General features: G+C 42.0%; 4 protein-coding genes across 8 annotated transcripts; 2 read left to right on the top strand and 2 right to left on the bottom strand.

Moving 5' to 3' along the window:
- Positions 1 to 36,051: 36,051 nt before the first annotated feature.
- Positions 36,052 to 70,391, top strand: GNE (glucosamine (UDP-N-acetyl)-2-epimerase/N-acetylmannosamine kinase). Of its 2 annotated transcripts, none has more exons than XM_014887113.2 (12): positions 36,052 to 36,139; positions 49,027 to 49,235; positions 51,504 to 51,955; positions 52,909 to 53,061; positions 53,511 to 53,723; positions 53,963 to 54,050; positions 60,839 to 61,049; positions 63,422 to 63,551; positions 65,309 to 65,530; positions 66,458 to 66,640; positions 67,237 to 67,353; positions 68,057 to 70,391. In XM_014887113.2, the coding sequence occupies exons 1-12, from the start codon at positions 36,089 to 36,091 to the stop codon at positions 68,290 to 68,292; spliced, it is 2,265 nt and encodes a 754-aa protein (XP_014742599.2). In that variant the 5' UTR covers positions 36,052 to 36,088; the 3' UTR covers positions 68,293 to 70,391. The 2 variants fall into 2 exon arrangements, with proteins under 2 accessions (XP_014742599.2, XP_088012470.1); XM_088156344.1 differs by lacking the exon at positions 36,052 to 36,139 and adding an exon at positions 44,925 to 44,997.
- A 4,275-nt stretch (positions 70,392 to 74,666) lies between these two features.
- Positions 74,667 to 89,144, bottom strand: CLTA (clathrin light chain A). Of its 3 annotated transcripts, XM_088156345.1 has the most exons (7): positions 88,789 to 89,143; positions 82,222 to 82,259; positions 80,252 to 80,369; positions 78,791 to 78,902; positions 77,347 to 77,400; positions 76,147 to 76,182; positions 74,667 to 75,100 (listed from the first exon to the last, which is right to left on the bottom strand). In XM_088156345.1, the coding sequence occupies exons 1-7, from the start codon at positions 88,997 to 88,999 to the stop codon at positions 74,929 to 74,931; spliced, it is 741 nt and encodes a 246-aa protein (XP_088012471.1). In that variant the 5' UTR covers positions 89,000 to 89,143; the 3' UTR covers positions 74,667 to 74,928. The 3 variants fall into 3 exon arrangements, with proteins under 3 accessions (XP_088012471.1, XP_088012472.1, XP_014742600.1); XM_088156346.1 differs by lacking the exon at positions 76,147 to 76,182 and having other exon boundaries at positions 88,789 to 89,144; XM_014887114.2 differs by lacking the exons at positions 76,147 to 76,182; positions 77,347 to 77,400.
- A 13,512-nt stretch (positions 89,145 to 102,656) lies between these two features.
- NANS (N-acetylneuraminate synthase) lies at positions 102,657 to 111,184 on the top strand. The gene is made up of 6 exons (XM_014887132.2): positions 102,657 to 102,840; positions 104,138 to 104,353; positions 106,542 to 106,641; positions 106,903 to 107,057; positions 108,075 to 108,341; positions 109,416 to 111,184. Exons 1-6 carry the CDS (start codon positions 102,709 to 102,711, stop codon positions 109,623 to 109,625), a joined length of 1,080 nt encoding a protein of 359 aa, XP_014742618.1. The 5' UTR covers positions 102,657 to 102,708; the 3' UTR covers positions 109,626 to 111,184.
- A 528-nt stretch (positions 111,185 to 111,712) lies between these two features.
- Positions 111,713 to 121,646, bottom strand: TRIM14 (tripartite motif containing 14). 2 transcript variants are annotated; one of them, XM_014887129.2, is made up of 6 exons: positions 121,425 to 121,646; positions 117,423 to 117,518; positions 116,310 to 116,543; positions 115,083 to 115,245; positions 113,962 to 114,054; positions 111,713 to 112,875 (listed from the first exon to the last, which is right to left on the bottom strand). In XM_014887129.2, the coding sequence occupies exons 1-6, from the start codon at positions 121,590 to 121,592 to the stop codon at positions 112,340 to 112,342; spliced, it is 1,290 nt and encodes a 429-aa protein (XP_014742615.2). In that variant the 5' UTR covers positions 121,593 to 121,646; the 3' UTR covers positions 111,713 to 112,339. The 2 variants fall into 2 exon arrangements, with proteins under 2 accessions (XP_014742615.2, XP_088013289.1); XM_088157163.1 differs by lacking the exon at positions 117,423 to 117,518 and having other exon boundaries at positions 121,425 to 121,634.
- Between the last annotated feature and the right edge of the window lie 16,948 nt (positions 121,647 to 138,594).

The raw sequence follows: 138,594 nt of genomic DNA, 5'->3' as shown, positions 1-138,594 counted from the left end.
AGGATCTATTCCATGATCTTCTCAGGTACAGAGGGAAGGTTGACCTGGCAGTAGTTCTCTGGGTCCTCCTTGCTACCCTTTTCAAAGATGAGTACAGTATTCCCCTTTTTCCAGCCACCTGGGAATTTACCTGACTAGTACTGAGCTCTGGTCTGGCTCCCTAGATCATCATTCTTACCTCACTTGTCAATAGACTCTAGCTCTACAAACTTATAGCCTAATATGAGGCCAGATATCTGCAGGTGTTCCTTTCAAGGCTACAGAAACATGACACATAAAGGCATTTCACAGATCATCAAAATCAATCCAGCTATCATGGGAAAACACACTACTGAATCCTTTTCTAATTCTATGGAAGGGAAATGAGCCTTATGTCATCTTTCACCATGTGCTTAGCCCTCATCACAGTATCTAAGACGTGACAAACTAAGTGTCACAAGACATTGCAGAGAGAAGAGAGTAGCCTGATTCAAGGCCCACATCACAGTCAAAATTATCGGAGTTTGGAATTAAATCTGATTATGAGGTCATGTGTCAAAATTTGGGCTTAAAAGAAACTGCTCATTTACTTCTTACTTTCCGCTACCATCATAAAAACTGTCTCCTTTGTTGTGTCAGCAAAAAGCATGCTTTCAAACACATGGAGAATTAGAATCAGGAGGGTGGTCTGGATTAGTGTCTTAGACAACCACTTCAGCTTTGAGTCCCAATCCCTACCAGCTTAATGTGTTTGTGGGAAATTGCAGCCAACATCTCAATGGTTTATCTAATACAGGAAAAGTCTGTACGAGAAAGACAGGGGAAAAAGACAGAATTAGAATGTCTACAACAGGTAGATTTCAGAACATAATTCACTTCCACAAACTCAGGTTCCAATTTCAGTTGTCCGGGCTCAAAGCTGTGTGAGGAAGCACAAACCTGAACAAGGCTATCACAAAGGCAGTGAATTGTCCTCTAAACAACAACTTAGATCAGTACTAAGATTCCCAATCTGCTGTGTTTAGCTTATTCCAACTCTACCTTCACATGGAAAGTGAGAGCAAGGGATCATACAACAAAGGTTTTGATAAACTCTTTCTTGGACTTCATAAATTTTTATAACTCTTCGTGCAGCAGTTCTAACCATGCATCCTTAGCCTCTACAGATAAGTTTACCCTAGTTCATAAGTGAGTTATGAAATTGCTTTTCTACACACTGCTTTTTAGCTTTATGAGATGATCTATACTAAAGAAAGAGATCTTTTTCTTCTCAAAGTCCATTTTGTCATGGTAGTTCTCATGAAGCAATTTAATTCAGCTGTAGTATTGTGCTCCTGAGTATCCCTTGTTTGCTGGGAATTTCCTCTTTAATGCAGGTTATTTTGTTTCTGACTTTCCTGTAGGTTTAAAATATCTGTGATTTGTGATTTCATTACACTGTACTTAGGCAGGCAGAATACATGAGGAGAAAAAAAATATCTTTAATTAGACCGCAATACTGCAGGAAAGAGAAGGTTTTGGGACAAGTCCTTCACCTTACAACAGTTGTTTCAAGAGACAGAACACAACAGAGACAAGAAAGGGAGAGACAGAGAGGGGCAAAGGGTGTCGGTAAGAGGAGGAAGAGAATGGAAACCTGAGGGGCCAAAGAGTCTGTGATGGCCTGACAGAAAAAGATATACACACAGGTTAGAAAGAGTGAAAAAGAGAGAAATGGCAGGCTGTGAAGGAAGAGAAAGGCAGACGGCAGACAGAGAGATACAGGCTGGGAGAGAGGGTGAGACAGAAAATTAATACATCACAGCAAATGCTTTGGTGTTCACTTCTTATCAAGTAATATCATCTCTATAATTTGCCCACATTCCTTCACAAATGCCTGAGAGTTTATTTGTTATTCTAATTATTTCTCTATATTTTAGCAATTGTCCACAACATATTTTGTCTAAACCTATTAATGTTCAACCTATTTTTCCATAAATGCACCTGAATCAGGCTTTAAACTCCATTTATGGCGATTAATTTTCTCTCCTATATGTAATGATCTATTTTTAGATCTCTTTCTTTTCAGAGATTAAGTATGCCTATCATCTGAAATTCTCATAAACTCTATTCACTATTTCAGTCACCCAAGAAAAACTCATATATTCCTATTGGGCCTTCAGGACTGATCGAAGAGGGCTGTGAATATCTACAGTGAATCAAGATTAGGTACAGAAAACTCAGAAACACGTGCCAAAATAATGAGGTTTTCATTATCACTTCACAGACAATTAATAAACTAGAGTGGGGGAAAATGAGTTTACTTTATTATAGAGATTTTACACTATAAATAGTTAGTTACTCATGTCTAGAAAATACAGTTCTGGCAGGGAGAAATGTGAGGCGGATATTAAAGAGCACTAGAAGGAATATCAGCTCCCTCTATAGAGCATAGCCAATAATTCAGAGTAAATATTATAGAGGATGAAATATATTTTCTTTTTCTGTTTACAAATTGCTTTGAACAGCTTATAGATAGTTACAGTTAAAGTCATGTTCTGCCCATCTAGCCTAGTAATAGTGATGGCTTTTTGGGCCTGAGATTTTTCTTCTTTTTGAGCAAACAGAGATACTAAAGAATTTGGTTGTGATCTGGGGTTTTTTTCAAAATATAATCTTACAATATTTTTTTAACTATTTTAGGCTGCAAAACCATATGTTCAAGAAATATTTTAATCTGCCTGGGTAACTAACCCGAAGCATGTCAGGAGTGACTACAGACCTTTGAGGCAAGGGTCAAGAACTGTCTTTGTAAGCAGACTTGCAACATAGTGAGGGGTGTTTTAAACCAGTTGGGCCTAGGAGGGTTAACCTGAAGGGAAGAGAGGGTACAAGGAGCTGAAAAATGGGGAGACAGCATGACAGAGGGGGATCTCTGGCATTTCCACTCTAAAAGCAGTATGAGTTGCAGCCTATCATAAATGCTTGTACACAAAAGCATGTAGCATGAAGCAAGGGGAATTAGAAGTCTGTGAGCATAGCATAGCTCTAATAATTCCAAGGTTGTGGTTTGATCCCTATATGGGCCTTTCACTGAAGAGTTGGACTTGATGATTCTTGTGGGTTCCTTCCAGCTGAGAATATTCTATGACTCTGTGAAATCAGCAAGTGTGATACTGTAGTAGGTGTCTGCTATCACTTGATCAGGAAAAGGAGACAGATGAAACCTTATTTAGGCAGCTCAAGAAAGCTTCACTATCAAAGATTATTGATACCAAACGATGACTTTAATCTTCTTGATGTGTGCTTAAACAGCAACACAGCTGGTGGTAAGAAACCACAATATATACAAAATGTGCTGAAGGCAACTTCTGATGCATGAGGCCAATCACCTGATGTGAAAAATGCCCTCTTCAACATGCAACTTCCAAACAAGGTTAAACAAGTTACAGGTAAGTTTGAGGGGATTCTTAGGCTGCAGCATACAAGGTCCTAAGAGGAATGAACAAGACAAAGAGCAGAATCACAATTCTGGACATCAGAAAAAGAGAATTTGAACTGTTCAGGGATCTGCTTGGAAGAACTCCAAAGCAAGTTGCCCTGGACGTTAAAGGAGCCTGGGAGAACAGGTTGAGAATTGTTCCCAGGAAGGCCTTTGACCAAAAGCACACTCCAGCATCTCAGCCCTTTATCTTCCTCCTCCTGGTATTCACACAGAAAGGGTAAGGATGGAAGGGATCACAGTGGGTTATCTGCTCCAACCTCCCTGCTCAAGGTTCAAGCAGGGACATCCCAGAGGACATTGCACAGGATTTCATCCAGGCAGTTCTTAAATATCTCCTGGTGAGGGAGGCTCCACAACCCCTCTGGGAAGCCTAGACCAGTGCACAGTCACCTGCAAAATTAGGAACTTCTTCTTCATGTTCAAGTGGAACTTCCTGTGCATCAGTTTCTGCCTGTTACATCTTGGCACCTCTCAGAACAGCCTGGCTCCATCCTCATGGCACCCTCCCTTCAGATACTGATAGACATTGATGAGAAACTCTCTCAGTCATCTTTTCATGAGGCTGAACAGGCCCAGCTCCTTCAGCCTTTCCTGGTTTGAGAGATGCTCCAGTCCCTTAATCATCTTTGCTGCCCTCCACTAGACCCGCTCCAGGAGCTCCCTCTCTCTCTCGTACTGAGGAGCCCAAAACTGGACACGGACTGAAGATGGACATTCATTGTGCTTAAGATGTGCCTGATGACTCTACATCTCTGTTTAGAAACACAGATGAACAAATACCATTTTCCTTATGATTCAGGTGAAAACAAGAACAAAGAAACAAGTTTGCCTGTTGCTTCACTTCAGCAATAAGTGAGAAACTATTTATTGTTCCTTATAAAATAAAACCAGAAGAAAATGTCATCTTGGTCCTGAAGACCGTTTAAGCCTGAGGCACGAAACAGCCTGGGGGTCATCAACAAAATACTTTTAGACATACTTTCAACACTGGGGTCTCAGTATACCACCAGCTTCATCAGTGTTAAAAGTATTCATTTCAGCTTCCTCTCAAGCAGTGAGAAACTTCTTTCTGAGGAAGGCTAGGAACCAGTGGAACTGTGACCAAAGAAGAAGATACATATGCCACATGATCATGCAGGGGTGGGAATAGAAAACCAAAGGCTATCTGGACTTGAATTTGATCAAGGATGTGAGGGGAAACAAGTATATAAATGTAAGAAAGCGCAAGTTTATAAATGAAAGACTAAGAAAATGTGGGCTTGCCACTAGACAGAGCAGAGATCATGGTACAAAAGGAAAAGGCCAAAGTACACAAAGCTTTTTTTGCCTCAGCCATTAATGGTAAAATCAGCATTCAAGAATCCTAGATTTCTGAGACCAGGTAGAAAGTTTGATCAGGGAAGGCTCCAGGAAACAGACAAATTGGACATGCAGCAGTCTGTGAGACCTGACAGTTTGCACTCACAAGTGTTGAGGAAACCTGGAGATCTTGAAAGACCACTCTTGGTTGTCTTTGGAGGGCAGATGGGACAGTTTCTGAGGACTGGAAGAGAAAAAATATCAATCCTACCTTCAAGAAGGAAGAGAAGAATGAGTCAGAGAAGCCCAGGCCAGACCAGTCCTCCTCAGTTCCTGAAAGGTGATAGAAACCCTCTCTAGACACATGAAGGATGAACAGGTGATCAGGAGTAGTCAGATCTGATTTATAAAGTGGAAGTCATTTGATTTAAGTAATTTGATAGGCTTCTCCAATAAGTTGAATAGCTTGGTGGACAAGGGGAGCACAGTAAACATTGTTTATCTTGTCTTAGGCTGGCTTTTGACCCATCCTCCCACAACATTCTAAAAGAGAAACTAGGAAAAAAAAAACAACCAGGTTAAATAAGTGGGTACTGAAGAATATTAAAATCTGATCAAAGAGTTGTCCCATAGGATTGTGGACAAAGTCTATCTGGATGCTGATCACCAGTCATATATCCCCTAGTGGGGTAAAATTGCTGGGCAAATACTGTTTAATATCTTCATTAATGCTCTAGACAATTAGATAGACTGGACCTGCATGAAGTTTGCAGAACAGACAAAAGTGTAAGAAGTAGCTAATACATCAGATGGTTCTGCTGCCATACAGAAGGACATAGACAGACTGGAGAAACAGGACATCAAAAACCATATTAAGCTCAACAGAGGGAAATGAGATTCTGCATCTGACATAGAACAATCCTGAGAATGTGGAAGGAGGTGATTCTTCCACCCCTACTTATCACTTGTGATGCCACACAGGACTACTATATCCTCCTCTGGGCTACACAGTATAAGGCAGACATGGACATACTGGAAAGAGTCCAAAAAGGTCCACTAAGGTAATTCAGGAATTGTGTCATGTGTCATGTGAGGGAAGTCTGAACAAGCTGGAACTGTTCAGCCTGGAGAAGAGAAGGTTTGGGGAATTTACCAATCCTCATCAGGGGACTAGACATGACAGAGAAAAGCTCTGTTCAGTGATGCCAATGGGAAAAAGGACAATGAACACAATTTAAAACACATTATATTCTACTGCACACAAGAGCAAAATTTTTAGCTGTGAGGTCGCTGAACCACTGAGACAGGTTGAGAAGTTTGGAATCTCAGGCCCTGAAGCTCTTCAAACTCTCACTGGATAGTCCTGGAAAAACCTGCTTCAACTGACACTGCTTAGGCAGAGATGTTTGAGTGGAAGTGATGTGAGCTTCAACAGTTCCTTGAACACGTGTAGACTATGGAAACTGCACAGAATCTGCCAGCTTAGACTATAATTTTGTATAAAGGTGTTCTCTTGCTTGGTAATAACAATTTTCTCAGAGGGAAAAGGAAAAGGGATAAAATCTACTGATGATCAGACAATTTATGGTTAAATACTTGCCTGCTAATGCAAGATAGGTTGGTTTGTATAAAGCACAGTGTAACCCCTGTCTTCCTCAAGGTTTGCCAAAATGTTCTGGGCAGCTCTTTGGTACATTACTACAAATTGCCACCATTTCAATCTTTTGCTTCTTGCTGGGGATTATAAACTGTGTGCAGTTAGTTTAGGGGAGTCACTTCCTTTGCATAAACCCTGTTGCTCAGATCTGACCTTTCATCTTCCAGAAATGTTTAATTCTCATATAGCCTACAGCAGGCATTTGATTCCACAGTTCCCATGTGACCAAAGAAATTTGTTGCTCATAGTTTGTCTTCAATAGCTGAGAGAGGTGACAAGGAGCCGAAGGAGTTTGTCTGCGGAGCTTGCAAGTGCCATGTTACCGCACCCTGTATTTAGTGTACCTGCAAATGCACCAAGTGTGAGAAGGCAGGCAGATGAAGCTGGGAAGTATTTTCCGAATTTATTTAGTGGCCACCGGGTGTCACTGCTACACCGCCAGAGATGATCGCCTGCGTAGTAACCAGGATTGGTGATTGAGCTGCGCTCATGTCACCGTCAAAGAGAACAATAAACAGGCAGATCAGGAACTTGTGAACCTGCTGAAAGCAGATACTGCGGCATATTGGCAGGCAAAGCACAGTCCCTAGACATTCATAAGGCCAGAAATATTAACTAGAAAAGCATACAGATTTTATAATACTTTTACCATCAGATTAAAACAACATGCCTTTGGACAGCCTATAGAATAAATTACTTTAGCATAGGTCCATTTTATTCAAAGTAAGCATTTTGTTACAGCTTATTGCAAACTACTGTGGAACTATCTATTATATTTTTGAAACTTTGTTACATCTTTTCCCTAGCTCAATGGAATAAGCTTCTTTTATTTAACCAAGCAGTCTTTATTCTTTGTTTACTAAGCCTCCTTTGTCTTCTCGTCCGAAGTATCCCTCTTCGTTATTTATTGACCGTTGTAAAGCCATTACAGTATGTGTATGCATTAGCATTCCTTGCTTTACATTTTGATTGATAAGCCATTGAATATAAGACAAACACAGCATGATCATCAAAAGCACTATAAGTCCCATTACTGCTATGACAATTACATGTTTAACCTAAAGTCCAAACTTGAAACTTCCCAGGTAAGAAAACAAGACAAAAGTATCCAATTCCTGGCTTTGCTGCAGTTCTCCAGGAAGCTCCTTCAGTTCCTGGATGCTTTTGTGAATGGATTTGGAGTGGTCACTCAGGTTCATACAGCACATTCCATTGAAGTCTTCACATCCATGTCCCCGGCCTAACAGTAAAAAGTCTATTGCTGCTGTGTTCTGCAGTGTTGCGTGACGTACTGAGCCAACATCTGTTAACAATCCTGTTACAGCATTACTAGTAGCATTGCTCTCCTTTGCAAGCCAACAACCCAGTTTATTAATTGCGTTCAAGGCATACCACAAGTACCAACAAAGGCCACTAAAGAACTAAAAAATCATTTTGTAGGATTCCAGAATTTGGCCTCGGAGTCACAGTCAGGGCTAAATGCTTAGCATTACGTTTGTTTCACTTATGTCGTAGTGCCCTGCAAGTTAGAGTTTCGAGGCGGGTGAAACGTGGTTAAATGACTGAAAGTCCATGGACCTTCCACTGCTTTTCCTGGAATGACTTTCCATGCTCTGTCACCACATATTAAAAATATGTTTTCAGGCAGACTTATTGCATTGATTATGGGGGTGACCTGTGAGGGAGCAGTGAGACTACACCTGGCAGAGGCATTATGGTAAATGCCAGTGCCACTTATATTGACTCCTGAGTTGTCCGTGTTTCAACAGTTAGAGTAATTGAGATAAAACACACAGGAGCTTTTATAGAGCCAGATACGTCCAGCTCTTGAGGCTTCAGAGAGACAGCAGGGAAGAAGTTACCTGGTTTTACCATGCCTCCATCAGTATTGCCCATGTACCATTTCACAGACTGGACAGTGTTAGGCTGCTGTGATCCCAAACACCATGACCATCTATGCTTACCTGGAGTTGTACAATCACACGTAACTGTTTGATGTATAATTTGTTCCATTCATCCTTTGTCAAAAGAATGCAGAGGAGGAGAGGAGAGGAGAGGAGAGGAGAGGAGAGGAGAGGAGAGGAGAGGAGAGGAGAGGAGAGGAGAGGAGAGGAGAGGAGAGGAGAGGAGAGGAGAGGAGAGGAGAGGAGAGGAGAGGAGAGGAGAGGAGAGGAGAGGAGAGGAGAGGAGAGGAGAGGAGAGGAGAGGAGAGGAGAGGAGAGGAGAGGAGAGGAGAGGAGAGGAGAGGAGAGGAGAGGAGAGGAGAGGAGAGGAGAGGAGAGGAGAGGAGAGGAGAGGAGAGGAGAGGAGAGGAGAGGAGAGGAGAGGAGAGGAGATATTAAATGTATGTCTCCCTTAAGTAAATTAAACAAGGGTTACAATTCCTCAGTGGGGATACCAAGGGTAGGTCAGAGCTAATTAATAGTTCCTAATATTTTTTGCAAATCATTTATTGTTTTAATAGAGGTCCACAGCACAATGGGCTGAAGAGCAATTTTCTGTTCAAATAATAGAAACCTTAGGTATTTCAATGGTGGGACAGTCTGAACCTTGTCTGCTGCAATACAAAGACCAAATTTGTCAAGAGAAAAACACAAAAGGGCAAAACAATTTTGCAATACTACAGGGTCATCTGCTGCTAGCAGTATATCATCCACATAATGATACAACAAAACCTTTGAAAACTGAGGTCGCACCAGTTGTAAAGCACTTGCTGCCATAAGCTGATACATTGTAGGCCTGTTTTCATTCCTTATGGTAACACAATCCAGTGATGCTTTTGCATAGGTTCACTGTTGTTCAAGGATGGTAGTGAAAAAGCAAAATGAGGTGCAGCATTGGGGTGTAATGCAATTGTGAAACAGCAATCCTTTAAGTCAATAATTAACATTCCCAATTTTCAAGTATCATTGCTGAATTAGGAATTCTGGGTTGCTGAGTTCCCATCAGGACTATTAGTGCACTGATAGTTCTCAGATCTTGTAAGAGTCTCCATTTGCCTGTCTTTTTGAAATCACAAAGATTAGGATGTTCCATGGGCTTGTAGAAGGAACTTTATTTCCCAGATCCAGTTGTTCTTTGACCAGTTTTTGTGCTTGTTGCAGCCATTCCCCTCTGAGGGGCTACTGAGGGCTGTACCACAGAGGGGTATTGGTGTTCCATGTGAGTTTAAGTCTCGGCTGCACATCAGTGGCCCATTTTAAAATCTGTTGTCAGTGTCAGTCCCACTGTGATAACAGATCTCTTCCCCACAGTGTGCATGTGAATAGAAAGTACACACAGTTTGAGCCTGTTTCCCTTCTGGCCCATGAGTTCCTTAGCTGAATGCTGTAGCACCTGCTGACCTCTGATGTCTGTGACGATCACTGATGGCATGACAAGGGCCGGGTAGGTTCACTGATGATGGCTTCATCAGCTCTGGTATCTGTTAATCCTGTTAAAGACTTGCCATCTACAACACAAGTTAGAAAAGGTTTCTATACGGAAATAAATTTAGACCAGTAAAGTTGAGGAGTACCTGTGCTCACAAAACCTCCAGTGCCCCTGTTAGCATAGACAGATGGGATAGATTCTGTATCTGGCAGTATAGGAAGTGGGATAGGAATTGAGCAATACATGATCCTGCTGTAATAGTACAAGGTAGATTAGGAGTCCAATGATTTTTATTTCACCCCGAGCATCAGAGTCGATGATTCCTGGTAAAACAAAAAGTCTACTTTTAGATGATGTTGATCTCTTGAGAAACAATGCATGACATTTAAAAGGAAGGGATCCATTCAGGTATAAGGTGAACCGATGTGTCATTTATTGTGGTTGTGGTGAAAACTGCGAAGTCCCAACCGGCAACTGCCTAGGGTTCCCCTGATACAGCTCGAGCTGTGGGGATTAATTGTGGCTGGATCTTGTTTTGCTGAGGGGAACAGGTTCCTGAGACCCTCTTTGAGTTTCCCTGCTTTGACAGGGGTCTTCCATCTTGGTCGAATTTAGAACTGCTTTGGCTACACCACGGATTGCCTTTATTGCATCTGGGGCACAGCCTGCTAAGTTTTTTATTCCTGTGCTCATTCTTTGGGCACTGCTTTCTCACATGACCTTCCTCTCCACAGTCAAAGCATTTACCCAAGCAACTTGTAGCTGCTGAGCCAAAGCATTTACCAACAAATCTATTCTGTGCACAGGTTTTGATAAAGTCAGTTACAGTAATATCAAGTTTGTTTCTGATTGGATTAATTGCCTTTTGACAGTCAGTATGAGCATTTTAATAGGCTAAGGATTTCAATAAAGCTTCTGCTGCAGCTGGTAACTCAACTTGCCTATTCACAGCTGCTTGCAAATGGTCAATAAAGGTGATGTAAGGCTCTTGGGATCCTTGACTTATGGTGAAACAGCCAGGCTCAGTCTTATTAACATCTGCTACTCTTCTCAGAGCTTTCAGCCCCTTCACTTGGTTAAAGTTTCTGGGAGCATTCTTAATTGATCTTTTATAGGTGCCTGAGCTCCCATCCCTGACAGATGATCTCTTGTTATTTCAGCACTATGAGTGTTCATATTTGCCATTGCCTATTCTTTACATATATCTTGGTATTCAGACCACCAAATTGAATACTGTCCTGGTGTCATAATCAATTTAAATAAAGCTTTCCAATCAGTAGGTAACATCATATACATTTCTGCAATAGTCTCTGTAATTCCCATCATACAGGAAGATTGCAGACCTTTCTCACTTACAGATTTTTTTAACTCTTTAGCCATATCAGAAGAAATTTGTTCATGACGAGGATGCTTGTTGTGATAAATTACAGGCATACCAGTGAGCAGTGCAACACCTCCTTGATCAATCGCTTGCTTTCGGCAAGTATCTAAAAAGTATTTGGCACAAAGGAAAGGAAGTTTCATTATCAGTCACATAGGGTGGAGGATTTAATTGCTGTTTTAGCAGCTTTGTGTCACTAGATGGTAGTGCACCCATAGCTGTCATTGGCTGTGGTTTTACAGTAGGATGTAAATTACAGTCTTTTAAATTTATGGGATCACCCTCCAGTTCCTCCCCATTAATTCCCTCCTTCATTTGCAAAAACTACCAGATCATGATGCAAAAGTGGTGGACTTGATTCGGAAGAAATATCTGCCAACAGATCTACTACAGTCTGATCAATTTCATCCAAATCATTAAAAGATTGTAGTGCAGAATAAAAAATTAGCCATGTAATAAATTCATCAGGATTAACCTCATGGCTCTCTGATTGATGAGTCTTTAAAGACTCACCCACTCACTTCCAGTTTTCAAGGTTAGACATTTACTTTATACCACAGACAGTTAGCCTTCACCCATATAAGGAGTTGCATAAGCTTTCTTTCTTGAATTCTTTAACTTTGCTCCCTTGTGATACGTAATAAACAGTTTTTATGAAGGGTTTCTAATTTACTTATATTATCCCCCATCATATATATATATATGGTTTGGAGTTTTGGGGGTTTGTTTGTTTGTTTTATGTTTATCTATAAAATTTATTTTTTTCCCCAACTGCTTGCAAGGCTGACCTGTAATCCTTCCTTAGCTCACGACAAGGACATCCTCAACAATTCTTGAAATCCACCCTTCAGTTCGTCTGGGAATGCACCACAGTTCCAGAATCATCTGAGAGATTTCAGGTCCCTGTTAAGCAGATGCCATTTTGCTGTGTATCAGCATGCAAAGCACCGTCCCCAGACACTGATAAGGCCAGAAACATTAATTGGAAAAGCATACACTTTCTGTAATATTTTTACCATCATATTAAAATAACATGCCTCTAGACGGCCAGTTGAAAAAATCATTTGACAATTTCTTTCAGAACAAATGTTTAGTTATAGCTTATTGCAAATTACTGCAGTCCTATCTGTTACGTTTTAGAAACTTTGCTACATCTTCTCCCCACTTCTTTCATTTAACCAAGCAGTCTTTGTTCTCCTTTTACTAAGCCTCCTTTGTTTTCTCGCCCTACAAGATATCTTTTTTTAAAGGACTGTGACAGCTTGATGAGAAGTGAAGGTGAATTGGAAAAGAATAATGCTTTCCCAAGCAAAGAAGTAGGAACAGGCTAGATGGATGCTCACAGAACAGTGGATTTCAAGGTGAGGAATTACTTTAGAGAATGGGGGTTTTCAAGCAGGGCATGCAGGTAAGCTGAAAGACGGACAGTTTAGGAGACTGTAGCCTTGCTATCAGCATTGTGCAGTGTCATGTGTGTGCTTGCACCTCCCGTCACAGCACAGACTGTGCTGTCTCCCACCCAGACAGGCTGCAGCCATGCTATTGCTCAGGCTGGCCCCTTCCTCACAGGGACACAGGCTGTGTGTCCTCAAGCCCAGATCTAGCCACTGTTCCAGTCTGTCTGGGTCACGGAGACAAAGGCCCAACTTGCTCCCCAGAGTCCTGCCATTTCAGGTGGCTCTTGCTGAAGGCCTCACAAGACGCATCTGACATGGTCAATTCACCATTCCTTGCCCGTAACCTACCATTTTCTTTCAATATATCTTTCTTTAACTGTAAAACATCCCCTCCTTATGTCAAGTATGATAACAAGGGTTCCCAGAACCCTTCCATATTCTTGGGAATTAATGGGTTGCAACAGTCTAGAGATGCCCATCACTCAGGTGAGAGCTACACTCTGACAAATTAAGTATAATAGTATGCAGGACATACTATTCTGCAGATGTAGAATTTGCCTCTGTGGTGAATGAACACAAGCCTGAGTGCTATTTCTGTATTCTTTTATGTGAGAAGCTAAAGGTGGCTGACAGCAGCATGTAGTGTAGATTCTCTTTTCCAGACAACAGTTTAGTTCCACGGCTGTAAACCTCATTTTGGAGGCCAAAGGCCATGGGGGATCACAGATTACTACCGTACTAAATAACAAAGCATAAGGAGGCAGAAAACCCCAAGTATGACTGAAATTCTTGATGAACACATAGATTGAAACTGCCACCTGATAGGAGCCAGCCTAGCATCAGTTTCATGAATTTGGATCAGCTCAGCCTTTTACTACAGTGTCTCCCGAGTTTTATTTACCTACAGCCTCTGTCAATATACGTTTTTCTTGTGTAGCTGAAGTACCCTGCTAAAACCTAGAGCTATGGCAAGTACTTCCATTAGAAATAGAAGGGACGTGGAAGGGAAGGCAACTCAATTTCCAGAGGAGACACAAAGAATACCTATCCACAAAGAATACCTAGACCACAACATGAAATAAGAAATAGTAGTGTTAACCAAAATCACTCACATCAGCCACGTCTTAAACCAGGTCTCTGCTGCTTCTTGCTTCACCTCCCCCACCCCTACACACCTCCCAGGCCAGGACTCTGTGCACAGTTCTGCCTTTCCCAGAAACTGCCTGGACTGTGGGTCAGAATGCGTCCCTGTCTAGGGCGGATGATGCTTTTGTTCCAGTTTTCTGACTCCATCAGGGAGTGTGGCTGCCAGAAGAGGGTGGTGACCAGAACTGCCTCGAAGCCCAGTCTAGCCATTACGTGGTTTGTTAAAGGCCATGGTCCAAGTAATGTTCAGGGCAGATCTTCAGGATGATGGATGGATGAAGGTCTGCCGTCCAGACTCTCTCTTTCCTCCCCCTCTTCTACAGCAGGGAACCCAAGGAAGGGGAGGGTTCTGCACTGGCCTGAGCTGTCTGGTTTCTGTACCCACTTTGTCTTGGCACGCTGTTTTGTTGCACTTCCGCAGAGTTGGTGAAAGCTGAACCTGCCTGTTTCTCTTGGCTGCAGAAATGAGGATTACTTGCTCGTTCCTTCTGGCCACAAGCCAAATGAGACATCCCCAGACTTGGTGTGTCAAGGGAGGATTCTAACTTACAGGAACTGAGTGAGTCTTACTTCACTTCTTCACTGTCTGAAGTGCCTTACACCTCTCCCAGTGTCCCATAAGATGCTCTATCACACCCAGGAGTCTCTTCTCTACAATTTAAAAGTTCATCTACAGACATTTCCTGTGGCTCCCCACCCCTGCTCCCTAATCCTGGTGTTGTTTAATGTTCTCAAAGAATAGTTAACACTCGAAGGGAATAGTACCACCTTTCCCAAGCAGAGAACTAAGACACACACACACAGAGCCCCCCAAAACAACAACATTCAGCTGTCTGCAATTGGTTTCACAAATAATGTAAATTTTTAAGAAAATCTCAAGTCCAGTTTGGAGAACAACTCTGCTTTCTCAAAAACAAACAACAACAAAAAAAGAAACAAAAATAAAACAGACAAGATTTGTCACAGCTCTCAGTGGAGAGTAAGTTTCTGAGATATCAGAACTAAGTGGGCTGAACACCTTTTTTGAGCACTCCTTAAGATTCTTTGACAGGCTGAGGTGGGAAGAACAAGTTACCAGCTGGGCAGCCAGCTTTCCCAGAACAAATAAAAAGTTTCAACTTCATCAAAACCAAAAAATATCTTGACTCACAGAACTGAAACTGAAAAGGACAAAAGCAAATTTGCAATAAAACTGTCCAATTTTGCTAGAATCACCCCTTAAATTCAGTTTATACACATTTAAACAACCTTTTTAAACAAGGAGCCAAGAAATCTCCAAAAATCCTCCCTCTTCCTCTCATTTACAATACAGAGGTTTGCTGACAGCAACTCCCCGGAAGTCTAGCATTTCTCATATCAAAACCACAGTGAACTGATGAATCCCCTCAACTTTTGAGGTCTTTTGCACAGAAAAATCTCTTTCTAATCCCCACCTGTCCCCATGGCATGGGTTTGTTTATGTGTCCATGTGGCCCAAATGAGCACCTCTCCCTCTAAACCACACCCCAACATCAGAAAACCAGAGCAGCATTCAGGCACTTACACAATTTCTCCAAGCTTGCTAAACTGAAGTCGGCTTAGATCCCCTCTGACCACCACATCCCCAGTACCTTTCACTCGTAGAGAAGCATTTGTAGGGCCATGTGAGCAGTAACCACCACCCCTGGTGGCACCAGCAGCGTTAAAAAAGACTGACACTGGATTCAGAGAGTGGCACAGTAAAAAATTCTCTTGTTGGAAGCATCACTGTTTTTTTTCTTCCTCCTTCTGTTGGAACATTGAGATAGCATGCAGGCTTCCATAGGTCTGCTTTCCTATGGTCACTCTCTTACTTTCATTAGATTAGGATTTCATTAGATTAGGATACCATCATATTGATAGCATCAACAATGCCTAATAATTACACTAGGCTATCGTAGACCAGTTGAGCCAGTTTAATTACAATGACAGCTCAGTGTATGTGATACTGCCATACTCTCTGTACACACCTCAGGCTTTTATCTTTGTTAGGGCATGCACAAATTACTTGAGGCATTTTCTGCAATATTGAGCACAATTGCATGCCATCTCTGGCCTAAAAAAAAAAATCCCCAAAGTTCAGTCACATTTCTCAAGCAAATCTATAATAGCAAACAGAGTTTTCTGCTGACTGAGTAGGAGAAATAAACTGCAGGAAGCAAAGAAGGAATAAGGTATCACTGAAAATAAGACAAAGAAAAATAAAATCGTTACCTAATTTTGAACATATTTTCTTTTTTAAATATCAGTATTTTATGGCAGAAACCAGCTTACAAAAATGTTTAGGTGACAAAGGAGAACAGATGTGTTGAATGAATCCCACTGCTCTGCACAAAAAGAGGAATAAGACAAAATCCAATGAAAATTTACAGGTTTCACTCTCTCAGAACCCCTCAAAAGACTTCAGATGGTACACACTGAGTAGGTTGAGATTGTCATGGGACAAGATAGCTGTCCATCAAAAAGTGAAATGAGCCTTTTGAGTTTGGATATCTGGATAAAAGCTGATGTCCTGCCTAGAAAGGTTAGCTTTCTTCTGGGCCTGTTCCACATAACCAAATATTTTCCCTTCAACTTCTGCCTTGATTAGATATATGAGAAATATGGTGCTTTTCTTGGAAAAAAAAGAGGAAATAAATACTTTTTGGCCCATACACAACCTGCTCAGTTTGTGTATCTGAAAATTATTTATGCATAAGAAGGTATGGGCTATCAGCCACCAGTCTCTGCAATTCACCAAACACCAACAGCAGGTTCCCAGCCAATCCCCTTGCACAGCCTGAAGTCTGCTCCCATCTGTGATGTTATCTCTACTTTGATTTGATCTTACACCTTTGGACTTCTGTAATCACTTGAAGAATCCTGCAAGCTCTAGCTCCAACATACAGGTGTCAAACATCAGAAAAAGCTCTGCCTTGGCAAAGTGTGACCATCCAGGACTCCTGGTTGTCAGGATCACCCTAAAAAGATGATCCCAGTGTCACTTGAGAAGTATTACCCAGGTTCTATCAGCATGACAGACTCATTATGTTTGCATCATTGCCATCACTGTCTCGCCTGCCTGCTTTCAGCTGAAGAACCAATGACAACCTCATTTTCTACATGAGTAGTTAGTTGGAAATATCATGCTGTGTGCTACTACACAATATTGTGAATGTATTTTGTCAAAAAAAGGAAATATTCGATGCTGTGGACACAGCATAGAAAGCAGGGAAGAAAGAAAAATCAAGCCTTGCTTGAGTGCTTCTTTCCCTACTCAAAGGGCTTAGCCTTTCAGGGCTTAAAAATTAATTGTGTTAAGTGTACCTTACAACATGGGACAGTTGTTGCAACCTCGCTTATTCGAAGTGCTGTATGATTAAGTGTTCCACTGGACCTTGGTTTCTAGGAAAGCAGATGGATTTTCAGAGTACACTGCTCTACAGACTCAGAGCTACAACAGTAAGGAAACTTCGGGAAATGCTTGGCATTTCGTATTTCATATTCATTTACTCATCTCAAATTGAGATAAAAGACATCTTTTAGGAACACAATTTATGCTTTTAGTTTCTATGGATTCTAAGCACTTTCCTACAACATTTATCTATTTACTCTTATTTTTTCAACTGCATTTGGCTAAATAAAACTGAGTCACATTTAAAAACACAGCTTTTAGGATCAATCTTTATTTATATTTTGGTTTTTTAACTGTTATTGAAACTATTGCAATTTTGTGAATCATATTACCTCCCTTAAAATTTTATTTCCTAGAGGGTATTACTCCAATGGAAATGTGCTACAAAGTTCTGCTCTGTGGTCTATCAGTAGAAAAAAAGACTACAAACAAAGGTAGCTGATTTCCTACCTAGTCAACACAGCGGCATTTTGCTGGAAACCTAGGCCACCAAAATACCAGTTTGATTTAGGAACATAACTGATTTCTTAAGGCACATATGTCTATAGTGGCTTCAGACTCAATCTCAGTTATTCGATGTTATAGCATCCAGTAGAACAATGATGGACTTCTGTGACAAGCTTTCAAAAAAATATACTGCAGCAGTGGAGACATTAAAAATTCTCATTTATGTTTCACTGGACTTGTCTGCAAATTTCTCACACACAGACTGCAGAACATTTTGGAGGGAACCCCACTTGTCTTCCTGGGAACAGCTCATTCCCACTCCTTCTAAACTGAGTTTGGAATGAATGACGTTGTCAGAGAAGAATGTAGTAGGAATGGGAGACTGAAGTAAATACCAAAGAGCCTAATCCTTCTACTATAATACCACAAGTCTCTGCCTACCATCCCTACTATCTCTACAACAACATAGTAGAGGGGGATGATAACAGAGGAATTATAGGAATGAGACTCAAATTAGAGGAACGGATTCCTCTCTCAGCTATGGTGAAAATGAATGAGAGAAAGTTGACGCTGTTCTCCAATTCCCCTACAGACTAATAACAAGGTCAGTTCAGTTTTCTCTTTGATGCTGGGAATGTGTCAGGGTTTGGTTGGCTTTTACCACAGTCAAACAGGAACGTCTGCCTCATATATAAAAAGGAGTGCTCGTGCAGAGGTGCTTGATTTGTGATTTATGCAACCAACCTCTGAGGTACATTGCCTTCTGAGCAAATAACTCAGGCCGTTCCAGAAGACTGGTGTGGAGCCTCAAATACACAGTTGTTACAGTTTGAAGACAGAGGATTCAACTAACTATACTGGCAAGTACTCTGTTTTTGCCACACGTCTCAGCTAGGGCAGTCACATTATCTGACTTCCTCCTTATATTAACAAAAAAATAAGGATTCTGGTCTTCAGAGTGGCAGAGAAAATCTTGAAAAATAGGGACACACAAAAGACTCAAACACAAAAACAGACAGTAAGAAGGCATTGATTTATGATTTTAAGTAAATGTCATTAGCTTTTCAATGTAAAAAACTGGAAAAAAACTTCTCAAAGCAAAGATTTTAACATTCTTTCACAAAATAACTGATGTTTTCTGAACTCTTGGAGATTAGAGATACACAGTTTTGTCCAATTTCTTTAGTTGGAACTGAAAGTTAACTTCCACCAGGAAACTCTGTAAGCTGACTGTCAGTTTATACTTAAAGGCTTCTAGGCCAAACTTTGTGATACCCTTGGAGCAGAACATGAGAATAAAGTAGAGTTTAAATGCCTTTTTCAGTGTGTTTGAAAAGTTTTCTCTCATCTGAAAGACAGATTGCAACAGACCCATTCACAAACTTTGAGCAATACACCATTTTGTGGCACATGCTCTCTGGGTTAGTACTGGTAGTGAATGTTCTTGGAGCATCTTACACACAAACCAGTCTTAACACTAAAGGATCATAAAGTACACTGAAATTCCTATGTTAAAATACACCAGGCCTGTCAGAAGGTAAAAAAACTCTTAAGATAAGCTTCCAATTAGACTTGAAGAAATGAGAATTTGGGAGAATGCTGCTACTAACATAGTGCTTCAGGTTACAAAGGTGTGCTGTTCAGACAGCACTTTCAGGACTGACGCCTGAGACTGTCTCAAGACCGTGCATCTCCTGCAGAATTTCCACTGCAGGAGCAAGGAGCACTTCTTGGAGGAATACCGAGGTGCTTGCTGCACTTTTTCCCAGATCTGGTAATAACTGTAGAGTTTCTTTGTGTCCTTTGGCACTGCCTCCTTCACACTACTCATTCCTTCAATCCTCCAGACCATTCCCCCTCTGGAGCAATCACAATGAGCCAAGCCAACCTGGTCCAGCAGTAAAACAAACAAAAATAAAAAGTCCAGTGTTGCATACATCTGTTTCCCCTCAACAATTCCGGGTTGCTAGATGAGAACTTTTAACAGTGTTTAGCCAGGATTTGACTACACCATGAGGAAAAAAAGTCCCTGGGGGTATCCTTGCCCTGTAATAATGTATAATTTTTCCAAGAAGTCTCAACCACTGGCATTTTCTCTGACCTCCCACTGTCTCACTTGGTGGCTTAGTCTCCTGAACAGCAAATCTGATGAAATAACTGCATATGTTTGGTTTGGTTAATTACACATTATTCTTTACATTGTTGAAAGACAGCTTTTTATATCGCATCACCATCCCTGAATTTACAGACACTAGAATACAGTTCAACAAGGCATGTCAGGCAGGATTTTAGAAGCTCTTCCCAGAAGGACCTTGTGAATGTTTTCCTTAAGCTCCAACTGAAAAGTGGAATGAAACAAAAATATACGAGTGGGTTTTTTTTCTTCCTGAGAAAGGAAAAAAAAAATAGTTGGTTCAAATGCAAATCTATATGGTCTGCAAGAAAGAAGTTTTTGTTTTTCTCCAAGATGTTAAAAAAAAGAAAATCTGTTTTCAGAAGTCATTGCTTTAGTTCAGCTGAATCGTTAATTAACAAAAAAGGAGAGACATGCTGTGCTTTTGACTGTGCTTTGCCCCTGAAGAAAACTCTTAATAGGCATCAGCTGGTCAGCAAGACAGAATTTTTTATTTGGTCCATGAGGTGTCAGTCAACATAAAATGGAAACATTTTTCAGCTTGGCTGTTATATAAAAATAAAAATCTCTGTTGCGTTTTAAGGATAACTAGTAATTTCGCTATGAAATACTCCATTTCTAGTAAAGTTCACCAATCCCAGGTCAACTGTAGTATGTTGTATACAAGTCTGCAAGCTGAAAATAAATTTCTTGCTCTGGAATCGGGACTCCAACCTGCTAATTCCCAGAAATATTATGGGGACCTCAAAGGACCTGGAGTGACTACAGTGAGAATACAAGTTTGAAAAGACAATCTGAATAAAATAATCTAGTGAAATAGCAAACAGGATAACCACACAGGAATAGAAGAAATAGATGAAAAGAGAAAATACATGTCCTGGAGCTTTAATGATATAGCCTCAGCCAGCTCTGAATACCTTACCAAGATGTGATCCAGCCAACACGGCCAACAGGAAACATTCAGCATTTCTGACTTTAGACAGGACATGCCAACCTGAATGTTCCCCAGGCACAGCCAGTCAGCTGATGCATATGACCCTTATCTCTGCCCGGCTTGGCATGAGAGAGGATTCCTGCCCTCCTAACCCCAGCACAGGTACAGGATGTGGGAGGGAACTGCTTCCTGCAGGCTGGCACAGGTGCAGCTCTGCTCCCTGCGTAACATATACCTGGCACTGCCTCATCTCCCTGTACAGCCAGGAAGGAGATGACTAAGAGCCAGATTCAGACGCAGAAATTACAATCAAACTTTTACTCAAACATTTGCACAGAAATAATGACCTCTAAAGATTAGATAAGGCTGTCTTGCATAGAAAATTTTCATGCATGACTGCCATCAACTTGAAAAATACCTTTTAGTCACCTTGTTTGAAAAAGATGGTGTTCTCAGAACCACTGTAACACGTTTATTTTTAACTCAAGGAGTTCAATAATTGACTGCTCTAAGATGGTGGATAACAGAGTAGAAAGTTTCCTGCAGACATAGTAGCCTCAGTAGCTGAACACTGCTCAGAGGCAGGAACAAATGTGAAAAACTCATCATTTTGGATCCCTTTTATGCTCTTTCTAAACAACTGATCATTTTCTGCATGGCCTCCTGCCAACATCCATATGTTATTTCATTCTCTTCTCTTCACCTCACATCTGACCTATCCTCATGACAGTAGCACTAATACTGAGTATGACTGCTGTCTGAGGTAGGAGCTGAGCCCTGAATTTCCTGTCAGTACCCTGCACCACAGGACACCATCATCATCACCTGAGACTAGTAAAACCCAGATTTAGAAAACAAATAAAGCTCTATAATTACAAGTGTGATCGACTAATCAATACAAAATATGTAGGGATAAAGAAACATCTGAAAATATCAAGAAAAATAAATTTTTTTGAGGAGGAAACCATTTATTGCCCTGATGTATTACAGTTTTTAGCATGTGCTAAGATTGCATATATCTCCACAGGCTTAGATGCAGATTTTTGTATGAAGCACTCTGCTTTGTTAGAATGTAGAGTGGCAGTTCCTGTTTGCAAATGAATCTAAGTTACTTATGAGTACTGAATTTATCATCTACATATACAGTTCCATCACTGCTTTGCTCATTAACTGTCCTGGAAACAGAAGAAAGGTGCTGAAGAAAGAATGCCTAGCCCATAAGATCCAAGCACACACCGTTTCACACTGAATTGCCCTCCAAGCCTTGAACTAGTGTCACTGAAGTTTTCCTGGTACACAGTGCTCGCAGCTGGAGTTGGAACAAAATCTTAGACTGGCAGATGAAAGGAGCAGTGGTAGAGTGTTAGTCCTCTCAGTATGCAAGCCCCTTAACAAGCTGTTCCTCTCAGCATACTAGGCTCTGAGTCTCACCATTCTATCAGAGAACAGAGCCATTATACACCTGGAGTACAGGAGGTGTCTTCTATATCAAAGGGATATACACCAGAGATCCAAAGGTCCAGCACATGGATTACGATTTTATCTTGAAGGTTAGCATTTGATCCAGTCAGGACTGCAACATATGGGCAGGAAATGAGGATTAGTCATCCAGGGATGCAAAGAGAATAGGATCATAGAAATGCCAATCCCTGTGAGATTGACTTTTGGCTTTTTAAATGATTTTGAGTCTTTTTAGGCCTTACCTTTCCCCTTACTTTCAGAGAAGATTTCTCAAATGCCAGGCCCAAGAGCTACAAATTCATTTTTATACTTTCTTAAAGTGTAAAATTTAGATATCAAGTACCATGGGACTCACATTTAGACCTCTAGAACTGACAGTACCATTGCTGCTTCTTGGCAATTGTCCTTAGAAGACAACTCCCCTAACCCAAATTCCTCAAATGTCAAGACTCAGCTTGATTCAGGTGAAGCTGCCTACAGCTTCCCTTGATACCTGGTTTTCTGTCCATAACCAGTCCTGATCTTTTGAGCATGCCATGCTTACCTTGATGTGTCATGCTACCCATATAGACCAAATAGACCCAATAGAGACCCATATAGACCCAACACAGACAATTTAGACCCAATAGCTGTGGCAAACTCTTCCATCAGGATCAGGAAGATCGCATTGGCCTGCACTGATCTGTGTTCAGCCAGAAAGAGGTACTCAATTTAAAGGGGTCTTGGCTTTCTCTGCTTCATATCATTTCTTTTCGGTCCCTTCATTACCACTACTGGACACTTGTCTACAGCTCTCCTCGGTCCTTGCACACTCAGTTTTGCATTGACTTCTTACATCCTAGTGCAGCTTACTTGGCAAGACCTGAATAAAACACACCATGAAGCTTCAGAGAGACACCCCAAATAACCCACACAAGTATCTCTCCTGCTGATTTGCACCAGTTGTAGTCCATGAAATCAGTTGTTTTGGCTAGTTCAGAATACTTCGTTCTGACAGAGAAGTCCCCACCTTAAGTTATCACACAGCATTTCTCAGAGCAATCTTTTCAGCAAAAGGGCACAGTAAAGTGCCCATGGCCTTCCTCACTGTCCATGAGCTTAGCTGATTAAGAAGTCACTGAAGGACTCCCTTGCTCTTGCAACTGAAGGAATGCAGACTCCCAAGACACAGCACAGGTTTTGATAGTCTGCTTAGGTCATAGTGTCCTCAAAAAAAGTTTCCAAAAAAGAACAAAGCACAAACAAACTGAAGGAGGGCAGTGGAAAGTGAAGAGAGAGGAGAAAGTCCCAGATACTTTATTTTTATTGTCTTATTTACTAAAAAGACGATGAAAGATTTTGATGTCATGTATTTTAGATTTTCTTATTTTGATCTGCTCCATCCTGAATGTTTGAGGCATGCTATTTTTGACTCGTTCTTATCTGTATTTTTAAGAAGGAAAAGACTGGTCTGTGCCAGGTATTAGAGACCACAGATTTTAGCTAACTACTAGTGATCTTGAGTTGTTTGTTCTAGGTATGACATCCTCACGTATGTATTACAGCTTTCCTTCCCTAACAGCAGACTTTTACCATACAGCTTATTCTTTGCTGTTCCTTCCCTGAGAGAACTGTGTGCTCTTGAGTTCTGTGGCTTAAACAGAGACCTAGGAAAAGCCAGTCACACACCAGAAGCAAAAGCACAAATATACATTTTTATTCCAAGCCATTATACTGGCTGCAGAACACACTGCAACAGTTTGCTAAGCAGAGTACTCCTGCGGGACTACATGATCCAGAGGGTGGAGTTGTGGCTTGGAGTGTGAACTGTACCTCTTTGTTAAAACAACTATGTGACCTAAAGGGAACTAGGAATCAGGAAACATGCTGTTCAGTACTCTCTGCCTCCTGCTGTGCCATGATGTGGCACCCTTGAAAGTCCTCTGACACAAAAGAAGAGCCAAGAGCCCACACAGGCGGGTGCCAAGTCCCAGAGTGTGGCCAGGCATTCAGCAGGTTTGCTAATACTTTCCCTACCTTCAGCCAGGGATGAAGTCGAGGATGATTGCACTCTTAGTTTCTTAAAGACTCAGAACTCTGTTCCAGGAAAAAAAACTGGACATCACATTGTTAACTTCTCAAACACACTGTGGTTCCTACGAGTGGAGAAAAGTCTTGGTTGAGTTAGATTCCAGCTGGGCAGATATGGAAGGAATGTTATCTGAATCCTATCCCCTTCCAATGCATATTCTAAATTCCCAGTGGTGTCTTCATACATTTTAAGTGCCCAAGTACCTTTAAAAAGTTGGCCTTCCTCAGTTAAAATCCAGCAAGCCCTGCCTGTCAAAAGTGGCTTTCAAACTAGGCTGAGAAGAATCCAGCTAGGCTTTTTACAATCTTAGGCACCTCTGACATTCTTTATTGTACATCATTTCCTCAAACAAAATGTCATTTGGTCTGTAATATTGCAGTCTACTCTCTCAGAGGCAATTTTTTTCCTGATTTATGAAGCATTTCATAAATGCTTTTGGGGGCTAATTGATGTAGAACATTTAGAACTGAACATTTTCAAAAACCTTTCAGACACCAGCAAGCCAATATATGGATAATTGCAACACATATGAAGCACTAAAACTATTCAACAGGTTTAATGCTAGGAATTTTCTGAACTTGTGCACTCTACACATGCTTTCTTGTGCTTTCTAGAAGCATGTATGACATTTATGAAGATGGACAACCTGAAGCACTGAGAAAAGATTCTGCTTTGAAGGCTTAGATGGGAATTTGCCATAAGATTCTCTGTGCAGAGGGTCTGTACAGCAGTGAATGTCACTGCAGAATTTGCAAAAGAGACACCACTTGTACACTACATCTTTGTTTCCTAAACACTCACTCTCTCTCTATAGTAGGTTGCTGGCCTCACCCAAACAAAGGAATCCTCTAGGGTCCTCACTTGGAGTAAAAACCCAATAAAAACAGAATATAAGCCAGAATGTCCTCCAGACCCTTCTGTCTCTCTTTTGCTCTTGGAGTGAAATGATAAAAGTGTATGGCACATTGACTCACAGAACTGCAATGATGCCAAAGCACTTTGCTGGTAGAGCATCTCATAATTTGGATGAGCAAAGTGCTGAAGTAAGTAGGGATCTCACTTATTCATCAGGTAAACTAAAAAAGACTGGCCTCAGTACGTAAGCTTGGTTTGTATTTTCTTTGCAGAAGACTGCCAGCTACACAGCTCATTACAAATACATTTGCCAAGAACAAAAAGTCCTGCCCTGTCCTCTGTACATCTGAAAGTATGAACTCACCTTCAGGGCTGCTCTCCCACAGTACAATCTGTGTTGCACCCCCTGCATTTAGCAAGAACAGTGACTTGCAAGAAAATGGCTCTCTCTTTTTGCCTTCCAAGGAAAACTTTCTTAATAAATACTCCTTTAAGTTTGGCTTCATATATTCCCTTCTGTGTGATGCCCACAAATATTTCTACTTTATCCTTTTTATATAGGAAATCTGTATAATGTAATTCTTGTTTTTCTGCCCCTGGATTTTCAAAGATCTGTTTCAGCTGTGAATCCAGCACATTTCAGACCCAACGTATTTCAGATCCTCACTTAAACTCTTATGTCAGAATTCAGCCTTTTGGTTTCAGGACAGTAAAAAATGGTCATCCAAGCAAGGATGTCCTGTCAATCAGCACCAGGAAAAAAAGGCAAAACTCTCATCAGTAAAGGGGCTTTTTCTTGCTACCCCAAATCCCAACTGGACTCTAAGCCTAGATTCCCAGCTGAAAGACAGCAGTGACCAACCCTGATTTCAATTCTTTTGTCAAAGTCTCTCTCAGACCTCTCTAAAAACATGAAGTCTGAAGCACTTGGCTCAGGACCACCCAGACTGTAATCTCTACTTCTGAAGTATCACACAGCAAGGTTCAGATCTGTAAGAATACTCAGGCTCTCAGACCCTTCCTACCTTGACACTTGAGGTCACATATTTGAAAGTATCCATTGCCACCACAAATCTAAACACATATCTGGTCTGACGAGGATATAAACTGCAAAACAATAGAATCAAAACCTGACCAAAAAAATCCACTGTAAAAGTCCATTCCTGAGAGAAAAAAAATACAGGAATTTCTGTAATGCATCATTTCACACACCAAATAAGCCAACACCTTTAAGACAAATATTCTCTACCTCTTCAGCAGGATCCACATCCTGCTCCTGCCCATCTACAGATACAACATTGAATGGAACGTTTGCTTTGTGTGGAAGTTACTGCCAAGACACAAAAGAGTAACACAAGCATTTAAAAACAGGCATCTGATATCGTTTTACAGACCTTTAAGACACCCTCCTGGCCTTCAACTGTCAACACATGACCTGTAGGAACTTTTACATCTTCAATGCTTTATGACATTTATCATAGAATAGCTGAGGTTGTAAGCAATCTGGAGATTATCTGGTCCAACCACACTACTGAAACAAGGCCACTTCATGATGGTTACCGGGACTATGCCCGGATGACCTCTGAGATCCCCAATGCAGGAGAATCCATCACCTTGATCAATCTCACAGTAAAAAAGTGTTACTTGATACTCAGAGGAAAATTCAAGCATTTCAAGTTTGTGCCCTTGTCTGTCACTGGGTATCACCAAAAAGAGTCTAGCTCCTTCTTTTTGCTCTCCTTTCAGATTTTGGTACAAATTGATGATATTTCCCCCAGCTGTCTTGGACTTTCTTCTTGGGAAAAATGCTTCAGGCTCTTAATCATCTTTAGAACCCTTCTGGACTCTCCCAGCAGCTCCATGTCTGCTGTACTGGGAAGCCCAGAGGTCGCCATAGCACTCGAGGTGTGATCTTACCAGTACTGAATAGGAGAGAAATAACACTCTCTCAACTTGCTGGTAACACTCCTCATAATGTAGCTCAGGATACTGTTTGACTCATTGACACAAGGGGACGTTGATGACTCTTGTTCAACTTGCTGCCCACCAGGACTTTAGGTCCTTTCCCACAAAGCTGTTTTAGCCAATTGCCCTCCAACAAGTACCAGTGCATCTGGGTGCTCCTCCCCAGATGCAGAACTTTGCACTCCCCTTGGCTGAAATGTACTATGGCAAAGTCACACTAAAAAGCAGAAAGACTTTCTGGAGTATCAGCCACTCCTCCCAGTTTGGTGTCTTCAGTGAACTTACTGTGGGTGCACTCTGTTTAATCACCCAGATAATTAATAGAAGGTATTTAAAGAGTGTTGGGCTCAGTATCAACCCCTGGAGTGCACTACTAGTTACTGGCCTCAAACTTCATGCCATTGGACACTACCCTCTGGGCCCAGCCATTCAGCCAGTTTTCAGTCCATTACACTGTCTTCTCATCAAGGCCATATGACAGCAGTTTATCCATGAATTTTATGGGAGTATCCAAAGTCTTACTGAAGTCAAGGTAGGCAATATCTACCACTATCCCCTCATATACCAAATAAGTAGTTTAACCACTGAAGGTTATTGACTTCATTAAGCAGTCCTTTTTTTATATCCATGCTAAGCAATTCAAATCACTTTCTTTCCAGGAATAAATATTTTCCAGAAAGTTGTTTCACCATCACGTCAGGAAACAGAGAACCATAGAAAGGGTTGAAAGGAGCACTACGTATTAGCTATTTCCAACCTCCTTGCCATGGGCAGAGATGCTTTCCACTAGACCAGGTTGCTCAGAGCCCCATCCAGCCTGGCCTGGAACATGCCCAGGGAATGGGCATCAAGGGCTTCTTTGAGCAACCTGCTCCAGTGCCTCACCACTCTCACAGTAAAACATTCGTTCCTAACATGTAATCTAAACCTACTCTCTTAAAATTTGAAGACATTCCTTGTTGTCCTGTTACTACATGCCCTTGTAAAAAGTCCCTTTCTGTCTTTCTTGTAGGATCCCTTCAGGTACTGTGAGGTCACAATTAGGTCATCCCAAAGCCTTCTCTTTTCCAGGATGAACAATCTGAGTTCTGTCAGCCTTTCCTTATAGGAGAGGTTTTCCCTCGCCCTATTCATCTTGGTCTCCCTCCTCTGGACTCACTCCAGCAGTTCCATGTCCTTCCTGTGCTGGGACCCCAGAGCTGGATGCAGGGTTCCAGCTGGGGTCTCACCAGAGCAGAGCAGAGGGGCAGAATCCCCTCCCTCCCCTGCTGCCCACGCTGCTTTGGATGCAGCCCGGGACACGTTTGGCTTTCTGGACAGGGAGTACCCATGGCTGGGTCATGTCTGGCCTCTCACCCACCAGCACCCCTAAGTCTTCTCACAGGGCTGGTCTCCATCTGTTCATCCTCAGCCTGTGCCAATACTGGGGCTTGGCCTCACCCAGGTGAAGCAGCACCTTGCACTTGGCCTTGATAAACCTCATGAGATTCCTATAGGCCCCTTCTTGAGCTTGTCCAGATCCCTATAGATGACATCCCATCCTTTTAGGAGTGTCAATAGCACCACTCAGTGCTCCAAGCACTCACTTGGTGTCATCAATAGATTTGCTGAGGGTGCACTCCATCCCTCCTACTAATGAGTTAGGATGGGGGTGACTGACCTATAGCTGCCTGGGTATTCTTTCTTGTCCTCCTTGAAGACAAGAAAGACCGGAGTGACAGTCTTCTTCCTTCAGGTCTCAGGAACCTCTCCCAGTCACTAACATCAGTCTAAGATAATTGAGAATGGCCTCACAATTACATCTGCCAGCTCCCTCAGCACTCATGAGTACACACCATCAGGGCCCAGGGCCTCAGGTATTAATTTATATTAGTATTCCCTAATCTGAATCTCTTCCAACAAGAAGAACACTAAATCCTCCTCCCTTCAGACTTTTCCTCAGTCTCATCAACATTTAAACAAATTAATTCCTATGGTGCTTTACAAGCAAGCAGTCATATTATGGCCAAACCACTCCTTGTAAACCATGAGGAAGCCACTGTTTACTGATACAGACCCAGACAGACAAGGTACAGAGGTGTTTTCTAAGAACTGGCAGTGCATGAAGGGCATCTTCAGCCTCCTGTTCAAATTCAGACCTCCTTGGTTTGTTATTTGGCACCCAAGTGAGATAGTTTCAACTATTCTCAGGTGCTGGGAATTGAACAAATCCACCAGCATCAATAACTCAATTAAACAGCAAGAATAGGAGAATAGAAAGGGTTTTTTCTTGTGTATGCCTGTGTTTACTCAGTATGACACTTTCCAGACAGGGCTGGGACAGGACTTTTTGTTAACTGTGATGACAACTGTGATGACTTCTTTAGAGAAGAGATCCATGTCCATACACAGACACTCGTTTTCTGATGGGAGTGTGTTTTTTCTCTTGTCTATCTGCTATTAATCAGAAACCTCTATATTTTGATCCTTAGCTGTCCTCTTCTGCTCAGATAATTTAAGCTGTGGAAGAAAATCTCATCTTTTCCCCTGCTCTGACCAAAGACAGAGAGTGAGCAGTTGTTAGGGTTATACCAGAACAGCTGGCTAAATCTTCCCAGGGCAATTTTCACACCTAGACATATCATGACACATCTCATCTCAGAGTGGGAGTCAAAGCACTCAGTGCCTCCCACTGCTCTGTCAGGGAAGACATGACAGGCAGCTCTAAAAACACCAGCCAGAGCTCTCCTATGCTCCAACACCTGGCAATGATGCATCCTTCATAAACAGCCAGTTCTGTGAAGAACCAAGGTTTATTGGAAAGTGGTGAATCTTGACTGGTCCCCCTGGTACACCTCATCACAGCATTGAGGTAGAAGGCCGGTAAAAGTATTTTCCCAAGATTTGCTTAAGGGCAGAGGCTGTCTAAGGACCATCCTCTAACACGGATGTTCTGTCCAAAATAACCAAGTGCTCTTTTCTGTTAAAAGTCATATCTGAGCTGGCCTAACAGTCACATGGATCTGTTTGCTTAATTAGATCTCATGACTCCTGCATAATGGTCACAGGCCTCCTTAGAAAATTCTAAGATCTAAATGGTTTCCCTGGAGCTAATCACTCACCTTCTTCAAAATATTTGTTGCTCTCATTTCCCTTCTGGAGCACCAAAACAAGCATCAACCGAAGTCACCAAGGGATCTGAAATCTTTACAGGTAAAAACCTGTAAGTAAAATGTTACCTTCTTTAAATACAGGACACCAGTAGGCCTTTCTTGTTTTCTAGGTAAACATTCCATACCATCTCAAATTAATCCTACCTTCAGCCTGCTTCCATACATACTTAGCTATATAAGCCTAGTGCTTCCAGACTCCTGCTTCAATTAAATGTAGGAGGGATTGCAGTTTATTTCTGCCAGAACAGTCAGAAGATGAACACCATACAAATACTCCACTGTACTCCATCTGTGCAGGATCCTTCAGAGCTTGAAGCTTTTGAAATTAGAAGAGCAGGGGTAAATGTTTTCTTCTAACACCACATAGCTTGTGTACTAAACATTTACTCTAAGAACTTTGTTACATACAGCAACATTATTGGGATACAGCAGAAGACTTAGCCAAAAACTAGCTAAGGAGTAAGATCTGAATTTACTGAGTGTTGTAGTAGGCTGTGAACATGTAAAGAATGTGATGTTGCTTCTGCTAGCAGAAAGATGCTATTATACTACAGAGGCTACAGGTCTTCTTTTTAATGAGTTGTGTTGACCTAAATATATTAACCATTTACCATACTGTATGCTACTAGCTATAGAAACCCTAGGCCTTTTACTACATTAACACACTTGGACTTTTAGATGAAGTACTGGTCTTTTTCTAAATATCAGTAAGGTGTTTTAATCATCACCTGTTTGAATCAATGTAAAATACTGGGTCTTAGTAAGTCTGCAAACCTGGGGATTTTCTACGCAGAGCTTTCCCATTCACCTCTCTCTCGACCAAGAGTATCTGCTCTTGTGGATCCAGGATCCACATTCCACTTGTTTCCGTCAGTCTGGTCAGGCACTCCTGTAGAGGATGAAAAGGGCAGGGAAGGCCCCAGCTCGTCTGCCTCATCCACAGTCCCTTGTAGCAGTGGCTGGTAGAAATAATCTTTATTTCTGTCATTCTGGAAGTTCAGACCTTCCTTTCTCCTTCAGCAACTTTACTGTGCTAATTGCTGTACTGAATTCCTACAGTGTTTGTGGTGACATTTTTAGCTGAGCCTGAAGGAACTACATAACAGCAGTTTGCTCTTTTCTTAGTGGATGTTCTTCACATGGTTTTTGACAGGAACAGCCTGGAGGCAAATAAAGGAGGGTAGAGCAAGAAAATCTAGTTAAGCAAGGTTAATTGTTTAATCTAAGATTACTTGAAAAGTTCCTTCTCTCCCTCCTTGCCCTAAAGCAGAGAGAAGTAAGTATATCCTAGAAGGGGTTAGAGGACTTAATATTTATTCTCAGCTTCCTGCAATACCAGCTCAGCACTATGAATGCCCACAAAGGAGCACAAAAAGCTTCTGTAAATCATCCATGTCCACACTTTGGCTTCCTCCACACTTAATACCTCATCACTTGGACAGGGCATAAGTCTCCGGACTACATAAACTGCCAAGGGAGATCAAGTGAACCTGTAAGATACTGTTGAAAGCCCAGGCAACATTAGCAGGAAAAGGGTGATGTTACCTCCCTTTCAATAGGAAAGGTCAGTGAAGATGTGTGGAAAACAGACATATCTGCGTGAAGTCGTCAGTGTACATCTTACTGATCACTATACTCATTTTAATATCACATACAACTTTACAAAGGCAAAGACTTTTTTATTCCCCTTTCCTTATCAAGCAGCCAGGCTTCTGTCAGCAATGTGTCAGCTGCCTCAGCTGGCCAGCAGCAGGCAATGCAAGCAGCTCAATTTGAGTTCCCTGTGCAGATCCCTCTCTCAGAACACCCTGTTCAATGGGGTTATTGCTATTTGCAAGTCAGTGGTCTCACCAAAGCAGGAGAAGAGGGGGAGAAATAGAAACTTCTGCCAAACTGATAAAAATTGACCAACATGTTATTTAAAATGCAATAATTTTTTAGACTGTAGACTGAGTTGACATGGGGCAACAGCATTTTATGAAGACTTGTTCCTTAAAGGAGAGGCCAGAAGACAAGAAAAGACACTTGAAGGTCTGGTTTTGTGTGAGAAGGCAGGCACTCAGTTAAGCTACTCAAGTAGCTTATACAACCTTAGGTGGTTCACAAGCCTACTGACGATTAAGGAGAACACAACCCTCTCCATTTGTCTTGTGTGCAGAGAAGGAGTGATGGACTGTCATGGTTCTAACCCCAGCTGGCAATGAAACACCACACAGTGAATTGTTAAAAACCAGCATAATCACGGACAAAGAACTTCTAACTACTTAAAGTTAGAAAGTGGTATGTTTATTCACTGGCAGGCAGCAAGGGAGTCACCTCTGAAAGGCGTGACTGCCCCGAACAAGGTTCTTTGCCATCTGTTTATTCCCCAAGATCTTACATACAATACATATGCATAACCCCAGCACCTCTCATCCCCACCCCATATTAAAATGAGTCCATTAGTCCTTCACACATGCGCAGTTCTTCTCTTGAATTGGGTCGGTGATCTCGAAATGGGTCAGTGGTCTCAAAGGATGAAGTCAGGAGAGTCTTCATCAGGTCTCTGTGACCCTCTGGCATGATCCAAGGCCTCGTGCTTTGCAATTAACGGTTTGCTTATTTTACATTCTTCTATTCATAAATTCATAATAGTAGATAATTATATCAATTAGCTCTAGCCTAAGCATCTAGTAATTATTAACCTACCATTTACCTACCTAGCTTACATCTTGGTTACGGAAACTAATTCTACCTTTAGCAAAAATCTTAACTCTTTAAAACCATGATTCACAGCTGCTCATTCAGTCCACCCTCTCATCAGGAAGGGGCAGAGAATCAGCAGACTCAGACTTCTGGCTTTACATAAGGACAGTTTAACAGGGACAGAGAGAACATATTAATAATGATGGTGGTGATGATTAATAATAATAATAATAACAACAACAACAACAATAATAGTTAGAATATATTAAAAAGTGATGCACAAAGCAATTGCTCACTGCCTGCTCACCAATTCTGCCACTTCCCAAGCAGCAGGCCCCAGACAGTTTTCCTCCTCAGTTCATATACTAAGCATGATATGGTATGGAATATCCCTTTGGCCAGTTGGGGTCAGCTGTCCTGGCTGTGTCCTCTCCCAGCTTCTTGTATCCTGCCAGCCTTCTTGCTGGCAGGGAATAAGAAGCTGAAAATTCTCCGACTTAGTACAAACACTACTATAAACTTAGTAACAACTGAAAATGTAAGTCTGCTATCAACATTATTCTTATACTAAATCCAGAACACAACACTATACCACGTACTAGGACAAAAATTAACTTATCCTTCCTAAATCCAGGACATGGACGTATCACAGAAATTACCTGTTGCTGTTCCAAATCAAGAGATAGCGAGGGGAAACCTTGTTAAAGGGTCACTTTATGCACCTGCCATCCCTCCTTCATAAAGTCTTACACTTCTGAATTACCACATCTCCACAGTCTGTAGAAGCTGCCTGAGAATAACAATCGTCTTTCAGCTAGGGAGGCCAGGACAAAGACACATAATACTGAAAGCCTCAAACACCTTAGGGATACTTTACTGCACTGCTGAAGCCATGATTTCCTGCAGGCTGGGTAAAACACCAGAACAACTCACATGGCACAAAGGACCAGGACAGGAACACCTGACTGTCCCTACAAGAACTCAGGTGTGCTCATTTGTCTGAAGGAGTTGGTGAGTTTTCAGAGCAGACTCACTAAGGTCTCAGGCTGACATGCCAGAATCCCGGGCTCCTGCTTTTGCTAAGTTTCAGGAAAAGTAAAAGACAGTCCTGTAGCACACCAGACACGGTTCCTGGAAGATGTGAATTTTCCACAGTACTACAGAATACAGTACTAAAGGAAACAAAAAAGAGTTAAATAAAGGAACTAGGATTTGTATCAATTCAAAACTAAGGCCCATCTGTAAGGGTACTAATCATTAGTAGAATAGGAAGTAAAGGTCCCATGCCAAACAAATGATTAGTGACATTTGGAGAGGCAGGATGACAAATGTTTGCAAAAGTGGAAAGGTACAGTCAGAAAGGAATGCTGTTCAGAGAAGCCCAAGTGAATTTGGGCTTTTCTTTTTAGTACTGTGTTGTCCCAGAGGAAAAAAATAGAGCCTCAAGTTCTAAATCTAAGGTCCTCTTTTGTCAACAACAGAAAAAATATAGAAACCAAGTATCTCACACAGGGAACTTTCAATACAGCTTGCTTTCTCCCACAACTGGCAAATATGTTTAAAATCTACATACCTACATATATATTTATGAGCATGCCTACATATATACACCTGTGTAATGCAGTCCTGGCAGAAGAAAATCTGTTAATTGGATGTTTCAATGCTGAGAAGAAATAAGAGCTGAAAATACATACGTGCAGGATGAGATTTCAGTAAACAGAGTGTAACACTTGGGTTTCAGATTGGACTAGAGACAGAAAAAATTATGTATGTTTCTGAGACAAAGAAAGAAGAGAACAGCAAAGAACTCACAGCAAAAATATATGGTAAAGAGAATCACACAGATCTGCAAGCTGTGTAAAATGGGGGGGAAATCCAATACGCAGTTCACAGCAAACTAAGAAAACGCCTCCTTCTTTTCCAATTCTACAAATGCCCACCTTTTTAGTCTTTCGTGCTGCTTTATTGTCCTTCCTTTTGTTCTGATGTTTTATTTAGTAATTTATCTTGTAGATATTTAACAGGATAAAATGAGCAGCAAGGAAAACACTGTGGTAACAGAATGCAAAAACTTATAAACTGCCAATTATAAACCGCCATGGCTATAAGGGAGGAATCAAAACAGATGCCAGTATAGCACACTGATGCAAATTAAAAGAATATCACAGCAATAGTCATGGCCACTACTGTTGAATTGTTTGTGTACAGGTGTAAATCTGGTCGCAGAGAAAAAGCCAGTCAGTAAAACTTAGAGGTGCTGCGTGCTGACCTGCTTACTGGAGTAAAGTGCTATAAATTTATCTGTTACTTTGAACATCTGTGTTCCAGGAAAAACAAACAGGAAAGGCAAGAAAGGCTGGAGACAAGTAATTTATCTGCAAACACTAAGGCACACATCTAAAAAATCAAAAGACATTCATGAAAGAACTGCAAGTACCCCAAGATGACCAAGAAATTTGTGGTCACACAGGCGTCTAGAGCAGCCTGGGGCTCTGCATGAGAAGGGTTAACTTCAGGGCTCCCTTGGGACAGGGCGCACACATGTAGGCCCAGGACTTTGGAGAGGCCAGAGGTACAGATACAAGACACAGCATACACAGCCTTAAAACTTGAGACAAGTCTTGTCTTGAAACAAGAAGAAACTGGAATCAGACTTGTGAAGCTCTGGCTGCTGCTGTCTTCTAGACCTGTGTTTGGAACACTCACTTGACAGGCTCCTTGCCTCGAGACAGCTGCAGATTCCTCCGGATCTGGGTAGTCTTGGTGATGTTAAATGCACTAGGTGTCACGGATATTAGCGGGTAATATCCACAGAGACGCTTGGCAGCAGTAAGGCTGCCTGCATTTCCTCACCGCTGTGAGTGCTCTGAGGGTACCGAGCCGGGGAATGGCTCCCCGAGGCACGGGAGAGCACTAGGAGGCGACATCGGGGGATACCCGGAGTAGGACCCCGCTTCCCACGCTGCCCTGCAGGGGTACAGGACGGCCTTAGCTCACGCAGTGAGTCCCAAAGCCCTTGGTCCCAGCACGCCTCCATCACCCCGGAATACCGAGAAGCACAGCCCCTCATCCCTCCGCACCTCCACAGACGCGCGCGGACCCCTCCCGGCGGCGGGCGGAGGGCGGCGCTTGCGGGGCGGTCCCGGTGTGGCCCCGGCCCTGGGCGCCTCTCCCGCGGCGTGGCAGCGGCTGCGGGTCCCTCTCGGCTAGGCAGCGGCGGAGCCGGCTCGGGAAAGCGGCGGGGAGCGGCGGCCGCCATGGGGACGAACGCGCCGCCGCGCCGGGAGCCGCTGGCCCGCGGCCCGCACGTAAGTCGGGGCTGGGCCGGGGGCCGCGAGCGGGCCGGGGCGCTGCGGGGCCGTGCCGCGGCTGAGGGAGGGAGGCAACGCTGCACCGAGCCCTCGCCGAGCCGGCACCCGGCACCGGGGGATGCGCCCGGGAGGGAGCTGCCCTGCCCGCTCGGCGAGCATGTCACGGCAGGCGCCGTCTCCAGGGCCATCGCGGGACCCGCCTCTGTATCTCCGTGTCTCCACCGGGCACACGAGATCTGGGGCCGTGCCGGCCGATGTTCTGGGCGCTTAGAAGTTCTCGTGAGACCTGTGCTGAATGGTTGCCTGTTTGTGCCCTTTCTCTCTAGATTCTCTTTTCATTCCCCCGTCCATAGCAAGCTGTGGGGAGCCGGTGACCTTCCCAAAGCTAGCACAGTGTTCCTTGTGACTGTGACTACCATTCTGTAATTTGGGAGATGAGAAATTAGATTCACCCACATTAGGTTCACCCACCCTGGAGGGTGGTCTCGGCAAGGGTCTAGAATAATTTATAGTTTTATTCTGTTGATGTACCCGTGGTATGACGAATGGCCCCAACATGCCAGTTGCTATACAAGCACTTTAGGAAGAAAGGCATACAAGCTCAAAGAATTCACTTTCAAGCAGGATGTGGACAGGGTTTGGGAGAAGAGGCATGAATACAGGTGGGATAACAAGGGGACTTGAGCTCTGTCGGGTAATTTTTCAGGTAGCTTTTCTCAGAAGGCGTTCAGCTAACAGGTGAAGTCAACACAACATTGAGGGGAAGGCAGAGGAGAGACGTACGGCAGGGAGGATAGCAGGTGCAGAAAGGCTGGGAAGATGGGACTGGAGAAGTGGCCAAGACCCATGGGAGAGGTCCAGATTTCTTGCTCTTGACCAGCAATGCCACTGCAGGAAGTAGTCCTGCTGATGTTGTTGCCCCAAGTCATTCACTTTGCCACCTGTAGAGTAGGTTTTGTGGCTGACTACCAGCTGGTTTTAACTACCAGGAGCTATAGCTCTCTGCATGCTTGAAGGGTGAGGAGCAGCTATCGGAGGTGATGTCTGCCAAAATACAAAACAAAAGGTGCCTATCATGCAAAGAAGGCTGTTCCATTTCAGTCTGAATGTCCTACCATGTCAGTTCTTTCTCTGAAGCTCTTCTTTACATACCCTCCCTTTCCTCTTGTGTCCCAGCCAGCTTTGATTTTAGATTTGGCACCAGGTCTCCCTGAGATCTGGAGGTGTTGAGAAATATCAACTTGGATATTCACCAGTGACGGCATCCATCTAGGACTCAGATTTAGGCTTTTAAGAAACAGATTTCCAAAAAGCACTGAAAATATATCTGTTGTATTTATTTTTACGTAAGAAATTAATTGACTTTTTTGACCTCTTGTAGCAGTGTTTTCCTATGGTGCCCTGATTCCAAATCTGAAACCACCATGTCAGCATATCAGATCCTGAAGAATAAACCAACTCAGGGACAAAAGTGAGAATTAACAAAGCTCCCCATTCATATAAGGAAATCAAAGGTGCTGATGGAAATTGTAGAATGTTTGCATATCCCCCAAGGTTTTAATTGAGAATGTCAGTACACAGGAACTATGTAGACCGTCTGACTTGGGAGCACTCTTCTACCAGAGGATTTCTCACCTCTGCTGCATTGCTCCTTAAGCATATCACACTTTACAAGTCTACCTGCAGCCTGGAGAATTTTAACTATTAAGATGTTTGGTGGCCCATACTCAGGGACATGATTCCCATCAACACTGTGCTGCCTCGGGAAGGCAGATTTTTATGGGCTATGTAAAACTGACACTAGGGCAGAGTCAAGGACACCCATAATATCTTCTGTAAATATGCCTGATTTCATGTGGTAGGAGCCAATCACAGCGATTTTTCCACTAAGTATTTTCCTGAAAATACAGGAATGTCCTTTTCAAAATCATGTTCAAACTGTATGCTTTTTCTTGCAATTGTAATCAAATTTTAATTCTAATCAAAAGATTGAGCTGGATCATTGAATCTTTGTATGAGAAAACAGAGGCATGAGAGCATTCCACACAATGCCAATATTTCATAACTGCCTTTCAGAGACACACAAGAGGGTTTCAAAAAGCAGAGGAAAAGTAAGAGGGAGAGCCTGTCACAACCTGGAGTCTCCTTGTCAGGGGCATTCAGGCTGAATTTTTTATAAATAGTGCCTAAGCAGCCAGGTCAGTCAGAGAGTGGTCTGTGTCCACATGATTCTGAGTAACTTCCTACACCGTGGCACACAGAAGGCCTTGGGAAAATAGGCTGCTGTTCTCTTAACAGTGTATGGTCCTTCCTGAAGGGACTCAACACAGCCTAAGGACATGGGTGTTTGTTAGAACATCTGTCGAAGAGTTGCTCTTCCTGGAAAAATCAGAGAATGTTTCAGCAGTTACTTTTATGTCTCTGTAATTCTGGACAATTTTTCATTAAAACATCTGCTACTAAATCAAAGTTTTAATATCTGAGTTCTTTAATAAAAGAACATGGATAGCAAATCCAGCTGAGAAAATTAGACTATTCTAGAATAACATCTGACTCAGATGCTCTTCATGTGACTTTTTTTCCAGATGAATATCAAAAAGCCGGAAGGAAAGAAGTAAATGGCAATTTAGCATGTGGGGTTTTTTGGGATTTTTTCCTAATTGTCATCCTGAATTCCAAAGATTTGCTCATCATCATCAAGATCTTGATTTACTGTCCAATCAAAGCACATTTACAGAAGGTTTACTGGTTGGAGGCTTTAGACTCAGAACCTTTTTTTTTAAGTGTGTGCTTCTTTTTACTTTTCCTTGACTTTTATTTATTGTTCCAACTTTTGTTGTTCCAACCAAACTTTTTCTGGACATTTCTGGTAATGAAAATAAGAGCTACAGACACTTCCAAAAAACAAGAAGATTTTATTCTTGACCCAGAATTAGAAGCGTAGATGTACTTTTGTGGAATACCGCTGTGCTTTTGACTGGCAGTTAAGCCTTCTCTTGCATCTCTACAAGCTTCTTCAAATGGAAAATCTGAATTTGTTTCAGGGAATTATAGTAGCCATGTAATAAGTTAGGATTTAAGGTTCCTCCGAGAGTCACATGATTACTGGAGACATTTGAATAACTCACCTAATAATACCTAGTGCATTAAAAGACAGGAGAATCTAGATTTAGTGAAGGGTAGATACTGCTATATTTCTTTGTCCATTTTATATTCTCTGTCTCACAAAATTTCCTCATCTGTATTGGTAAGTGTAAACTGACTATCTGCTTTGTACTGCAACTTTACAATCTCATTTTCTTCTTTTGTCACTTTTTTTGTCTTAGTGCAGTTAATAGCCAAAATCCACAAACTACACGTGAAAGAAATTATTTTAATATGGCGTAAAGGGTAGAAATACATGTTTACTATTATACTTCTTTAGTCCTTATATTGGATCAATTCTTAACGATTTTTTTTGTAATTATGTGTAATATTAGTACTCCTTAAAATTAGAAATTAGCAATTACCAGAGAAGACACAATTTTTCAAATATTTGTCATCTGAGGGTCACATTGAAAAACACAGTTGCATTTAAGTAGGATGCCAAACAGCCTCAAAAGGATTAGGAGAGATTAAAAAAAAATAAAATACAAACCAGTTGGACAAGAAAAGCAAAGAGGAATCTCTAGACGTGTATGCAACACGGGAGGTATTTATTAATAGTGAGAAGTGGCTAGAGTTTGATTCCTCCTTCCTGCCAGATTTTTAACTTTCTTTTCAGCACTTCATGTCAATTTGAAATGAAAAAAAAAGCTTAGCAGAATTTTCTTTCCAAGCATTCGCAAATGAGAGACATTTGCATCTTTGGCTGTTGCAAACTTGGCTGTTTCTTCCGCAGGGTATCCTCAATCAGGTATTCATACATACAGATATCAATATTATATAGACATAATATACATATTCATATATAACAAATAATTCTCAAATAATATAACCAATAAATATAACAAATAAATATAACAAACAATACCTGAGGCAAAAATTGGGATCTTGTATTTGGCAAAGTTACCCACTGACTTACCAAGTGATGACAGCTTCCAGTCAAGATGATTCTGTGCTGGCTCATGTCCAAATACTCTGAGTATGTACAGTAACTCTACTCACTCCATTTTGAACATACCCCAAGTTGTTTTAAGTGAACTGCATTGTCTACTGATGAAGGGGTGTAGATGCACAGCACAGTAAGAGGAAGAATTACACCACAAGAATCACCCCAGCCAAGGCTGCCATCATTGCTCAAGACCAACTGGTTTGAATCCAGCTTGGGTATGTGGAACTGTGTCAGATTTCCCAGTGGATGTCCAATGTGTGTCAAAAAATCAGCAACAGCAATCATTCCAGCAGGACTGAACAAGGAGTGGAGCTTCAGAAGAAACAGACAAGCCATAACCTTAACAGTATTGATAACAAGTGAAGAAAACAGACCCTTTTGAAGAATTAAACTGATCACACGCAGAGTTAGTCACATGATGACAGCAAAAAGTGGGTCAGTTCCACTATTTTTAGATAGAGGGAGTAGGAAGGAAAGGTTTTGTGGCCTGGTGTTCTTTTTAGCTGAAATTAAGATAAAGGCTCAAGACATTGAATGAACTGGGAAAAAAAAAAACCAAAAAACTACTGAGGTTTCCAGTACTCTTTTCACTTCTTTGCATGGGCTTTAGACGGATATTATCTTAGCTCACACACATACTCCTGATCAAGGAATTCTCTAGAGCAGAGGTTGCTTTTTATGCCATGCATCTATCACATTCTACAACTCCAGCTAGTTACAATAAACTTTTCTCACATTTTATAGGATACGTGCAAATGCCATTATTTTGTAAGACACCTGACACCAGAATATGCCACGTTTCCAATAAGGAAGAAAAGGACTGTAATGTATTATAGAACATTGGAAACTCTGATATGGGATATTTTTTCCTAATTCCTAATTATGTCAATTGAGATTCACAACTCTGCTTGTTACCTGAGTTTTTGAAGCCCCTGATTTTAACACCGACTCATGGAATATTTAGATTGGAAAAGAACCTTAAGGTCATCAAGTCCAACCATTAATACAGCACTGCCGAGTCCAACATTAAATCATAAGTGCCACATCTATGTGCCTTTTAAATAATTCTAGGGATGGTGACTCCAGTATTTCTTTAGGCGGCTGCTTATAATGTTTGATAACCCTTTCAGTGAATAAATATTTCTGAATATCCAAGAATAAACCTCCACAAGTACACCTTGAGCCATTTCCTCTTGTCTATCACTTGTTACTTGGGAGAAGAAACTGATCCTCACCTTGCTACAATCTCCCTTCACTTAGATGTAGAGAGTGATAAGGTAGCTCCCTGGACCAGCTTCACTGATTTCTTTGGACAGTATCTTTCCAGAGACAAAGAACAAATTTTCATATAGTTATTGATTTCCTCTCCCTTAGCTGGGAATTCTGTGTCTTACAATCTTACCTACATGTAGATGCCCTTTTTGTGTTAGCGTAAGACTCCGAGCAGAGATGTAAGAGATCTGTGTTGTGATGAGAAGAGAATAAATCCTGAAATTTCTCTCTTCATAGCATTTATGGCATTGTCTTATCCCTGATCTCTTCCCCTCTTCTGGAACATCAGTGGTTGCCCACAATTGCTATTAACTGTACAGCTCACCTGGTAGTTTATCTGGGAAGAACAAACAGGAAAATGCAGAAAGGTAAAACTTGTTAGGCTTTCCCTACTGTGTGTAACTGCTTATATTCTCCTTGTATCATGTAGTACTTGGTATTTGGTCTCTTCCTACAAGGGATATTTGTAATGGAGTGCATTCACAGTAGCTGAACACTACTGTGCCAGAATCTTCAGTTTATCAGTTTGGCTGTGTCAGAAGAACCTGCTTTTCTGAAAGCCCTGATCTTTAAAATTTCAGTTGCTTTCAGGTGTTTCAGACTGGACAGTACAGAATTGGTATGGACAGCTGCTTTGAAAATCTTAGTGGAAATGTGTTTGACATAAATAAAATGGACGTAAATGAAAAATTAAGGAGAAGTAATAAAAGATTCGCTTCATGTAGATGTTGAAAAGTAATAACGCTCTGCTTTCAGAAGGGAATAAGAAACACAGTGCTTTATCACCAGGGCAGAAGATCAGACCTCTACTGATTCTGTCTGTCCACATTATCCATCTCCTGGGCCCTGTTATGCACAGACTATCCCAGTTCAGCACCTTTCACCTCTTGCACGATGGGTTTCCAACAAATCCAAACCAGCTACAAACCAAACCAACTTATCTTGATTCTTCTGTTCAGATCTCCCAAAATTAGTAAGCTCCTCACCTCCAACATTTCCCAGCACTTTGACACTAATGTCCATATAGTCTCTGCAGAGCCTTTACTACTCCTGCAAAGCTGTCTGAAAAGGGAAGTGCCAATAAATTATCTAGATACTGAGACCCTACTCCTCTAATGAACCTCTTCACAGCCACAGGCCTTGTCAAGGACGGGAGGTCCTCTTCACAGTGTCATTGGAGATTTTGAGAAACAAAGCATAAAACTGACTGGAGCATGGGATGAGACGACTCCTCCCATCTCATCTCTCTGCATAGCATTTGTCTCTTTGCTGGAAGGCTTAGAGGCCTGGCTCACTAACAAGAAAAAATTAATCTGTTTATGTAGTATGGGAGGTCTGTGAGAGAGAAATAACCAAAAGGAGCATAAACTTTCTTGTTTCTTCTGCACTTTTTACTGCAACATGCTGAAGCACCATTAGAACATTTACAGAAAAATCACATGAAGTGATGCACTGACGCTGTTCTAAGAGTAATTAACTCTCAATGTAGTTGCTTCTAGCTGTGTTAGTACCAGTATAAAGCAGAGTCTGTCCATATATTCACACTTCCATACACTCATGCTCAAATAATATTCAGGCTGTTCTTCAGCATTTTGTTTAAGTGAAACCAACCATAGTTGTGCTGTTAAGCATAACCTGAAAGCATTTACAGGAGACAATTCAAATTTATTTAATTTGACATTTCCAAAATGTACATGGGTTTTTAAGCAATGTGCATAAAGGAAATCTAGTGATGGAGAGAACAATGAAAATTATTTTAATTGGATGTGAATTGAACCTAAGGTGCACTCCAGTTGCTATTACTACATGTGGTCAGTATTGCAAACTAAGATGCCTGGTAATTTCAGAAGTTGGTGTGCTGCAATAATCTCAAAACACTGAGTTTTTGAGGAGCTATGACTCATTGAAGCACATCTGTGTGAGGACTTTCTGAACGTCAGCATAGGATAAGATCTTTTCTAGGTCTCTTGGGAAACAGTCAGATCATCACTTCAAATTCCCAAGGGTAAGTCTTAAAGGGTTTTTACTTTAATAATTGCTATTGAAGATATTTTTTTCTTTTAGCTGAAGACTCCAGTAATTGTTTCTCAAAGTCTTTTTAAACAAGTATTTGTAACTGCTAGGAAAGTCAACCTTTTTCTCCCTGGTAAAGGCCAGAAATGCAACTATCTCATCCCTTGCACCTACCTTCTTCTAGGTATGTCAAACACAGGAGTCACTCTTATGGCTAATTTTTCTAAGAATTAAAGGGCAAAACTAGAAGGGATTTGAGACCCCCTAAGGTATTATATGGATGAGCAAAGACACAATCAGGACTGAAAAACTATGGCAAAGTACAGATACCAAATAGCTGAATGTTGTACAGGCTTTTTCAGATACATGGCCCTACCACACTAGATTCAGGTTTCAGCTACACAAATGTGAGATCAGAGAGATAAAAATGGGTGGAGAATTTTCCTTTTACTAGCACTGTGTGACACCACTACTGAAATATTTTAGGTAGCTGTTTTCATAGCAGAATATAGTGGGAACAGGTTGTTGTTGTTACACATGGTGCCTCAGGTACTGAAACAGGATCCAAGTCACAGTCACTTCACTAATGTGAGACGACCTCAAAATACCTCCAGCTTGAGAAAACAAACCACATCTCTTTCACAGTCCACTGGAACACAGACGACAGCAACACATGGTAATTGGTTTAAGAGCTTTTTTGATTGTGCTGCACATCAATGAAGTTGTCATTTGGCGGCACCCAGGGCTGAATTAATGCCAAAATTATAAAATTCTGCATCACACCTAGGCACTCTTCATGAGCTAGTGGTAGGTGCCTTGACTGGAGGGCTGCAGTTCCTCACAGCCTGCACGATCAGGCACCTGTCTTATTCTTACTACACCCCTGTAAGCTGTGTTTGTCCTAACTCTGCATCTCCTACAGCAACCCCACAGCCCGAAGTTCCCTGACAGCCCTCACTCTAAAAGCTCGTAACACCATGGCAGTCGCCACTGAGTCTGTGAGATCATCCAGCAGTTTTAACTAGATTGCTCAGGTGTGTGTATATATGGAGTATTCCATATATAAACTGACAAGAAGAGATTATCCCACCTCCACGATGTGGTTCCTCTTTAGGAAGAATTTCTTCATAGAAAGAAGTGATTAGACATTGGAATGGGCTGCGGTTGCAAAGGAGTCACCATCCCTGGAGGTGTTTCAGGAAAGACTGGATGTGGCACTCAGTGCCGTGGTCTGGTTGACAAGGTGGTGTTGTATGCTAAGGTGGACTTGATGACCTCAAAGGTCCTTTCCAACCTAATTGGTTCTGTGATTCCGTGTGCGCAAACCTGCGGTCTGCCCGGGGCCGAAGCCGCTGTGTCCGGCGGGGCGCGGCCAGGGCAGCGCCCTGCTCCGCGCTCACTTCCTGCGGGGGCGGGGCTTGCTGCCGGCGGATGCGAGCGGGCCGGCGCCGCCGCCGCGGTCCTGGCGCAGCGCAAGGTGACTGCGAGGCGGCCGCGCAGAGCCCGGGCCCGGGCCGGCCGGGCCGCCGCAGATGTGCGGGGAGGCGGCGGGGCGGCGGAGGCGGGGGCGGGGGCGGGAGCGCGGCGGGGGTGCGACTGTGCCCGGGGGCGGGGTGGCGAGCGGACTGGGGCGCGTCGCCGCGGAATGTTCCTCCAGAGCCCTGGAGATATGGGCGCCAGCTTTTTCCCGGCATAAACGGGGATCCAGAGCCCCCCAGGGGAAAGGTGCACCGGGCACTGTCCAGAAGAGCATAGAGAGCGGCCGGCCGCAGGCGTGGCTTTTCCCGGGCTGGGGGGGGTACGGAAGGGGAGTACCAGGGCGGACCCTCCACGTGTGTAACAAGTGCATGGCCTGAAGTGTCAGGGCGGATTTAGGCTGGATATTGGAAAAAGGCACTTCGCCCAGAGGGTGGCTGGAACGGGCTCCCCAGGGAAATGGTCACAGCGCCAGCGTGACGGGGTTCAGGAAGCGTTTGGACAATATTATCAGGCACATGCATGCTTGGGGCTTGGGGTGTCCTGTGCAGGAATAAGAGTTGGACGCGATCCATGTGGGTCCCTTCCAATTCAGCACTGGTATCATCATATTCTGTGATTCTTGGTGTATCAGTATGCTGGAGAAGCACAGTGGGTAATTCCTCGCATCAGGAAGGGGTTTGGAGAAGTCATCAGCCGCATTCTTGGGGGGGAATGGTGGGGAGCAATTTTTGCCGTAACACTTGCAAGGCAATGGATGTTTTTCCAGCTTCACAGAGGTGTTTGGGCTGTCTGAAGGACTTGGTCATCTGCTCTAGGAAGAGGCCCGGGTGTGTGCGCACAGGCGATGTAGAGCTGATGTCTCAGCCGATGGGTGGAGAAGGGTGGTGCGAGTGCATATACTGGTGCACGTGTGGGAAGAGTTCAGGGCAGAATATCCTGTATACCACACAGCAAAGTAAGGGGGAAGGTGAAATTGCCCTCAACACGTGGGCATACATGTATGTAGTGTAGAGACTGGGAATATTCCAGAGCCTTTCATTTTATAGCCCAGTGTTTCAGAGGTGTGAAAGTAGAATATAGAATATGCAGGTGTGTCATTTGTTTGTGAAACAGTGATTGAGGGGTGTCTCATGCTCTGGGGACTGCTAACAGAAATAGTAGCTGCTTGGCTGCTGTAAAGTCTGGCCCAGAATTTCCCAGTCCTAAAAAGTCCTTCAATCTGTAATAATCTAAAAGCTTTAGGATGGTATATAGAAGAGCAGTAGACCAGAGCACATGGAGATTAATTATTTCAAGTAGTCCTTCATGGAAGACTGTTTTATTTCTTCTCCTTTCTGATAAAGATTGCTTGTCCCTGCAGGGTGGAAGAGGTAGACCTTGGAACAGCTAGAGAACTCCCAGCTAGAGAGTTCTATGTAGATCAAACTCAGTGTATCATCAAACATATAGAAACTAAGAGGCAAATATTAGTGATTAGTTATTTCAAATAATTTTGGTGAACAGTTTTGGAAAGAGATGACTTGCCTGCAAAAGCTGTTAATAAGTTCTAAAACCACAGTGGTAATAGAATTTTGTAGCTAGAGCATCACAGCTCTGCTTGAAGGAATTTACTGTTCATGGCTGAAGGGACTTGACCATTACTTGTTGACAGTGAATACTGTCCAAAAAGACAGAATTATTTTTGCATTTAGGCTCAAAAAGGGTCTGAGTCAAGATAGAATAATGTCTGTTATTAAACTGTGATGTAGCAATACATCACATGTTTCTTCAGGAAACATCCACGTTATCCTAGAAAACAATATACCACTTTAATTAATGGCAAATTTCCACATGCAGTTGATACTTACATTGCATTGTTATCTGCCTTATGTTAGGGTAAATATTTTGGTTCTTCAGATAAGCAGGTGTTTAAAATTGACAGCAATAGAAGACCTGTCTGCACCAAGGCCTATGCGTGGCTCATTTGGCAGCTTTTTGAAACTACTGTGTTACAGAGTTTTAAGGCAGTACTGGAAATAATTCTGCATTGAAATACAGTGTTAACAGAAGTTGGAATGGACAAATACCAGGAATTCCTTTTGATTCTAGTCAATTCAGACTGATTTGGAGTGTCTCCACTTCTACCTCTAAAATTATTTCAAGAGATCATTATTACAGTCAAATACCAACTGTAATCAAATGTGATCTTCATGGCTGGAAAGATGTGTGGGCTAGTGATTCAGTTCTGTTGGATCTGTAGTTATGATGAAAAATGAGATTTTGCTTTTTCTCGACTTACAGACCTACTGTTTTAGGGGATTGTATGTTCTGTGTCTGGATGGAAGGTTTTTAGAATTTAGTTTAGAATTCAAGCAATGACAATGCTTGAAGAAAAAAGGAGGACAGGAAACTGTTCTGCTTCTTAAAAGCCTGCTTTGCATAATCTAAAAGAAACTGCTTTGTCAGAGGTGTTGTGGTGGTCCTAGCTCAGACAGGTAACTTGGAGTTAATAGGCTTCGGATAACTTTGCTTTGTCATCTCCTTATTTTGCAGCTTATTACTTTGGCTTCTTGTTTTATATAATACAGACTATGTATGCAGCAGTGGCCAACTTGAAGGGTTATTTGAGAGGTTTGCCTCTAGTTATATTAATACTGTTCATGCAGTTTCAAAGACAAGCTTATAAGTGTGTCAGGAGTGGCATTCATATCTTGATCACCATTTTATTTTAATTAGTGGGTGGTTTAACTAAATAATAATAATTATTATTGTCATAAATAATGGCAATAATAAATAATATAAATAATAACATAAATAATGACAATGGCCTGCTCAGAACCAGCTCCAAAGAGCAGTTGTTTTAGAAATGAGGAAAAGCGGTGGGTCTGTTCGATCTAAGTCTGGCTAACGTCTGTGCTAGTCGTAGTTTTGCAGACCCATAATGGACTAGAGATAGCACTTTACCTTTGATGACTCGGCATAGATTACTGATCGCCCTAATATTGCTATTACACCAAAGCATTGTTTTGTCGTGTATGATGAAACCTAAACTAATGTCTTAAAAATAGAGAAGTCTTGGAAAGTTGCTGAATTTTATAAGTTTCATCGGAGTGTGAAGTCACAGTAGCCTTTCTTCTAGAATTTTACTGAAAAAATCTGAATGCAATCTAAAAGGACCATGGAATTCCTTCTGTTAATATTATCATGCACTGTCATGCTTTTCTAGCTGGCAAAATCAGTAGAGTGTTTGATACTGCTTTGAGTCAAGGAGAAGCAAACCTTGTGCATTAACCCAGAAAAAGTCTGCACATTGGACCAAAATTCTGACAGAACATTAGATTTATACCAAAAGGATGGTACTTACTTAAACTCTTGCTAACACGTTAGTAATTTCTGTTTGGGAGGAGGGGAAATTTGGGTTATTTTGGGATTATTATTGCTGTATCCTTTTTTAATTGGTTTATTTGAACCTAATACTGTACTATTGATTTTCTTAATGTACTTTGGCCTACAATAGGATGTGTAAGGCTTTAGAAGTAAATGTTTAACTTGCTTTACCTTGCCAAAATGTGTTTAATGGAGATACATGAACTGTTTTAGTCAAAAACTTCCTCTTTTTTACAGTCTGTCAGTGGATATTTCCATTCTGTAATTTGGAATATGAGATTTTCTTTCTTTCATTTACTAAGGCAGAATAATTGTTATACAGAGGTTTCCATCAGAACAGGGAGAAGTCATTTTACTGTTAAATTGCAGCTGAAGTTCATAATGCTTAAATGTTGTTTATACAGAATTTTTGTATACTGTTTGTAGAAATAGAAGTATTAAAGTCGAGTTTTAACTAGAAAAAATACATTTCTAATCTCAATTTTGGAAACAGAACTTGTTTCATTCTGTTAGATACTAAGTGTCCATTATCAGTGGAGTAGTTACTGTCTACCCATAGTTTGGGCTGCACCTATGTATACTGTTCATGAAGTGTATACCATTTGCTGTAAGTAAATTACTATTATTAATGACACACCAATTTTTTTCTCTGTTATGTCAGGAGGTGTACTTCAAGAATCTTTCAAAGCAGAAACAGAAGGAAGTCATGGAGAAGAATGGAAACAACCACAAACTTCGTGTTTGTGTTGCTACTTGCAACCGTGCTGATTATTCAAAATTAGCTCCCATTATGTTTGGTATTAAGGCAGAACCACAGTTTTTTGAGCTGGATGTTGTAGTGCTTGGTTCCCACCTGATTGATGATTATGGGTAAGGTGAATTTTTATCTACCAGTAAGTTTCCTAGGTGTTTACAATAATAATATGATTAGGTAAAAAGAAGTCTTGGCATCAAGAGTGTATACAACAAAGTTTTACTTTTTTTCCCCAGAATTTTATTTTGCCTCTCCTTATGAGATTGCATATTTCTGGGATTTTTTCACCCAATCTTGGAATTCTATAATGTTGCACAAATGCTGTAACTGAGATCCTAAACAGGATCACAGACTGTATGAAGTGAGAAACTCGTGTCCTGCATTTTTCCTTGAAACTTGGTGATTGTCAAATGGAAACGTGCTGCAGTTTTTTAATTTTCATGGAGAAAAGAGTCTCCTTAGTCATTTCAAATTGCAGCTCTTCTGCTTTGCAGTTACTGGAGAAAGTGCTTATATATTGCATATCCCAAGAGAACACTCTTAGTTCTTACTTCCAGTATTGCGGAGGCAGGAAAGTGTGGTTGTATGTTTCTGATAAAATGAATAACAAAATAATAGATATATGTTATACTTACTCTATGGTATATGAGTAGGTGGGAGAGGATAGAGTCCTTGTCCATAACTCCCCATAAGCAGTCAAATAGCTTGCCCAGAGGATGAGATGTCTTGGTCAAAATCCCTTCCCTTGGAAGGACTTCCCACATGATATTCTTCTGGTTGCTGGGGAGAAGGTAGAAGGAGCAGCATGTATAGCCTTTCTGGGTTGTAGTTGATTTTCCTCAGGCTGCATTTACCAGATTGGACCCAGTCAGTGAAATAGATGGGAAAACGCATATTCTGGAAAACAAAATCAGACTTCAGTGTAGGTCTGCAGTATGTCAGCATTGTTGAACTTTTAGAAATGTAAAAGTGTTTCCTCAAGTAGAGATACGTTTTGTACTTTCCAATGAGAAATACTGGCATTTTATAAGCTAGGGCAGAAGGAAGTTATATTATCTCAAACTAATAAGACAGGATGTTCCACTAGTGACTGTTCTCTTTCTGCACATTCTAGTGCTCTGTTCCTTGCTTTGTACTAGACATTGTTTCCATCCAGTGGCATGGCAAGGTGAATTCAACATCACAAAACTAACCTAATGCAAAACAAAACCAGACAAAAAACCAAAACAAAACAGTTGAATTTCAGTCAACAGGTTAGTAGGATGAATTGCACCGTGTCTGATTGGAGAAATAAAGCAATCCATAAAATAAAGCATTTGATTTGCTAAAAAGGACAACCTGGTCCTGATTTCTCTATATCACATAACCCTTTGATGTCTGCAAGACTTGTGCAAGGTAATAGAAAATACTGCTTTTCCAGTTCCAAGGTATTTAATACTTGTCTCTGTATTGTGAATGATTTGTAATGCACAAAGCAAACAGTAGAGATTTTGATCTGGCAAATGTTTTTGCTGTTAATTACTTTGTGGTAAGTATTCTAAACCCCAGGTAATCCTTGGGGTTTTTTCAGGGCCTAGCACTACACTACTTAATCTGGCTGGTCCTAGAAAATGAGTGGGTCCTTGGAACATACATGTTCTAATGATGTGAATGGGGTAATTAACAGTAGCAGAAGTCAGATGACAGTGATCCTGTGAAGTGTCTGTTGCTGAAATGCACAGTCTTGTGCAATTTTCACCTTTCAAAAGGCAAAGAATACAGAAACAAAAAGAAAAGCGTTTTCTGAGATAAATGTACATAATCAGGAAAATTATAAATCTGTGAAGGATATTTGTAAATGGAGCCGGAAACATAATGAAGTTTATGCTATATAAACACAAGCCCCTTTACTCAGTAAAATAAAAAGGATTTGCCTTAAAAAAAACAGAATCTGAAGTAATATATGCCACCTGTGGGATGTTTTCTTTAAACATACAGGCCTCAGCTTTGCATCACGTTTGTTGGTTTATACAGTTGTCCACAGAAAAGTCAATAAACTTACCCTTTCTGACAGGAAGTCATGCAATGTCTATTCTCTGAAAGGCTCTGCAGACACATGAACAAAGAGTTTGATTTCTGAGGATTTACAGAATATGTTCAGCACAGTTCTTCCTTGAAGGTGTCTAGAGAAACTGAATGTTTGGAATACTAGGGAAGATCTTCACATGGATGAGAATATTCTGTTAAAATCGGAAAAGCTACTTTCCTCAGTGAAGAAGATGTGAAAAGGAGGTCTTTTTTCAAACCTTAGCACAGCTATTGCAATTCATGTTTATTTTGTGAAGCAATATTGCTGTAAAATCAAGTTGTGTTTATTCTAATAACCCTTTTTCTCTTGCCTTCAGTAATACCTATCGTATGATTGAGCAAGATGACTTTGATATTCATACAAGATTACACACCATCGTGAGAGGGGAGGATGAGGCAGCGATGGTGGAGTCGGTGGGCCTTGCATTAGTCAAGTTACCTGATGTCCTCAACCGCCTGAAGCCTGACATAATGATAGTTCACGGGGACAGATTCGACGCTTTGGCCCTGGCCACGTCTGCAGCCCTGATGAACATTCGCATTCTTCACATCGAAGGTGGGGAAGTCAGTGGGACCATCGATGACTCCATCAGACATGCCATAACCAAACTGGCCCATTACCACGTGTGCTGCACAAGGAGTGCAGAGCAGCACTTGATAGCCATGTGTGAAGACCACGACCGCATCCTTTTAGCAGGCTGTCCCTCATACGACAAGCTTCTCTCTGCCAAAAACAAGGACTACATGAGTATTATTAGCATGTGGCTAGGTAAGCAGGCCATTTTTTATATTTTTCTCACATGCTTTTACAAACTCAGTAAGTAGGTTATCAGTCAAAAAGTAATATATTTTTAAATAGTAGCTGGTATTTCTTTCTACATTGGCTTGCATTGTGTATTCTGCCACGTACAGCTGAAAAGCTACAAAACTAATTTGCTGAACACTTCTGGACCTTCTGTCAAGTCAAAAAATAACTCTTTAAATGGGTAATTTCTCTAAGCTGAACAATTTAAAAGCAGAACAGTCTTACATGGGCAGTTACTTTGGTATAATAGAGTTTTGGTTAAATAGAATCAAAGCTGTTCAGGCCCTAATATAAAAAAATCAAACAAAATTTATATTATGAACGTTTTTTGGGGGAACACACTGCAGCAGGACAAAATGCTGCAAAGGCTTTTAGTGTTTCACACTCATTGCCCTAAAAATAATAACTGTAAACAGTGGGGTTTTATGTTTGCTTTTTATCTTTGACAAAGCAGTCTCCTGTACGACTACCATGTGTAGTTGGAAGCTGGAATCTTTTTCCATCAGTATGTTTTGCAGATAAATGGTTATCAAATATACTAAGACGAGTATGACTTGTTATTCCAAGTCATAGCATTCTAAGGAGTTATTCCAGATTTATAGTGGTGTGAGAACAGTCTTTTGATCCTGGTGTAGTCTTGGAAAGCTTCAGAAGTAGACTTGCAAGTTACCAGTTTGTTGACATTTAGGTAATGGTCTCAAAAGTTATGAGATGTGCTTGGAGAGGCAAATAGCAAGTTAGGTTACCCTGTAACTCCCTTGATTTTTATTCCAGCATAGATCCCTATATGTTAGATATATCCCATTCACTGCCTTGACTTTTCAAGCCTTCACATGTGTAGTTACCAAAGTATGTCCTTCCTTCCTCTTGCTATTCTATGCCAATAAAAAAACTTTTCTTGCCCTCCATTTGGACAGGTGAAGATGTCAAAACCAGAGATTATATAGTTGCTCTGCAACATCCTGTAACCACAGATATTAAACATTCCATAAAGATGTTTGAGCTGACACTAGATGCACTCATCTCCTTCAACAAGAGAACTCTTGTCCTGTTCCCTAATGTGGATGCAGGTGAGTAGAATACTTTCATGACAGAGTGACACATAACAGATTATCTTTAAAAGAGTGCTTTTGTCCCAGGTGCTCCAGCCAGATGGAAATAGCTGGATGGTGGCAGCCTCATGGGTGCATCTGCTGCAGCTCCATGTTCACATTGCTGGAGGACATTTCAGCTTTTCAGTGTGAGAAAGGAAAACGAGGAGAGACCATGTGACATGTAGGAGCAATATTAGTGCCTCTTAAATTAACTTAAAACTACAAAGATAAGTTTGCGGTGAATTCTTGTATTAAACTTTGGCATATGTGCTGAGCTATGCAATTTACATTGTAAGGATAAAGAGAAAAAAAACATTTCAGAGCTGGCAACTCAGTGAATGGCTGGCTACTAGATCCTTTGTGTGTCTGGACTTTGATTTTAAAAGTAGAACTTAAAACATTTATTCTACTTTGTTTTTCTGTAGGAAGCAAAGAGATGGTTCGTGTGATGAGGAAGAAGGGCATTGAACACCATCCCAATTTTCGGGCAGTAAAGCATGTGCCATTTGACCAGTTCATTCAGCTAGTTGCTCATGCTGGTTGTATGATTGGTAACAGCAGCTGTGGTGTTAGAGAGGTGGGAGCGTTCGGTACACCTGTCATCAACCTGGGGACACGTCAGACAGGAAGAGAAACAGGTACATGTTTGCTTAACTCCATTGTTTTGTAATGCAGGACAGTGTATCATAGGTGTCACTGTTGCTTTAGTGGTAGCAAGAGGAGGCACGTAACTGATGAACACAGATATCAATCTGATGGGCATCTTTCCCTCACAGAGGAAATAAAAACAATTTTTTTTTTCATTTCTAGAGCAGCTCATACTCTAACACAATTTGAGGATGTGATCTGTCCTATTATGTTAATTTTTGTCATCTAGGTGAAAATGTTCTTCATGTTCGTGATGCTGATACACAGGATAAGATTCTTCATGCTCTACAGCTGCAGTTTGGGAAGCAATATCCATGGTGAGTACATTCATCTTAATTCATTGCAGGGGATGTTAAAGCAGTAGAGTAAAAGGCATTTAGTCCTAAGGTGTTTCATCATATTTGATTGAAGTGCTTTTGATGCACTGATCTGAGGTTACAAAAGATTTTTCACTTCACAACCATAATGTGATGTCTGATATGCAGTAGTATTTATAGAGCAAAATGTAATGTTTCAATACAAGTAGTCATTTAACATCCAACAGGAAGTCAAGAGGACAAAATTCTTATTAACTTAGATCAGTATGATTAAGAGAGCTTGTTCTTTAGGAGCAGCATGGGGGAGAACATCCTGTCTGCCTACTCTGACTTGTGCCTGAAGGACACTTTTTCATGTGGGTACAAATGACAGTGAGAGCCGAAAACTGGCCAGGATCAAGGAAGACTATAAAGCCCTAGTGAGGCACATGAAAAACATCACTGCCCAAGTCACCTCCTTGTCTGCCCTCCCTGTTAGAGAAATCAGAACAGCCAGAGACAGGCATATGCAAATCAATGTTTGGGTTTGTGCCTGGTGCTGCTGAGAAGGTTTTGGCTTATATAAGAGTGGGGGGTTTTTTTATGATTTTTTGCCTGTTACAGGGGAATGGGATCCTCCTGGCTAAAAAGAGGAGAGAATCTTTGACAGCACACTGGCCAGTTTGTTGCAATGGGCTTTAAACTGAAGGACTCGAGGAGTGGGGTCCAAAGGGCAACAGCTGTGCAATTGCTTCCTCCTGGGGAGCAGGACAGAGCAACCAGTGCAGAGACAGATGTTCATTGGCTGCAGCTCAGTTTGAAGACCTGTCTTGTTCTGAGGCAATTTTAAAAGGTGGGCACTCTGAAATGAGTAACCTCCCCCTTGATTTCAACCAATCACTTCCCATAAATAAGGAACAAGACACAAGATGGAAGTGAAAAAAATAACAGTTTATTAACAAACAGGGAAGGGGGGGAAAGTAAATAGCTTCTAAATACTAAACTGCTAAATCTCAAAACCCCACGGAGACAAAGAGAGACCCGAAATGCCAGAAATAACTGTTACTGAAGTGGTACCTGCCAGAGGCAGCCACCTGGCTGATGGACAAAAGGAAGGTGGCATCACACCCTGCCCTTCCAAGATGGTGCCTTCCAGGTGACCACATTTGCAGGAGCAGAGAGGCAAGATGGTGACAACCCCCACTGGGAAGGCAGGGGAGCTGCAGAACAGTTCTGGAGGCAGATGGAAACTTGCTGGTTCATGTGGTCCATGTTGCTGCTGCTGCTTCCTCCTGCTGTCCTGCTTCTCCTGTGGGCTCTGCCAGCATCACTGCTGTGCTGTGCACCATGGCTGTGGGGTGGGGTGGTGGGGAAGGACCAGTCCATTGGTGCTGGATCAGGGTGCCTGACCCCAGGAACACAGTGGCTTTTTTGCTGCCTGCAGACCTTGCAAAGTTCGCTTTGGAACAGTTTCTAACTGCAAAATGCAGGTTTTAGAATGGCAAACCCAAGGCTGCCACAAAAGGGAGAGGCTCTACTCCCGTAATCTTCTCTCCAGGTGCAGCTCGGACTGGGGTGGGGCCTGCCCCTCCCTACGGCAGCAGGAAGGCACCTGTGGGCTTCGCCCCAAGACAGCCCAGAAACGCCAGCTGGAGTCCCTCTGAGACAAGGGGCAAAAAAATGAAAACCCAAAAAGGGAAGGGGAAAAAAACTGCTGCCAAAACAAAGATGAAACAGCTCACAAAGCAAACACCACGCAGCAAAAGGCAGGAAACTGCCTGGGCAAGGGGATTTTAAAAATGCCTGCAGTCACCCCCCCACCCGCCACACACACACAAGGTCCCCACTGCAGAATCTTGAAGAAACGGTAACAATTTTTGGGCACAGATAGATACGGAATACAATAACATAGATCGCTCTAGGACAGGATTATAGGGCAAAACGCATCAAGCGTTTCTATGACTGTAGTGTTTATGACTCTTACTCCCCTTCAAGCAACCTTGTTGCTTGATCTTCTGAGAAGTGCTTGTATAGCAGTGGACGCAGCAAGTGGTATAAACAAGGTAATCTAATAAACTAGTAATCTATGTCAGGTTGTAGAGCCATGATCTCATTGGAATTATGGCAACATACCTGGAATGTTGTCATGGGTGGCTATGTATTTTTTAGAGTGGACAGGTCTGAGAAGCACAGTGGTGGAGTTGCTCTTCATGTGAGAGAGCAATTGGAATGTATCAGGCTTTGCTCAGGGACAGATGATCAAGTTGAGAGTTTATGGATGAGAATTAAGGGACCGGCTAATATAGGTGACACTTTTGTGGATATTTACCAGAGGCCACCTGATGAAGAGGAGGAAGTTCATGAGGCTTTGTGTGAGCAACTGAAATAGCCTCACAGTCACAGGCCCTGGTTCTCCTGGGAGACTTGTACCTAATATTTCTTAAGATTGACAACACAACTTGCACACACAGTTCAGGAAGTTCCTGCAGGTCAGTGAAGATAATTTTCATGCAGTGGTGAAGGAGCCGGTGAAGAAAGGTGTGTTCTGTGCTTTGTACTAACAAACCAAGGTGCACTGGTTGAAGATGTGAAGGCTGGGGACAGCATTGGCTGCAGTGACCATTAGAAACTCAGAATCCTGCATTGGTGAGGCAAAACTGCAAGGAGGATTAGAACCCTAAACTTGCAAAGAGCTAACTTTCACTTCTTCAGGGATCTATTTGGAGTCAGATGGGTTAGGACTCCAGATGAGGAGGGTGTCCAGAGAATACTGGTCAGTATTCAAGCATCACTTCCTCTGACCTCAAGACCAGTGCATCACTATGATCCAGAAGTCAGGCAAAGAGGGCTGGAGACCTAAATAGATGAGCTTCTAGTAAAACTCAGAAGAAAGAAATTTACAAGATGTGAAAAAAGGGACTAGCCACACGGGGGGACTATAGGAACATTGTCAGAATATACAGGGATGTGAGAAGGAAGGCTAAAGCCCATTGGAATTCAGTCTGGCTCGGGATATCAAGGACGACAAGAAGGACTTCTACAAGTTCATCAACAGTAGCAGAAAGAGCAGGGTAGATGTGTGACTGCTGCTGGATCATGTGGGTGTCCTGGTGATGAAAGACACAGAGATGGTAGCATTATTGAATGTCTCCTCTGCCTCAGTCTTTACTGCTGAGAACAGCCCACAGGAATCCCGGACCTCAGAGGTAAGAGAAAAAAGTTGGAGAATGGCAGACTTGTTTGTGGAGGGTTGGGTTAGAGATCAGATAGGCAGATTAAGCACCCATAAATCTACAGGCCTGACGGGATGCACCCACATGTGCTGAGGGAGCTGGCAAATGTTGCTAAGCCAATCTCCTTTATCTTTGAAAAAATCAGAGTGGGAGAGATGCCAAGCCTATGATACTCCAATCTTCAAAAAGGGGAACAGAGAAGGGCTAGTGGGAGATGTGGAGGTTAGGGGCCATTTGGGATTAAGTGATCATGAAATAATAGAATTCTCAGTAAGTGGTGAAACAAGGAGTGGCAGCAACAAAACTTCCACACCGGACTTCTGGAGGGCGCACTTTGGCCTATTCAAGGAGCTGATTGGGAAAGATCCTTGAGAAGCAGCCCCTAAAAACAAAGGGTCCAGGAAGGATGGATGTACTTCAAGAAAGTAGTCTTGAAGGCACAGGAGCAGGCTGTGCCTATTTGCCAAAAGACGAGCCGTTGGGGAAGATAACTGGCCTGAATGAAGAAAGAACTTCTGAAGGAAATAAGGGAGAAAAAGAGGATGTATCACCTTTGGAAAGAGGAGCAAGTAACTCAGGAAGTGTTTAAGGATGTAGGAAAAAAAAACTAGGGAGGCAAAAGCCCAATTAAAACTTAATCTGGCCACTTCTGTGAAGAATAATAAATATTTTTATGAATACATTAATGGCAAAAGGAGGGGCAAGGATAATCTCCATTCATTATTAGATGGGGAAGAGAATTTAGTAACTAAAGATGAGGAAAAGGCAGAGATATTTAACAGCTTTACCTCAATTTTCATCAGTAATACAGTCCTCAGATGGTGGATAGGGACAGGGAGTGAAGTAGCCCCCATATAATTCAGGAGGAAGCAGTCAGAGACCTGCTGAGCTGCTTAGATGTTCAGAAGTCTATGGGACCAGATGGGATCTACCCCAGGATGATGAGGGAGCTGGCAGATGAGCTTGCAAAGCCTCTCTCCATCATTTACCAACAGTCCTCGCTCAGTGGGAAGGTCCCAGATGAATGGAGGTTGGCCAATGTGACACCCATCCACAAAAAGGGCGGGAAGGAAGATCCAGGACACTACAGGCTTGACAGCCTGACCTCAGTGCCTGGCAACATTATGGCACAGATCACCTTGAGTGTGGTCACATGGCACCCACAGGGTGGCCCAGGGCTCAGACACAGCCAGCATGGATTTAAAAGGGGCAGGTCATGCCTGCCCTACCTGATCTCCTTTTATCACCAGGTGACCCACCTGGTGGATGTGGGAAGGGCTGTGGATGTTGTGTACCTGGACTTCAGCAAGGCCTTTGGCACTGTGTCCCACAGCAAACTCCTGGAAAAGCTGCAGCCCACGGCTTGGACAGGAGCACTCTGTGCTGGGTTAGGAGCTGGCTGGATGGCCAGGCCCAGAGAGTGCTGGTGAACGGTGCTGCATCCAGCTGGGCATCAGTCACCAGTGGTGTCCCCCAAGGATCTGTACTGGGACCAGTACTGTTCAATATCTTCATTGGTGAGGGGATCAAGTCCACCATCAGTAAATTTGCAGATGACACCAAGCTGGGAGCGAGGGTCAATCTCTTGGAGGGTAGGAGGGCCCTTCAGAGGGACTTGGACGGGTTGGATAGATGGGCCAAAACTCACAACAATATGAATTTTAACGAGTCCAGGTGCCATGTCCTGCCCTTGAGTCACAACAACTCCTGCAGCACTACAGGCTGGGGACAGAGTGGCTGGACAGTGCCCAGGCAGAAAGGGACCTGGGGGTGTTGGTTGACAGCTGATTGAATATGAGCCAGCAGTGTGCCAAGGGGGGCCAAGAGGGCCAACAGCATCCTAGCCTGTATCAGGAATGGTGTGTCCAGCAGGACCAGGGAGATCATTCTTCCCCTGTACTTGGCACTGGTGAGGCCTCACCTTGAGTGCTGTGTCCAGTTCTGGGTCCCTCAATTTAGGGAGAACATTGAGATGCTTGAACATGTCCAGAGAAGAGCAACAAGTGTAGTGAATGGCCTGGAATACAAGTCCTATGAGGAGTGGCTGAGGGAGCAGGGGTTGTTTAGCCTGGAAAAAAGGAAGCTTGGGGGGGACCTTATCACTCTGTACAGCTCCATGAAAGAAGGCTGTAGCCAGGTTGGGGTTGACCTCTTCTCCCAGGCGACCAGCAACAGGATGAGAGGACACAGCCTCAAGCTGTGCCAGGGGAAGTTTAGGCTGGATATTAGAAAAAATTCTTCACAGAAAGAGTAGTTCGATATTTAAATGAGCTACCCAGGGAGCTGGTTGAGTTGCTGTCCCTGGAGGTGTTTAAAAAAAGACCTGATGAGGCATTCAGTGTCATGGTTTAGCTGATAATGTTAGGTCAGAGGTTGGACTAGATCATGTCAAAGGTCTTTTCCAGCCTAGTTTATTCTGTGACTCTGTTATTTGGGGTCTTGAGCATCTCTCTTCTGAGGAGAGAGAGAGAGAATGTGGAAGCTGGCCCTGTCTAGACGAGACAAGACACAACTGAGAGGGGGGGATCTCTTCAGTACATAAAAATATCTCCAAGGCGGGTGCCCCAGGTGATGGTGCCAGACTCTTCTCAGTGGTGCCCAGCAACAGGACAAGGGTTAATGGCCATAAACCAAAACACAAGTTACACCTCAACATGTAGAACAGCTTTACATTGAGGGTGGCAGACCACAGGCACAGACTGCCCAGGTATGTTGTGGAGTCTCCCTCCCTGGAGACATTAAAATCCCATCTGGATGAGTTCCTTTGTCACCTGCTCAATGTGACCTTTTCTTGGGGGGTGAAGTTGACCTAGAGGATCTCCAGAGGTCACTTCCAACTCAAGCTATTCTGTGCTTCTGTGACACAATACTGGATAGCTCATTTGACCTCATGATATGTAGAGAGTCCTGAGTGCAAGCTTCCAGCGAAGCATGGAATTCTGGCAAGGTGTTTTTCTGTCTTCCTCAGCCCTAATGAGTATTGACCTTCATTTCTCTAACATGTATGTTCTTATAAACTTTGATAGATAATATTTGTTCAACTAAGGACAAGGATAAAAAGAGTATTTCTTAAGAATCTAAACAGAGCAATAAAACTGAATTCTTTAATACCAAGTATCTGTCACCATGTATGGTGTTTTAGAAACAGACATGTTGAAAACTGACATAAATGAACAGTTTATTATTACATAGTTGGCATCTGTGTGATAAGTACATCTTACTTGATTTGCAGCACATACATAAACTGTCCATACTTTTATTTCTGCCTTTTGGTGTGGGTCCCTTCATTAAACTTAATTTTACAGGGATTTTGGCACAATTAGTTTCAAGTTTTCTACTTCCAGTTTCATATTCCAAAATGTAGCTAGTGCCAGACTTGAAAGGTCTTTGTGTGTTCTTTAAACTAGTGTCACTATGTATCATATCTCATGACACACTTTTCTAGTGTGAGCTGAGTATTGGCAGAGTAGCCAGGTCATAATATTGTAATGACACTGTTACACTCTTCTGTCATACAAAGAACTTTATAGATTGCAGTGTTATTTCCAATTACATGAATTCTTTTTTGTATTATAGCTCAAAAATATATGGAGATGGTAATGCTGTTCCAAGGATTTTGAAGTTCCTTAAATCTATTGACCTCAAAGAACCATTGCAAAAGAAATTCTGTTTTCCTCCTGTCAAAGATAATATCTCTCAAGATATTGACCATATTCTAGAGACACAGAGTGCTCTGGCAGTGGATCTAGGTGGAACAAATCTCCGAGTAGCAATTGTCAGTATGAAGGTAAATATTCTGTTGTGCTTCTGGATATTCTGCAAACTCTGTTGGGCTTTGTGGACATGGGCTTGTGATGCAGAAGAGCTCCAAAACAAAGCAGTCTATTGACTTTTGTTGAGGGATAAAGAATAGTTCTCCCCTTCTTAGCTGCCTCCCACACAGTCATAATAAAAGTTGCCTACTGGTTTGCTCTTCTAAGACTGATGTTAAACTAGCAATGCCCATTTGCTGGTGCAAGGTTGTAGCTGCTTCTTTGTGGGTTTACTACAGACTCTGAAGGATAGAACAACTTTCCCATGTGTTGGTTCTCATTTAAACATGACTCAGTTCAACCTGCAAATTCTTGTATATCAAGCAAAACATGGAAGGCTCCAATAGTAGACTTTTTGCTTCCCCACTGTCTTATTCTGTAAGTCCATGTAATGGACTCACAAGACCATTCTGAGCAACAACCAGCATCTAGCAAATCAATTTACTGAACTCTGCAGCATTTCAAAGATGTGAATAAAACTCATGAGGAGAAGTCTTTGGCTTTTATTCTCAACAGCATTGGACAATTATTCCTACAGTTACACTCCATATTTGTAGATAAGTAGATCAGTTCAATAACTTATAGCTGCCCAGAAGGCAAAATAAGGTGCCTGCAGAAGTATGAAGGGTTGTGTAAAGTGACCTTATACAGTCCAGAATTTTTGCATTAATTTAAGAGATGTCTGACAGATCTTCAAGGTCTTAAAGACAGCTTTTAAAAGTGTAATATTTTTAGAAGCAAAATTGACACCACATTTTTTTCCTATGAGTCAACACAGCCTGGAAAAAAATAATTTAAAGAAATTCTGCCCACTTTACAGAGCTTGAAGTGACATTTATGAAAATTGAAATGCTAGCAAATCAGAGGGAAAACAATCAGACTTTCATAATAAAATTTACACAACAGATGTAAGCATTTAACAGCCAGTGGCAGAATATGAGATTTAATTTTATTTTCACCAAAAAAGAAGATTACAGAAATTCCTTTTAGAAGCTGTTATGTTTTCTGATAATATTTGCTGCAGCCTCATCTTCCAAGTTCTCTGATGCTCCAAACTAAAAGTGAGGAAGAAACTAAGCATCCAAAATCCACAAACTCTATTGCTCATGTGATACTGGGATGGTGGAACCCAGTACTCAAAACCGTTGTTGGTTTGGAATTTTCCAGACTCTTTGGCAGCAATGACTCAGCCATGCTGCTTAGATTGTCTTTTTTATTCCTCTTTGCTTAATTGCATTAATTCAGTGCAGTTCACTTAGATACAGGGGATTTAACAGGTAGAATAACACTGTTAGGATACCTTCAGCAGTCTCCTAGTATAATCCTGCAATTTAAACATTGAATTAAGATGAGTTCCTTAGTACCCATAAATTCCAAGCATGCATCATTAATACTTTCATTACCTATTGCATGGTGATAATCTTCATGGCCCCTCCCCACCACGTCCAAACTATTTACAAGGGCATGTAGTGACAGGACGAGGGGAAATGCCTTCAGCCTGAAAGAGGGTGGGTTTAGATTAGATATTAGAAGGAAAATTTTTATTATGAGGGTGAGGAGGCACTGGAACAAGTTGTCCAGAGGAGTCTGGCATGCCACATCCCTGGAAGTGTTCAAGGCTAGGTTGAATGGAGCTCTGAGAAACTTGTTTTGGTTCAATGTTCCTTCCCATGGCAGGGGGTTGGAACCAGATGATCTTTGAGATCCCTTTGAACCCAAACTATTCTGTGATATATCACATTTGATGGTACTCCAGAGATATTGCAAGTGACTCAGAAGTGTCATTGCTTAGAAGATATTTTGGAAAGTATAGTAAATTTTGCCTTAAAATTTCTAGCATTTCTCTGTCTTATTCACCTTTTTTTGGTGAAATGGCATCGTCTGTGACACTACAAAAACCTTTCATGCAGTCAGACTGGAAAGATTCTGTTCTTAAAGCACTGTGTTTTTTCTGTCTTTTTGAGCAATTGATACTCTCTTCTCTTTTTTTAACACGTCAGTGTTGAGCTTAAGTGCTTTGCTCTGTCATGGTTTATGCCGAACAACAGTTGCAGCAGCTTTGGTGATACTTCCTCATACGAGCTATGTGTTCCTTAAAATGTGTATTTAATTTCAGATGGGAGGTTGATTACAGTAGCAGAATGTAATGCCTAATCTTACAAACTTGTCCCCCAGAGCTGTCAAGAACCTTGCCTGCAGGCCCAAGATCTAAAGCATAGCATCTGTATATTTTCTAGAGATAAGTTACGGCTCTCTATTTTCAAATTGACCTGTAATTTACATGGAAGGGAAATTTCATCATGACATACATTTCTCTGGGGCATGTTTTGTTGTTTTTAATTTCTAGGGTGAAATAGTTAAGAAGTATACCCAGCTCAACCCTAAAACCTATGAAGACAGACTAGCATTAATTCTAAAGATGTGTGTAGAGGCTGCATCAGAGGCAGTAAATGTAAACTGCAGAATTCTGGGAGTAGGTAAGTTAACAAGTACTTTTTACATCTGTGTTTTTCAACATGAATTAAATCACTACTCATTAATTTAAAACACCTTTCTAAAGTGGGTCTTGTGTACTTTCTTACATATTCTTAACAAACAAACATTTTTAAATGGCTGAAAGTGAGAAGCTGACTATAAAGACTGAAGTTTCTGCAGTTTGTAACAACCATTAAACAATCTGTTAAGTCATAGTAAACTATGTCTAAAATGTGTCTTGGCCTTGTGAATCAGATGCTCAAAACAGCTCTTGAAACAGCTACAGCTGAGTGGTGTTTTCTCTCCTGTCTGTAAGCCTTTCTTTAGGGCTAGGATCAACTGTGCAGCAGAGTTTTCAGATACACCAAGGCAGACTAAAAAGGCTAGACTGTTAGGAGTAAATTTGTAGCTAACAGACAAAAGCAGACCTTCTGTTGACTTCTAGTTCACTTGCAGTACAGTTCTGTATTAAACTGTGCTTGTATCAGACAGGACTTCTTCAGTTTGATGGTGACTAGGAGATTTGGCCTTAGATATTAGTTAGTTATGAAGATGTTGATTAATGTGTTCTGGATTTTAAGAAGGACATAGAATCTTCATTTTAGCTGAGAAATGTTCATAAAGAAAAGTAGTTTGTTCAGGATGAAAACTTACCTGAATCACACACTACAAAGAAAAGTTAACTTGAACATGTATTCTTTAAAAACAACATTAAGTACACAAAGCTGTTAGGAGAAATGTTAGCCCTTCATATCAGATCTTTCTTACACCTTTAATGTTCAATTCATCTGCTTGTTTTAGAGCTTTTATGGCTGCTTTCCATTACAGCGTTAACCCTGGAACCATCTTTATATGTGACTCAGTTATGTAAGCTCTGTACAATGAAATGTTTTAACTTTATTGTCTAGAGCTCAGCACCTCCAGAATAGAGACCTACTTTTCAGTGGTTCTGAGAGACTCCACCAGCTCAGGAAGCCTCTCCAGCTAGGGAAAACTAGGTTGGCTAATAGAGCCTATTACTGGCCCACTGTTCAGTAGACAAACAAATCCCTGAACACAGTTTTGATCTTTCACAAAAACAGTGTCTTTTTAGGTAAAAATCACTACTCTGGTCTAGTAATTATTTTTAATCATTCTAAATCTTGGGAGTTATAGCAGACTTCAAGACACTAATAGTGTTCCAGGGCTTGAATAATTTATTTTTGCTGTTACGCCTTTTGTACATCACTAACAAGAAACACAGCTATTAAGTGATTTGCTGCAATCTTGCCTGAAGTAAGAATATTAACTCTCTGACTAACATTAACCACTACCCATCTAGTTAGCCTTAAGATACTTGGTGCATTGTGATTAGAGGCATGGCATTCTATGAATTATCTTCTTTACTTTGAGGGTGACTGAGCATTGAAACACACTGCCTGGAGAGGTTGTGGAGTCGTCTTCTCTGGAGATAATCAAAACCTACATGGACAGAATCCTGTGCCACTTGCTATAGGTGAACCTGCTTTGGCAGAGAAGCTGACTAGATGATCTCCAGAGGTCCCTTTCAACCCGAACCATTCCATGATTTTGTGATCTTTACCTGTCAAAAGCTGAACTGCCAGTAATTCTTCAAAAATTTTTACTTTTATGTTCTGCTTCACAACCTAGTATTGGGGGAAAAAAATCTTGTCATTAGAAAACAAAAAATAGATTTTTACTTAAAGTATGTTACATAGACTTAGTTTTCATTTTTCTCTCCTGTATTTTTGGCACTTAGGTATTTCCACAGGTGGACGGGTAAACCCTCGAGAAGGAATTGTGCTTCACTCTACAAAACTCATTCAGGAGTGGAGCTCTGTGGATCTCAGAACTCCTATATCTGATGCTTTGCACCTGCCAGTCTGGGTGGACAATGATGGAAACTGTGCTGCTCTAGCAGAGAGGAAATTTGGTCATGGAAAAGGAATAGAAAATTTTGTAACACTGATTACTGGTACAGGTGGGTATGTCTTAGTTCAGCAAAACCCAAAGTCCAGCACCATCACTTAGAGGCTTAGCTGTTTTATAGGCATAATCATTCCCACTATCCCTGGAAAATGAAAAATTCTTTTACTAGATTATTTGGTTTAGGATGCTTTTTAATTTATTCAGGCAAATAAAACCACTTCCATAGTTCAAACTTCGTGATGAAAGAAGTTCTCCTGGCACTGCTACACAGGCAAGTAAGGAAAATCTAAGGAAAATCTGAGCAACTTCAATTGGAATAATTTTTTCAATTTTTTAGCTTAATTCTCTTTTAACTTTAGAAATACAAGTCAGATCAGAATATGTATCTGGAACATAAGCAACTGCATATAAGAAAGTATGCCTAAATCTCAAATGCAAACGTGGGGTAACTTTTCTCATTTATTAAGTATATAGTCTTTTAGGTGGTAGCAGTAAGAACTAGCTGATGGATCTACACCCAGTTTAGGAAGGGGCAGCAGAGGCCTGCACATTTATGCGTCATGGGCCTTTAACAACACAGGTTTGACTAAGTACAGCATTAGAACTTCTCCCCTGAAGTGCAGAATTTTAAGGCCAACTGGATAGTTTTCTGCATAAAAAGTATGACTCACAAGCTTGAAAGATCTGTCATAGTTCAGTACCATCCATAGGCTTAAAAAAAAAAAAAAAAAAAGCATTATATACCATTTTGGTCCATATATGAATAGGAGGGAACTATGAGCTTGTGTATTAGGTGTGTCAAATAGACAAGAGTTTTTAACAACTAGTCATTCTTGATTTTTATTGTAGATGATCACTGATACAAATTATTTTATCTTTTCTGTATCAGAATAAGCAAATACCAGTGTCTTGCAGAACTGACGCCTTTAAAAACTTGTTGTCTTTTTTTTAAACAACAGAAGTCTTAATATCTTTTCAGGAATTGGAGGTGGAATCGTTCATCAACATGAACTGATCCACGGCAGTTCTTTCTGTGCTGCTGAGCTTGGGCACATTGTCGTATCCTTAGATGGACCAGAGTGCCTGTGTGGCAGCCAAGGATGTATAGAAGCATATGCCTCAGGAATAGCATTACAGAGAGAAGCTAAGAAACTGCATGATGGTATGTATTTACTCTGGTTTTAAAAATACAGTTACTAAACTGCAGTGTACAAAGAAATTTTCAAAGGGTTATTAAGAAAAAATAACTCTGCCTTCATTTTGTAGGAGGAGACAAGAATAGGTGTACAGGCAGCCTGCATAGTACAGATCTTTTTGAGTGGCAAGGAACATTTGGAACCACTGGTCTCAGAATTCCCAAAAGCACACAGTACACTTTGTCTCTTCTTTTTAAGCTTGATATAAACTATAAACTAATCTGACAGGCATTCTGTGATGTTTGGTTTCACAGTGATTGTCTTTCAGCAAAAGCTTATCAGTCTTAAATAAGTTTGAGAATATTTATATTTTATTTATTTTTGGGTCCAACAAGACTAGTGAATTACCATACTCTTAAGTTTGATTCCCTGCTTCTGCAAGTAGTTTCCTGAATAATATGAATATGATTACTTCAGCTAAACTCAGGGTTGGCCAAATTGTTCAGGATTCAGTATACAAGTAACAGAGATTAAAAGATTTTAATTGCCTATTTTTTCACCTTCTGACTTGACACATTATCATGTATAATGTATCAAGCTCTTGGCTTTCTCTCCTTTTCAGATGATCTGCTTTTAGTAGAAGGAATGTCAATGAAGGAGGAGGAGATTGTCAGTGCTGCACACCTTATTCAAGCAGCTAAACTTGGGAATACAAAAGCAGAGAGCATTCTCAGAACAGGTGAGACATAGCCCAGAGGGTGAAACACTTCCATGATTGTATTTTAGGAAGTACAGAAATGGTAGTTCCCTACAAACTACAAACAGCCTGTACATGTTAAGGCCCTGTCAATATGGAAATTACTAATGGTAATGAGATTTTAAATATAAATGTTCAAGAAAATGTCAGCAGAAGTGTTGAAAGTATCGGTTCCAATTAAAAAAAAAGATTAAAAGGTCCTGCAAAGATTAATTTTAAAAAAGGTAAATTCTCAGCATTATTATATTGGAAATTCTGGGACATTTCATTGTAGACTAGTGAATGGCTGGTTTGAGGTAACAAAGGCAGTTTATGTTACGTGTTACTTGACATGGGGTGTTTTACTGGTTTATTAGTTTTAAGTGTAGTCCTTCCTCGCACATAGTGGTTAACACTGAGGTGGTAGAGTGATGCTTGCCTATTTTCTCTTTGCTTACAAGCAGGCTTAATGCCTTGTTTTGTCTTTTCACATCCATAATGTTGAATAATGCATTATTATGCAAAAAAAAAAATTGTCTTTTTACTTTCAAAAGAAAACTTAGTGGCAGACACATATTACCTGATAGCATAAAACTCTGTGGAACAAAACACTTTACTGACTTTCCAGTGTTACTTGCTGCTAACAGAACTGTTTCAATTACTGATGCCAGAACTGCTCTGAGTATTCTACTCAATTTCTTTTCAGCTGGGACTGCACTGGGCCTTGGCGTTGTGAACATTCTGCACACCGTGAACCCGTCTCTTGTGATCCTTTCTGGAGTTCTAGCTAACCATTATGTTAATGCTGTCAAAGACGTGATAAATCGACAGGCACTGTCCTCTGTTAAAACAGTGGATGTAGTGGTCTCAAATCTAGCAGACCCTGCTCTTCTCGGAGCTGCTAGCCTGGTACTAGATTATACTACACGTAGAATATACTAGAAGAATTACAGAAGAATTAGAGAATTGGACTATTCAAATTCATAATGGGTGGAGGGAATACTTTCTCCCAAATTTTTCTTTGATGAGAGCAGCTAATGAATCAGAGTAGTACTGAGTAGTTAGTGACTACTTCAGCATTTCCTAATTGACATATTATCTTTTTGTATTTTTCCTAAATTTCAGCTGACTTCCTTGGAAGTAATGTGCAATTCTGGGTTTTTAAGCACTTCTGTTGGTAAGCCTATACATTACTTTTGAGTGTGGCTGAATTATTTATGAGCATCTCTTGCTGTATGGGGATAATGTGTATGGTATGTAAAATTATTATAACTCTTGGGGATCCATATCTCATTTCCCACTTACGTGAAATGAGAAGTTTACCAGCTTTTCAGTTTCCAGGATTTCACCCACAAAGTAAATATGATGTAATCACCAGTAGTAAGTAATAATTTTGGTGGGTGGAAATGAGGACCTCAACAATAAAAAAAGGCTACACCTGGAATTTCCTTTTCTTGAAGGATTTGGTAGAGGCAACCAAGTTTATTTATTATATCATCTCTAAAGGGCAGAGTCCCATTTTAGAAGCTTTGCATATGAAGGAAAAAAAACCTACAGTTTAGTGAGCTTACAGCCTGCAGAGGACTCCAATCAAACTGATAAGTATAGCAGTGAGCATCTTTGTCTTCTGGCTATGGCCAGTAGTAAATTGTTTGAATTGTAATCTTGGGGGATTTCTCAAGATAATTAATCTATTACTTGCAGGGAGGGTGGCTGCTTATTCTTTGGTAGCCAGTTAGCTGAAATTCAGCCACGTGGCACAGCTGATCATAAAGAATCTACCTTTTACTGCAGAGTGGCATGGTGCATCCCGTCAGTCATTTGGGTGGCTGCAGGTGCACTGCTCTTGTTCTGCTTTCACCATCAGCTCTTAGGATGGAAAGTCAAATCTGACCCTTATCCTCACCCTCAGAGCATTCAAAGGCCTAGGAGAAAAGTATGTCAAATACCAGTAAAGCCTTGCCTAAGTAAGCTGTGGTTTGTATTTAATGAGTAATGATAGTGCTGTCTTTATCCAGCTGTTTTTTAGCATACTTTCAAGATGCTGGAGAAATTGAAAAACCAACCCATCTATCAACTAATCCAGAAAGATAGCTCTGGAGGAACAGTCACAAAACTATCCTGTTCTGAATTTAATTACTTATTTTGACATGTGACTCAACCACTGATATTCTCAGAAGCCCAGTAATGCGTTAGTACAGGGGCTATTTCCACACTTGAACTTCCAACTGAAACAATCTTCTGCAACCATTGCCCTCTGCTATACAATGAACTTGGACTGAATAGTTCCTAGTACACTAGCTAACTCTGGGATATAATCTATAACAGACTGTTTTTAATTCACTATCTCTTTAACAAGGAGTGCTTACTGGTAATTCACCTCTTTGGAGCATTTCAGGACCACCAGATCTCCTTCCTGATGTCTCCAGGAGCAATCATGCAGTCTCTATACCATAGTTTTCTCCGACTTGGCAAATAACTGGTTCTCAATTGTTTGCCAAGTTACACTAGGCTTTAAGTAAAGGAGTTTTAGCTCCTTTTCCCAACATATCTTGGTTTACTTGATGATTCCCATTACCTTCAATACCAGAGCATTAGTTCTATGAACAGGCCAAGGAGGAACGGGCATTTCTCTGCAGTGACAGTAGCTTAGATCAGGAATACTGAGGTTCTAACAGTGAGGAGGCCTGCCCTTTGATCTTTCCATCTCCTGCCATCACAAGGAATGCCTGGCTGGAATGCCTGGCTAAAAGTGGGACCAGGCTTTTGCTTTCCAGACCCTCTGAAGCTGTGTATTTTTGGTGTCTCAGACTCAAAATGTTTTTCCATCAGCTAAAGGGAGGGTGCAGGCACAGAAAAACCACAACAGACTAAAACACAGTTGAAAAGTTTTACAGCTTTAACGTCTAGTCATGTTAAAAAAACAATTCTTCACATTATTTTGAAAATGCTTTTTTTGTCAATTGGCCAAGAACTTGCTGCATATGTACAAGTGGTTTATAAAATCAGAAAGAATAAAAAAATAATATTTAATAGTGTAATAGTGGTTTTGTTTGTCTCTCCCTGTTCAGAAGCATCCTTTGAAGTTCAGGTACTTTAAACCTGAAGTTACTTTGGACCAGAGATTTCATGGATATTAGCCCCCATTTGTATCCAGTCCCCGAAGGAGTGAACAGATGTTCACAGAACATCTGCAGTAATGTGCTTACTTGATGCTGGCCCAGTGTCCTTTAGAGTAGCCCATACCAGGAAGATCATGGACTCCAGTGAGGGCAAACCAACCTTTATAACCAATACTGGGAAAAACATGCAGAAACCAAATCCCTTTCACCAGCTGTTATCGTTATTTCAGAGCCTAAAGCAGCAGGGCATTCTCATTACCTGCACTGGCAGCACCTGCTCATATTGCCTGTTGAGTCTTGGTTGGTTTTGCAGCATCCATCTGTGGTAAGTGTATGTGGTATTCTAACCGTGGAAGCCTTGGCAGGAATGCCATCCTCCAGCCCTCCAGGCAGAACTGCATGTGACATCAACAGCTTGGGCAGGACAAGTCCCCTGATGAACTTGGATGTTTGTAATCAGCATTACATAAGCAAGCGTCAGCAGCAGAGTGCCAAAAGGTTGGAAAGCAAACTAAAACTGGAGTTCTTAGTCCTGCAATTTTTAATTCATGTAACCGATATAATAGATTTACAAGTTCCTATACCTTGTTGTTTCCTACAGTTGGTAGAAACAGAATGCTTTGTCAACAGTTCTGTGTTACCACAGAATCCCAAAGAGTTAGGACTTGGGATCACGAGGAGACCAGCTGAGTTTTGATAGCTGTCTTTTTACAGATCATTGCTGATGCTTTGCAAACTACATAGCTAATCCATACAGAATCAAGGTTTAGAATTTCTTTTTGGTCTCCTGACCAAAATAATTTAGTTATTCAGTATTTTGAATCTTTGATCTGCGACCCAGACACTTGGAAATAACAAATTCCTTGGTTTTCTGGTGGTCTTGAAGCACTGTCCTTCCTCCAGTTAATTGTAACAAAATTGTCAAAAACTTGCACATATTACCAATGGAGACCATGTCAACTCTGTACTACAAAAACACAACAAAGAGCAGGGTCAGACAGAATTTATACCTGGATTTGGTGAAACCTGATTACCGTGTCCCTTTCAAATACCACAGAGACATCACAGGGATTAGTAACCATAAAACACCTGGGCTGTACACCCCTTGGACCATTCCAGATAATTATTTGGATTAGAACTACTGCCACAGCACATGGTTCTGCAGAGGAACATGCTTGCCTGCATGACAAGTACTGCTGGAGTAATCATCTTGGCAAAGACTACAGACACCCATGTTGTCCATTCTGAAATACAAGCCAGTAATCTGTATGTTTCCTTCTTAACTGGTTGCTCAGGGAAAAAAAAATATCAAGAAACAGATAAGCCACACCATGTTGTTTTATGGCTGCTTAAAACTTAACCATGTTCCACGGGCTAAGAAAATGAATGCACAGTGCTATTGTTTCCAGGCTCCCTGCTTTCCAATGAACCCATGACCTCTCCATCCCCCTTCTTCTTTACAAATGCTCATTGTAATTTCAGACTGCCTGGCTGCTGGCTGCCACCTGATCAGAAGCTAAACAAAGCAAGTTTTATACCAGGATATATTCAGCAAGGGTCCACAGCTTCTCTCTCAATACTGCATGAGAACTTCATGTGCATGCAGCTCGGATTATGTTTGAAGGATAGGAAGTGTCCAGGCTTTTTCTAGGTTCCACTGACTAATACTATGGAGATAAGCAGCAATAGTGGAAAGTTAAAGCCAGTAAACAGCACTGAGCACACACAGCAGGCCAGAGGTAGTACAACACTGTCCCATGAAGTTACAAAACAAAGTGACAGATGCTGACCTCTGAAGAAAACAAGTCAATGTTTAGAAACACAGACAAGGGAATTGATTTGCCCAAATAAACCTGAGAATTCTTTCACTCTGTCACAAGGTCTAAGTATCTAAAATAATTCTCAGACACAGAAAATCTTGACTCCAGTAGTGCTGTTTGGTTCTGAGCTCCCCAGTACATGAGAGACATAAGCACACCTGAGAGAGCTCAACAAAGAGCCACAAGGATTACAAAGCAACTACATTTCTCCTGAGGAAGGGCTGAGAGCTGGAACTGTTCAATCTGGAAATGAGAAGGCTTAGGGGAATCTTATTAATGTATATAAATATCTGAAGCGAGAGTGCAAAGAAGATGGGAGCCAGGCTCTTTTCATTCATGCCATGACAGGAGACACTGAGCACAGAGTGAAACATAGGAGGCTCCATCTGAATATCAGGAAACACTTCTTTATTGTTCAGGTATCCAAGCACTGGCAGAGGTTGCCCAGAGAGATAGTGGAATTTCACTTCAGATCTTCAGAAGTTGTCTGGATATGGTCATGGGTGGCAGGCTTGATGTGGTTTTGCTTGCGTAGAGGAGTTGAACAACTTGAGGTGCCTTCCAACCACAGCCAGTCTATGATTTTGTGACAGCACTGATAAAGGAGACAGTGAGCTAGCACACGTGAATGTAAAATTAAGGCAGAAGAGGTAAGCTGCAACAGAGTTAGCAGAGGTAACAGAACCCACAGAGCTGCATTCTAAGTGTTCCAGCAGGATGAAATATGTAAAAAACATGCTAAAACATTCTTACACTCTGCAAACCCAACATATAAAATGCTGCTTTAACTTCTGTAACATTGCTTTGACTTTGAATTCAAGCCTTTGCCCATTTTTTTGGATTGCAGCTCCAAGCCACATCCATAGCCAGATAAAATATGCTGTAAGATAGGAAAATGTGGTCATCAATAAATACCATAATTCAGTGTGCAGGAACCCCCTAACCTGTTGATCTTTCAAATTCTTCTAAATTCATACGAACACTTTAGTCGACTTTCCTTTATTAAAGTATCAGCTCATTTTGAACACCCTTCTTTTCAGAGCTTTTGAGTGTGCAGCAAAACGGAAATTTTCAGTCAAGCTGAATGCATAACTAGTCAAGGCTAGCAATGAGTATCAGTATTCTGTGGACTTGCTCCACGTGCTTCAGTCCTGCTGGAGTCACCTGCCATACCCTTGTGCAGTTCAGAATATATCTTCTTGCCTTCATCTTCCATGGAACCAGGCTTCCTGACCTGTAATCTATCAATCATTCTCATCACCATCCATGAGTAGTGTGTGAATTCACTTGCAAACCTGAGAGTAGTTCCAGTCATTACAGACAACAGTAAGGTACAGCTTAACTACTGCAGCCCAACTGGAAACCATTTATTCACTCCCTTGCCCACCAAAGGGACACAGCTGCTAGTGGAACAGCTGCTGTGCAGTAACAGTCTGAGCCTTGGTACACTGTAGTCTGCATCTGCAACCCTTTTCAAACTGCCTGGGCCAACCTTCCAGGTTGTACATAAAAGGTATTAAAGCCATTATGCTACACAGTAGTTAAGATACTGTGTCTTTGATAAACATGGCGAAATAATGTAGGAAATTGAACAGATTAGTTTTTGAAGATAGAAAACTAAGGTAAGGTTTAACAGAGCAAGACTAGAATACAGCTCCTGTGACTGCTAGGTCAGGCTTGCTGAGCCAAGGAAGCAGAAGAGAGATTTTTCTAGATCAGTTTGTTTCAGATTCAACCACCTTGGCAGACAGAGCTCCAACCTAGAGATGAGCAGCAGTAAGAGCAAGTCTTCCCTTCTCCTGCTCCCTAGCTCTCCAGTTCAACACTAGTGGGAGGAAATGTCTGCAAAGGTCAGTGAGGACAAGGACACAGTTCAAAAACATCCAAACAGCCTCTACACCACAGATTTTTGGATATGAAGACAGCATTGAAAACCTAGTGGAACAGAACAAGCAGTAGAATACCAGAGGTCTTAATTGCTCACTGCCCTCTCCTATGTGCTGAGCCTCAGACAGGCAACCAGAGTGACAGCAGAAAACTATACAGAACTACCTACCTGCAGAAGGCAGTGTCCTCAGTCCCACTGGAAGCAAGATAAGCCCCTTAACAAGCCTGCTGTTTTAGTTTTCTTGAGCTGCTGTCTAATGTGATAAATTGGATAGGGGAGAAGTTTTTAAACTAAAGCTCTCAAGAGCTTTAAGAAAGCTTAAAGAAACAAGCAGGAGAGACTTGCAGAGACCAGAAGCACTGCCAGCTGGACATTCAGCACCAAAGTGAAATCATTAGCAATCAAGAGAAATGTTTACCCACACTTAATTCAAAAATCCTCTGTCAAAAGGAAGCAGGAGACCTCAGTTCATCCAAAGTCAACACATTTTGCTGTTTAATAGATCTTTATTTTCAGTAATGTGGGAAGTGACACCTCAGTGCACAACAGCACAGAGACTACAGATTTGGAGGTTCTCCCATTCCAGACATAGAAAGGAAACATCAGGAATAACATGCAATCAAACAATGATCAGCTCTAGATACATCATGATGTGGTCCAAAAAAACACATTGAAACAATTAATCAAACACAACTTCTCTGAGTAAGGTTAAGATATTGCATTTGTAGTGTTTCCATCGAGCTTTGCTTCAGCGAACCAGCGGAGCCTGCTTGAGCGAAATGAGGACTGAACGCATGCGGGACACATCTTTTGCCTGCTTACTAGACTTGGGATTAAAGTCACAGAGCTGAGCCACACGTTCCCACTCAGAGCCCGGAAAAACTTCTTCTGCATCGTTCATAAAGGCTTCTTCAGCTGCCCTAAAAGCAACGCAATGCACCTTGTGTTAATGCCCAGCATATAAGGCACTCCTTCCCTCTTACAGGATGCAGTTTCTTTCAGCATGTTTCATAAAGAAATGTGACCTGACAGCTGCTTGTGGACATTATGGCCACATAAGCTCCCACTGCCCCAATCCTGGAGATGAAAGTAGATTGCAGTAGTATGCTATGCACAAGCAGTGCAGAGGATTGCAGAGGATTGTGTAAAATGTTGGAATACAGGTGTTTGGTTTTAAGAATAGTTATTGAGTCTTGGCCTAAGGAGTCGCCACACAAGCTTCCAAGAAGTAAGGTACTTCTATGTAGGTGTTTTATTTATGGAGAAATGCCCAGGTCTTAACTAGTTAAGCCTCTGCCACTTGTTGGCTTATACTGGACATTTGCCAACTGGAAATTTACAACTGCCTGCAAGCATGTCTTAAACAAATTCCATCTGAGGATTTAAATCAGCCCCAAGGCCTACAGACCATCATAAAACTATCTGCTGATGATTCTCAATGCTGTAGTGAAGCAGTATGAATCATAAGGAATTTAAGTCACAAATCCCATGCTTGTGAGTGCAATAGGCTACAGCATATCTTGGCAGAGGAGATGACTTATTTGAGGTTACATCACAGAACAAATGTATTTCCCCTGCTCTCACCCTAAGGAGACTCTAAGGAGGCTTTGTACATTATGTACTGGGTAGTGCCAGTGGCTTCACAGCTGTATTATTTTTGTTTTTCTGTGCTGCCAATAGCATTGCTTCAATGCAGGGATAACTCTCCAGCATCTAGTTTACATGAACTGTGGGGCCCTGGTAGCTGCCTGAGTGCAGAAGCAGTAAGCATCAAGAGATCAAACCAAATCCATCTACTCCAACAAGCAGGACAGAGAAAGCAGTGAAAATGACTCTCCCATGAGGGTTCAGCACTATTCACAGGGATGATAAGGTTACAGACACCACTGAAGACAAGGATCACTACAACACTGCTACTTTATGTGACATGACACTTTAGGGGGCAGTGAAGATTTTTTTACTTAACTGTTCTAGGCTGTAGCAAGGATGATTTATGTTTGTGCTTAAAGGTGAAGAGAAGAAAAGAAACAAGGAGAGAAAGTTTAAGTCAGATATAGAAAATGAGAATGAGTTTAATGCAGATGATTAGCTGGCTGAACATGCACTAGTAGCTTAGCCTACATTCAGGAAACAGGCAGCCAGTTTTATTTTGCAGCACTTACACTGCACATTTGCATTGGACATATGAAAATAAGGATTTTATTGAAAAAAATCTAACAAAACCAACTCCAGGAGACTTCAGAAGAGTTAAACACCACCTGTAAATCCATCATTTCACAAGTCTTGGTTTACATCCACCTATAGTTAGCTGTGAATTTCACACCAAACCTTCAATATTAATGTACTCAAAGCCATAACACGGCTCACCAGTACACCTTCTAAAGGTGTCACCTTAGAATCTGTGACATGTCCATCTTTCAATTCAAGTCTACAAATTAAGGGAAGAAAGTAAAATACATAAACAAGCCAATGAACATTGCAATCCTTCTACCTCTCAGAAACTAGCATACTCACTGGGGCTTGAAAGTCATAGCTCTGTCTTCACTGACCTACTAGGCTGGCAAAACATCCGCACGGCTCCTAAATGTCTTCCTAGCAGTTTACACTGATTTTCCAATACCACCTTCCTGTACTTTCCATCTGTTCTCTAACAGCCTCCTATTTCTGTATGCACGCATATTTTCAACACTGATTTATATCAGGCAATTCCTTTCTATCTTCCTTGGCTTGTGACCCTCTACATGCAAGCATTGCTTGAAAATTTGTCTGATATGTAGGCAAAGCAGGTGGTGACTGCCTATTACAGAGTTAAACATTGCTTCTCTGTGGAAGGACTAAATACAGCACCCATGTGAAACTGCAGGCACTAGCCCACACCCCAGCAAAGTGTCTTGCTAAGCAATGTTCACTGGCCTGGAAACAACTGTTAACCCTTAGGTCTCAAGACTACTGAAGTCATTACCAAAATTCTAGTGTTATGTACACCACATGACTTAATCTGAAAGTGCTAGGCTTTATGCAGTGCATACAGGAGAACTGCACTTAATACTGCAGACTAGAAGCAGTCCAATAAGTTCAGAAGGGACCCTCAGACATTCAGCACTGTTTCTGATCCTGCTTATTATTGTGTTGACTAGCAAACAGAATTAGTAGTTAAGCAACATACACATAACCAATCACGTCAGCGAAGGGTTGTTTGTAGAAAGCTTCATCTGCCACCCTAGGTAGCAAGTAGTCCAACAGGCAGGCAAGCAGGCAGGAGAAAAGAGATAAGGATGAGAAGTACAGAACACAGCTGGAAGCAGTTTTAACAAGCACATTAACCTTGCATCACCTAGACTTACTGTAACAGGAAAGCAGTAACCACATGGAATGTATCAATTAGGCCATTGGTCAGAGGGGAAACACAGAAATCCTGCTACATTCTAGAAGTTCGGACCAGCTAGTTGAGGGCTAGAGGAGCCCCAATGTTAACATTAGACTACTCCCAGAGGATAGAAACTACCATCAGGCAAGAGATCTCACCAGGGTGACAAGAATGCCAAAGACTTCTGTGCAACACTTGTTTAATGAGCCCTGCTCCAGACTCCATATGCTGCACTCTAACACTGGCCATAATAAAGCTATGAGGTATCATGAGCTCTGGCCACCAACTAGAACAGTACTAATCCAGTTTCCCTTTCTTGGTCCAACCAAAAGGTAGTGAATTCCTCAATGAATGGAAGTGGCAAATCTGTAATTATGACGATAGTGTACGCCTCCTTTCTTCCTTTACAAATTAGGGTAGTCTACCTAGGACTTTACTTAATAAAGCCAGACCTGATGGCCATTTTGATAAGAAAAGCAGTATTTCAAAAAAACAATGAACAAAAACACCCAACAAAATTAAGAAAACAGCAGTTCATCTTGAACCCTTGAGTTCCTAAAATATAAAGCAGTCTTGATGATTACCTGAGCAGAATGGCGTAGAGATTTAAGAGGCATGAAGTCAGTTCTATCACATTTACCTTCATGCAGCTTGAAGTCACAATTCCACAGGGAACTTCTAAGAAAGTGTAAGAGCTTACTATTCCAGCAACCAAGTCATCGCTTTCTGCCACAGGACCCATAATTAGACAATTCAAACCACTACAGACACAATCAGCATTTAGTTTTTCACTAGTAGAACTCAGTCATGTTATTTCTGAACTGCTTCCAAAAAGAGCAGCAAAAGCTTTTAAGATATTTAATGAAATGACCTGTAGCAAAGATTAACTAGAATGCCACTTCCATATGTTCTAAAGTAAGTAAGTAAGAATGCTAATCTCAGGGTAGGTCATTGCAGACACTGAAGGCCTGTGCAGCTGGGAGCATGACAGCAAGTGAGTAGAGTAAAATATTTTCTGGCCATGTTCAAGCTTTATGTCCTAAGGAATCTAGGAATACTTGATCATCATCTTAATGCTTCCTGGATATTAAATCTAGATTATTAAGAAAACTTAAAAGGATAGATAGTTAGGAGCGTTTACTTTAATGATCTGAAGGACTACTGCCTTAAGACATACAAGAAGTATTCTAACCTCCTTTCCCAATTATTTGCATAATTCTTCTGATGGCTGGAGAAACTTTACCTGTTACTGGCTTTTGTTTTCTCAAGCTTTTCATCTTGCCTTGCATACCACTCTTCCAACTCTTTTATTGCTTTCTCTTTCCATTCTGCTTCCTGCTTTCGTGAGTTTGCATCTGAAAATTTAAGAATTGTTTTGTCAGTCATGTTTGTATCCAAACTCATCTTGCAAATACTTCAACTGATGGTTCAGGGTGCACTCTAGTAACTGTTTGCAGTTACTTCACCAACTCAGGTAAGGGTTAGGAGATTTCCTGATTTAGGTTATGAGAACTCTAAATACTATAAACATTCAAAGGATTAGCTAAATAGAATTCCTGTGCTGCATAACTGGGACAGTCCACTTCAGTTTAGGATAGGCATTTTGCAGAGCAGTTCAGATTCAGTAAATCTGCTGGTCTGCAAACTGCTCAAGTCCCCCAGAAACAGTCACCTTGCTATGCCAGTGCTGGAACAAAGTTTAGTAAAGCCTTTATGCTTAAACAAACTGAAAGAATCTAGCACTCCACATACTTCTACACACAACCTATAGTTCAGGACAACCTCATCTGTTGTAACTAGTCCAAAAGAGGAACAAAAGGGTCAGCTCTATCCAGAATTACATTTTACAGAAGGTTCTGTCCTAACAAGTTCAAGCAAAGGCTCCTCTACCATGCAAGTGGGAAGCACACCAGTTTGTAGTCTCTTAAATACTGTCCATGTGTAGGTACCACTGCATTTGACAGCTGTATTTAGTTTATTTAATAATCCATTACTTTCTTAATTTAGTTATTAGATTAAGATCCATGTGACAACAGATGGCCTCAGCAATTACAAAATGAGTAATCTTTATCCTTTGAAATAAACTACTAATGCCTGCAGTATTTATTATCATCTTTTTAGATTACAAAAGCAGTTCATTTTCTGTCAGCTCATCTGTAAGTAACGGTTCAGAGAGTCGCTTGCTGACTCTCATACCAGTATTAAGTCTGCTTACTAGAAGACTCATCCAGGCTTGCTCCTTGAACTCAGGAAACATGTTAAGATTCCGAAGAGGCAGTGCCATGGTTCAGAATTCTACTGTTTAAGAATCACAGAATGGCTTGAGTTGGAAGAGGCCTTAAGCATCACTTAGTTCCACCTCCTCTGCCATGGGCAGGGACACCTTCCATTAAACCAGACTGCTCAAAGCCCCATTCAGCCTGGGATGGGGCATCCACACCATCTTTGGGCAACCTGTGCCAGTGCCTCACCACCCTCAGCACAAAGAATTTTTTCCTAATGGCTAATCCAAACCTACCCTCTTTCTATTTAAAGCCATTACCCACCCCTTGTAAACTACACACCCTTGTAAAAATTCCCTCTCCAGTTCTTCTGTAGGTCCCCTTTAGGTACTGGAAGATTGCTCTTCTCCAGGTGGAACAACCCCAACTCTCTCAGCCTGAGAGAAGCTGACATTAAGTTACTCAACAAATACCCTGCTTACCAAGTTGCTCCAGGCGCTCCTTTTGCTCCTCTCTCCACTTACGAATACTTTCTGGTTCCGACTGCAGTCTGTCTACTTGGGAGATGGCAGCATAGCAGTGTGTGGGACCATTACTCTCCTTGGAGGAAAGAAACAGTAAAGTCATTTGTGCATAACAAGCGAGTATTTCAGATAACTGCCTGCCAGCTACCTAAAATTAGACTATATTTGAACTGAACCAGTAACACATTCATTTGATGTTATAACATATTTCCACCATTAAAAAGATCTTGCTACAAATTACAGCAAAACTGAAAGAAATTAACACAGGACTTCCTCCAGAAATCAGGGATCAAACAACAGTTCAAGACAACTAGAAATACAAGTACCACAAACACTTAGTGTCAGAACACTAAGGCTGCAAAACGCAGAAGATAATGCCTAGCACCTCACTACACACTTTTAGGCCAGATATTCTCCGAGTTCATCTCACCTTAAATATTTGCTGCGAAAGTAATTTTCTTTCTGGATTTGTGCACAGGAGAATAAAACATTCTTTACAGCTTATTTGTCTACTTCAAGAGACATTTCCATACCACATTACAAAATTTGGATTGCTGTATGCAGCTTATAACACAAGAGGCATTTCAATATTTAACCATCAGAACAGTAAGAGTACTAGCATCCTTTTCACAAATGTAACATATCAAAGGCTTGAAATTAATTAATATAGAAGATTTACAAAGCTAATTAATATCGTGCTATTTGCTACAGAAGATACTCTAAAGTTTAACAAATTTTATTGCTTCATCCTACCCCTAACAGAGTTAAGAATTACCACTCCTAAAAGTAGCAGGTCAACTGCAGCTGACCACAGATTTGGCTGTGTCTTGTCCCTCTCTGGACCTCCCGTAGCCCTCAATGAAGGAATAATGCAAAGGGAAGACATTAAGCTGGTGCAACACGACCAGGCTTCACAGTTAATCCTAAGCAAAATAAACGGGCCAGCTAGTTACAGGCAGGTAAAACATAAGTTATGCATAGCCCATTCAGTCTCTTCTTTCTCATTAAGAGGAAGCTCTGTCAACCAAAGCAACTGGTCTCTTAGAATTCCAAAATCAAGATATCTAAAGAGGGAAATCTACCTTCTGTTGTACAAGGAAGTGCAAAGGACCTGTAAAATACAACTTGTCCCATTAATCTCACAGTAATGCTGAGGATATAAGCAGCAGTGAAAGCTGTTTGTGTCTCCACAAGGCTCAGCATTCACTTAAAACTCTGAGGAGAAGTACATTGCTCATATGCTGCTTCCTTCCCAAGCATTCATTTAATCAATGCTAATGAGCCAACTGTGACACCAGGCAATGACTATGCCTTGGACAAACTGGTGTGAAATTCAGTTACAACAAAGTGATTGCCTTAGCATGCCTCATTCCTCCCTGACACCAATAAAGCAGGTATCTCCTCCTTTTGTCATTACCATGGCTAACATGTTTTCATACTTCGATTGAGCTTTTTAGCCATCAGCTTAATTTCATGCAATTTCATGTCACTAAGAAATGTATAGTGTTTTCAGTCCTTGTAAGACCATCTTGATAAGACAACCAGGGCACATGAATCACCTTAAAAGAGCAAGCAAATCTGAAAACTCTGCTTTAAACTAGATAATCAGAGCCCACTTTCAGTTTAGCAGCCAGAGAAAGTCAATGTAAAGTCATATCACAAAGCCTATCAGTCTGCTTTACATTGCTTATGTACTGTTAAGCCATATTTCAAAATGTACTGTTGCTCTAAGTTGCCTCTAAGTTCAGAGGATGGGAATAATCAAGAACACTGACAACTTTATGAGATGAGCTACCAGAACAGAAGACACCCCTCAGCTTTGAGACAAAATTACTTTAAAGGCAAGAAATAGGAAGTATTAGTCTACATTAAGATAAAGTTCTCAGAGTAGAACAGCACATTCTAAGTACAGAATACTTCTATCTTACCTGATAGACATCCCCGTTAACCACTCCATCAACAGCATCTGTAAAGAGGTGACTTGTTTAGTCATTTGAGAAAAGACAGAACAGCTAGATTTACTGATTTCTGTAACTTGTATGGAAAGCTTCACTGGAGTACGTAATGTGGGAGTTGTGAAAGTGAATATTACTTGATACCCTGCAGGGACACTTCCTTCTCCCTGCACTTTTCTCACCAGGCATGAAAAACCAAATGAGCCACCATTCTGCAGAACCAGAAATACAAGGTTATTTCTGCATCATGAGCTCTTGCTTCTAACAACATAAACAGCAGAGCTGATACTGCTGAGAGGCTGCTACAGACTGCATTCTAAAGCTACTCCCATTTTGTCCTCCCTCTCTTAGAAGCTGACTACTATACAACTGTTCTGGAGTTAAGAAGGATGGTTACCACTTTTTTAGTGTCTACCTGGAATATTAACAACCCTGCAGTCAACAATTGGTAATTCTTATATCTTATTATAGTGTTGTTATCTCCTAATTAGTTCAAAAGATACAGCTAACATTCTTCGCAAAGTCACCTTTCTGTTACTATCTGTGATGAGATGCTTCATAGCTTCCTACTTCAGTTGCAGCAGTATTATCTCTGAAGTGACAGTGGCAATAGAGCCTCAGGAACAGGCTCAGGTACAAATCTTTGCCATAGAACCCTAAAATTTCATATTTTTAAAACACAGTCGTAGGGAAACGTGCCAGTTGTAAGTCAAACTTTTAAGTTTTTGAAACTATTTAAACCTCCGAACTATACAAAATACACCAAGATTTTCAAGAACTGCTAAATCTCAGCAGGGCATCTCTCTGGAGCAGCGCCATGTAACATCTGTCCGCATGCAATGCCGAGTAGTTACATGTTGTTCCTCATGCCACCATGGATAAATCTATCATGCAGGAGTGTTTCCACCATCATACCCCCCTCAGTGAAAGAAGTGATTGTACCAAACAGTAAGCAGAAAAATCAAATTATTTTGCACTACCTTCTTAAAAAAGATAGCCGATTGCCCTAAAACTAAGCAAGTTATGCTGCTGTATCCTCTTGTTTGTGGCTAGGTATGCACCAGTTTCATAGTACTAGTGAATGGCACATAGGAATTTCTACATACTCCTTTATCAGGAAACTAGGCAAGTGTTTTAAGTCTTTATCTCTGAGCCCTGAAGAGCAATCATTAGCTGTGTAATGCAGAGAACTGTAAATTCATTAGTTCAAGAATGGCAGTTAAGTTGGAGGATACTAGTCCCCAAGAACATAGTTACTAACTTTCGCAGAGGAAAACTCAAATTAAGAAAAAATAGCTTTTCAGTTATGAGAAACTGGTATTTTATAACTAGACTCCCATAACTGAGAGATGGCTACTACTTTGTCGGATTCCTACTTCTCTGCAGGGTACAGGAGGCCTTTACAAAGTCACCAGCTGGGCGAGAGCTCATAAATGTTGAGGATGCTTCAAGAACAGTGATAATATGTTTAAGTTTTCTTGTCACACCAAAACACATTCATTATGGTCTTCACTGCTCAGGCCGGTAGTCTGCTCAGGTAAAAGAAACAACATCACTGCTTAAGGCTGTGCCTGAGATGAAACACATAGGTTTGTCTGAGGGCCATTTTTGTTCTGCACAGAAACAGCCACTAATAGACACTGAACTAAGTGTTTCCCAAGGGCACCCAGGTCAGAAGCATTAGCAATATTAGAAAAAATTTCCCATCTGTTCTGAGCTCCCTAGAACTTGAAATTAAGCTGCAGAGTCAGCATGCTGACTGAGCATATCACAAGCAGAAGAGGAAACAGAACTGTACCAGCATGCTGTCATATGCCAATACAAGTGTGCTAACTGGAATAAGACCAATAGTCAAACATTCCTTCATTTCAGCTCTGTCTTCATGCTTGCATAATTAAGTATGAAGTATAGAAAAACTATCTGTTTGCCAGCCTTCATACCGGTAATTAATACTAGTTGTGTGTCAGATTTTTTTGTTCACAGAAACATGCTATGTCATAAGCTTCCCATAGAAAAAGCCTAAATACTGGTAGTGTCATCATAATGTTTTCAGCAGCCATGAACAATGAAACCCTCTACTGACTTCAGAGTCCATCAAATTCTATCACAATATTGTATATCCTGAAGTTAAAATCAACATATTTAGAAACATCTCAGTTAGTAATGATCCATACTCTTTGTTGTTTGCTTTTCAACTTGGGGTAAACTCTTATTTTTAAGGGTACTGTTGCAATGAACATGCCCAAACATGTTCTGCAACATATGCTGACCATATGGTAATAATGAATTTTCATACAGCAACACAGATACTTTTTAGAGTCTGGAAGAGTCTGAAGAAGGTAAGTCATATCAGTTGCCTTGCATTCACAGGAGATACAACACCCAAGCTTGATATAAATAGAAAGCTAGCATCAATGTCCTCCACATTTACTACAGCTTACAAAATAAAAGGCTGGGTAGAAGATAAATACATACTTGAAGATATGTATTTTGTCACTTCAGTTGTAGAAGTCAACATATGGCCTGAGAGGTTTATCACAATGATGATCAACTATTCTGAAGGCTACTGCTGGCATTATTACCACTCAATACCACTTGGCCTAAAAGGAAGTTAGCTTAGCCTTGTTCACCAGCCTCTATAAAGTCTTATTCTCAATTCAAAAGAGGAGTGTTGTCTGAAACATCAGAGGCAGGGCTTTGCAGTACCTTGAAACATTTTTCTTATGCTCTTTTAAAATACAAGTATTTTTTATGAGTTACCCTCAGCATCTCTTTTAAACAAGTAGTCTAAGTACTGCTACTTTCAGTGAGCTAGCAGCTCAAGTTAAAACTACAAAAGAACATAAAGTTTAATATATTCTGACATAAGGTTAAGTAACTTCACCACTCAAGACCTAGTTTCCCATTCTTTTTCTTCTAGGCACAGTCATGCTTTCCTTTTACCTCTCTCTCTCACACATAAGATGATAAGAAAGAAGAATATTTTACAAAACTTTTATTTACATAGCTATGCAAGAACCTGGAGGAGAAATAACTTTTCAAGCCATAACTCATTCTTGTACCTGTGTGCAAAATAAAGGCAAGCAGCTCAGGAAGAGGGCTTCTTTCTGGTGTTTCAATTCTAAACTGCTGTCCTATCAAAACCCATTAGTTCCCTCATTTTCAATATAATCAATAGGCTAGAATTAAAACACACTAGCAGTAATACTGTGCCATTACAGCTTCCGTAGTTTTCCAATGTAACAGCTTCTGTAATTTCCACCTTATGTAAATTTCTACTAGTATTCTTTTGAAAACAAAAAAAAAAACCCAGATTTTTCTGTTCTGACTTCCTAATAATGCAGCATCACTAACAAAAGCTAGACAGTTAACATCCCTTTATCATACCTTTCTCAGTGCTCTCACGGGGCTCTGAAGCTTCAGATGCTGATTACATAGCAAAACCCAGATCGAGGGCTATTCAAACAATTAAGAAAAAATCAACAGTCACAGACAAGAACTCTTTCTGTCTGTGGTGCTAACTACAGAGACAGGAGGAATCAATTCTTTCCTAAACAATTTTGAAGCAAATTGATACTCAGTTCCTGAAAGGCTATTAAATTAAATACCTGGACAAACCACCAGACACAATTAATTTTCTTAGTTGCTAGAGGATCATGAACAACTTTCGAAGATAGAGAAACATAATTCAGTCAAGTTCGTATGAAATTTACAGAGCGTGAAAATGTAAAAGCAATGTTTGAGACCAGTCAGCCTACATTAAACTTGTGTATTTGCATGATTGTTAACATATATAACTACTTGTCTTTGAATGACATTTCCCATAAAAAGCTACTTGACTAACCGCCATGAGAATTTTGTATTGGCTATCTAGAAACCACACATTTCCCCTTGAACTCTCTCTCTCTTGCTCAGAGAACATAGCAAGTGAACTGATACAACCTCAAGACATATTAAGGTCAGAATCTCTCTGCAAATACATGGACGTTGACTCATTACTGAGAAAGAAACCTCGTAAGACATCACATTCATAATACCTAGGCAATAGCATTGTATTACTTGATTTATACAGTACTCCTTGCCTTCTGGTGCAGGGATTATGCTTCACCTTCCAAGGGAAATAAGATTAGGTTTTTGCATGCTCAAATGCATGCAAAATGCATTGCCTGAATGGCATAGCTATTTACATAATGAACAGCCTACTGGATCAGTATTCCAACCCTGATCATGGCAACATGAAATGATGCTGTGTGAGACACACAAACTTGCCACATTCTGCCATTCCCTCCATACTCATCCCAGTATCCACAACAATTAACAGAATTCCCAATATTGATTTTTTCAATTCATGAAGCTCACTTCTGTCCATGTATTTGTCTAATCATTTACCAAGAGACTGAAATTGAAAGACTGCTTGTTGATGAGACACTATGACTCTTAAAAGTATTTCAAGAAGCTGATGACTGCTTGTCACTATATCTGAAGATCTTCAAACTTCAACTGAGAGCTGCCCAAGCTAGTACTTTTGGCCCAGTATTTAGAAAGAACTTATCCAACAGACCTGTAAATAAGGAGTTCAAAAAAGGTTACAGTTAAAAAAAGTAAATCCACAAATCCCTGGTCACAATGCTTAAGGATTTACATAAGAACTTGCATTGTTTCAAGAAGAAATTTGCATTCACCTATTCAATTACAAAAGAGTTTAATGAGCTAATATGCCAGAGAATACAACTGTCTGATATTTATTAAGGTACCAATCATATGATAAGAAATGTCTAACACAAATGGCAACAGAAGCCATTAGATCATTTGTCACCATGCCTGAACCAGTACATTTTGCATGGCTGCAGTCTGTACTTTTTAAAAAACATGCAGAGAGTACAGGCTCTGACAGCCAACAGAGATCAATGTTCTGTTAAGAAATAGGACCACCAAAAGTCCACAAGCATTGTCTCCCACACCAATTTAACAGGCCAGAGCATAAATGCAATCCCTGGGCATAAAAGAAAACAAGATGACATACAGATGCTGCCTAGACTTCCAAGATCTTTGGATCATATTATCATATTTATTATTTTATTAACTTCTTTCTAAAGTTCTCCAATAACTCTTCTGCACTTCAGAACAAGTCAACTTACATGACTTGAGAAAAAGCGCTTGAAAGGCCGTTTAAGAACTACTTTTAAATATCAAACCAATCTAGAAGCATTGAACAAATCAACTTTTTGAGAAGGAAATACTTTGCAATAGTCATCACTACATGCATGTAGAGAACATACTCTAGTTGTTCTAGTACATTGTGACAAAGGTCAATGATAGATTTTTTTTCAATTAAATTAATTTTCAAACAGCTACTTTAATGTTCCAGAGTCTGTTTGGAACATAAAGCCCACGTAAAGCATGATGTTTGTCCAAGGCTTCTGAAAATAAGAAGGGAAGTCCATTGTGTCAGTTTCTGCTCTATACATAGAATACGGAAGCCAAATTATGTATGATACCAAAACAGGATGGTGTTCTGATAACAATTATTCTCAAGTTCTTGTGCTGGAGTAAGATAGTCCCCAGTAAACACCTTTTTTTTCAGGAGTATGTAATCCATATGTTTCGGACCTCATGAGTGAGCTGATGTTAAGGGCAGTGCTACCACTAAATAAGCACTGGAAGGTCTCCATTTCCCAGTTTATCTAGATGAGCTTTATTCATAGAGACACTACAAACATGCCCCCTCATACATAAGGTACACCAGTAATTTCTGATATCAGGTTGCAAAATGAAGACTTAATTCTAAAGATGTTCTGACAATGAACTGGGGAGCAGTTATTCAACTTAGTCTGAAGGAGAGTGGCATCCTACTGCAGTGACAAAGGGATGTCATATGAGAGCAAATATGTCCCTGCGGCCGTGGTGACAAGTAGAAGCAAAGTCTCCCTAGAGTGTTGCAACATCAACCCCTTTCCACTCAGGCTTCAGTTAAAACTTTTCATAAGGAGAAGTGTTTATTTAGGGCTGCTGCAGCTACCATTAGACTAACTGGAAACACACTAACCTTCTTAACACACAGTTCCCACCCTTCTCGAAATGCGGGTTCTGCAGTGACGGCTTTGCTACATTCAGTACAAAGGTTACCAAGGAACAAAGGCTAAAGGTTTAGTAAAATTAAACATTAGCTTAACTGCTCTTATGCTTTAAGACTAAGATCACCCCCGCTGAAGACAGAAACCCAACTGGGGGATTTATCCAGCTTTCAGATGCCTTCCTTCAGGCAGGATTAGACGAGATCAGCACCGTTCGCATTAGGATACGGGCACGCCTTCGGCACCTTTAGGGCACATAAACTCTAACCGAGGGAGTAGGGAGGTAGCTCGCCTTGTGGCACACGCACCCAGAACGGCCCTGACCCACTCCCGGACCACCCCCGCGCAGTGGGGCCCCGCTCAGGGCACAGCGCCGGGGCGACCGTCCCGCCGGCACCGCCCCGAGGGACCAGGGGAGCCGGGACCCCTCACCCCCAGCCCCACCCGCCGCCCCCGCAGGGCGTACCCGCGCCCAGGCCCTCGGGACTCTGCAGCGCCTCGGGCACCTCGCCGTTCTCCAGGATGCCGTAGCCCTCGTCGTTCTCGATGCCCGCGATCTCGTTCTCCTGCTGCGCCAGGAACGCGGCGGCGGGATCCTCCTCGCCACCGTCGGGCGCCCCGTTCCCGGCTGGCGACTGCTGCGGCTGCTGGGCACCGAAGAGCTCCATGTCGGCCATGGGCGAAGGCGCGCAGGCAGCGGCTGCTCCGCACCGCGCCTACGCCGGGCAGCAGCGCGGAAGGGGCGGGGCGCCCCTCCTGCGCCAATGAGCGGCGAGCACCGCCGGCTCCGCCCAATCAGCAAGCGGTCGTGGCGGGGTCTGCGGAATACCAGCCAGTCAGCGCCCAGAGAGCAGCGGGCGGGCGGGGCGGGGCGGGGCGGGGCGGAGCGGAGCGGAGAGGAGCGCGGCCCCGGTGCCCGGAGGAGCTGGGCGGCAGCGGCGGGCTGCGCTCCAGCGGGATCAGGTCCGTCGGGCTGCGGCGGGAGCGGGTTCGTCTCTGCCAGCCTGCCAAAGCACAGGTGCTCCGCTGTCCGACACGAGTCCGTCGGCAACTTGGAGACAAATTCGAACCCGCAGATTAAGTCCGAAACATCGGTTCCGTCTCCTGATTTTGGCTGTCTTCTCTCTGACACAGAGAAGCTTAAGTCACAGAAACACAGAAAGTGTCAGGTTGGTAGGGACCACAGTGGATCATCTGGTTCAATCTCTCTGCTTAAGCAGGGTCATCCCAGATCATTTGGCACAGGACTGTGTCTATATGATTCTTGAATATCTCTACTGAGAGAGACTTCACACCCTCTCTGGACAATCTGTTCCAATGCTCAGTCACCCACACAGTATAGTTCTTTCTCATATTCAAGTGGAATTTATTATGCATTAGTTTTTGACAGTTGTGTCATGTCCTAGGTGCTGGCACCACCAAGAAAAGCCTGGCTCCGCACTCTTGACACCCCTGCCTTTTGATATTTACACACATTGATGTGTAACCAGTCAAACCAGTGTGACTTTGGGAAGCATGTGTTCCATTAATGATGTGTTGACAAAATAGTCATTGGAAGGCCAGTGATTTCTGATGCAATTTTTTTGACAGTTGCTTTGATTAGTTCCTGTATCTGGCTTATAACACAGATAGAATCATACAGCTGTAGAATGTTAAGGGATTAGAATGGACTAAAAGATCATCTAGTCCCAACTCCTGCTGCCTTGGGCAGGGAGACCTTCCACTAGAGCAGATTGTTCCAGGCCTTATCCGACCTCGCCATCAACATTGACAGGGTTGGGCCATCCACACCCTCCCTGGGCAACCTGTCTCCCTGCCAGAAAACTAAAGAATTTCTTCCAAAAATCTAACTAAATTTCCCTCTTTTCAGTTTGTACCCATTACCCCTTGCCCTGTCACTCCTGATATTGACTTCCTCTCCAGTTTCCCTGTAGTACCCTGCAGATACCGTCAGGTTGCATAATCCTCTCCAACTTCCTCAGCCTATCTTCGTAGAGGAGGTGCTCCAGTTCTCTTACCAGCATTGTGGCCTCCTCTGGACTTGCTCCAACTGTCCCATGTCCTTCTTATGCTGAGGGAATTGGAGCTGTGTGCAGTACTCCAGGTGGGGGACAATTGCCTCCTTTGACCTGCTAGCCATGTACGTATTTTTATGGCAAAGCAGAGAGGTGAAAGGAAAGGAAAATACTGCTGTAAGAAAGGAGAAAATGATGCTGGCAGCCCTCAAGCTGGTGCAGTTGCTGCAAGAGATACTTGTTTAATTCCACTTCCATGTTGCCTATAAGTCTGTTTGTACATTTCATGAAATATTACAGGTAATGCCATCCAGGCGTTTTTTATAGTCCCCAACAAGGGTTCAGACGTATTTCAGAAGGAGGCCACATTCAGAGAAAAATTTAACTCTGAAAGACAGTTGTCTCCCATGTGAATTTAATGGGAGATAAACCACATGCTGAGTAACACTTTTCCCCCCCATCAATATCATTTGCTAGAGAAAAAAGCACAGGTAAACTCCTGTAGTATGACAGAGAGCTCCCTTCACCTCATTTATTCAAATGAAACATGTGCCTAGTTTCTCCTATGAAAACTCAGAATCTGGTATGGTAGGAGGCTAGACTTTCCTGAATTTTGTCTATCACAGAAACCCAGCAATGTTATTTATTTTAAATAATCTACAGCTGCCATGGGAAAGCTAAAGAATTAAAAACAACAGCAGTAAGCAGGCCCATAACTCAAAACAGGAGATGATCAAAATGAAATACCATCATAACTCACAAAAGGAGATGACAAAAACGAAATACCATCATGAAGTATATGCCATACTCTCACAGAAACTTGCTGACTTTTTTCCACAAGTTCTTCTAAAAACATACTCCCACGTTCATTTTCATCACACTCCTTTCCCTATATGTAAATAAAAGTAATATTGCACTGCTTCCCTTTAACTATGACTAGTGGATTTTGGATGACTGTCTAGCTATTTCCTCTTTTGCTTTACCACTGACTCTTAGCCCTCTGGGGGATTTCTGATGGCACAAACACAAGTAGGACATTGTGATTTAAAATGAAAAGCAAATCCGGTTACTTGCTTGTCTAAAAATTGCAGAATAGGGATTAAGGAATATGAAATATAAGCAGAATTGTAATTTTTCAAATGGCCCAAGAAAATTATTTTCTGTGTTCCATCAGAATGAGTGACTGAATGTTATTGCTTTAGATGCAAAGGAAAATATAGGGAGCCATTAGATCTGTTTTGATGATGAATACAAAAAATTTTATATTATCTATAATTCATATGCACTGAAAAATCTATTAATCTATTATTACTTTCCTGTAAAAGAAGTCAAGATACCTCCTTTTCTAAAGGCAGGTGTTACTTCTTAGAGAGAAGTACAAAACATAAGAGTAGCATATCCTCTGTTATTCATCCATCGTGGCTTATCGATATGTCACACTGGGGAGAAGAGTTTATTACCGAAATACTAGATGAATAAACCCTCATGGAAATATGAAAAGGCAAACAGACTACAAAGGAGTGTCAGGATTGTTCTGTTTCTCTCCATTCTTTGAATGATTATGACATTTAATTCCAGTTTCTATATGTACTGAGATTTGGTTTAGAAGTAGTTTAAAAATATGTTTTTGAGCATTCATGAAAACATGGGTTCGCAACTCTGCACTTCCAACATTAAGAAAATCGTTACAGCAGGGTAGTGGGATTTCTCTGATTCTTTCACAATGTTTTTGATTTAAGAAATTAAATAATTAGTAGAACAAATGTTTCTAGAGAAAAAAAATTGAAATGCAAGTCGTTACAACACTCTGTAAGGATGCAAATGAGAAAGACATTGCACAGATGACATCTGGACATGAATCACTTCTCAGGAAATCTCTCTAACTAGAAGCTCCCTGCATAAGAGCCCGTAGTTGGCGGCAAGCTGAAGATGAGAGTACACAATGACTAGGACTTGGTCCAGTTCCACTGAAATCAATTAAGAGGTTCCCTCAAACTTCTGATGGCTAGTGACTTTCAAGATGTAGACTTAAGTTAGAAAACCCTCCCAGCTTTTCACCTATGAGCAGTATCAGAAAGATGGTGCCACTTGGGGTCAGATTGCCACTCCTTTGCAAGATACAAGAGCCAAAAAGAACTGGTTTGAGAGGCACATAAAGCTACAAGCATCCGTCTGTGGCATAACAGCTACCCTGCACATCACTTTACATCAATCTGGAAGCTCCCTCAAAGCAGATTTGTAAAGGTCACTGCCCATACACTGACTTAGGGACTTAGAGCTACAATTAACAGTTCTACTAAATGGGTTCATGAAGACTAAAGCCCACAAAGAAAACATTCGTGCACGTCACTGCCATTCAGGTCAAGTCCGTCTGCACTACAGACTCATACTGCAGCTGTTCACCTTGTTTTGATGGAGCTGGATTTAAAGCCAAGCCAGAGTCTATAACTCATATTGACAGTAGCAGCTTAAATAAGCCATCTGCCTACTCTGACTGCCTCAGAAGACCAAAGAGCAATTCTCTTATTCAGACAATCAAATTGGAGACATGTTTATCACTACAACATGCAAAGGAAACCAGTCTTTTAATATATGGAGTTCTCATCCTCAGAAGAAAGGCAGGTTTTTCATGAGAGAGGCTCCTTGGGTGCATCAAGTCACCTGCTAGGCAAGAGAGTTTAAAGTGGTCCACCCTTACTTCACATGTATATACACAAATGTCTTCTGCTACAAGACCTCCAGTACCACAGCAAGACACACTGCTTTCAGTCTATCAAGCTGATTTGCTGCCATGAGAATTTAATTAGATGGAGGAATAAAGAGAGGCTGCTGGTAGTATCCACACTGTTAAACACAAACATCCCAAGATAAGAAGCGCAGTTGCTTTCTAAGGAACACCCAGTAGTCAGTAAAATAAGGAACATACTTTATAACTAATAACTAATAAACGTGTGGTGCTATGCTGTGTTTTTGTTGCTCCAACAGCTGTATCTAATCATCACAGCTGTGCATTCAAACAGAATCTGAGTAAGCAGAGAATAGACATTGTTCTCTACCTAAGGGAAGGAGAGAGCTGCACAAAGATAGACTGAAGGGTTAGACTGTCAGAGCAGAACAGTAGTAAGTAATATGACAAGAAGAGTATAAAAAGGCAGGTTTGCAAATACAGGGTCAAGATACTTGAAATTATATGAATTATAGAGTAAGCAGTACCATGAAGGTAAAGTCTTGCCAACATTTTGTATGGATAGAGTGGGCGTCTCCTTAATACAAAAGTACTTCAGTCTTTTAATAATCTTTGTTGTCTTGCCCTGGATTCACTCCAGTATGTTCATGTCTTTCTTGTTCTGTGGACCCAAAACTGGATTCAGCATTCCACATGTGCTGAATGCAGAGGAAGGATCACTTTCTTTCAGGTACTTTTGCATTTTTCTTCATGAGGTCATATTGCTGGTAGATGATAAGCTTCTTGCTCCCAAAGACCCCAAGGCCCTTCCTTGCCAAGCTATTCTCCAGCCCCCAGAATGTACTGATGGCTGTATTTTTTTTCTATCCCAGTGTAAGACTTTGTATTTCCCATTGTTGAGCTCTATGAGTTTCCCCTCTGCCCAGTTTATCAGACTACCAAGGTCCCTATCAGTGGCAGCACAACCCTCTGATGTAACAGTCACTCCTCCTGGTTTTGTATAATATGTGAAATTGCTGTAGCAGCACTCTGCTCCACCATCCAGGTCATTAATTAAGAACCTCAATAGTACTGGCCCCACTATCATTCCCTGAAGTATAATGCTAGTGAACTTGCTTGCAGCTTGATTTTGTGCCACATATCACAACCTCTGGACCTAATTGTTTTCAATGATAATTTTCAATTCACCTCAGTATCCATTTATTTATCCCATACTTTGTCAGCTTGTCTTGTTAGAACATTGTGAAAGACATCATTAAAACCCTATTATAAGAAAGATAAACAATGTCTCACTGTTCTCCATTCATGCAGCCTGCAATGCAACTCACTGTGGAAGGTTATCAAGTTGGTTAAGCATGACTTTCCCTCCACAAGTGCATGGTGGTAATTTCTGATGATTTTTTGTCCTTCTTGAGATTGGAAATGGTATCCAGGATTAGTTGCTCCATCATCTTCCCAGGGGCTCACCTGAAGCTGATTGGCCTGTTGCTCTGCTGATGTTCTTTTCTGACTTTCTGGAAGATAGGTATGATATTTGTTCTCTTTCAGTCTTGAGAAGCATTCCCAATTGTCATAGCCTTTCAAAGACTATCAGTGAATTTTGTCATTGGTGGAGTATGTAAGGCCTATTTGTTTATGTGCTCCTTAAACTGGTCTTGCTTCAACCAGGGAAAGATTCTTTGCTCCAGACAATTTCTCTGGTTCAGCCTATTCCTCTCAGAGCCTTGAGATGCTTGAAGATTAGAATTGTTTTATTGCAACAGACCTAATAAGGTGCTCCAAAGTTACTCATAATCCAAGGTGGAAAGTTTGATTCAAGTGCATACAAATCCAGTGTAGAGACAGGTGGCTTTCTGATAGTTGAAACAATAGTATGTGGCTCCCCATAGATCATTACTTCTTTGGAAACACAAGAAAAACTAGAACTAGGTTTTTGATGCCTTACCATTTGTTTTCTTAAGAGCATCTGCTTTGTTAAAAGGAGTCAGAGGAAATGCACAGGTAAAGCTCTTATAACATGCTTCATTTCCACAAAGATGGTGAAGTCAACATTTTTGTGGTGTTCTAAGAGGTGTATGAAATAGGGGAGAATGTGCTTGAAGGGTCCCTTTTAGTTCTTGGTACAAAACTCATTTATTATCAGGAAGAAAAAGCAATGTGTAAGGACAGAAGAAAAAGTTACCTATTTTCAGGTATTTCTGGAACACATTTGCAAGCCAGGTCATTGATTCCTCATTGATTCCCCTTTTCAGAATAAAGGCTTATTACCAAAACCAAAAAAAACCAAAAAAATTTTTCTTTGGTAGTATATTTGAAAATATATTCAGTAAATTAATTTCCAATCAAGTTTTCTGGACAATCTGTATTACATCTTTGTTTCAGAGTTTCGATTCCCAAGGCTACTTCATTGTACATATTTTGTCTTAGTATTTTAGTATCACTTCCGAATATGGAACTTCTGCAAGTCCTAAGGTAGTAAAACTAATTGAAATATTATCAAATAATCTACCACTTCTTTCATGTATTATAATCCTGTTTGCTTCCTTAGAAACAATGAAGCTGTGGCCTTTTCTGGATTTGATCTACAGACACAAAAGCATTTCATGAAGTGCAGAATGAGTATTTCAACTTGCCCAAACCCAACACGGGTTACAAAAAGTTGAGAAGAATCTGACTGCATAGAAACAACTCATGCAAAGAAGTATAAATAAAAGTAGCATTTTAGTTCTATTTCTGCTGCAAACTGCTTTTCAAAGTGTGATTTTTTTTTAAAGGTTTAATTGAACCTGAAATAAATCACAGCCACTTCAAATACAGATATTGTTGAAGCATGTATTGAGTAGAAATCACTGCAGACTATTGCAAGGTAAGGAAGTTAAGAAGGCTCTGGTAGAAGGGAAAAGCCATTCCTTATTGACAGGGATTTTTCTTTTTGCCTTTTTAATTAATTGCCATTTTTAGAAGAACTTTGAAAGGTAGTTTGACTACATGGAAATCTGGGTTGTCAAGAGCTTTTGAGGATCCCTTGAAGCTCTTGGATCTGCCAAGATTTTCTCATTTCCCTCCTAAAATAGCAACAGGTTTATGACTGAATTTCATACACAAGGTGAGGTATTGCACCACTTTCCCCTGTCAAAGGGAGAAAAAGTGTCAAAGTAATCTACATTCTGAACACATAGAAAGCACCCACTCAGCTACCTTATCACAAAATACATTAACTTGACTTTTTTCCTGGGTAGTCAAGGCAGTAGCATCTATATGAATGCTTATTTTTTTGGTCAGAGCTCAGTTTTCTTTCTAATGCTTGCAAGTGTTAGAGATCTATTTCCTTGCAACAGCACACCTAGACTCTGATCTGCTAGAGGAAAGTAACTGGATCCAGATGCGAGATGTGCCTCTTACAGTGGGAACTTGTGACTAGCATGTACAAACCAGCTGGGAATAGGTTTGGCTATGACCTCAGCCCACAGATCATAGTGATGAGCAGGTCAGTGATGAGCAATGTCAGCCAGGCAGGACAGGAGGCTGAGATGTAGACTCGCACTCCTACAGCTCCACTGAGGCAGGACTGACAACCCCGAGCTAAGCTTACAAACAGTCTGTTTATTCTTACTGTTTTGTTTGTCACGGGTTTCTGCATCACACACTTTTCAACTGTTCCTCGGACAACGGATGTATTATTTCTGTCCTATGGCTCTCCCTTATGCTTTTTACAATCGCATGGAGGCTTCTTAAAGCAATAATTTACATTTACACACCTCTCAGAAAAGTTACAGTATTAGTCCTTTCCCTCTCTGTCCTCAATTTACAGAGCGTATTTTCCTCCCTCCTCTGCTCCTTCAGAGTAGAACTGAAGAACAACCAGATCACAGTGGATGTGGTGTCTACTTATTCCAAATGCCAATTCAGAGATGCCAAAGACCAGACATTTTGTATAGGTATTGTGCAAGTTCAGCACATTTCTCAAAATGATTTGTGGCTGCAAGAATTCAACAGATCTGTAAACTAAACAATAATGCCTTGAATAAGCCAGCTGTAAGAATTCAGTTTGACAATTAAATGTGAAAAGCTTATTTTAGTGATTAGAGCAGTATCATCCAGCAATTTGGTGGCAAAAAACAGTGAATTGAAACTGGCTGATTTAGGGACCAGCTTTCTCTTCTCGAAAGCTTTGGTCACTGCCTTCTGTCTTGTAAAACATAGGATATACAGGCTAGGAGAGTCACCTCCACTATATATGGTACAGTCTGGGGCAAGATAGCACTTGAGGGGGATATTTCACTGACTATTCACTAAGTATGCTGAAAGAGGTGAAAATGATGACTGAAAAATCTTAAAACTAGCAGCCTCTATCATTCGAGGGTTGTATAGCCCTAAACATATGCTTTGTGTCATAGCCCTGATCATGTGTGTTGTCAAGTCAAAAATTGCAAGCCAGTGCACCCCAGTGATACATACAGGGTTGGAACATAGAGATCTGTTCCTTCAGCTCAGAAAAGAACTAAAGGAGAGAAGAGTTTTGTGGAGAAGGAGTGAAAAAATATACTGATGGTAGGCCTCTAGCTAAATTCTAATTCTTTACCAATTTTGAATGGATCATAGTCCTTCAATTGTGATTTTTTTAGAGGAATAAAGATGATGTTTAACATAATCTGCCTTCTTCTTGTTATGAATGATGTTCTATTTTTCCAATTTATCAAGCAACAAAATTAAATTTAATAGTAGATTTTTAATAGTGACAAAATGAATACCATCAAAGTATTGGAGATGACAAAGTATTGGAGATGAATACAATCAAAGTGCATATATTTAAGAATATACAAAATTTTGGCAGTAAATAATTCAGTATAATTGAGGTTCGTATAAAGCATAAGCAAAACCGACCGGGGAGGGGCCCCCCTCCGACCGGGGATACGAGGAGTGGCTCCCATTCCTCACGTACCAAAGCATCCAGGCTAACAATCCCACTTATATACTGTAGGCTACAGAAGTTTCTAGAAAACTACTCCTAGTTTCTATTCCTAAAATGTGCGTCACTACGTTGTATGGCCCATGCTCTATTAATGGGTTTGGGGGTCTCTCATCCTTTTGAGGGTCTTATTTCCGATGAAGGCTCATCATCTTCCTCAGTGACCGAGGTGTGACCCGCAGGTAGCGCAGGCGCCCTGTGTGACTGAACAGATGTTTTCCATAATATGACTTTAATTGAGTCCCATGCCTGGAATCATCCCATTTTGGCCCATTTCAAGGTTGAAACTTTCTATTTCTAGATGCTGCTTGTCAGATCTACGTCCTTCTACTATTCTTGTTTGACTTTCTTCCAACCTCCTTTTTCGACTCCCAACATCTGGAAGATGTCCTTTGCCCTGTCTCACCCATCTCCCCCCTCACTCTGTAACAATTGTCTTCTATTGATCTAAATACAATTTTGTTAATATAGTTACAACTTAATTAGCACGAATCACATTTATCACATTCTCATGCACATCTCTTATTTATAACCCCATTTGTCTCACATTACTCAGAACACTAGGGAAAGGCTCTTTGAGTTTCCTGACTCAGTCCCCTCAGCTTTTTCCAGCAGCATTTCTCATGAAACCAGTATCCTTCAAGTTCCCCTGTTGCCCAACTTTCAGTCCAGCTTCTTATGCTCCTCAGATTTTTGGACTTCATAGCACTCTCAGAAATCCACTGGCCCAGTATCAGCCAGCACCACTTCATTCTGTCACTCTTCCCTAGTTTCTCCTTATATCTTTTACCTTCTGAATCCCTTCCTGCCTCTGGAACCCTTTATCACCACTTGTCAGTACGAGTTTTCACATTCACATCATCCCAGCCACCCCTCCCAAATATTGTATGCAATCTCCATCTCTCACTTCTTCCTGTGGAAGTCATTTAAACAGTTACTTAAATTCCACAAGATGTGGTGAAAGGACAAATCAACCCATTAGTGGAATTTACTGAACTGTTAGCACATCTGGACTCATTCACAGTACACAGGCTTGCTCTCAAAGTTGCATGAGAAAGTTGTTCAGAGCAAAAGGGAAACATGCTGGTCTTCTTAGCTTGTCAGAACTTGTGTGCAAACTAAAATTCAGATGTTAGGCTAAAACAAAGAAAATCTGCAGAAACCAAGTTCTTGGTGCCACCACAAGGAAATGTACTGCCTGTCACTATTGTCTGGATGGCCCAATAAAAAATTATACTGTCATTGCTAGTAAGAAAACTAATGCTAGAATTGCAAGGCCACAGGAACTGGTGGGCTGTTAGGTTTGTTATTAGTTTGAGTGAATTTATTCAGTGCAAACTGAAGTCGGGTACCAGGCGTCTTTTGTTATGATGTAGAGTTTAAGTGTGGGATTATACCAGAGACCTTAAAAATATGTGCAGAGGTTAAAAACAGAGGCCAAAAGACTATAAACATCTCACAAGAGTCATAAGAATCACAAGGTTGGAAGAGACCTTCAAGATCATGGAGTCCAACCTATCTCACTGGCAGTCAGCTTCTGGTTCTTGAGGAATTATAATCTTAGGTGCTGAGAACACTGCTTTAGACATAACACAGAGGATAAGGAAGCAATCAAACAAGTGCATGTAGTTTATGCACTGTTTATGAATAAGACAAATTAATTATGTAGCCATGAGAAGTTAACACCCCCAGAATTGCAGCGCATATTACAGAAGGAAAGGAGACAAGAGAATTAAAATTCACTGACAAACTCAAGCATTTTTGAAACGTATTAAATTTCGGAATTTGAAAAGAATTGCAGCTGGCAAATGGTTTTCATCACTGGATCATCATGGAATTTTCTTCATAAAAACTATGTCAAAGCTGCAAAGACATCATCTGTTTCAAGGAACAAGGCTCTTCAAATGTCTTTATCCAGCCAGTCAAGTTTTAGGGCTGTATAGGAGTCCGTGTATGAGTGCATAAAATATATGCACTTGTTGTTGCAAGCTCTGTAATTCCTGAATAAAGAAATTACTGCACATAAATTATTTGCCTAGTGTGGTTAACTATCAGTGTGACAACCATCACTCTGACCAGCGCTGAAATGGTCAAGCAATTGCACTAAACAACCATTGTAGATCCCTTCCAGCTGGAAGCATTCCACTGTATTCTATATATGCTTCTCATTATTGTCCATAAATACATCCATTAAATCCTCTGTGTGAGTTGGTTCCCCCACTGAAAGAAAAGACAAACCTACAACAGAACTAGGGTTTTAGACATCACACAGGAACACAGAGTTTCACAGAATACAATGTTGGAATTTCTGTGGCCAGATCTCCATTAGGAAGTGTTAGGGAGTGTAAAACTGCATGGCTTGGAATAGTTTACAGTTTCGGTACTATTATTTATTTCTTACTTTCATGCTTTGCATTAGAAATAAATATATGTGTGTGTGTGTGTATATATATATATCTGCATATCATCTTACCTTCAATTCTACTGCTTTAATACTGAATAATTAAAAGCACAGGGGCTCAATCTTCTGTCATTTTTAGGCTATAATATGCAAAATGTTATTCTGTCATTGCAAAATTATTCCAAAAATTAATAGCTTGTGTTCTGGAGGCATTTTTTTTCTTGCTTCTTTACCTGATGATTGAACAAGGAACTTGCCCCAGGAAAGAAGGGTGTGTCTCTTCTGTGGAGCTGGTGGTAAATGTTTGTGCAGAAGAACCTAGAGCGCCTAAGGAACTATAAGAACTAGCTGGGCTTTTGGCCTCAGGCCATGTAGTTTAGTTGGAGAAATGTCTCATGGGGTAGGTGGTATAGTAAAGTGTAAACTAAAATTCAGTGAGACGTAGCACATTAGAGGCTTGCTTCAAATACTACAATTAAGAAATGCTAAATGAGCTGCTTTTTCAATCAGTGAACTTTTGGGGTAAACATTATTATAATTATCCTCAGTGTTTGTATGGATGCAGTATTAAGGTTACATTCACAAATAGTTTTGCATAGCCAATATTGCGTGCCAGATTTTTCATAAATTTTTAGTTAATTTTTAGTAACTCTATGTAATTACTGAAATTATACTGTTATAGCCCATATGGGGTATATCAGTAATATCTGCAGTGTATTTTCTATTTTTTCTCTGGAAAATTTTCATAAAAACATTAAGTACGTGCTACCCATTGCATAAATGAGACCTTTGTTATAGGGACTGTATTTTGCTCAGATGTCTTTCTGTAACAATCATTCAGCACCCCTAAAAAACCTACGCCTGCATTTGTATCCACCTCTGACTGTCGTCAATGTAATTGACCAGAAATAGTTAGTATGAGTTCTGTTTTCAGGAGACTTCTTGTCTATGAGACAGCCTCAGGCAACTGAACCGTTTCTAGAGAACTAGCTGGATTTATACAGATACAAACATTTTATACTGTCTGCAATTCTTGGTCACACAATGAAAAAAAATTTATATGTATATAGTGTTCTCAACCATAATTTCAAAATTCAATCCTTTGTAAGAGACAGCATCCTTTTTGAGAGACACTGGCATACTGCAGTATATCACTCATCAAGGCCATTTCTGATTTGAAATTGAAATTAGGCTGTCTCTCATGTAGTCCTCCACAGCTTGGAGTCTGCTGGTTGTGTTCAATCAGTCACTGCAGTCTGCCAGAAGAATGCAGTTCTCCTTGGGAACAGTCAGTATCAGCAGAAGGAATTACTGTACTGTAACTGTGGTATTAACATTGGGTGTCAATGAGGCCTTGAGACTCAACTCAGCTTCATATCCCTCACCAAAACAAACCAGATAAAACAAACAAACAAACACCAGACATGTACCATAAAATTGTAATAATGGAAATTACTGATTTTCAGTTCCATTAAAACTCTCACAGATAGGCCTAGAATGTCACAAGTGCATCTGTATGTCATTCAGAGTAGGACTTTGGAGTAAAATAATCTCAGAAGTGGCCTTAGCCATTACTTCACATTTTACCACTTATTTCCATGTATCATGGAGAGTTCTGTCTGAACCAAGTCAGTACAACTCCCGAACTCAGAATGTAGTGTGGTGAGGGTCGGTGTCTCCTGCCGTGCCTGTGGTGGGAGGCCGAGAGGAGATGGCCTTGGGATAGGGGAGATTCAGATTAGATATCAGAAAAAAATTATCACTGTGAGGGTGGTTAGGCGTTGGAATACGTTTCCCTGGGACGTGGTGGAGTCACTACCCCTGGAAGTTTTTCAGGGTCTCTTGGGTGGAGCATCCAGTTGGTGTGAGTTTCCCAGGAAGCCGCTGCCACGGCGGCGCTGCCGATACCCCAGCGGACCGCGCTCCAGGGCGGGCGGAGGACGGCAAGCCCTGACGGCACCATGCCGCCGCGCCCCCTGCCGGCCGGGAGGTGGCCCTAGGCGAGGGAGTCCGGGCCGCCGGCAGCGCCGATTGGCTGCGGCTGGGAGGAGGCGTGGCGGCACCAGGGGTGGAAGCGTCGATTGGCTGCGGCTGGGAGGAGGCGTGGCGGCACCAGGGGTGGAAGCGTCGATTGGCTGCGGCTGGGAGGAGGCGTGGCGGCACCAGGGGCGGAAGCGTCGATTGGCTGCGGCTGGGAGGAGGCGTGGCGGCACCGGGGGCGGAAGCGTCGATTGGCTGCGGCTGGGAGGAGGTGCGGCGACGCCGGCAGCGACGGCGCAGTCGCGGGTGGGCCGTGGGGCTGGCGGCATCTCGTCATGGCTCGGGAGTTCGAGCTGTGCCCCGGGCGGCGCATAGGCGGCGACCACCCTTGCTTCATAATCGCCGAGATTGGGCAGAACCACCAGGGTGACCTGGACATCGCCAAGCGCATGATCCGTATGGCCAAGGTGCGCGCGGGGGGAGGCGGGGGAGTGAGAGAGCCGGGGCGCGGCCGGGGGGCGCGCGTGAGGGTTTATTCCAAACACACATTGTTTGCAGGGAAACCCTTGCATTTTACTTTGATGAAGGGTCTGGGGCGCTTGTCCTGTAAGGAGCCGCTGAGGGAGCTGGGGTTGTTCAGCCTGGAGAAAAGGAGGCTCAGGGGTGACTTTATCACTGTCTACAACTCCCTGAGAGGAGCGTGTAGCCAGGTGGGATCGGCCTCTTCTACGAGGTAACAGGATGAGAGGACATGGCCTCAAGCTGTGCCAGGAGAGGTTAAGGCTGGACATCAGGAAGAATTTCTTCACAGAAAGGCTGAACAGACATCGGAATGGTCTGCCCAGGGAGGTGGTGGAGTCGCTATCCCTGGAGGTGTTCAAGGAAAGATTGGACGTGACGCTTCGTGCCATGGTCTATTTGACAAGCTGGTGTTCAGTCACCTCAAGGACTCAATGATCTCCGAGATCTTTTCCAACTCATTCGTTCTTGTGATCTTATGTCATGGCTGCAGCCCCGCAGATGGGGCATGAGCTCTCGGGGAATTTAGGAAATATCAGGCAGCTATTGAACCGTCTCTAATGAACCTCCAGTTTGACTTGGTTGGCCTTAGGGCTCTATTGCAGTAAAGCTTATGTCATCAGTAGGACGGCCAGGCTGCTTTCAAATTTGATGTTATATCCGTTTGATAGAAAATGTTACATCATAGCTTGGAGCATGGTGTATTCAGTTCTGTGACTGGAAGATAAGTGGAGACTGCTCTAATGAGGGTATTTCTTCACTGTGTGACTTCAGATTCCTAGAGGTGTCTGGTGCTGGTGATGTAATCTAGGGATAACCAGTGATGCTGGGTGGATGGATGATATTAAAAGTTTCTTCCAGCCTTGTTGATTCTATATGAATTTCAGGTTCATACTCCTTGTTCCAGAGAATCCTGTGCTCTTTTTTAATGTAAAATTACCAGTAACAGCTAATCTGGGAGAAACACCACAGAAGTCAACTCTTCGAATAAGCAGCATGCATAGCTAAGTAGTTTTATAGGTTTGACGTGACTTCTCTCAGCTGCTGCTCTACTAAGTGTATCAGGACTTTGAAATAAAAGGTCCACAGTCACCCTGTTCTTTACAATTTCTGTGATTGCTGTGATGATAATGTCGAAAGTCCACTACAGATGAGCACATCAGTTACTCACTCCTTGCATTCAGAGTTAGGATGAGTGCAGTTTCACTTGCAGTGCCACTCAGTGTGCACCAGCTTGTTTTGCAGGACTGCGGAGCAGACTGTGCTAAGTTCCAGAAGAGCGAACTGGAGTACAAATTCAACAAGAAAGCGTTAGAAAGGCCCTACACCTCTAAACACTCCTGGGGAAAGACCTATGGGGAACACAAGCGCCACTTGGAGTTCAGTCATGACCAGTATAGAGAGCTAAAGAAGTATGCAGAGGAGATTGGCATTTTCTTCACAGCTTCTGGCATGGATGAGGTATGTAAGCCATACTGCAATGACAAGGGGAGTCTGGCTGTTGTGTTTGTTGGGTATTACTTAGGTGTGATAGTTCTTACATTAAAAAAATATGTGCACAATCAGTTTCTAACTGAGAGACCTGGAGTAATTTGGCAGTTCACCTGTGTCTCTACAATGGTTGATGGAATGTTTTGGAAGACTTGCCACATGTGTTGAGATGCTTATACACAGTAAGTAGTTTAGGGACAAGGCTTCATTTTGACCTTCCTAAACAATTGAGGCTTTGAGAGAGTAGATCAAGATGGCAATCAGATGCTCTCCAGTGTTGTCTGATATGTTGGTTTCAAGCATATCAAACTTCCTTCTGTATTTAAACCAGATTCCTTTCTTGATCTAATCCCTATTATTTCCCTCTTTTTTTCTGCCCTCCTTGTTCACTAGACTCCTGTAGTGTTTCTAAGCAGCAGAAGTGTTTATGCCCCTATTTCTTTTACTAATCTCATGGAGGGCCTCAGCACCTTGGCCTGCTACTGCTGAATCATTTACTGATTTTTGCCAGTGGGCTCTTGAATAGTCAGTCACCAGCCTCACAGCTCCACAGAACTCCTGCTGCTGTTCCCTCTTAAGACATGTATACTTGTAGCTGTTTCATGTTGCTTGCCTCAGAATGTTGGTAGTAACAGTATTAACAAATGCAACATGCAGTTGAAATGTGTAAACTGTAAAGGTCAGGTAATACTTGAACTTCAGTATAGATGAGAGATCTATACTGATGAGATTTTCTCTGTGGCCTAGAAAATAAAGAGAACCAAACTGAAAGAGACCCTAGCAGAAGTAAGCTAGCCACTCTTGCATATGACCAGCAGAGCAGTGTCCTTGGCTTTCTGCAAGTAGGCATGTCCAGGATAGGATGTGATTTACTTAATGTTTTAAGGCAATCTATTCAGTGTCTCACTCTTGCAATCAGAGACAATTCCTGATATATCAGTATTATTCTTTTTTTTATATAATTTTTTCTCCCTCTTCATCTGACGATAGACAAATATGTTTCATGTGTATGGCAATAGCTCAGTGCCAAAGATTCAGGAGTAGATCTGTGAAAAGAGATTGTAGTGATGTTTCTTTTATTACTGTCTTCACATCTAGAAGACCTGCTGAGCAACATGCACTCCTTTAAGAAAGAAGTAGATAAACCCAGGAGTCTTGGACTTCTGTGTATGGGATCTTAAAGGCCCACATGCCTTTGGGAAGGAAACAGCCCCCACACTCCTTCTTTGATGTTAAAACCTCTGGTTTCTAAAGGCTGTAGCACAACACAGAACACCTTTTCTAGGCAGCAGCTAAGATCACTTTCTGCTGCTGGATCTCTCTTTTTCTCTGCTGTATGTGGCTTCATCAGCTAGTTAACAGAACTGATACATGCTTGTGCTGTGTGTAATTACATTACACGGCTCCTAAGATTTCTGGTGGCAATTCTGCAAGACAGGGCTTTGGAACTTAAGGAAAATATTGCATAAATTGACATAAAAACTCTGAGAATACATTAACTTTTGAAAGTTTTTATACATTAACTTATGTAAATTTAACATAATCTCCAGTTATGTCAAAGAGGTTAAATTGTGTGTTTAACTATATGAGGAAATTATTGAAGTGTACAAAGGCTATGAATAACTTCTTTATGTATTCTGTTCCAGTATGTACTGGAGACAAAGCAGGATCTCATTGAACCACTCCCTTTAATGTTATTTCTGTTATTTGAAATTACTTCCTGGTTCTTGAATCTCTTAAAGAAGAGCTGCTAATTTTCAAGAGATACCTATACTTACCTAATGAAGAGTGGCGTTAGACAGAAGGTCTGCCTGTCATATTTAATTTTTTGCCATCTCCTGAGATAAGATCTGTTTTAATATAGAGTACTCATTGTCTTTATGCACAATGCATCTGAATAAAATATATTAAATAGTGAATAGAGAGATGTAATACATTGCAGGTGCAAGAAACTGAATCTCCATCATACTGATGATAGAAAAATTAGATCAAATAAGATGTGATTATCTTGGGGTTTTGAGGAGGAGGTTTTCACCTATTTAATTATGCTTTGGATTTGTTGTGTTGAAAGGTTGTTTATTTCCAAGCACGGTAGTTCTTTTTCCCTTGATCCAGCTGAAGCGGAGTGTTAAAACACAGTGACTTCTTTTCCTTGTAGATGGCTGTGGAATTTCTACATGAACTGGATGTTCCATTTTTCAAAGTAGGATCAGGAGATACAAATAATTTTCCGTATTTGGAAAAGACTGCAAAGAAAGGTAAGCATTTTCTTTGAGCCATCTTGGTGAACATCACAATTTCTCTGTAGCTCAATTACTAGATTTTTCCTCCAGTTGATTTTTGGGAAAAAATCTGAAATTTCTTTAAAAGAAACTCACCCTCAAACTTTGAAAAAAAAAAATTTACCCTGCCTTCTTTTCTAGTTTTCCTGAATTAATTTACTTAAAGAATTTAATTCAATCTTGGGTAGCTTTCTTGTAGACCTAGGACAGAACTTGTACATATTTTTTAATGGCTAGGTCGCCCAATGGTGATTTCCAGCGGGATGCAGTCGATGAACACAATGCATCAGGTTTATCAGATTGTGAAGCCCATCAATCCAAACTTCTGCTTCCTGCAGTGCACCAGCGCCTACCCACTTCAGCCAGAGGATGTCAATCTCCGTGTTATATCGGTCAGTGAGTAACCCAGAGCATGCTGTGGCTGGGATAGCAGAGAAGGGCTGTGTCCTTTAACTGAGATACACTTCCAGGTCCTAAGGTGTGCTGGAATTTGCCTCTGAGAAGTTACAAGATGTGTCATGTTCCTCTAATTCACCATGCAAGCACTGAAGTAAAAAAAGCCATGCGGTCCTTTTTTTAGCAGAACTCATCTTTAAGGAATATGATAAAGGATATTGCTGGACCATTCACAGTTCAACAGAGGAAAACATGACATACGGTTAACAAGTTAACCCTGTGGTTTACAGTGCTCAGAAAAATTATGTAGACTGTTATCATTAGGAAGGTGCTTGAAGTGAGAACGTAATTCTAAATAAGGAGCTAAGCCAGAAACTTTTTATTAAAAAGTTTCATGTGACTATCAGAGCAATGGAGAAAATTGATTAGACCCTACTATAGATTCCTTCGTTAAAAATATTACTTGGATACACCAAATAGTGATGTAAGAAAGTTTTCCCAAACTGGCCCATGCTTAAAGCACTACCTTAGATCTCTGTGCACATAGAATGACACATGGCTGCATTTAAGTGCCTTTATGATTTAGTGATTCTTCTCTATGCATAGATTAAAAGATTGGTTCAGATTTTAAATACAATGTTGAAGAAATCTGTTTAGGGTACAGATTAAATTTAACCAATCCACTGGGTTCTTAGATGAAAATAGTATACTATTACTGTTACACTGATACTGGCTTTGAAGACCTTGAATAGCGGAACTGAATTAAAAGGAGAAACATAAGTTATAGAGAACATATTTCCTTGTTCTTGTTAATATTGATAATATTAGTCACATTTGGAACGTGGTGATTGGTAATGCAGTGTGACTTGTTGAATTTAAAAAGTTGTGTTCGCTGCATAACCAACTGCTTGTTTTATGCACAGTATTTGTCCACTGCAGTTATCAGTGGTAAATTTGCTTTGTCTTTGAAACTGCTACCTTGGTAATTCACATCAACTCTGTCGTGATTCAAGGCATATCAGTCAGCATTTCCTGATATCCCCATTGGCTATTCGGGGCATGAAACTGGCATAGCCATTTCAGTGGCAGCTGTTGCTATGGGTGCTAAAGTACTGGAACGCCACGTGACTCTCGATAAAACATGGAAAGGAAGTGATCACCAAGCATCTCTGGAGCCAAATGAACTGGCAGAGTTAGTGAAAGCCATCCGTACTGTGGAAAAAGCAATGGGTTCTCCAGTCAAACAACTCTTGCCCTGTGAAATGGCTTGCAATGAAAAGGTAATTTTTTATTTCGGTTTGTGTAAACCTGCAACTAATTTAGACCTATAGCTAATAACTCTATGTTCAGAAAAATAGCTAGCAAATTGTTTATTGCAGTAGTGTTTCTTCCTCTGCACTTAAAAAATTTCACACAGCATAATGCTGGCAGTTTTGATTATAATAGAGTTCTGTGTTTATCATCCAGTGGTTAACTAAGTTGAGTAGCAGCATGGAATCGTTTAGACTGAAAAAGACCCATGTGGTCATTCAGTCCAATCTAACGCTGCCAAGTCCGTTGTATGTTCCTAAGTGCCATGTCTACGCATTTTAAATAACTCCAGGGATCATGACTCAACTGCTTCCATCTTCTAGACTCTTTGAATGCTTTATAACCCTTTTAGAGAAGAAATTTTTCCTAATACCCAATCTAACCCTTCCTTGGTACAGATTGAGGCCTTTTCCTCTCGTTCTGTCACTTGCTGCTTGGGAGAAGAAACCAACCCCCCTATGGCTACAGCCTCCTTGCAGGCAGTTGTAGAGAGTGATAAGGTCACCCCTGAGCCTCCTTTCGTCCAGGCTAAACATCCCCAGCACCCTCAGCTGCTCATCACAGGGCTTGTGCTCCACACCCTCCAGCAGCTTCATGGCCCTTCTCTCAATTCACTCCAGCACTTCAATGTTCTTGTGGTCAGGGGCCCAGGACTGGACACAGGACTCGAGGTGTGGCCTCACCAGTGCCAGGCACTTGGCAATCGTAATAGGAATTGTATATGATTGTATATGAGCTGTTATGATTATATATGAGCTGCTTTTATGGTAAGCTATAAAATGCCAGTCCTTCTAATCAGATTCCCTCCATTGTGATTTTGAAAAATTCCAGTGAGCCACTGTCTAATTCTAGAAAACATCTGCATGTTCCTGGCAGTGAAAGTAACCATGCTAAATTAATCTTCATTTGGAATAAGTAATGGAGAAGGCACTTCTATACAACCTGTTCTCAAATAACAGTAGAGTGGTTTTTATCCTTTTTTGTAATACTATGCTAGCAATGTATTTCACATAAACATTGGGGTTTTTTTCTCTCCCCTGCAGCTGGGAAAGTCAGTAGTGGCGAAAATGGCAATTCCTGAAGGTGCAATATTGACACTTGACATGCTGACGGTGAAGGTGGGAGAGCCGAAGGGATTTCCCCCAGAATCCATCTTTGACCTGGTGGGCCAGAAGGTCAAAAAAAATATTGAAGAAGATGAAACCATCACTGAGCAAGTAGTGGAAAATCATGTAAAAAAAGTGAAGTGCTAAACCAAAGCACTCCATTCCATATTTCTCAATGTACTACTATACATGAGTATACTATATGAGAATAGCAGCATGGTAGATTAGAAGAAAGGGGTGTAATTATGAGGGTGCGAACAAGTTAGAAATTTCAGGTTCTCATTAGCAGGAAGTTTCAAAAGCAAGGGGATATAAATTATGAAGATTTTATTATAAACTGTATAGCATCGTGCCTAGGAAATGCCATGATCCTTTCTCCTCCATTCCACTTAACCACAAACTTAGTTTGGAGTTCTGCCAAATATAAGACCACAGTCTGCTGCTTTCCACCTTCCCTTTTCTGTTAAGAATACAGTAAATTGTGAGAATTTTGTCTACACTTTGAATTGTTCTACCCCCGTATCTTTTGATGTTCCTCTCTTTTCTACCATTTGCCTCACCCCTCTCACAGCAGTACTCTGGTTGGAGTTGAGTACAGATAAGTGAAAATGTACATACACTGAACAGAGAAAACTACAAATGCAACCTGGATGGATTTTTTTTTAAGATGAAAGCCTAAAAGTGTCATGATAAAGGAGTGAGTTGCAGGCATCTGTATTCTGTGGGAAAATGGGCTTCTTCAGAAAGTTAAGTTCGCAAGAGACAGTAGCAGGTAAGGAAGCATACGGGATATTTAGAAAGGTCCCATTTAAGGGGCAAGAGAGTATTTTGTGAACTGAAAGGCCAAAAGACAAGCCAGAGAGATTGAACAGGGAAGAAAAGTACATCTGAGGTAAATCAGTGGAAATAAGCTTAACCTATGCTTCAGAAATTATGAAAAGTATCTATTGCGAGTTGAGTGAAGTCTGGAATATTAAGTTGATTCTGCAGAGCATTTGTATGCCTCTGTTTGGACCTAGGGGGCAACTTCTCAGGTAGGAAGCCAAATGCTGGTGAAGCTTGAGCCGCTTATTTTTTTTTCTGTACTAACCAGCAAATCCTCTACGTTGGGGTTTTTCTCTCAACACTTGTGTGTGAGATGGCTGAGGCGTACTGCCTGACTACATTACACCATTGTGCTTCAGCATGATGGTCAGTACACCTTTTGTGTGGTCTGCTTTTGCATCCCAGATTCTCTCCTTTCAAGTGTGAAATGCAATCCCGCTCCTGTCACCTGCTGCTTTTCCCTTTGACCAGAAAGGAGCCATATGGCAGCAGCTGCAAACTAGACATTCTTCAATTACCTTGCTTAGCACAGAACTGCTTTGCAATAATTCATCTGCTTTTCTGTGGTGGAATCATTTACTAGTGATGGTTACTTGGAACTTGTTACCATTTGGTCATGAGTTGGTGAAGTATCTTGAATTTGGTGGTGAGTGGTTTTGTACCTATAAACTGTTTACTTTCAAAATGTTTACCCTTGTGCAATTCTGAGGAAACTGTATTCGTATCTTTAAATGGGGAAGCAGAGGTTGAGTCATATACTTGACCAAATGTGAGCTGTGACTGATGAAATATGCTTGCCTTATATTAAAAAACGACTCAATTGTGAAAAGATTTTTTTTTTAAATTTCAAATTTGAAAAATAAATTTCGCTTATAAAACGATCTCTTGTTTCTGCATTTCAAACTATGGTCAGACTTTGCCTTTAGTATTTGAATACTGTGACATTACCTGACTAGTTTCAAGTAGCAGTGGTTTTTCACTCTTAGCTGGGCTAGTCCTGGAGACTGCTGTAAGCAAAGATTCCAGAAATTTCCAGGACTTTAATTAATGCATTGGTGGAGGCAGAAATATCCATGTACAGAAACTTGCAAGCTGTGTCCCCTAGTTTTATGTGAGCTTTGCAAATTGGACACAAGAATAAATGGCCCACAAATGCATCTCTGGCCTGGTGTTTTTATTGCACCTGTGAGCCCTGCAGACATTTCATCCTCTGTTAGGGGCTCTACACAGCTTTTCCCATGCTTCCACTCAATGGGAAGACTAGGGACACCCAGAAGTCCAATTCAGAGTTTCTGTCATGTGTAAGACCAGCTAATGACTATTAAATGTGGCCACAGAAGCTCCAGCTTTAGAAGAGACCTTTCCAAGAGTCAGTGCCAGTCTTTGATTTTTCCAAGATGACACTTAAATATGAGCTAATTCACTTAGTGCATTTATTATCCAAATCTGACCTTGTCAGTGATAACAATATGCAGTATATAATCTCGAAGCTTGAACCAAACTAGACCTGTTGCCATATACAGTTGCAGCCTCTCCAGGCCACAATGAGGGGAGGGAGTTCATTAAAAAAATTTTTAAAAAGCCAATATCCAGGTTCCAGTCTGAGTTGTAACATGTTTCTTTCAACCTGACTTGTTCCATTTTGCAAATTGAAAAGTACTACATACAGCACTTCAGGTGGTACAGCAACAACATTTATAAGTCAAATCATCTTCCCCCATTGAAAAATACATATATATTAAAAAATGCAGTTGGTTTTCTTGAACTTACAAGTTGAAAAAAGTACAGCAGTAGTACATATGGCATTTTGAGTGGTCCATCAACATCATTTATAAAAGCCAGATCACCTTCCCTCATTGAAAAAAGCAAAACAAAAAAAACCTAAAAATCACAGTTGGTTTTCCTGAACTTGTGTTACCTTCTAAAAGCATCATAATTACAACTTTGATATGAAAAAGATGAATTAATGTAGATAATTGGTGAAGTAACATTAATAGAAAAAGCACAAAAGGATAGGCTTAATTTTGCTTTGTTTCTTATGTTAGTTTGCATGTTCTAATGGACCCTTCCCAGAGTCTCAGAGCTGGATAAACTGGTTCTGTGAACTTGCAGCGGAAGGTGTGCAAATGAGCCATGCCATTGCTAACATTGTAGAATGAAAGGATTCCTGCTTCGTAATCTAGAAAAATGCCAATGCAATCAGGATCATCTTCTATCAGGATGGGGATTCTCTCTCCCTTGTGAAACGCCCAGTATTCAAAATCAAACTTCTTAAGGCACCAAGATGCTCTATTCCAGCCCAGTCGACAGGCTTCAGAATCTCCTTTCCTGCCAATGGTAGGGTAGGCTGCGCCAATCCACCATCCTGCTCCAGCATGAAGCACGTCAACTTCCCAGTAATGGCTCCCGGAAAGGAATGCATCTCTGCTTAGCACTTGCCATAATTTATCAAATCTCTTGGGACCACAGGGGTAAAATATTTTCCTCCAGCTGCAGCTTACTTCAAGACGGTCATCAGACAATTTCAGTCGTGGGTGAATGCTGTCATATTCCCAGGTTGGTGATCTTGCATCTGCAGTCAAAGCCATAAACATACTTGCTACATTTCTCTTTACCCTTGGAAGAAGCCAGAGTTACAAAACACCTGCAAAGGGGCCCACTGTTGGAAGTGTCTTGGGACAGTCAGAAAGCCTGCAGTCCCAGGAACACGAGCTGGAAAGGGCATGCCAAGGAGATCACAGCAGGGTACTAACATTGATGCCTCCACACCTTTCATCTGGGCCAGCCATGGTGATGGGGCCTCAGCCACAGCACCAAGGCTTCTTTATGCTTAGGGTTAGGGCTCAGCCAGAAAGCCCATAGATCCAAGGACACTGTATCTGGAAAAGGCATTCCCGTCTGAGCAAGGCAGGGCCCCAACATTGCTGACTCTACATTAGGTAGGGATAGGGTTCAGCTAGCCATAAAGCCTACAACTCCAGGGACACTGGGGCTGGAAAATGTATGTCAAGTATGTAAAGCAGTGAACCAACATTGCTGTCCCCATACCTTTCTAACCTAGGCCACCCATGTGATGGGCACCTCATCCACAGCACCAAGCTGTCATTTGGGTTAAGGTCAGGATTCAGAGAGCCACAGAGCCTACAGCTCTGGAGACACTGGGACTGCAAAAGGTGTGCCAAGAGAATCACAGCAGGGCACCAGCATTGACTCCACACATTTCTAACCTGAGTCACTCATAGTGATGGGATAAAGAGAAGCTATACACAGAGAATTATGGTCCCTCAGTCTGTTCCACCTGGAGGAGACTGAGGGGAGATCTCATTGCAGTTTACAATTTCCTTGTGGCGGGAGGAGGAGAGGCAGGCACTGATCTTTTCTCTGTGGTGACCAGTGACAGGACCCGAGGGAATGGTCTGAAGTTCTGTCATGCAAGGTTGAGGTTGGATATTAGGAAAAGGTTCCCCAGAGGATGTTTGGGCTGGAACAGGCTCCCCAGGGAAGTGGTCACAGCACCAACCCTGACAGAGCTCAAGAAGCATTTGGACAGCTCTCTCAGACACATGATCCTGTGCAGGCCCAGGAGTTGGACCCTAGTGATTTCTGTGGCTCAATAACAGCTCAGGAGATTCTAGCACTCTAGTATAATCATACTTACGTTTTAAGAAAAGCAACCGATCTACAGGAGTCATGGTTTTCAGCATTGTCCCAGGCTCCTTCTTTGCAGTGGGATTAAGGCTACTGAAAACATCTGGGCAGAGATAAAAAGAGACAGTTTAGGGCATCTGCCAGTTTTTCAAAAATCATTTTCCAGCTTCATGGACAAACTGTGTTACTTTTTCTGGGGAGGGGTTACTCACTCTGTATGCTTTCAGCGTTATGCTCTTTGATAGCATGGAGGTGCTGGACTATGTTGCCAAAGAAATACACAGTTGAGTACATCACGAAGTAATCACACCTGATTCCTTAAAAAGTAGCCCTTATCAGATGAAAATAGACAGCTGAAGGTGCTGGCACTCCCACGATGCTTTCTAGCAATCCTACACACATCTTACCACTGCCATGGCCTTTCAGATCAGGTTTGACCATTTGCCCCAGCAATCTGCTACTGTCTTTTCTGTGATATTGATTCTCTGATAATGGATTAAAAGGCAGCTGGGTGAAATGTGATGGCCAGTGTTGCCTGCTCACTCAAAGAGCAGCAGGATTTTCCCTTGGCTATTTAGGCTTTGTGGTTCTGTGTCCCATCAGGAAAAACTCCCTGCCTTAATCATGCTAAAGGTCATTTAAGGATGAAATAGCAGCTCAAAGACAAAAGGATTTCTAAATAGAGTATGTTTGCTCAGCTCTACAGTACCAAAAATCATTATTTTTTTCAGACTAAGGCAGATCACCAGGTAGATAAATTAGAAAAAGCTTTCAAATTTTAGAGGTACCTCAATGCCAGAGCACTTACACACAATTGGAAGTAGCTGAGAGAATAGATACATGCTGTATGTGTGATGGACTATATTAAATTGTATTGAAATGAATGGGAGGTGGGGGGAAAAGCAGCAGACAAATCAAAGATCATTTTCAGAGTTGGAAGAGAAACTTTGTATGTTTCTAAATTACCACTGCTATAGCAGCATTACACCCATGCTGTCAGAAAACAGTACCCATGCCTGAAACACTGTTTTTTCTCCAGATGATTTGGTAACAAGTTCTATTCTTACTTTAAAAGGACACATTCTTTGCAAAGAGAGAAGAAAGCAAAATTCAGAGCACTCTCCTAGGTACCTTCTTTAAGCCGAGCTTCCAATGGTTTCTGTAGAACGGACTGAAGAATTCTGATGAAGTGTTTATAGTGGTTCAGTAAGTGTTCAAATGAGAGAGGTATTGGATGCCACTCTTCTAACAAGTGCCTGAATTCCTTAATTTCCTTCTCAATTTCTGTGTACTTCTGAGGGCAGAAAGCCAAACACTACAATTAGCAGAGACTGTGACATGAAAGGACCCTCCCAGCTCCCATCCACCACAGAGCAAGGACAGCTCCATCACTGGTTAAACCTAGGGGCCATGACAGGCAAGCTTTGCTGAGCTCAGCCTCCCTTTCAGCTCAGCTGCCTGCCCATTCCTTCCGCCTGCCAGTGGAGCCAGTGGTCACCCCAGACAAGGAGAACCCAACAGCCATGGTTAAAAGAGATCTCTCCAGGATGGAAATTAATTTAGCCTGGCCAGGACCCTTTGTGGGGAATCCCATCAATGGCAAAATCAAACCATTAAGTTTTAAAAGCAATCTGAAGAATAAAATCCAACCTCCCCACAAGAAAATCTCCACAAAGTCACAAAGAGCAGCTCCTGTGTAGAGGTGTGTTGCTACCACACACAGCAGAGTGCCAGGACCATATCACAGCAATGGAAACTCAAGTCTGACACATTGCAAGGAAGTAAAAATGCACCAGAGGTATCATCCTGTAAGAAATGGTATCTTCTGGCTTCTGTCAGGGCATAAGCATATGGCAACACACTCTTCCCAAGGAAGGTGAAGATCATTAGGAGAGAGAAACTGATGTTTCTCTGTAAACAACAACAAAAAAAAAGCATTGCCCCCTGCAGTGAAGTTATGGTTATTGCTTATGGTGATTTCTTGCAGTTAAGGAAATTGCACATTTTAACTTCCCTCCTGAGGTCTCCTGAGGGCTGCCTTTTCTCAGATCTTCATATTACACTGGACACTTGATGCAGCATTTGTCTTCAAAATTAAGAGGCATCTATCAATCTTTTCCATTTCTGTTTAAAATTAACATGAATTTCATACAGACCTGAAATCAATGCCATAGCAGGAAAACCTAATATCTCAAAAATCAGGAACCAAATTTGTTCACCAATACACCAACACAAAGCAAATTAGAAAGCAGTTAGAAAAATGCTGTTTACATACTAAAGGATCTGTGGAAGACATCACTCGAGAAATTTACCAAGGACTGTCAAGGTAAGAGGTAGAAAGAGACCATACAATACCACCTCCAGCAAATGAATAGGATCACTGTCCTGTTGTATTTGTCTGATTCGATGTGTGAAGGTCTCCAGGGCTGCAAGCTGTTCTTGGCAGGACCTCAAATGCTGATCATGTGCTCCCAGGGCTTGCTGAGTCTTTTCATCAATGAAGTTTTTTGCCAAACTCTCTTCTTCCCGAAGAAGTAACTGAAGCTCAGTCATTTTTTCTGACAGCTGCCGTTTGATCATATTAGCATGTGCCTAACAGAGGAACAGAAAGAACAGAAGAATGTCTTCCCCTTGCTCAACAGACCATAAACATTTCAGACACTTCTCTTTCAGGCTTTCAGTGCTATGTTTTGGTTGAATTTTACTGACTTTCTCCATTTCTTCAGAAACATGTCTCTACCCCTTGAGGTAGTGCAGACATGATCTATCTGCTGATGTCTGGATGGAAAAGATTGAGGGAAGATTCCAAGATGCTTATTTATGTAGAAAAATCTGTTTTCAGAATTAACAGGGTACCAATTGCAACAAGAAGCAGACCTTGTCCTTCAGTAGCAAGTCTTTGCTTTTAAAGCAGGCTTGAGACAAGTAGCTGGTAGGAAGAGAAAACCTCCAACGCAAAGTGACATCAGACCAAGTCTCTAAAGCCCCCTCAAGCTCTTACTGACATTTCTGTGACAGAGCTGCTTAGATGCTCCTTAGAGCAGAAGTCATTTCATGCTCTATGAATGAGGTGCAGCTTAGCATACTTTCCCATTAAGACAGAATCAACAGAACTGTTCTTTGTGTTTACTCAGCTCTGAATCCAGAAAATTCAATAATGCAGTTCAGTGCGATGCAAGATACACAAGTGAAGCCAGAATAACATAGGCAAGCTGAGGCTACCTACTATTCCTCTGCACAAAAATTTCACTCCTGATCTTCCAGAGATGTTCAGCTGATCAAGGAATGAGGACCAGGTCTTTGGAGACTATCCCTCTTCCCTCTCTCTGATAGTGTAATATATTTTGATACAGGGAATACACTCTTCTCCAGAGAAGCAGTATGTGGCTGGATATTTGAATAGCTACAGAGAAAACAAAATGTCTCCCCTTGGAAAATGACCATCCAGTGGAGAATAAAACTACACTTTACCTTCACATTATTTACAGCCTGCTCTACGTTCCTTTTGTTACCAGCTTCTTGCTCTTTTTTCTCTTCTAGATTCTCCAACTGCAATTCCATGAGTTCCTATACAACATTGAAACAAAATAAAACACTGTTTCATAACAACTTCGGTAAAAAACAGAAACAATATCCAGCTTGATTTCCATAAAGGGGTGTACTGAAATACTCAGTTTCAGAATCATATAATACTCTGAATTGGAAGGTACAACTCTTTAATGAATGGCCTTCAACTCTTAAATGAATGGCCTTTTATGAGACTTATTAAGGCCAGTACAGTGATGAACTGTAAGGATTTCAGCATTTCACCCAGTGGTTATATTGGTAAGGTTTGGACAGCTGTGCAAATTAGCATCACCTTCTTAAAGCACAGGGAAACCCAGAGTGAAAAAAGCATTTTCCTCTTTAAATCTATGGTGCTGTGTATTTCAAGACTACGTGCTAATGCATTTAGCAGCTGAAGGGCAGCTAAGTACTTTTATTTAGAGGACAAGTGGAAGGCTCCACGTAGAATCAAAATCCAGTGAATGTTCAGGATGCTTCCCAATGTAAAAATGACCAATCAGATACCCCACTATCACCACAGTGATGCTGTAGTCTGAATGTCTGCAACAGCTAATAGTGTCAGGATGGCTGGTAATCAATCACAGTATCTGTGATACTTGGGGTTTGCCCAGCACAGCACAATCAATGTCCTATTTAAGTCTTGCCCCAGTTTCTCACCCGCAGCCCTCTGAAATTGGCTGCCCTCTGCCCAGCCGGTTGAACAGTGTTGGTGTACCTGGTAATGCATTTTTGTCATTGGTACCTTGAAGGATACAGTCAATGCTGCCCCACGCTCTCAGTGCACTGGTGCTAAAACAGGTCCTCAGTAAATACCAGGTAAGGTAGCACCAGCTGTAGCTGCTATCAGTGTCCTCTTCCACAGCTGAGACCCAGTCAAGAACACCTGCATGCACATGTACCAGTTCACAGCAACAGCCCCAGGGCAGCACAGCATTTAAACTCTGCATCATGGGCAAACAGAACACAGAGTGTTGCAGAGTGCAGAGTGATGCTTCACAAGAGCGATTTGCATTTCTGATGTGTCTCCTTAGAAAACACATGCAGGTTGTCATTTGAGTGTGGCAGAGTCAGAAGAAAATGGACTCCCAGCAAAAGCCAGACTCTGCATCTGGAAGGCCCTTGGCACAGGTACATCCATGCAAGCAGGTAAGTATTCTTGCATAGAGCAAGACACCCGTGCTATTTATTCCAGCCACAGTTTTCCAGCCTTGTCTCTGAAGAACTGAAATGAATCCTCTACACCACTAGAGGATTCATGACCTCTACCAGATACTAGCCTTCCTTAGTTTATTTTGCAGCCAGACCTCATTCCCTTCCTCAGAGAATGACAAAGACCACAGAGAAAAACCCAATCTTCCTTCTTGGCTAGTAACACACATCACTTTGTGCATTCACAACAGTGACCATATGCAAATACTTATGTCAATCCCAAGCATTTCTGGTTAAGCATTACTTTCTTTATAGAGGTACATGAAAGAGCTGCTTCCTACAGATTGAAGACCATGCCAGCAACCCATGTCATTCACCCTGAGGAACTGATGCTGAAAACCTTCCTTAAGGGGTTGCCTGGGGACTTTAACTCATTCAAGTAAAAACACTCTAAGAGCAAAGATTTCTGAGATGGCACTCCGAGCTCCAGTCAGGCTCACAGGACTGTGTGCAAAGAATGCCGATCCTGTGCGCTGCATTCAGGAGCGCAGGGAGGATCCTTTTCGATGATTTTAAACAGTCTCTGATCCAGGGACGAAGAAGCTGATGGACCTTGCTGCTTGATTCTCACATCTTCTTAGTACTCAAGGCTAGGATTTGCTGTAAGAGCTGCGGAAGATTCTCAGTGCAAGAAGTGCTGCCTGGCTGATGTCACGCCACAAAGGCCGTACTGAGTAACTGCTCACAGCGAACAAAATCCTTAGTCAAAATACCGTCCCTTAGGCTAAAACTACTGATAGTTTGTGCCTAAAAATCTCTGCAACCCTAAGCCAGTAGATGTCAGCAGATACCTCCGAGGGACAGAGGGTCACATGGGATTACAAGTTTTCTACCCGGCTCACTTCCTGATATGGCACACTGACAAATCTTTATCAACAGCACGTGCTGCCCTCTGTCCATCAGAGCCCCAGGGGAGCAGCATAGTTTGTAGATTTGTGCACTTTACTTCGCCTCGGATCAGGTTGACACTGCACAATATGTGCATCATCCACACGTTCCCGCCCTGCCATGAAGGGAACACAAACACTAGAGCGAGTTCCCACCTGCAAGAGGGATGAAAGCACACCAGCAGGCAGGCACAGTGCTGTGCATTGCTTAGACATCTTAAAGAGTTTTACCTCTGTGCTGCTGTTTGTGGCAGCCTCAGTGCACGGCCCTCTGCCCTTGTAATACTCTCTAACATGAAATGCAATAAAATGCTCCAAGAGTTTATCATAACTTGTGTACTAGCTCACAACCTGTGAACTTCCAAGCAGGAAGTTCTCTAGGAACTGTTTCTTCCTAGCGTTTTCTGTAGGAAACCTCCTAGTAACGCTGCTCCAAAATATCGTACAAGGAGTGGGAAGGAACTTTTTGAAATTGCAGAGGGGGAAAAAAAAAAGGAAAAAAAGAAAGACAAGAAGCTTCGGAACATCAAACCTCTGTGTTACAGTATTTTAAGTCTTCCAGGCTTAGCAGCACAGCATGCAGGCCTCAGCAAGCCTCCTGGCAGGCTCTCCAGTTAAAACAAAGCACAAGAAGGAGTGTTGGCAAGCTTGCAAAGCTTCCTGAAGATATTTGGTGGACAGCTACACTGGGATGAAGAAAAAAATCTTAGGGAAGTACCCCTGGGCTGACTGTGTCTGGGATGGAGTTAGTTTTCCTCATAATAGCCTGTGTGGTGCTGTGTTTCAAATGTGACTATACTGTGAGTGCACAAAAAAACTAGTAGGGAACACAAGCAGGAGATGACCCCTACTAATCAAAAAGGTAATCCATACCATATAACATCATGTTCAGCACACTGGAAGTGAGGTGTTTAGGTGGGTCAGCTGTCTTTTGCTCAGGAACTGTCTGGTGAGTGTCTGCCTTTACATCACTTTTGTTCTTCTTCTCTTCCCTCCACTTCTCCTTCTCCTATTAAACTTATTTTTATCTCAACCTATTAATTTTCTTGGTTTTAGTGTTCCTCTTCTCCTGTCCCACTGGTCAAGGAAGGGGAATAAGTAGGCAGCTGTGTTGTGCTTAGCCGCCTACTAGGGTTAACCCCACAACATCCCAGAGGAGTTATCAGAGAGCTGTGCAGGGGCAGTCACTGTGATCTAGCCAGCTACAATGGTGGGGCCAGGGGGCAAACAGAAATTACCTTTCCCCTTTTCCTGGGGCACCTATGTTTTGGTCAAAGGTTCTTCCAGCCTGGCAATAAAAACAAATTCCCTGGGGCATCCACACTCCTCTGATTCCACATACAAGTCTGAGGATAAAATGCTGCTGTATGTGACCTAACAATCAAAGCCACTTCCTCCTTGTTCCTTGACTTATATACCCTGTTTTGCGGACGCTTGGGTGTGACTGATTAACTCTTTCCTTTTCGTACACAAACCATATCCTTGTGCAGAAGCATCAGGCTGTCCCTGTCTATATGGGATCTACAAAGCACTTGTTGAAGTACAGAAAGCACAGAAACTTTGTTCTGCTAGTCAACACAGCCTACAAACCTTGAACTTCACAAAGTGTTTACAAGGCAAGCAAAGCAAGGCTGAAGATCGGCTTAGTACTGTGGCGCTGCACTAATACTTACAGATGCCACCGTCACACCCTAGCCAAAGAAAACCCAGCGGCACAAGTTTCAGAAACGAGGGGATAACCGGCAAGACGTGTCCAAGATGGGGAAGATCTCGGCTCAGCCCCCGCGGCACAGCGGCCCCGGGCACTCACCTGCGTGCGGCGCACGGCGTGCGGCAGGAGGCAGGCGCGGTGCCCTCGGTGCGCGCCCAGCGCCGGGCACAGAGCGCACACGCAGCACCCGCAGTCCTGGCAGAACAGCTCCAGAGGCCGCCCGGCGTGGACACCGCACAGCCGAGCCCCCGGCTCCCCCTGCGCCATGCCGGGAGCCCGGGGAAGAGAAGGATGCGGGGCCGGCAGGTGCAGGAAGAGGCGGATATGGGGCAGGCGGGGGCAAGAGAGGCGGATATGGGGCAGGCGAGGGCAGGGAGAGAAGGATGCAGGGCAGGCGGGGGCAGGGTGTGCGCAGCGGGAGGCCGTGGCGCACTTCGGGCAGGCGAGCCGTGGCCGTGGCCGTGGTGTCTTCCAGGGTATGTTTTGTCACTTCCTATTTTTCAAGTTGAATGCTGTGCTCTGAAAGTTCTAATTTATAGAAATCGAAATATAGTGCTCATGCTCTTACAGAGTTTGCACGCTTTCATTGGCCGTAACTCTTACCTGCATTCAACCAAACTCATACTGTCTTTTTAATATGCTTTGTTATTCCTGTGAATAAAAGCAATACAGAGTATTAACACACATACGAGATGTCAAAAAATAGTAATATATTTAAAACCCAAGCATTTTGGTGGAATATGTGAGAGTCAGAATATGTATTAGTACATAAGAATATGCAGCACAGAGGAACAAGGGCAGTCCTGCTGAAATCAGGCAGAATTTTATGCCTGCAATAGAGCTGCTGACATAACCAACTGTTTAGAAGGTGCCTTGTAAATACAAAAATCAGGGTTTTTTTCTTGGAAAATGTTTCATACAGATCCCAGGCTACGGTTGTGGAATCTTCGGATCATTATATATCTGCAGATTGTTTGCTCTTGTTCTACACAAAGAAAAGTGCTAATGCCTGCTTAAGTAAAATACGTTTCACTTCCTCTTTGGGACCCTGTTCTGGTGCTTGACCATCCTCAGAAAGAAAACTTTTCCTGCTGTCAGTCATAATTTTTCTCATTACAGTTGGAGCCATGTTGTTTCACTGTGCCTTTCCAAGGGGAGTTTCAATCTCATCTCAATCTACACCCGTTCAAGAGCTGTAGATTGCGCGGAGTTCTCTGACAGAGCCTGAACAATTCCAGTTCTTTGCCTGTGTGTACTAAAATGTTAAGCTTTAGCTCCATTACTGTGTTTATGGCTTCTGCAGGAGGGTTTGCCTAATGGAGTCCTTGTGTCCTGTCTAGAGAAATGTGTGTCTTAAGCAAACATTTCTATCTGACCATTCAGGAGCACTCCAGCAGCCACACCACCAGAGACTGTAATTGCTGGGACTGAGGCCCCATCACAGGGTTCACACTGGGCCAAAGGCTCCCTGTCTTGAACCCCTACACACGCCACACTCACAGACAAGGCTTCCTTAACAGTTCAACCCCAGGTTTCCAGTAGCAGAATCTCAGACCTCTGGATCCCTTAAGAGATTTATTTATGGTTCACTAACAGAGTAACAGCTGGTGCCTCAAGGAGGAACCCTGAACAAAGGATTATCTGGACTTTTATACCAGCGACAGAAAGTCTGGGGTCTTTCTGCTGAGTCCTTGGCTCCTGCTGCCTCTCATTGTCAGCCCCCAGGCTGGTGCCACAGGTCCCTGTGCCCTTTCCTGTGTCAAGGGGTGGAAGTTCATGGCCTCTTGCCTCGGGCTCCCATCCAGAGCTCAACCTGCAGCTCTCATTGCAAATGCACTCCGAGCTACCTTCACAGAATGTTTACCCTTTTTTTTTTGATTGAGCATACCTGCTAATATATTAAAAGGGAAAAAGAAAGTTTTCACGGCATTTTACACTGCCCTTACTTACAACATTATTACAAGTAACAGAATTAAGCCTAATGTTGTCATAGAGCAGAAACTATTATCAAGACAAGATCATGAAAGATTCTTGAAACTCATTTATTGTCTAACTGGTTTATCATTCACTACTTATTGGATATGAAACTGGTGTATCCAGTTTTACTAATGCAAAATTTTAATAGCAAAATAAGAACACAGTAAGCCAGCATATGGTCCCTTCCATTTAGGTTCTAATTTGACTTTTTGTGAGAATATCTTGATTAACACTACATCTGCATGCTGTGTATCATTTACTTCTATTTCAAGTGGGCTGAGCTGATACTACTGTGCATACTTTCTCCATTCCTTGACCCCTTTCTATATTTTATATATAAAATACTGGGTCATGCATTCTTTTCCATCCAAAAGGCTGGTCTTAGCTGGAATATAAGTCCTGATCTAGCTGAGTGCCTTCCAAAGAGACTTTCTGCCAGTGCTATAGGTTGTGATGGAACATTCCAAACATTCCACAGTGCCAAATTTAAGGTTTGTGGCCATTTCAGATAATTGCATGTACATATTTTTATGTCCTGTTCATCCCCTCTACTTGTCCTGAAGATTGTGACTGATACAGTTATATGTAATTTTCTCTCTATTCTCAAAGACTTACACAACTGGTTGTTTATATCAGCTGTAAAACGAGCACCCCTGTCTGATTCAATTGACTCTGTAGAACCCTGCATCTAGGGATAATTTCTAATGCCAAGGCCTTTTTTACTCCTCTTGTGCTGGCCCTTTTTGTTGAAAAGGCTTCTCCCCAGCCTGATACCTGGTCTGCTGTCACTAGCAAATACTTATATGCAGCCATAAGTGTCCATAAAGTCTATTTCTGGAGGCTGAAAAGGGAAGTAGGCTCATAATTAGTCATCCTAACTCTGATACTTGAGAACTTCTGGTAGGCTGGAAAGCTCTTTGTGATTTTTTTTTGCAGTGGCATAAATTCATGGAGCTGCCCATTTTTTATTCTTTTTTACCTGGCTAGCTGTTGCCTCTGCCTCTCCACTGACTTTATTGTGAAACCATCTAGCCACACAGATTAAATATCTCTTTGACAGAATTGGCTTCCCCTCAGTAGACTATATTCCATCATAATCTTGTGTCGCCTCTCACTTTTCTCATTGTTTCTTTTCTTCTATTGAGCAGTCCTTCTCATACATGGTCTTAGGGTCTCTCAAATTTGGCAATCCACTCTGGCCAACCAGCACCACAACAGCACATTCTCTATCATCAGGTAGAGGCATTAGATTCACTGGATTCAAGGTGTTACACCTTTTTGATATTATGTGCCATTGTGAAGATCAGTCCATATCTATGTGCCCATTGCTGTGTTAGAGCTTGGGCTGCAGACTGTCAACAGTATCTCCACATCATGTGGGATATGAACTGTTTCTGGGTGTCTCAGGATAAGAGGGACAACTTATTTCTAATATTTTTGCTGCTATTGCCACTGACAGGCCTGTGCTCCTGCTGCAAGTGAAGTTAATTTAACTGAGTAATTTGCAAATGGTCTATGATGGGGTCCTAAATTATGCTTCACCACTCCACTGGCAATTCCTTTACATTCCTGTACACACAGATCGAAGGGTTTTGTATAACCTAGGAGCCCAAGACCAGGAGCAGACACCAGAGCTCCTTTTATTACTGTGTAAGCTTATTCCTTCTCCAGGCCCTTTGCAATAGACTTTATCTTTTCGTTCTTGGTTTCCTCATTCAGATGCTAACACAGGAATCTACGGTCAACAAAATCCCACAGCTCTAAGCAAACTTGGTACATTCTTTTCACGACTGGATGTGGGAGCCTAACTATGGCCTCTATGCTTTCTGGATCTATCATTCATCATCCCTTCCCAAAGCAAAGCCTAAATATTTAACTTCTTCTCTGGCACAGCTGAAGTTTGGATGGAGATGCAGTCTGTTCCCTCTTTTGACAATACATAGAAGTATACCATCAAATATATAAACACTCTTGTCACAATGAGCCAATGACAGATCATCTACATATTGTACAAGAACCATTTTTCCCTGCAATTGTATACCTTCATTGAAGTGCATTAAGTGCCAAAATTCTCTGTAGATTCAATGGGTCTAACCTTCTATATCCTGAAGACCATAACAGAACTTGCAAGCATTTTCTTGTTTACAAGGTCTTTTAAAATATATATAGAATTATCACAGTTACAAGCAAGTACTAATCAAGAAGAAATCTCATGCATGTACAAAAAATAAAGCAGTGTTTTCACCTGACATAGACCTTCTGGAAAACCTGCTCTTAGTGTTTCAAGCTTACACCACAACAATCAATTCAAATAGTTACAATAACACACAGATTGAAGATGAACATTCCTCCACATGCAGATCTCCCTGAATCCCCCATTGTGAAGATACTCCACGTGCACACAATAGCAGCAGAGGATGAACTATTTCATATGGTGTTTTGTGCACTCTCCAGAGACATGTTTTGTCTGTGCAGGAATTGCCTCAAAAAAGAACTGTCAGGAGATGGGTAGATCACTATGGAGACCTACTGTGGACAGGGATACAGGGCAGCACAGACTGACACTCCCTCCCCAAACTGGCCATGGGCAGTCAGAGCTCACCGGGTGCTGTCCAAGCTCTCCTCAGAATTCCTGATGGGTTGTGCCACTGCTCTGACTGTCCCATGACACCCATCTCTGTCAGTCTGGATGCAGGGATCTGAACCCAACACCTGACTGATTGGTGGAGGGCAGGGCAGTCATTGCTCATTCATTTGGAATGGCACTTGCCTGTCACCCGTGAGGGACTCAGCCAAATCTCTGGTCACAAGTAATTTAATCCTGGTGCAGCAACAGAGTAAGAGTGAGAGCTGGTGCCTCGAGGAGAAACCTTGAACAAAGGATTATCTGGGCTTTTATACCCCCACAATTTGTAAGCCAGAAAGTCTGGGATCTTCCTGCTGAGTCTTCAGCTCCTGCTGTGTCTCAGTGTCCAGTCCCCAGGCTGGTGCCACAGGTCCCTGTGCCCTTTCCTGTGTCAAGGGGTGGCAGTTCATGGCCTCTTGCCTCGGGCACCCATCCAGAGCTCAATCTGCAGCTCTCACTGCAGCTGCACCCTGAGCTACGTGCATTGAATGTATTCCTCAGCCCAGGGCTGGTCTTCATCACCATAAAGCCACAAAATGCTGATGGAAGATACCCAGCTCAGGACCCTGGTTCCTTTTCCGGCAAAGTTAATCCCCAGCCTGTTGGTGTCCAGTCTTAATTGTTGCAGTCACTCTGCAGGTTGGATAAGCCCAGACACCTCTCTTGATCTTTGTGAAATTCATGCTGGTGCTTTTCTGCAGCACCTCACAGTTCCTCAGAAGACTGACTCTGCCTGCCAATTAATCTTTCCTCATCCTCTGCTTCCTACCCTCCTTGTTTGTAATGACAGCAAATTCTGAGGGCATATTCCATCCTATTGCCCTGATTGCTGATGAGAACATTAGGCATACTGGGCTCATCTTCTATCCCAGAGGAATGGCACTAGTCTCCAACTGCCAGTTCAGGTGTTCTAGTCTATCTATCCAAACAATGTCATGAGTTTGTAAGGACATTTTAAGGTCTATTACTTGCAGCATTAGAATTTGCCTGTTATTAGTACTTAGGGCATTTCTCATTACAAATGAACTTATTGAGCTAGATTCTCTGTGCTTTCTAGTGTTTTAAATTGTTTACTGCAGAGAAGAGAATTGTGATAAAACTAAATAATGCTTGTGTAAACACTACTGGATAACAAGGTGCTGGTATAATGCACCAAAATAAGATGTAATTTCTCCCCAGTACTTTACTGTCTAACACTGGGGGAAAGTGCTGCTGCACTGTGGTTGTGAGTGATCTGAAGATTCTCTTTGCATCCAGCTCCCACATTCATCTCTCTGGAGGGAAAACACCTTTAATCTTTCAAAACAGGTTTTAAATGTCTCAGAATGCGCTCATGCTGTTTTTGCCAAGAAGAATCATCCTCCAGCACAGACAGTGGAGAGAAGAATTAAATCAAAAGAAAACAGGAAGTAATAATGTTTTCCTCATTCAGCACAATCTCCATGTGAAAGCCAGCTGAGGAAGATGTGGGTGGAGTGCGTTGGTAGGGTCAGAATGAGTCTGAGACTTCATTTGTTAGTTTTGAGGTGAAATGCCACTTTCCTTCTCCTGACTTGGATCCAATATAAGCCTTCTGCAACATAGGGGTGCGTTTCTGCAAAACTTTGGTGTGAAGCTGGCAGCATGCAATACACAGAGGCCAGGCTTTTATTTAGGTGTAGAATCCTCTACTTCTTTGTAGAAAATTTCTACAAAATTTCTAATACAAGCTCTTATTTCATCTTCATGCTTGTGTACAGGAGTAAAGGAGGGAAGTCTGATTTGGTGTACAATTTACAGGTCTTGGTGCCGATTTGGACATCTTTGCAGACATTACAGAAAACTAACCAACCAACCAGCTCAAAACCAAGTGGAATCACCACTTCAGCAAAGACAATGAGGACTGTAATTTGAATGGCACTAATACACCCCCTGTACACGCTGAACAGCCTTTAGTTGTTGCCACAAAAGGGCTGAATGTTGAATAAGGCTGAACTGAAGAATCCAGTATTCAAGCGGGCTGTTTTCAACAGAAGTCACCCTTCCCACTGGCTCAAGAAGAGAAATCATTTTTACTGCAGAAACCAGAGTTTATCTTGATTTGGTTTTCCTCAGGGCTACTTATTTCCAAAGGGACCACACAGGGAAGATCTATTTTATTCGGAGTCAAGAGGACCTCCTGGAAACATGCATACATGTGTGTATTTTAAGTACTTTAATTGTACAGCTAGAAAAATGTGTCAGCAGTGCTATGTGAATTCAGTTTTCATATTCAAGTATTTTTTTTCCTGAAAAACAAATAAAATTTTGAAACTCCTAATTTTACTGGCACTGGATAATCTTTTGATGTTTTCATTAAGAAATTAAATGAAAGTAGAAATTTTCTGTCACTTAGTTGCCCACTATTTAATTTAAAAAGACAGAAGATCATTTTAGGCTATCAAAAAAAATCAGTGTATGTATTTCTTTCTAATTTATAGCTGAATATACTTTCAAACACATACTTTTCAAAGTATACTTTCTGTAGTATTGTGGATAGTATGCATTAAAGAAATGTCAGAATTACTTCAAACTGACATGAAAATTTTGCCTTTCCTTGTAGTATCACTGAGTTAGCTGTGTACTGGCAAACCCTTTCAATACCCACATTTTAAAGCACTGAAAATATTCCAGGCAAACAGGGATGAAGAAAAAGTGAATTTTTTTATGCCTCAATTTTAATAGTGACAATAAACCTTGTGTTGCCTGGTCCTCAGAATTGGGACGACCGTGACAATGGAAAGTGACTTTCCATTTGTAGACACTGGAATGGTCAGGGACCAGTTGTACCAGTTGACTGTTTGTAGGTCTTGTGTGTCCAGACAGGTTTCAACCCAGAAGGATGAAGGCAGTGGTGGATGTTCCAGCAGGACTCCTCTCATCACCTACTAAGTTCTTGGGAGTCTGGAGAGATGCTTGCTGAATGGCAGCTAGGCAGTGTTATCCCAGTTTACAAGGCCAAGAAGGATGACTCAGGGAACTGCAGACCTCTTAGTGTAACTTCAATACCTGAAAAAGTTTTGAGGAAAATCCTACTGGGTGCTGTTTAAAGGCATTTAAAGGATAATGCAATCATCAGGACAGCCAGAATAGATTCACAAAAGGACAGTCCTTTTTAATTAATGTGCTATCCTTCTATGATGATGTCACCAAACTAGGGGATGAAGGGAAGGCAATGGATGTAGTTTTTCTGGATTTTAGTGAGGCTCACGGTCCCTCACAGTATCCCTCTGAACAAGCTTTCTGGCTGTGGGAAGATCAGATATGCGGTGTTCCTCAGGGATCACGGCTGGGAGAAGTGCAGTTCTTTGCCAGTGACACACAGTGGGACCGAGGGCACCCTCAGCAAGTCTGCCACTGACACCAAGCTGTGTGGGGCAGTCGACATGCTGCAGAGAAGGGATGCCACACACGGGGACAGGCTGGGAATGCACTCCTCTTAGGCTGTTTACTCACCCACCCAGTACTGCTGTCTTCCCTCAAGGCTGAGCTCCGATGCATTTACTTTCAGATGTTTTACCACAGGAAGACAAATTCCTTTTTAGGCAGCCCAGAGAACAGTTGTTTTCCTAGGCTGTAAGTGCACATTGCCAGCTAATATCTAATTTTTCATCTATTGACATCTCCAGGTCCTTCTCTGCAGGGCTGGTCACAACCCCATTCATCCCCCAACCTGTACCGATATGAGGGACTGCTCCTTATTTTTCTTTGTTTGTTTGTGTGGTTTTTGGTTTCCCCGTTAAACTGTCTTTGTCTCAACACACGACTTTTCCAGTTTTTACCTTTCTGATTCTCTACCTGATCCCACTGGTGTGAGAGTGAGCAACTGCGTGGGGCTTTCCTGATGGCTGGGGTTAAACAAAACACAGGCTAAGGTGCCCTCTGGGACAAGCCAAATTGGACATAATCTTGGTTATAGGCCAGAAGGCATGTTCCCCCTGGGGTAACCACAGCCTCTAATACTGCATCATGAATGGATGCTGATTGCACTGCTGACCTTCCCCAGAGTTTCTCACTAATCTGGATCCTTCCCTGTCACAGGGGAACAGTGTTCACCTCAGATGGCTTTAAGCCGTCCAGAATCAAAGCAGTTTATTGGTTTCTCAGTTACACACAAATAGCTGTCGATGAGCTTGCACTTCTAGTCTCCTGAGAGGTCTTGGGCTGCAACTGGGCAGGGCAGCTGGGCAGGTCTCACCTTAATTCGGGCCCCAGAGTTCTCCCAGAGGGGACCAGAGCTCAAGGAAGAGCAGCAAGGGAAAAATGAGCTGCTATTGCTCCCTGTGGCAGAAAGAAGACAAACTCATTGTCATTCTGACCCAAGTTCAGGTACTCCCTGATAAGTAACATAGAGAATAGAAATTTTCAGCTGCCCCGAAGCTGCTGAATTAAAATTAAAGACTAACCAAAAAAAGAGAAAAGTATGTAAAGGTATGCACACAGGACGATAAGTGTGGCTGCAACCAGTCGCGAAACAGATAAAGAGGCCTACAGTGTGTTTTTTTTGGAGAGTTATGTAACAAGAAGCAACAGTGCATGCCCAAGGAAAATGTTTGAGGGAAGGTCACCTTTAATACTGAAAGATTCAGAGAATATGACCACCAGAGACCCCTTTTGATGACCTTCTGGGACCTTACTTACCTGCTTTCTAATGCTTCAAATCGTGTTAAAAAATTTATTTGGTCTGATTCCAGTATCATCCTGAGCCATGATGAGAGACTAAAACATGGCCCAGGAGTATTATTGCCCTGCAAGGTTTAGGGCTAGAACATGTGACAACTTCACTCTGTGCTCCAAGCACATCTGCCTATGCTCCAAAAGAAGTTGCCTGCTCATGAGGGATGAGAAAGATTGTCCATGTGTTAGAGGAGCTCCAAATACAGGTTCCTGGGCTTGGGACAAGCATGCTGGTAATCAGCCTTGGGGACTGCTGGGAGATGTGGGAAGCAGAGACAGGGTGCTCAGCAAGGGCAAGAAGGTGGGTGCAAATGTCTGCTGGGTACAGCCAGAGCAATTGGGGTCTTCACTGCTGGCAGGGCTGGGGCATCTGGGCACTGCAGAGCCCCAAAGAATTCCCTGGCAACTGGAAAGGCTGAGAGCTGAATGTGGTCCTGGAGAAAATCCCTAGCACTAGATGCTGAGCTGCAGGTGCCCCCTCAGACAACATGAGAGGCAGCTCTGCACAGCCCTGACAGCATCAAATCTTGCCTTGCCTTTGGCCCTTTTGGGCCAGGGCTCCTCTGGCTTTGGAGACACCTGAGAGCATGGGGCTCTGCAGGACGTGCTGTTTTCAGGCTTCTGGGAGAGCTCACCAGAAGGCAGTGATCCTTGCAGCAGCCCTGAAATCACCAGCTGTGTCTGGGACCCTGCAGCTGAGCCTGGCTGGGGCACAGGGGGCATTTGTAGCTGGAGCCAGAGCCCCGATGCATGCCTGGCAGCAGGAGAGATTTATTGTGCACCACAGTCAGGCATTTGGTGCTTGCAAGCACAAATGGTTTTTTAAAATTAAATCTCCTTCCCCTCCTGTTTGCTGCCTTCAAATAGGTAAGTGCTAGCTACACTGTGGCATGGCAGCAACCATCCTTCATCATCTTAGTGGCCCTTCACTGGACTCTCTCCAGTATGCCCCCATCTCCTTTGTCCTGGGAAGCCCAGAACTGGGCTCATTACCAGTTCTTTGACCCTTTTCATCCTGGTGCTGTATGACCATTTCAAATGCTGGCACCTCAGTATGTGCCATGTCCATCAGCCTCACTGAGCTGCTTCTCTGGCTGCTTGTACAGAAACAGGTACCAAACACCAAAGCCTCCCAGTTTGCCAAACACCATGGGACTGGAAACATTGGAGGAGATTTGAAAAGATTTCCTTTGAACCTCCAAGCCCCAATCCATCAGCTGGTGAGGGAGGAAGGGAAGAAGAGACGGGTTTTCCTTCAAGGATGGTATTTCTCCAGAATAACTTCTGGAGAGGTGGTAGGCCCTGCCTGCAACTTAGTCAGCCAGTCTGTCTGGGCAAGGTTCCCCAAATACACTCTGACAAGCCAGCACTTCATGGTCATTCTGGGTAGGTGAGGGCTGAGAGCATCTCTCTGGCAGCAGGCTGGCAACTGGGAAGGCATTCCTAGGTGTTCCTTATCAGTTTTCCCTCAAACTAGTAAGGGCGGTGGTGTCCACAGTATGACCCAACAAGCCTTTCTCAGCCCTGACAACTGCTGCTGGTGGCACACAGACCTCAGACAGAGGACGGGAAAATAAAGACAGAAAAAGGGGAGAAAGAAGAGTGTGAGAGCCTGGAATTAGCCCTCGCATCCTTTGGGAGGCAGCATACAGGTAGGGAATAGGAGCGCATTAGCAGCCACAGCTGCATCCCCCTTCTCTTTCCTTGTTTTAAGGTCGGATTTTAAAAAAATACTCCCCAGCTAAACTTAGAGGGACATGCTGCTCCATCCTGGGCTACTTGTGCCAGCAGGACTTGGGTTAGCTTTTGGGTACCCCTGAGCGTCCCCAGTCATGCATTCAGTGTCTCAAAAGAGCATCTCTTTGTAACCTTGCTGCTCCCCATCCCTCTTCTTGCGCCTCCCCACAGCATCTCTTCTGTGCGGACAGTAGACAAGTGAACATCTCCTCTTGCACCTGGGCCACAGTACAAGCCATGGATTTGGCCTCAGCAGCACCTGTCAGAGTTTATACTTGGCTTGTGCACCGAAAGCCTTCAGAGTAGGAGGAGCACCGCCCCAGGCTCCCTGTGAAACAAGGCAGTCAGTACTTACCTAAAATAGACCAATTCATTGCTTTACTTCAGGTTCTGTGCTGCAAGCCAGCCTTATTACACAGGCTCTCTGGTCTCCCAGCCACATTTCAAAGCGTGGTACCACAACTGAAAACTAGCTGACAGGAGAGAATTGAAGTGTAACTGGCTCCTTTCCTTCCTTTTCAATCACATGCTCTTGCTTCCCACATGACACTCCCCCAGCACCCCGGCGGACTTTCCACTTACTTGCCTTTTGATGACAGGCAGGAGTTTCAGACCCACCTGCCCGCCCCAGTGCAAGGAGTGCCTCGTCCCCCAGGTGCCTCCTGTGGGCAACCACGGCCTGGAGCGCTGGGAGCTGCATCACTCCTCTCTGGCTGGGGTGAGCTGAGGAAGATGACATTCTGCTATGGGCAACTCCCAGGTTCAAGGCAAACAGCTCTCAGCAGAGCCCTAGTGATGCCCCTGCTTTCACAGGCAGGGGAGGGATTCTCTGTCACCTGGTGTTCTAAGTCCCAGACAGGATCGAGGCTGCATATCCAGCAGGGAGATGCTCAGATCTAGGAAGACTGTTTTCATGTGCTTTGGTTGGAAGAAGACACGTAGGAAATGACAGCAGGTTTCAATGTAAACACACAGTCAGGATATGCAGCTGGGAAAGGGATTGACACTTAAGAACAGGAAATGTAGAATTTCTGCTTGGCATTCTTATCTATGCATTCCACATGCCCACTCATCCTATTTTGTACTGACTTAATTTTGTTTTCTTATTTTCTCTTACTGTTATTGCACTTCAGCCACGGATTCTTTCTGTGACATTCTGTTTGCTACAGAGAACACTCCAGCTAGCAGTAAGGCAAAGACCCTTTTCTTCCCTGTATTATCTTTTCCCATCTACCTCTATTTATGACAACATTCTGATTTCACTTTCAATTTTTCTGTTTTGCTTGTCCGCCACGTTATAGATGAACTGTAGCATCAAAAACACTCTCTTAGGAGTGCAAAGGTAGCTAGGCTGAAATCTATCTGCATTCATTGGGAACTAAGATTTTATTAAAATAGGTGTTCTCGGTGTCCTCTGCCCTTTGCTTACCCATATTATCCTGGTTATCAGTTTTTTGTAATAACTTGCTCAACACAGTCAATTGCAGAGCAGGTGGTTCTTGCCCGCCTAACAGATGGTTGCTTTTCAGGGGCCAAAGTACAGCAGCTGAAGTTCCTACCCAAAAGGCACGTAACACATTTCCCCAGAAAATTTCCAGGGAAATAGAAACTGCCCCACCAAGTTGAGGCAGGTAACAACCTGCAGATTTTTGGAAAAAGAGTCCAGGAATATCAGCAGGTACCATTTACCTACCATCTGAAGTGTAAGACGTGAATTACTATGTAATAATGTAATTATTGTAGAATAATAATATAACTATTATTGTGCAGTAATGGTAGATACAGCTGCATACACATACTTAGGTCAACCCCGCCTTACTTGTATTCAAAACCAAACCAATACATCTACATGTCAATCTGCCATAATTTAGATGCCCTGCCAATGAAATCATGCCGTTTACATGGAAACCACAATATCCTCCTACACACCACTTTCCCTTTCACTGAGTCTGGCTTTCATAGAAAGTGTCGGTACCTCGGGCAGAAAGGATGCCAAGCAGAACACTCCCTGTTTGAGGAGTGTGCCTTGCAGTCTGTTTCCTGCTAATCTGCAGCCCATTTTTGCCACAGTGACCCTGCCCCTCTGCATAGCCCACTGAGGAGAAAAGCACTCCCAGTCTCATTCACCTAATAGCAAAGCCAGCAGTATCTCTGAGATGCAAAAGTATTACCTATTGTCATGGCTGTGCCACAGAGCTTCAGCAGAACTCTAAAACATTCAACACTTTCTGCAACATTCACAGCACACTCCATAGCATCTAAGAAAGAGCTTAGAGACCAGCTTCCCCCAGCAGTAACATGTGGCAGCAAGACTGAGCTATCTGCACAGCTCACAAGGAGATTTGTCACACTGGCAGCAGTATTGTCCTTAGCTCTGTCTGTTCTGTCTGTCATTGTCACAACGGGCAGGAAATTGGTTCAGCCTGGCAATAAATCATGATCCCGTCCACTACTGAAGGGGAAACACACCACGTGGGGAGGTGGGGGAAGACAAAAGGGAGGAGGACTGGGAGTCTGTAGAATTTGCATTGTGCTTGAACATTTTGTGCTCTGAAACTACAGCTCTGAGGCACAGCCAGATTCATAGGGCAGTGGAGGCAATGCCCCGTGCAGAAAAAAAGTTGTTGAATTGCTGCCATCTGCAGTTCCTACGGAGACTAGAAGCCTTCTGCGGGCTAATGCATTTTGCTTCATCCCACGGACACAGTGCAGCAGGGGCTTCTTGTGCTTGGGTACAGTCTTCTCAACTCCCTTTGACTCATTTTTTCTTCAAGGTCCCAAGAGAAGAACTAAATGGAACTGTATCTTTCCATTTCTATTCTCCTACAGAGCCACCTACCTAACAGTCCATGAAATGAGGGCAGAAATCCCAGCTAACAGACTCAGCAGTGTTTCTGAAGCTCAGGGATGCTGTGATGTGTAAGACAGTTGATGCTGAGACTCCCCCTGGCATCAGATCTTGCAAAATCCATCCTAAGCAAAATTATGGCCTCACTGAGACAATCCCCAGGAAGACCAGAGCCCAGGGTATTTGGTATAAGTCAATTCCCAAGGAAAAGTCTCCTTAATCAGCAAATAGTCTCCTTAATTCAGCAAATCTTGTCTGCGCTCTGAATTTCTCATACCCTGAGAAAGATTAACCAAAGCAGATCATTGTTTCTTTTCTTAATGGATTCAGACAGATAGTACCTTTCAGTTCAGGTGTGAAGTTCTGTCAAAATAGCAGTCCTACCTGCTACTTCAGGATGAATTTAGCAGCTAACCCTTCCACATGACCTTTAGTTAACTTGAAGGCTTCTGCTTCTGGCTCTCATCCCTAGCCCCTCTCCTGTGATAAACTGACGTCACACAACAATTCTTAATCTGCTTCACTCTTCTTCTATTAGTAAATTGATGAAACTTGACTTGTTGAGGACATTACACAAAAATGAGGGTACACAGAATTGTATGACCATACAAATTCATTATTGTGATTGTCTTCCCTGTGACTTCTTCAGCATCTGGTATTGATATTCATCAAAAAACGTCAAACCCTACAGTAGTTGTATAGTTTCCTGCCCTTTTGTGTACAGTTAATGATTGTGCATTGTAGAAGCACATTCATTTTTTGAATGAGACACGCCATTAATAACAGACAGATGGTCTGGGTATAGAATTCATTTTAGTATGTGAGTAAGCAATCATCCAAGACCAAAACTGACATCTTTATTTTTTGATGCTGTGTCTTTTGTAGTATTCCACTGCATTTACTCCTTTTGTGGCTACCTGATCCTTCTCCATGCCGAAGTCTTACAGATGAAGTGCAATCACTTCTTTTCATGCTCTGCCACCTCCTTTCCCTGCTCTATTTCCTTAAAACTGTTCATGCTGGCCCAAGAGGCAATGGTATACACAGGAAGATGAAAAGCAGTCTGAAGTAACTGTTTCTTTAATTTGGCCTTGTTTTTCAGAAGGAAAAGATAGAGCAAAATGCCATAAGGCCAAGCAAAACAAAATCATACAGGTTCAAAGTGCTCCTGGCTCTGCATGTTGGACTAGATTTGGGTAGAAAGGAAGTGTATGTTGCAATAGGGTAGTAATATAAATAACCTCTGTACACAGAAAGGGTATTATCAACAGCAGGTCAGTAAATTGCAGAGCAAGAGCAAGCTGTAAGAGAGCCAGTACTTGAGATATTGCAAAAACATGTGCTTTAGGAGCATCAGTATATCTAATTACTTCTTTCAATTAGCATGATTGCTTTATGAATTTTTACAGAAATACTTTCTAATTACTATGCAAAACTATCACAGCTACTTGCTAAGGATTTCTTTTGAAGATGGTAGACCATATAAACATTATGGTCTACGTACTTAATTACTAGTCTGTTGCACATGAAAAAAATATTTCCATTCCTTGTTTTGAGTACAGTTCCTTCTTGTTTCTCTTGTTGAACTCATGATTTACAGTTTTTAAGTAAGTCTATATGATGGCCCAAGCTTCCTGTACTCAAATGAGCTGTGAATTGCTTCTCAACTTCTCTCTCCACATTCCTCCCTTAACTGCCTCTCAAAAAAATCAGACATTCGCCAAACCCTAGCAAACATGATTTGGTGAAAATGATTCTCCTACATGCACAAGTCTATAGGAAGAAACAGTGAGACAGGAACTTGGGGGGGTATCTCCCAGGACATTAATCATGGAGGACTAGCTTGGGCATCTGCACAACTGTTAACTTTAGACTCTTCTAGTGGTGCCAGGATGAGCCTCGCCAATACATCCATTTCAAAATGAAGATTTGCTAAATTTTGTTCTAGGTACCAGAAGTCTGATGGTACTTCAGTTCCTTCACAACTGGAAACTGCACTTTAAGACACATCGATGTGTTAAGTGACACAGTGCAATCCAATGCAAAAGCCAGCATGTGAGACTGTGCTAGGCAAAATATGCATTTCAGAACTGATGGCTCACTTTCTATTTGCATGTTTTGAAAAGCAGAGAGTTTTGTGGTTGCAGCAATATACAGACTCATAGAATAAGCTCAGTTGGAAGAGACCCATCAGGATCATTCTGTCCAACTCCTGGCCCTGCACAGCACCATTCCGAAGAATCACACTATGTGCCTGAGAGCATTGTCCAAACCTTTCTTGAACTCTTGTTAGGCTTGGTGCTGTGACCACTTCCCTGGGGAGCCTGTTCCAGTGCCCAACCACCCTCTGGGTGAAGATCCTTTTCTGATAATCCAACCTTAACCTCCCCTGACTCAGTTTCATGCCGTTTTCTCAGGTCCTGTCACTGGTCACAAGAGTCAAGAGATCTTGTGAGGATATTGAAAAACAGCAATGAGTTCTCCCCTGTCTCCTCTAGGCTGAACAGAAAAGTGATCTCCAGCTGTTCCTCAAACAGCTTCCCCTCCTGACCCTTCACCATCTTCACTGGCCTCCTGTGACATTCTCCAAAAGCTTAATGTCTTTTTTTATTCTGTGTCATCCACACCTGCCCACAGCACTCGAGGTGAGGCTGCCCCAGCTCAGAGCAGAGCAAGACAGTCCCTTCCCTTGCCTGGCTGTGATGATGTGCCTGATGCATCCAGGACAGGGTTGGCTCTCCTGCTGCCAGGGCACTGCTGGCTCAGGTTCAAATTGTCATTGACCAAGACCCCCAGATCATTTTCCATGGAGCTGCACTCCAGTCTCGCATTCCCGTCTATACACACACTCAGGGTTGCCATGGCCCAGGCACAGAATCTGGCACTTTCTCTCACTGAACTTCATACAGCTGATGCCTGTCCAGCAATCTCCTTTGTCCAGGATTCTCTATAAGGCCTCTGAGGGACTAGACAGCTTCTCCCAATTTACAGTTGTTGGCAAACTTGCTATGTATCCCTTCCAGTCCTGTGTCCAAGTAATTGATGAAGATGCTGAAGAGCACAGGGCTGAGGTTGGAGCCCTGTAGAACCCCACCAGTGACAGGTCACCAGTCTGATGTCACCCATTCGCTGTAACCCTTTGTGCCTGATCTGTGAGCCAGTTGCTCACCCATCCCATCATGTGTTTAACCTGGTATGTGCCGGATGTTTTGTCCAGAAAGATACTGACAGAGACAGTATGGAAAGCTTTACTGAAATCCAAAAAGATTACATCATCTGGCTTCCCTTGGTCAGCTAGGTGGGTTATGTTGCTGTAGAAGGAAATCGAGTTGGACAAGCAGGACTTTCCCCTCAGGAAGACATGCTGGCTGTGACTAACTGGGTTG

This window comes from Sturnus vulgaris, chromosome Z (genome assembly GCF_052056855.1).
Source record: "Sturnus vulgaris isolate bStuVul1 chromosome Z, bStuVul1.hap1, whole genome shotgun sequence".
NCBI lineage: Eukaryota > Metazoa > Chordata > Aves > Passeriformes > Sturnidae > Sturnus > Sturnus vulgaris.
This window is presented reverse-complemented; position numbering and strand designations above follow the sequence as displayed.

Bases quoted from the DNA above. Each gene is read 5' to 3' on its own strand.
- GNE (XM_014887113.2), top strand. From the start codon at position 36,089: ATGGGGACGAACGCGCCGCCGCGCCGGGAGCCGCTGGCCCGCGGCCCG. The intron at 65,531-66,457 runs GTGGGTATGTCT...ATATCTTTTCAG, and splicing joins AACACTGATTACTGGTACAG to GAATTGGAGGTGGAATCGTT. The intron at 67,354-68,056 runs GTGAGACATAGC...ATTTCTTTTCAG, and splicing joins AGAGAGCATTCTCAGAACAG to CTGGGACTGCACTGGGCCTT.
- CLTA (XM_088156345.1), bottom strand. From the start codon at position 88,999: ATGGCCGACATGGAGCTCTTCGGTGCCCAGCAGCCGCAGCAGTCGCCA. The intron at 80,370-82,221 runs GTAAGATAGAAG...CTTTCCTCCAAG, and splicing joins TTAACGGGGATGTCTATCAG to GAGAGTAATGGTCCCACACA. The intron at 77,401-78,790 runs GTAAAGTTTCTC...CTTGCTACCTAG, and splicing joins AAAACAAAAGCCAGTAACAG to GGTGGCAGATGAAGCTTTCT.
- NANS (XM_014887132.2), top strand. From the start codon at position 102,709: ATGGCTCGGGAGTTCGAGCTGTGCCCCGGGCGGCGCATAGGCGGCGAC. The intron at 102,841-104,137 runs GTGCGCGCGGGG...CTTGTTTTGCAG, and splicing joins GCATGATCCGTATGGCCAAG to GACTGCGGAGCAGACTGTGC. The intron at 107,058-108,074 runs GTCAGTGAGTAA...TCGTGATTCAAG, and splicing joins TCAATCTCCGTGTTATATCG to GCATATCAGTCAGCATTTCC.
- TRIM14 (XM_014887129.2), bottom strand. From the start codon at position 121,592: ATGGCGCAGGGGGAGCCGGGGGCTCGGCTGTGCGGTGTCCACGCCGGG. The intron at 117,519-121,424 runs GTGAGTGCCCGG...AATGTTGTATAG, and splicing joins ACGCCGTGCGCCGCACGCAG to GAACTCATGGAATTGCAGTT. The intron at 116,544-117,422 runs GTAAAGTGTAGT...TTCCTCTGTTAG, and splicing joins AGGCTGTAAATAATGTGAAG to GCACATGCTAATATGATCAA.